The following is a 111,911-nucleotide window of genomic DNA, read 5'->3' as shown; positions in this document are numbered from 1 at the left end:
GTGCAAGCTGAGCCGCTATATCCCGGTCAACATCTTCACTGACCAATCAGAGCAGCTCCATTGTGACCTTTTGGACCAATCAAACCGTGATAATTTGTAGTCCTCATTTGCATGCAGACAGACCAATCAGGACCAGGAGCAGGGACTTCTGCCCTTATAAGCCAGCTCCCCTGCGGCTCTCAGAGAGCCTTTCCCCCTTCCACAGGGACCGTGTCTCCCTGCCTGAGCTGAAACCCCGAAGTGGGGCAGAGAGGGGCATGTCCAGCTGGAGAGGGACCCAGGGCTGCCTCCCAGCCCTGCTGTGTCACCAGCCGGCTGTCCCATAGCAGCACTGCCCTCACAGCTGTGCTGGGTCACAGTTGAGCTGTTTTGCACGGAATGAAGTTTCTTCCTTCACTGTTCCCCCAACTGGGGATTCCTGTTGGTGTTGAATTGGTGCCAATGGTTGACGCTGCCAATTTGTGCTTCTTAATCTCTTCTGAAAGGTCAAAGTCGGTGGTGCAGGGGCAGGCTAAATAGCCATCTCAGATGGTGATTTTAAAAAATTTGCATTTGTTTTAGGAAAAGGGGATGGGAGATGGGGATGTCCCAAGGGAAGGGCTACAGGAGAAAAGGGGGCTGTTGTGGAGCAGATGCGAGTGAATGACCACTGGAGCCCAGACCAAATTAAAATTTAGGGAGCCTTTATTAGCCAGGCGGCCGGACGACCCGGCGACTGCTCTGCCATTCTCCACGCAGGGAGTCTGGAGAGCAGCAGCGACCCTTTGTGTAGGACCGCTTTTAAGCACATTAACCACATCCGGTTTTTGCAGAACAAGTAACCCAAGACAAAACAGTTTTTCCCAAGCAACGTCAGGATCATGCCAATGACGACCATGTTATTCACAGGGTCATCCTGTTCTCCAGAAAGCTGACAGTGATCTATGAAAGAAGGCTACGTGCTGGGAAGGGGCCATGAGACCGTATCTCAAGGCCTGGCCTGGTGTCAGCACTGACAACTCTATCTGGGGCATAGTCCACGGCCTCTCTGGAATGCTCAAAAATTCCCACTCTCCAACAGGGCCCTTGGAGACAGGTTCCACCGGTTAGCCTGGGGCGAGCCGCCAAGGCCGGTTGCTCCCCTGGTTGCAAGTCTTATGGGGTCCCTTAGAGCAGTGGTCGGCAAACTGTGGCTCGCAAGCCACACGCGGCTCTTTGGCCCCTTGAGTTCTTAGCAAAGGCCAGCTTAGGAGTACCCTAATTAAGTTAATAACAATGTACCGCCCTAACCGGTTTGGCTCGGTGGATAGAGTGTCAGCCTGCAGACTGAAAGGTCCCAGGTTCGATTCCGATCAGGGGCATGTACCTTGGTTGCGGGCACATCCCCAGTAGGAGGTGTGCAGGAGGCAGCTGGTCGATGATTCTCTCTCATTGATGTTTCTAACTCTCTATCCCTCTCTCTTCCTCTCTGTAAAAAGTCAATAAAATATATATTTTTTAAAAACAAACAAAAAACAATATACCTACCTATATAGTTTAAGTTTAAAAAATTTGGTTCTCAAAAGAAATTTCAATCGTTGTACTGTTGATATTTGGCTCTGTTGACTAATGAGTTTGCCAACCGCTGCCTTAGAGGTTGGGGGATGCGTGCCAGTTGGGGAGCGGCATGGGCGTGCTCCTTGGAGGGAGAGCGCACACTGGGTCCTGGGTCCTGAGCCGAGTTATCTTTCTCTTGTGGGTGGAGCTCTTAGGGGAGGTCTGAGGGGAGGTCTAAGAGAGCATCCATCCGCTTTCCAGGTGTGTGCTTTCCGGGGCAAGGCGGCATTAGTTAATGCAGCCGGTCCTGAGGCAGCCAAGGCCTCACCTGCCTGGTTTTGCTGCTTCTCTGGGCCTGGAGCTGAAATACAGCTGAGGCCTAGATGTGATCTTTAGGGAGGAAAGGTCAGGGGTCCGATCCCCATGACCAGCGATGTGCTAGGGGGGACAGGTTACCCTGGGGGTGAGGTTCTTGTTTTCCCAGTTTTGCCCCTTGCTAGGCAACCAGGGCTTTCTGCCCTGGGGAGTCTCTGTACCTGGTCCATCTCCTTGCTCTGGGGGGGTCTAACACCTCCACCCAGTCCCCCAACCCCCCGCCCCTCTGGCAACCATCTATCTGTTCTCTAAATCTATGAGTCTGTGGGAACAGAGAGTTTAATCATAAGTCCGGAGGTGGAACTTGACCTAAACAGGCACACAGTCTTACATTTTGTGGGTTTTTTTTTTTTTTTTTTTTTTTTTTTTTAAATATATTTTATTGATTTTTTTACAGAGAGAGAGAGAGGGAGAGGGATAGAGAGTTAGAAACATCGATGAGAGAGAAACATCGATCAGCCGCCTCCTGCACACCCCCTACTGGGGATGTGCCCGCAACCAAGGTACATGCCCTTGACCGGAATCGAACCCGGGACCTTTCAGTCCGCAGGCCGACGCTCTATCCACTGAGCCAAACCGGTTTCGGCTTGTGGGTTTTTTTTAGTCTTAAATGTTTTATCCCCCTGCCCATAGATTGCACCACAGGAATATTAAAGTGTCGGATGCCATGCAGGCTGTCCCAGGCCACACTCGGGCTCCTCAGAATATACAATATATGTTCCTATGGCCTTATTGAAAGTCTAAAAAGCCCCCAATCCAGAACACATCTGGCCCCCAGAACACATAAGGGACCCGTCAGGAATAAAAGTCCCGTGCTTGCTTCGGCAGCACACATACTAAAATGGGAAAGATACAGAGAAGATTGGCCCCTGTGCAAGGATGACACGCAAATTCGTGAACCGTTCCATACTAAAAAGAAGCAAGCAAGAAAGCAAGAAAGCAAGAAAGCAAGAAAGCAAGAAAGAAAGAAAGAAAGAAAGAAAGAAAGAAAGAAAGAAAAGTTCCCATACATGGACATTTCCCCTACAGCGAATTTGCTTAGTTTGTTCTAGTTTATTATTCCAAAAATATGGTCGCAGCCCACAAGCTTGAAGTCACACCTCAGCAATGCTTACTGCTCATAGTTTGAAAAACTCTAGCAGACATTCTGGGAGCCCCTGTGACACCCCCACCCCAAGGGAGGGCAGGGAACTGGTTTGACTGTTCCCTGCTGCACCCCAGCTTCTGGCATAGGGCCTGGCTAAGCACATAGTAGGCGTTTAATAAATGTTTGCTGAGTGAATAATGAACACATAGCGAGCCAGGGACAGAGTTAGGACTGCAACCCCGCCTGTGCCGCTCCCTGGGACTCACGAATCCTGCCCACACCATTTCACAGGCCTCGGCGGGGGCTCCGGCTCCTCTTACCCTCACCCAGCCACTTCGGCCTCCCCGGGAAGTGCTTACCCCGAGTCTCCCTTTTGGATGAACCAAAACTACATTTCCCAACCCCGTTTGGCTCAGTGGATAGAGCGTGGACCGGCGGACTAAAGGGTCTCAAGTTCAATTCCGGTCAAGGGCACAGGCCCGGGTTGTGGGCTTGATCCCCACTGGGGGGCGTGCAGGAGGCAGCCAGTCAATGATTCTCTCTCATCATTGATGTTTCTATCTCTCTCTCTCTCCCTCTTCCTTCCTCTCTGAAATTTATATATATATATATATATATATATATATATATATATATATATTTAATTGGGCAGAAGTCTGACTATCATTTCATTTATTAAATTAAATTTTTAAAAATAAATATATTGCCGAAACCGGTTTGGCTCAGTGGATAGAGCGTCGGCCTGTGGACTGAAAGGTCCCAGGTTCGATTCCGGTCAAGGGCATGTACCTTGGTTGCGGGCACATCCCCATTAGGGGTTGTGCAGGAGGCAGCTAATCGATGTTTCTCTGTCATCGATGTTTCTAACTCTCTATCCCTCTCTCTTCCTCTCTGTAAAAAATCAATAAAATATATTTAAAAAAATATATATTTTGTTGATTTTTTTACAGCGAGGAAGGGAGAGGGATAGTTAGAAACATCAATCTGCTGCCTCCTGCACACCCCCCACTGGGAATGTGCCCACAACCAAGTTACCTGCCCTTGACCGGAATCGAACCTGGGACCCTTCAGTCCGCAGGCTGAGTCTCTATCCACTGAGCCAAACCAGCTAGGGCAAAAATGTATTTTTTAAAAAAAAAAAACTACATTTCCCACAAGAGTCAGGGCTGGGACTACATTTCCCATAAGCCCCTGCTTCCGCCAGGTTCTTTGCCCTTCAGCCAAGGGGTCAGATCATTGCACATTTGCTACCCCAGCCCCCTAATTCCGTTCTCTCTGCGTGCGTAATGGTCAACCTCCCCCTCTCCCCGCCCTCCTCGAGCACTGAACCTGCCTCAGTTTCTCTAATGAGACCCCCGCAGCTCCCGCCCCTCCCATGGGGTCCCTAATGCGGAGGGCTGCGCACTGCGGGGTTTGTGAGCCGCCAGCCCTGAGTGCGTGGAGAGGCCTGGGCTGCGCGTCCCGCACCCGAGCGGGGAGGCAGCGGGCCGCGCTGGGGGCTGGTGTGTGAGTCGCCTCCGCGGGGTGCAGTGAGGCTGCGTCTGGGAAGCGCGGCGCCGGGCGGGAGGGACGCTTCGCAGGTGCCCACCGGCCACGGAGACGTCCGCGCGCAGCGGGGGAGTCCGTGCTTGCGGTGTGTCTGCGGCTCGGGGTGCTGTGGGGCGCGGTGTGGCCCCGAGACGGCGGCGGCCTGGCACGTGATGTGTGCGTCCTTGTCTGTGTTGTGTGTGTCCCTCACGCGCCGAGTTCCAGTCCCCATTCTGCCACTTCCTGACTGTGTGCCTCGGGGCAAGGCGACTGTGCCTCGCCGTGCCTCAGTTTCCTCATCTGTGCGATGGGGGCGATAATGGGGGCGATAAAAGTACCTGCCTCAGCGGGCTGCTGTGAGGAATAAAAGGTAATACGTGTACGGCGCAGAGAACAATGCCCGGCGCAGAGGAAATGCTCAAAAGAATAAATATATGAAATAAACTGTGATTATGTATCTTTTGTGTGAGGGAAGCGTCTGTGGCTGTGTAATCTCCTCTGTGTGTGTCTTTGTATGTGTTTTGCACCGTGGTATGTGTTAGACGTGCCCATGTGTGATGTGTGACTGGTGGGGTAATGTGGCTTTTGTAACCTTGTATGAAATGTGTGTGTGTGTGAAGTGTCTACCTACGTGCGTCTCTGTATTCAATGTTTGTGCCTGTGCTGTGTTTCTGTGTGTATCTGTGTATGTTATATGTGGTGATAGCAGTGTGTGATATATTTGTGTATTTTTTGTACGTGATTTGTATAGCTTTGTATGTCTGTGATTCTTTGAATGTGTTGTGTGTGTGTGTTTTTAACCGTGTATGAGTTGTGTCTGTCCTCGTGTGTGTGTCTGTGATGTTTGTGTATTTGGGTGAGTGAAGTGTAGGTCTGTGTGAGAGATGTGTATCTTTTATGTACTTGTGTCTCTGTGTGTACATGTGTTGTGTGTGTATTCGTGAATGTGATTTGCTTATCTCTCCATGTATCTGCTGTGTATCCGTGTATATTTGGGCATGTGGTGTGTGTCTGTGTTAGTGCATGTCATGTGTTTACATGTCTCTGAAAGTGATGCTTGTGTGTCTGTGTGTGTGCTGCTGTGTCTGTGGGTGTTCTTTGTTGCCCATTTGCCTGTGGGATGTGCGTGTCTGTGAACGTGTGCCTCGCTATGTCCCCGTGGTGTCCGCGTGGATCTTTGTCTGTGGCATACGCATCTGTGTATTCTGAGCTCTACTTCGTCTGTGGCACGCGTGGGTCTTTGTGGTGCTTTGCCATTCCTGCGTGGCTGGGTGCATCCGTGCTGAGGGCCAGCCTGCTGTGTCCCCAATGCAGCCCCTTATCCCTGCGTCTTTGTGTGTGACGTGTTCGTGTCCCCGGCTGCCGACGGCTGTCCACCTTTGTATGTGATGTGCTTGTCTATGAGGGTCTCTGCAACGTGTGTCAGCCATGCGTGGGCTGCGTATGCCTGCCTGACATCTGCATCTTGGCGTGGAGCACACGTGTCCATGCTGGTGACATGTCACAGTGCTGTCCAGGACAGGCACAGCGGGCCCTGCGACCCCCACCCCAAGGGTCTGCTGGTCCCTGTCCGTCCCTCTCCCTCCCCTCCCTCCTGGCAGCCAATGCTACTGGGGAGCCAGTTGCCATGACGACGCTCCATCCTCCCTCCATCCTCCCTCCTCCCACCCTTCCTCTGACAGGCTCTCCGCTCCCCCAATCCTGGCTGCCCTCGGGGGCGGGGCCCTTATTCTCCCCCCTCCCATCCTACCCTCTCCCCCCCACCCCAGCAACCCCGGCTCCCCAGCTCCTCTCCTCTGTCCTCCTCTCCATCCCTTCATCTGTCTGTCCCTTCACAGAGGGGGAGGGGGGTACCTGAGCCAGAAAGCAGCCCCTCCCTCCCCCTGTCCTGCGTCTCTTGCCCCTCTCCTAGGCGGGGGGAGGCCAGGGTCGCGCGGGTCCCCATGGCTGGGGGCTGAGGGCCCGCCCCCCCCTCCTCCCCAGCCGCCACCACCTCCACTTCCCTTCCATCACCGACAAGATGCCTGCCCCTGGAGCCTTCATCTTCCTCGCGGCCGTCTCCGCCTCCGGCTGCCTGGCGTCCCCGGCCCACCCCGGTGAGTCTGTCGGGCCATCCGGCGGCCCCGCGGCCCCCACCCCCACCCCGGCTGCCCAAGGGTCTGTCTGTGGGGCTCTGGCCCCATCACCTGTGTGCATGTCTTCCGGCCGCCGAGCCGGGGCCTGGGGAGCAGGAGACGGAGCCTCTGTCCGCAGGGCCTGTGGGAGGAAGGCTGGGGGCTGGGTGGGAGGGGGTCCGTTTGGGCAACATGTGTTTGTACACGCATGTGTGCGTGCAGGTGTGTGCAGTGAGCCAGGGAAGGGCAGGGCCTCTGGGAGAGCGGGGGCCGAGGGGAGGAAGACTGTTTCTGAGGCAGACCCAGCACAGGAAGCTGTCTCTGGCTTTGGGGAGACCCAGGGCTTGCCGGGTTCCCTTCTCCAGGGCTTGGGCTGAGGACAGAGGACATGTGTGCGCCCCAAGTGTCCCTAAAGGAGACATGCCTCACCCCTACTAACTAGGGGGACCAGCACGGGGCAAGCATCTCCTCCCAGACTGCAGTTGGGGGCTCATCCTCTCCCCCAAACAGGGGGTAATGAGGCTGTCCGTGGGAGCAGATTGTAAATTCTGGGAGCTCCAGGCTCCATTATTCCTTCTCCTTTCCTCAGTCCTCACTGGAATTCTTCCAAGTCTGGGGTGATGTGATGGAGGGGGGGTGGTGGTGTCCCAGCTTGGAGGGAGAGGAGGGACCCCACCCCCAATCACCTGAGAAGGCTCCAAACTACAATTCCCACAATGCTCTGCACCATCCGGCTCCTTTGCCAAGAGGCCGCTGGTTGCAGTGCGTCATGGGAGTTGTAGTCAAGACTGGCCCGGATGGGAGGGGCATGGAGTCGGGGGAACCAGGGGCTTGAAGTAGGGACGCCAACCCAGCCCTGTGCCCTCAGATGGATTCGCCCTGGGCCGGGCCCCTCTGGCTCCTCCCTACGCCGTGGTCCTCATTTCCTGCTCCGGTCTACTGGCCTTCATCTTCCTCCTCCTCACCTGTCTGTGCTGCAAACGGGGCGATGTGGGCTTTAAGGTGAGGTGCATGAGAGGGTTCAAGGTGGGGAGGAAGACTCCAGCAAGGCCTTTCCCCCCAACCCAGGTGGTGGGTGCGGGAGAGTAGCAGTCAGTCCGGGAGCACCTTTGGTCCTGAGGTAATGGCCAGATGCTGAGGCTTGGGATGGACATTGGACTGGGACTGAAGAGAGTTAGGAGAAAGATGGGGAGACAGGCCTGTCTCAGCCCTGTATTCTCCCCTCCTCCCCGCCTCCCGGCTCCAGGAGTTTGAGAACCCCGAAGGGGAGGATTGCTCCGGGGAGTACACTCCCCCAGCAGAGGAGACCTCCTCCTCACAGTCGCTGCCTGATGTCTACATTCTCCCGCTGGCCGAGGTCTCCCTGCCCATGCCCGCGCCGCAGCCTTCACATTCAGGTACTGCCCCTGCCCCGTCCAGGATCCCATGGTCTTGAGAGTCTTCTCTTGGAGGCGCCAGGCGGCCAACGGGGAAGGTGGAGGTGGGGGCCCCAGGATCTTGACCCTGGATGGGGTCAGAGATCATCGGGTGGAAGCAATTGCTTAATCCAAAACCAGACTTGGCAAAACCAGATTTGGGTTTTGGATTAAGCAATCAATGGTGGGGCAATCCACGGCGAGGGCAGCCCAGATCTCAATCTCGGAGGCCGCCGATGGCAGGCTGAAGTCACGGCATAGGCTCTTGGGATGCCAGAGGGAAGGACGGGTTGGATGCTGGAACCTGTGGGCAGCCAGTGAGGAGGCTGAGGTCCCATCTTTGTTGTTTTTTTTAAAAAATATTTTTATTGATTTCAGAGAGGAAGGGAGAGGGAAAGGGAGAGATAGAAACATCAATCAATGATGAGAGAGAATCACTGATCGGCTGCCTCCTGCACACCCCCCACTGGGGATTGGGCCTGCAACCCAGGCATTTGCCCTTGGCCAGAATCGAACTCGGGACCCTTCAGTCCGCAGGCCGACGCTCTATCCACTGAGCCAAACCAGCCAGGGCTGAGGTCCCATCATTGGAATGTTGGGGGCAGCCGATGAAGAGAGGGATTGGTGCCTGCTTTGACCCCCAGTCTCCAGGGAGCTGGGAGGGGTCATGGGCACTTGGGAGGGGAGAGAGTCTCAGGAACCTCCCCCTTCTGCCCCCCTAGACATGACCACTCCCCTGGGCCTTAGCCGCCAGCACCTCAGCTACCTACAAGAGATTGGGAGTGGCTGGTTTGGGAAGGTGAGTGGGCTGGGGGTGGGCGGCAGGGGGTCCATACAGTCCAGGGTTGCACTCCTGTTTTGTGTCCATCCCCCCTGCTCCTACCACTTCCCATCTGCTCCCCGCCTCCTCCCCCTGCCCGCTCCGTCCACCCGTCACCCTCACCTCTGTCCATCTCTCACCCACTCCCACCCACCCCATCCCCCCACATCTGTCCGTCAGCGCCTCCCTCCTCACTCCATTGATCACTCCGCCTCGCCACCTGGCTCTCCACGCGTCCGTCTGTCCATCCTTCCATCCGTCCGTCCCTGCATCCACCGGACTCGGGGCCTGTGAGTCTCTCACCCCGCGCCTGGTGGGGGACAAGGGTGGTGGGATATGAGGGGAGGGGGACGTTGGGAGCCTGTGGTGGGTGGAGGGGGCGGGGGGCGGGGGAAACCACACACTCTGACCCCCCGGGTCCCCCGGGCCAGGTGATCCTGGGGGAGATTTTCTCAGACTACACCCCAGCCCAGGTGGTGGTGAAGGAGCTCCGGGCCAGCGCCGGGCCGCTGGAGCAGCGCAAGTTCATCTCGGAAGCTCAGCCCTACAGGTATGCTGGGCGCGGGCCCGGGAGCCCGCGTGTCGGGGCGGGCGCCTCCTGGAGGTAACCTTAGGGAGTGGGGGGAGTACAGTGTGGGGTCAAACCGGGGTTCGAGTCCTGGATCTTCCTCTTCCATGCTGCGCCGCGCAGTCAAGAGAGCTTCCCCCTCTGAGCCCCGGGCTCTTTCTCGGGACAGAGCCAGGGGTGTGAGAGGCAGGGTGAAGAGGGCAAAGGGAGGGCTCAGGAGCAGAGCTAGAGGCCCGCCCTCTCCACTCTGAACCTCAGTATCTTCATCTGGAAAGTGAGTCCAGGAAGCCCGAGGGTTCTCATGTAGAGGGCAGGGCGGGGGGAGAGGTTACCCCGCGGTGAGCACTGGGTACATCTCAGGCCCCTGCTTTGTGGGTGAGGAAGCGTGGAGTCAGAGTCACAGCCCAGCGCCCTGAGCAGGCATCCGAAGTGGCCACTGAGCAGCTCCGGCCCCTCTCCCGCCCCCATGGACATGGACGAGGAGGTCTGAGAAGGCGGGATCCTGTCCCCTCCCTGCTGGCTCCCCGCCACGCTAAGGGCTTCTAGATAAACGCTCACTGGAAAGTGCCTTGTGCCGTAATAAGTTCCCTGTCGTGAGAGGGCTGTGTATAGAGAGACCCCGTGTCAGACAGTTCAGACGTGGGGTTTGCCCCGAAAGGCCCTGACGTTGGACTTGGTCACTCCCTTGCTCTAAAGCCTCCATGGCTCCCTATTGCCCCCAGGACCACGTCCCTCCCCTGCACAGCCTGACCCGGTGCCCTTCCTGCCACGGGACCCCTCGCCCCAGCCACCCACCTCACTGACCCTCCCACCTGTCGCCTGTTCCTGCCTCAGGACCCTTGCCGTTCCCGCTGGGATATCACTCCTGGCTCACACCCCCAGCTCGGACCCCGCCCTCCTAGGCCTCAGCTCAGAGAGGCCTGTGTGCACACGTGCGCACGCACACACACACACACACACACACACACACACCCAAGGCAGGCCCTGGGACCCCCCACACATCAGCTCACGTGTTTTCTTCATAACACATATCCAGTTTGTCAATTTTCATCGGCTTCGTGGCTTATTTGCCTGTTTCTGCTGGCAACCGCTAGCCACCTAGGGCGACTCTCATTTACGTTCAATCAGATCGAGTTAAAAATTCCCTTCCTCAGCGCCGCTCGCCACGTGCAAGCGCTCAGTGGCCACGCAGGGCAGTGGCTGCCGCGGGAGACAGCCCGGACCTAGAGCGTTTTCACCTTCACAGAACGCTGTGCTGGAGCGGGCAGGGTGAGGCTACACCGGCGGCTCGGGGTCCTTATTGTCACCTGAGCACAAGTGCCATCGGCCCTCGGGAGACTGAGCGAGCCAGACCTGAGGGCCAATCCCAGCTCGGCCACCGCTCCCCGCTGTGTGGCCCTGGGCCAGTCGCTTTGCCTCTCTGAGCCTCCATTTCCTCTGGCCCACGTGGGGTGTCGGGAGGATCTGCTAGCAGAAGCGGCCGGCCTGGGCTCGCATTAGTAGGTGTGCAGCGAGCCAGCTTCCTTTACATCCAATCGCCGGCACGGGCGCTGCGGCCGCTTTTCAAGCCCCAGCACATGCCGGGGCCGAGGTAGAAGCGGGAACGGGAGGGCTATTGTCCCAAGCAGAGCAGGTTGGCACACGGGCCACCGTGGATGGCCGGGCCCCGGATGGCCGGGCCCTGGGCACTGGGCCCCGCAGTGCGTGACGGCCCCTGCCTCCCGCCCCGGGCGCCAGAGGGAAAGCAGTTCACGAGCACCTGCCTGGCGCCAGGCTCTGGGCTCCAAGCCTGGGGCGCTTCGTCTCCCCCAGGCCCCAGGCCACGTGGCGAGGTAAACCTTTCGTCCACACATTCTGAGGGAACACCGACCTACTGGTCTGGACAAACAGCCCCAAATCCTCGTCTCCGTGGAACTGGCTGCCTAGAGAAAAAAGGGGCACCCCCGGTGTTGGGGGTCAGTGCTGTTTCTTGGGCAGATGGTGCTGCAGCTGCGGCCTGAGGGATGAGGAGGACTCCGGTGGGGGGGGGGGGGGAACCGTCCATGCAAAGGCCCGGGCCTAAGCAGGCCCCTGTGTTTGCAGGGAGGAGCCCGGGGTGAGAGTGAAGCTGGGGGAGGCGGGGAGGCGGGGAGGCGGGGCGGCCAGCCCGAGGGCCGGGAAGGGCTGAGGAACAGCCAGGTGGGATGCCAGGGAGCACGGAGAGCTGTGGGGTCAGGGACACAGGGACAAGGAGAGAGGGGAGGCCGGGAGGAGGCTGAGCAGAGGCCCAGGTGTAAGGAGGAGGCTTGAGCTGGGGCTGTGGGGAGAGGAGGGGATGGAGACGCGTCAGGGGGCAGGAGGCTGAGGGCTGGGTGAGGAGGAAGGTGGGAGCAGGGGACCCTGGGGGTCTGGCCCAGGAACCGGGGGACAGTGGGCGGTCCTGACAGGGAATGGGGAGGGTGTCTATGTGTGTGTGTGTGTGTGTGTGTGTGTGTGTGTGTGTGTGTGTGTGTCTGGGGGAGACCTGAGGTGAGGAAACTGAGATGGAAAAGGCTGAAGCAACAGTTTGGTTTTGCTGGGGGGCTGGGCTGGAGGGAAGGGCTGCTTCCTGACCCAGCCGCCCCCCCCCCCGCCTCCCAGGAGCCTGCAGCACCCCAACGTCCTGCAGTGCCTGGGCGTCTGCGTGGAGACCTTGCCTTTCCTGCTGATCATGGAGTTCTGTCAGCTGGTGAGGCTCTGCGGGGGGGGGGGGGGGGGAATGTAGGGGAGGGGGAGGGGGCTGGGGGCGCCTAGGGTCCCAGGACTCCGGCCATAACAACGTCACCATCACAGCGACACTGTGTGACGAGCGCTAACAGTGGTCCGGTGGGCACCCCACCCGCAGGTGGTGCCCCAGCGGCAGTGAGGCCTGTCCTGTGACCCCCCCCTGCCGCTCGGAGGGGCTGCCCAGTGAGGGGATCGGCTGGATGTGTGGCTGCTGGGGGGGGGGGGGTGCTGAGCCTCCCTGCCCTTCCTCCCAGGGGGACCTGAAGCGCTACCTCCGCGCCCAGCGGCCCCCAGAGGGCATGTCCCCGGAGCTGCCCCCGCGCGACCTGCGGACGCTGCAGCGGATGGGCCTGGAGATCGCCCGGGGGCTGGCGCACCTCCACTCCCACAACTACGTGCACAGGTGCCGGCGGGGCCTCGGGAGCGGGGGGGGGGGGGGGGGGGGGTCTCCTTAGGCGAAGGCGGTGAGGCCGCGGGAGGGGAGCGGAGAGGAGGAGTTAGGAGGGGAGCCGGGGTCACCGGTGGGGCGGGGCCAGGAGAGGGGCGGGGCCAGAGGAGATGGAGGGAGCTTGGGGCCCAGGAGGAATCGGGGCTGGAGGCAGCGGGGACCGAGGGAGGGGCGGAGCCGGGAAGCGGGCAGAATCTGGGCTGGGGGCGAGCTGCCCAGGCTGCCCCTTCCTCACCCGGCCCCCTCCTCGGGCACCCAGCGACCTGGCGCTGCGCAACTGCCTGCTGACCTCTGACCTCACCGTGCGCATCGGCGATTACGGGCTGGCCCACAGCAACTACAAGGTGGGGCTGCCTGCCTTCGTGGGGGCTGAGGGCGAGGGGGTGGGGCTGCCCCGACCCGCCTGACCCTGCCGGCCCCCCAGGAGGACTACTACCTGACCCCCGAGCGCCTGTGGATCCCCCTGCGCTGGGCGGCGCCCGAGCTGCTGGGCGAGCTGCACGGGACCTTCATGGTGGTGGACCAGAGCCGGGAGAGCAACATCTGGTAGGCCCGGGCCACCGCCGGCACCGGTGCCGCGGATGGGGAAACCGAGGCCCAGGGGGCAGGCCCCAGGCCGGTCAGAGTGGGGCTCTGACCTCTCGCTGCCCTCTGCTCCCTGCAGGTCCCTGGGGGTGACGCTGTGGGAGCTGTTTGAGTTTGGGGCGCAACCCTACCGCCACCTGTCCGACGAGGAGGTCCTTGCCTTCGTGGTCCGCCAGCAGCATGTCAAGCTGGCCCGGCCCAGGCTCAAGCTGCCCTACGGGGACTACTGGTGAGGGCCCCGCCCCGGTCGGTCCCAGGACCCCCCCTCCTCACCCACCACCCACAGTCTCAGCGCTGGCCGCCCCCCCGGCGGCTGGCCTTTCTCTGACCCCGGAGCTCACAGCCAGACACGAAGGCCGCCTGAACCCTGTGTCCTCACAGGGCCTCGCTGTCCCCTTCCTCTGGGTGTCTGTTCTCTCCCCCTGGGAGTCTGTCCTCTCCCCCTGGGAGTCTGTCCTCTCCCCCTGGGAGTCTGTCCTCTCCCCCTGGGTGTCTGTCTGTCTCCCCCTGGGTGTCTGTCTCTCTCCCCCTGGGTGTCTGTCCTCTCCCCCTGGGTGTCTGTCCTCTCCCCCTGGGTGTCTGTCCTCTCCCCCTGGGTGTCTGTCCTCTCCCCCTGGGTCCCTGTCCTCTCCCCCTGGGTGTCTGTCTCTCCCCCTGGGTGTCTGTCCTCTCCCCCTGGGTGTCTGTCCTCTCCCCCTGGGAGTCTGTCCTCTCCCCCTGGGTGTCTGTCCTCTCCCCCTGGGTGTCTGTCCTCTCCCCCTGGGTGTCTGTCCTCTCCCCCTGGGTATCTGTCCTCTCCCCCTGGGTATCTGTCCTCTCCCCCTGGGTGTCTGTCTGTCTCCCCCTGGGTGTCTGTCCTCTCCCCCTGGGTGTCTGTCTGTCTCCCCCTGGGAGTCTGTCCTCTCCCCCTGGGTGTCTGTCCTCTCCCCCTGGGTGTCTGTCTGTCTCCCCCTGGGTGTGTGTCCTCTCCCCCTGGGTGTGTGTCCTCTCCCCCTGGGTGTCTGTCCTCTCCCCTTGGGTGTCTGTCTCCCCCTGGGTGTCTGTCCTCTCCCCCTGGGAGTCTGTCCTCTCCCCCTGGGAGTCTGTCCTCTCCCCCTGGGTGTCTGTCTGTCTCCCCCTGGGTGTCTGTCCTCTCCCCCTGGGTGTCTGTCCTCTCCCCCTGGGTGTCTGTCCTCTCCCCCTGGGTATCTGTCCTCTCCCCCTGGGTATCTGTCCTCTCCCCCTGGGTGTCTGTCTGTCTCCCCCTGGGTGTCTGTCCTCTCCCCCTGGGAGTCTGTCCTCTCCCCCTGGGAGTCTGTCCTCTCCCCCTGGGTGTCTGTCTGTCTCCCCCTGGGTGTCTGTCCTCTCCCCCTGGGAGTCTGTCCTCTCCCCCTGGGAGTCTGTCCTCTCCCCCTGGGTGTCTGTCCTCTCCCCCTGGGAGTCTGTCCTCTCCCCCTGGGTGTCTGTCTCTCCCCCTGGGTGTCTGTCCTCTCCCCCTGGGAGTCTGTCCTCTCCCCCTGGGTGTCTGTCCTCTCCCCCTGGGTGTCTGTCCTCTCCCCCTGGGTGTCTGTCCTCTCCCCCTGGGTATCTGTCCTCTCCCCCTGGGTGTCTGTCCTCTCCCCCTGGGTGTCTGTCCTCTCCCCCTGGGTGTCTGTCCTCTCCCCCTGGGTATCTGTCCTCTCCCCCTGGGTGTCTGTCTGTCTCCCCCTGGGTGTCTGGCCCCCTCTCTGGGTCTCTGCCCGCCTGGTGCGCCCCCCCCCCCCCCCGGCTCTGCCCACGCCGCCTCTCCGCTCCCCCAGGTACGACATCCTGCAGTCCTGCTGGCGGCCGCCTGCCCAGCGCCCCTCGGCCTCGGACCTGCAGCTGCAGCTCACCTACCTGCTCTCCGAGCGGCCCCCGCGGCCCCCGCCACCCCCGCCCCCGCCCCGGGATGGCCCCTTCCCCTGGCCCTGGCCCGCCACCCACAGCGCGCCCCGCCCGGGGACCCTCTCCTCGCCGTTCCCCCTGTTGGACGGCTTCCCCGGGGCCGACCCTGACGACGTGCTCACGGTCACCGAGAGCAGCCGCGGCCTCAACCTCGAGTGCCTGTGGGAGAAGGCGCGGCGGGGGGCCGGCCGGGGTGGGGGGGCACCGCCCTGGCAGCCAGCGTCCGCGCCCCCGGCCCCCCACGCCAACCCCTCCAACCCCTTCTACGAGGCGCTGTCCACGCCCAGCGTGCTGCCCGTCATCAGCGCCCGCAGCCCCTCTGTGAGCAGCGAGTATTACATCCGCCTGGAGGAGCACGGCTCCCCACCCGAGCCCCTCTTCCCCAATGACTGGGACCCCCTGGACACGGGCGTGCCGGCCCCCCAGGCCCCCCAGCCCCCCTCCGAGGTGCCCCAGCTGGTGTCCGAGACCTGGGCCTCCCCCCTCTTCCCGGCGCCCCGGCCCTTCCCGGCCCAGTCCTCAGCGTCGGGCAGCTTCCTCCTGAGTGGCTGGGACCCCGAGGGCCGGGGCGCGGGGGAGACCCTGGCGGGGGACCCTGCCGAGGTGCTGGGGGAGCGGGGGGCCGCGTGGGCCGAGGAGGAGGAGGAGGAAGAGGAGGAGGAGGGCAGCTCCCCGGGAGAGGACAGCAGCAGCCTGGGGGGTGGCCCCAGCCGCCGCAGCCACCTGCCGTGTCCCCTGTGCAGCCGGGAGGGGGCCTGCTCCTGCTTGCCGCTGGAGCGGGGCGAGGCCGTCGCTGGCTGGGGGGGCCACCCGGCTCTTGGCTGTCCCCACCCCCCGGAGGACGACTCGTCCTTGAGGGCAGAGCGGGGCTCCCTGGCCGACCTGCCCATGGCCCCCCCCTCCTCGGCCCCCCCCGAGTTTCTGGACCCCCTCATGGGGGCCGCGGCGCCCCAGTACCCCGGGCGGGGGCCACCACCCGCTCCCCCCCCCCCGCCGCCACCTCCCCGGGCCCCCACGGACCCCGCCGTGTCCCCAGACCCCCCTTCAGCCGTGGCCAGTCCCGGCTCAGGCCTGTCGTCTCCGGGCCCCAAGCCGGGGGACAGCGGCTACGAGACCGAGACCCCTTTTTCCCCCGAGGGAGCCTTCCCAGGTGGGGGGGCAGCCGAGGAGGAAGGGGTCCCTCGGCCACGGGCTCCCCCCGAGCCCCCCGACCCGGGAGCGCCCCGGCCGCCCCCAGACCCGGGTCCCCTCCCACTTCCGGGGGCCCGGGAGAAGCCAACCTTCGTAGTTCAAGTGAGCACCGAGCAGCTGCTGATGTCCCTGCGGGAGGACGTGACGCGGAACCTCCTGGGGGGGAAGGCGACGGCCCCCCGCGACACGGGGCCCAGGAAAGCAGGGAGAGGCCCCGGGAACCCGGAGAGAGCCCCGGGCCCGAGCGGGGACCCCACAGCCCCGGGCAGCGGGAAGACGGCCTCAAACCCGAGCGAGGACCTGAGCCTCCCCGTGAACGGGGTGACAGTGTTGGAGAACGGGGGGCAGACAGCCCCAGGCATCGAGGAGAAGGTGGCAGAGAATGGGGGCCCCGAGCTCCTGGAGAGAGAAGAGACAGTGCTGGAGAATGGGGAGCTGACGCCCCCAAGGAGGGAGGAGACGACGCTGGAGAATGGGGAGCCGAGGTCCCCAGAGAGAGAAGAGACAGTGTTGGTGAATGGGGGCCTGACACCCCCAAAGATGGAGGAGACGGTGTCCGAGAATGGGGGCCCGAGACTCCCCAGGAACACAGAGAGGCTGCCAGAGACTGGGCCTTGGAGAGCCCCGGGGCCCTGGGAGAAGATGCCCGAGAGTGGGGCTCCAGCCCCCACGATAGGGGAGCCGGGAGCCCCCACACCCGGCACAGTGGCCTTGCCCCAGAACGGCGGGGAGACAGCCCCTGGCCCCACTGGCCAAGCCCCCAGGAGCGTGGTGTTGGAACTGGGGACCAAGAGGAGAGCCCCCGAGACTGGGGGGTCATCGAGAGCCCCCGGGGCTGGGAGGCTGGACCTCGGGAGTGGGGGCCGAGCCCCAGTGGGCATGGGGATGGCCCCCGGCGGCGGCCTCGCAAGCGGCGTGGACGCAAAGGCAGGATGGGCAGACAGCACGAGGCCACAGCCGCCTCCACCTCTGCCGCCGGAGGCCCCGCCGAGGAGGCCGGAGCCGGCGCCCCCGAAGGCCAGGCCGGAGGCGGCCCCCGAGGGAGAGGCCGGGGTGCCAGACAGCAGGGCCGGAGGAGACCCGGCACCCAGCGGAGACGGGGAGCCCCCCAAGCCCGAGAGGAAGGGTCCCGAGATGCCACGGCTGTTCTTGGACTTGGGACCCCCTCAGGGGAACAGCGAGCAGATCAAAGGTGAGGAGGCCGCTGGGAGCATGGGGGCGGGGTGGGGGGCCAGGGAGCACCCGGAGAGCCTCAGGCTCCTGGGTACACCCAGGCCAGGCCGGTGGTGACGGGTGCAGACACGAGCTGGACCGCCTGGGCTCAGAGCCCGAGCTCTGTGACCTTGGGCCAGGGACCTTACTTCTCTGTGCCTCGGTTTCCCCATCTGCCAAAAAATGGGTGGAAGGATGGCACCTACCTACTAGGGTTGTTGTACGAGTTAAGAATTTCAGTGCCTGACACCCTTAAGCACGTGCTTTTATTATTGCGATTCAGTCCAGGAGGCTCAAATTCAGATGCCAGGGGAGGGGGGGGGGGAGGGCAGCCAGTATTGAGGCCCGAATGAGGTCAGCGGGGAGAGGTGGGGGGCAGGGAGGAGAGTTGGGAGGAAGTGCAGCCACTTTGCTCCGTTCAGCAGTGCCCACTGGGAGGTGCCAAATTTGCTGCTTTCCCCTCTTAAACCAGAGTTCTTGATGTTTCAAAGGTTGAAATCAATTCAAACGAAGCTTATCCAAGGGCTGGGCTGCCCACACGTGATCTCTGCTGTCCACTTTGCAGCAAGCGGAGGCATCTACCCAGTGTGCCAGGCCCTGAGCTGCCCAAGGCCGGGCCGCAGGGGGTCTCAGCCCGGCCCTGTCTCCAGGGTATCGGTGACTTGAAAGCTGTAGAAAGGCCTTTTTCTGGAAAGTGAGTTTGGAAAGGAACACAGGGAGTGTTTTGTCACAGAGGGGACGAGTTAGGAGAAGACAAATGAAGAGTAAAGATCAACTGAGTTAGAAAAGGAAGGTCCAGGCAGAAGGAACAGCCTATGCAAAGGCTCAGAGGCGGGAGAAAGGGGGAGGTGGTCCCTGTGGCGGATGGAGGTCAAGCCCCTATTGAGACATAGGCCCTGGGACTGTGGTTCCACTGGAATCACCCACAGGCCTGATTTCCTTAAATTCTGGTATGCAAGTCCCTGTTTTATTCTGACAAACTCACAGCCACACTTGCGTGAAGAAGGCTTACATCCGGGTCCACCAGAGGAGCCTGTGGCTCAGGAGAGAAAGGTTGGGAAGAGGTCTGGGCAGAGAATGTTCCTTCCTCAACGCACAGTTTATCAGGACGCTGCCTCTTCCTAGAGCAGTGGTTCTCAACCTTCCTGATGCCGCGGCCCTTTAATACAGCTCCTCATGTCGTGGTGACCCCCAACCATAACATTATTTTTGTTGCTACTTCATAATTGTAATTTTGCTACTGTTAATGAATCATAATGTAAATGTCTGTTGATAATGTAAATATCACATTGAGAACCGCTGCTGTAGAGCCCAAGGCCATCAGAAAACACAGATATTTACATTACGATTCATTAACAGTAGCAAAATTACAGTTATGAAGTAGCAACAAAAATAATGTTATGGTTGGGGGTCACCACAACATGAGGAACTGTATTAAAGGGTCGCGGCATTAGGAAGGTGGAGAACCACTGTCCTAGAGGCTGTTGTGGGGAGCTTGCAACCAACTCTGCCAGGAAAGACCCAGGGCCGCACAAACCTGTCAGGAGACGAGCAGCTAAGATGCCTCTGAGATGGGGATGGGGGTGAGGGGTTGAGGGTTGATGTTTCTGGATGAGAAGGGGCTAGAAATAGCCTGCTGCTTTTTTTTTTTTTTAACCAGTGAACTCCTACTCATCCTTCAAGACCCCATTCAAATTTCCCCTGCCCTGGGAAGTCTTCCTGATTTCTAAAGGCTGTTACCCTGTCCTTCCTCTGGGTACCCATAGCTCTCTCTCTACAGCACCTCTTCCCCCATCCTATCACGCTGAGATGGTTGGCAATATCAGGGACTAATAGCAAAAGGCCAGTGACGCTGGAGGAGAGTGAATGAGGGAGGAGAGGGACCTGGTTCACAGCCATCTTCTTTCTGCCTCCCTTCCCACCCCCCCATCTTCCTCAGATCCCACCATCGCCCCCCACAGGGCCTGGCACACGGTTCACTTGTGCACTAATGAGCAGCCCCTGGCATTTACCAGGGAGGAAACAGCGGCTCAGAGAGGTGGATCTGCTTGCCCGGGGGCACACAGCGAATGGGCAGGTTTGGGATTCGAAGCCAGGTTTCCTTCTCCCGGCACCTGGAGCCCTTCCCTCCCAGCAGGATGAGATCAGGGAGTCTACGGGCAGGGAAAGGGCCTAGCGATGGTTAGACACTCACTCCAGTTTTGTCTGGTCATGGAGGGCCAGAGAGGGCAAGTACCTTGGTCAACATCACATCGCAGGGATTAATTTATCCATCAATCCCATAAATATTGGCCGAGTACGTCTGTGTGCTTGGGACTCGGCCTGTTCTGTGGAAAGGCAAACACTGATGGAGTCACCTGCTTCTGAAATATAGTTAATACACTGAGGTAACCTTCTCGGAAGGAGAGGTGCTTGATGCTGTGGGGTGCAGAGCTGGTGGTCTGGCCTGAGGACCGCCTGGGGGGCTCTGACGGCTTTGGACGCCCCGATATAGCTGGAGGATGACTAGGACTTGAGTTAAAAAAGGACGTTCCAGGCAGAAGGAGCAGCGTATGCAAAGGCTCAGAGGTGGGAGGAAGAGGGAGGTGGTCTGGCTGGCTGGGAGTCCAGCCAGAAGGAGGTGGGGACGGGGCTTGGGAGGTGGGCAGGGCCTGGTGGGTGGAGAAGTTGGCACTGGGGTCAGGGGTAGATCTCTCGCCCTGCGTGGAGGAAGACCCCGGTGCAGCCCTCGGGTTCACACGGAGGGAAACTGAGGCCCAGCTTGTAGTCTGAGATGACCTGAGGACACACAGCCGGGGGGAGGCATGTGTCCGTTTCCCCAGGATGAGGGCTCACCGGGTCTCTCTCACCGGGTCTCTCCTCTCGCAGCCAAGCTCTCCCGGCTCTCGCTGGCGCTGCCGCCGCTCACGCTTACGCCGTTCCCGGGGCCGGGCCCGCGGCGGCCCCCGTGGGAGGACGCGGACGGCGGGGCGGCTGGCGGGGAGGCCGGCGGGGCGGGGGCGCCGGGGCCGGCGGAGGAGGACGGGGAGGACGAGGACGAGGAGGAGGAGGACGAGGCGGCGGGCGTGGCGGCGGGGCCGCGGGGCCCCGGGAGGTCCCGGGCAGCCCCGGTGCCGGTCGTGGTGAGCAACTCCGACGGGGACGCGGCCCGCCCGTTGCGGGGGCTGCTCAAGTCACCGCGCGGGGCCGACGAGTCCGAGGACAGCGAGCTGGAGAGGAAGCGCAAGATGGTCTCCTTCCACGGGGACGTGACCGTCTACCTCTTCGACCAGGTGCGCGGCCGGGGCGGGGCACAGGGGCCGGGGGCGGGGCCTGCAGGGTAGGGGCGGGGCACAGGGGCCGGGGGCGGGGCCTGGGGGCTGACTGGCGGGGGGTTGGGGCGAGATTGGAGGATGAGATGAAGCGTTGAATGTGAAGGCGGAGCCTGGTCGTGGGGCGGGGCCAGGAGGATGGGCGGGGCCAGGAGCGTGGGTGGGTCCTGGGGGGGGAGAGAGAGAGAGAGTGGATCTGGAAAGGAGGACACAGGTTTCCCACTACAAATTCACCCTTTTGCAAAGTGACTTTGCTTTGCAAGAGGGTGAATTTGAAGTGGAATACCTGTATATGGTAGTCAGAGACGAGGGAGAAAATGTTGAGAGGGACGCAGGGGCCTGGGTCATGGGGGCGGAGCCTAGTGCGATTGGGGCGGGGTTTACGCACCAGCCCAGGGGTAGAGGCTGAGGGGCTGGCTCAGGATGGATCTCACCCGCCAGGGGCGAGTCCTGGAGCGGCAGCGGGTAGGACTTAAGGGATGCGGCTTGTAGTGTTAAGATGGTTTAGAGTGGGTTCAGGGGTGGGCTGAGCTAATGAGCTGGGGCGGAGCCTAGAGAAATGGGATGAGGGTTGTGTCCCTCGAGGGGGGTAGTGCTGTAGAGACACAGGGGGGGTCTGGTGGTGCTTGTGGCCTGGGCCTGAGGCGGGGCCCGCCGGGCTGAGGTCCTGAGCGGAGGGGCACCGGGGCCTGAGCTGTGGCTGCGCCTGAAACAGAGGGATGGGCTTGGAGGGCTGGGGCGGGGCCACTTCGGAAGGCGGGGCCCAGGGGTGGGTCAGGAGGTGCGCTAGATGGGGTGGGGGTTTGGAGGACCATAGCAACAGGTAGTCCTGGGGCCCAGATTTGGACTTTGCAGTCGAGATCTCAGAGGTTAGGCAGGGGTCATGGAGACGGGGCGGGGTGTACGGAGATAGTTTGGTTCGGGGGTCCCCTGGAGGCAGCGGCGGGCTGTCTGGGTGTGTGGGCGGGGCTCCGCCGTCGGGGGAGCGGCCTCGGGAGGGGGTGCGGTGAAGGCTGTCCTGGGGCTTCGAAGGCAGATTAGAGAAGTTAGGGGGTGCAGCCATCTCCAGAGCGCTTAACAGGAAACTGAGAAATGTTAGCGGGGCTTGTTGCTTGTTGGGACGCAGTGGTGGGACGTGACGGTGAGCCCCCTCTCGCCTCCCCTCGTCTGTCTTCACAGGAGACGCCAACCAACGAGCTGAGCGTCCAGGGCCCCCCCGAGGGGGACTCGGACCCGTCCACGCCGCCAGCGCCCCCGACGCCTCCCCACCCCGCCACCCCCGGAGATGGGTTTCCCAGCAACGACAGCGGCTTTGGTGAGGGGCGGGGCCTGGGAGGGGCGGGGCTGAAGGTGGACGGGCTCCTGGGGGGTCTGACCTCGTCCTCTGCTCTCCCCCTGCACCCCCTTCCTCCAGGAGGCAGTTTCGAGTGGGCGGAGGATTTCCCGCTCCTCCCCCCGCCAGGGCCCCCCCTGTGCTTCTCCCGCTTCTCCGTCTCGCCTGCGCTGGAGACCCCGGGGCCCCCCACCCGGGCCCCCGACGCCAGGCCCGCAGGTAACGTGCTTCAGATCCCACCCTTGCCGGGCCCTCTCTGTCCCCTCCACATTCCTGTCCCCACGTCTGAACCCCCCTGCGCCCCTCTCTTCAGCCTCCTCCTTCCCCTCTGTCAACACTGCTCAGCACTGAGACCCCACCAAACCCTGCAACCAGTTCAGACCAGGCGGTGTCCATTAGGTGGGCCTCCCTGAGCCTCAGTTTCCCCTTCTGTAAGGATCTCCTCCGAGTCTTTCCCACCTTCGCCCCATCTCTGGGCGGGGCTCCCGCCTGGCCCTTCCAGGCTCCGCAGCCCCTCTCCCTTCCGACCAGGAGAGCGGGCCCCAGGGCACAGCTGGGTGGTATGAACCTGAGCAGACAGGACCTGGCTGGGGGTCCCACAGCAACAACAACAGTGGTTGCACTGCTGATAATAATAATAGCAAGCGCTGGCAGAGACCCTACCTTAGCCCATTAATCCTCGCTGTGATCCCACCCGGTGGGTTCTGGCCTCATCCCCATTTTACGAAAGAGAAAACCCAGGCACCCAGGGGAGCGGGGAGCCGGGATTCAGAACCCAGCCGCCTGGCCCTCTCCCCTGGCCAGTGTTTGTCGAGTCCCTTTCGGTGGCGTTTCGCATGGAAGAGGGGCACATCACCCTCAGTGTTTGATATCCCAAAGCTAAGGCCGTCCTCACAGAAAGGAGGGCACAGCCAGGTCTCAGGGCGGGACTGGGACTAGAGCCGGATGAGACCCAGGCTCTCTGCTGCCCCCTGCTGCCGATACCGAGAACTGCCCTGGGCCAGGCAGGTGCAGGCAGACAGAGCTGCAAAGGCCGAAGGGACAACGGGGTGGGTTCCATTCCTGCTTTCCCAAGTCGTGCCCTGCCACGAGCTGGCCCTGCCACTTCCTGGCTAAGTGATGTAAGGCGACCTGCTTTCCCTTCCTGTGCCTCGGTTTCCCCATCTGTGGAATGGGGATGGTTGCACGCTCCATTGTTGAGAGGATTGCCTGGCTTACTCCTCCCCATGCACGGAGCACGGAGCTCGGAGCCCAGAGCAGTGCGTGGCCTCCAGCTGGAAGCTGTTTCTGTGCTTAAATAGTAGACGTTTGTTGAGCATCGGCCGTGCAGGTGCGGTGCTGGGCACGATCGATGAGCTCCCAGCTGAGCAAGATCGATGAGCCCGCCCCGCCCCTAGACGCTGACCCCGCAGTCATCCGAAAAAGCAGACACAGGAAAGGGCTTCGTCTCCCCGGTGAACGGTGGTGAAAGGTGGCCGTGCCACTTGACCAGGGATTTGAGGGCGGATGGTCGTTAACCAGGTGAAGAGGAAGGCTGAACAGCTTGCACAAAGGGCCTGAGGCAGGAGAGAGCTTGGCCAGCTTAAGGAACAGAAGGGACGCGGTGTGTCTGGGGGTGACTAAGAGAGGGGGGCAGATGGAGGGGAGGGGGAGGGAACAGGGGGCGGGGCAGACCTTGTAGGGCTTGGGGATGGGCTGAGGGGTGGGGCCTGAGTCCTGGGGTGTTAGGGAGCCGTGGGAGGGCCGTGATCAGGAGCGGCCAACACAGCCCCAGGTGTAGGAGGACGCCCCCCTGGGGCCACATGGGGCCGAGGAGGCTGGGAAGGAGGCCGGGTCCCAGTCCAGGAGGGAGATGCAGGGACACACGGAGTCAAGGGCAGAGGGATGGGGCTGACGGCTGACTTCACTTGGCTCCGTTGTCAGCGCTCACCCCAAATGTCGTTTCCTCCCAGAGGCCTTCTCTGAGGCCCCGTGAGGACAGGGTGGGGTGGGTTCCAGGGCGTGGGGATGGCGGCCAAGTGTTGAGTCCGGGCTCAGGCTGCCGGGCCAGCGATGAAGATGACTTTCCCTTTAATCAGCGAGAGGGAGGGCGGGTTGTCTGGAACCCCAAGTCCCTTCTCAGGCGGCAGCTGGTCCCCTGCCACTGGGCTGGGAAGCTGGGGAGCCTGGCAGGGACACAGGACCGGGCGTGGGGGCCCAAGCAGGGCCCCCTAACTCCTCCGACCCCTGTGCTCACTCAACAAATGTTCCCTGGATGCTGAGGGACGCCTCGTATCCCAGAGTGCCCCCTCTCCTTTGGAAAGGACACAAGGGTCATGCTCCCCACTTGACGAGAAGGAAGCTGAGGCAGGGATGGGGAGCAAGGGCAGTGACCTGACTGAGACCACTCAGGGCAGGGGTGGAGGAGAGGGGGAGGGCGCCCCTGAGTGGCCCTTGGCAAGGTCCCCCACCCCGAAGCCCTTGTCTCTCTGGCGTGTGGAATGGGGCGGGGACGTCCCTTCCGTTGGGAGCGGAGGGGCCCGGGGAAGGCAGGTGGGAGGGCGCTGTGTGGCAGGCCCCGTGCGGGCCGCTGGGATGCAGCAGGGACCACGGACCCGTCCTCCCTGAGCTTACGTTCTGGAGGGGCAAGCAGACAGGAAGCTCTGGGATTCTGGGATTCTGGCTGGGATTATCCCAGAGGAGACAGAGAACAGTAGCCATAGCACAATGCCACGGGGGGTGGAGGGGGCACCTGCTTGACTGAAAATGGCCAGGCCAGGCCTCTGGGGAGGGGCGCCCAGCAGCGGCCTGAGCTCGTGGAGGGCTGAGGACAGGGGTTCTGTGCAGCGGGAGCAAGTGCAAAGGCCCTGGGGTAGGACTGAGCTGGGAGCCTCGAAGGCATAGCGAGGAGGCCGCTGGCTGCTGCAGAGTGAGCGAGGGGAGGGGCCCCGTGAGGACAGGGAAGGGGACCCAGCAGATGGCGGGGGGGGGGGGGGGGGGCCCTGTGAGCCGCAGTGGGGGCTTCGCTCTCCCTCCGAATGAGCCTGTCCGCCCAGTAACTCTGTTTCTCTCTCCACTCCCTTTGTCGTCAGGCCCTGTGGAGAACTGACCCCCCAAAGACCCGACCCCCCTGCACCCCCAGAAGAGGGGTTGAGAATGGAATCCTCTGTGGACGACGGAGCCACTGCCACCACCACAGACACCGCCTCTGGGGAGGCCCCTGAGGCTGGGCCCTCCCCCTCCCCCACCACGTGCCAAACGGGAGGCCCTGGCCCCCTGCCCCTCAGCCCCCCGGAAGGCTCCCCTGATCCCCCCGACCCCCTCGGTGCCAAATGAGGCAGGCAGCCCCTCCCCCTCCCTGGAGAGCCACCTTCTCGGAACTGAACTGGACTTCTTCGGGCCTGGAGCCCCTCGGCACAGCGGAGCCCTCCTCACCCTCTCCCGCCTCACACGGGGCCGCAGGCTTCAGGGGACCCGGACCCCCCATCTCGCGTTTCCCCTTCCCCGCCCCAGCCTGGCCCCTGGAGGGGCTTCTGGTTCAAACCTTCGCGTGGCATTTTCACATTATTTAAAAAAGACAAAAACAACTTTTTGGAGGAATGCGGGGCCTCTGTGTGTTTCGGGGGGCAAAGAGGGGAGGATGCAGGGAGCAGGTGCCACGCAGGAGACGTCGCCATCCTCGCCACCCATGTCGACAGACGGGACCATCGAGGCTCAGGAAGGCCGAGACGGCACGGCCCCGCTCCCCTGCACCCCAGCTCCGGGCCAGCATCACCGACCAGCTGCAGCCTCGGCGTCCAAGCGGCCGCGAGGCACTGGTGAGGGTGAGGGAAGGTCACAGGGGGTGGTCAGAGCTGTCTCCACACGGCGGCCGGTGGCGGTGGCCAGAAGCTGTCCCAGGGCCAGGCCTGGGGTGAGGGGTGCCCAGGAGTGACCTGCCAGCAACCTGTACTGACCAGCCACATCCCACACCCCTCAGAATGGCCCGGCCTGGCCCTGCCTCTGTTTACCCGTTTCTGCACGTGACCTCCCTGACATTCTCGCCTCTTGCCTTCCCCTAACGGCGCCTCTCCACGGGGACCTCTCCCTTCGGTTCCATACTTCAGCTCCGCGTCTCACCGGCCCCGTTCTGGTCACCACCTGCCGTGGGATCTCCCCGTCTCTCCATCTGTGTCTGTCCCTCGGCCTCTTTTCTCATCTAATTCTATTACTATTTCTTTGAGTTCACGTTCTCTACTTTTTTAATGTATTTTTTATTGATTTCAGAGAGGAAGGGAGGAGGAGAGAGAAACATCAATGGTGGGAATCATTGATCGGTTGCCTCCTGCAAGACCCATAGGTGGGGATCAAACCCGCCACTGGAATGTGCCTTGACTGGAATGGAACCTGGGACCCTTCAGTCCACAGCCCGACGCTCTGTCCGCTGAGCCAAACCGGCTAAGGCCGTGGTCGGCAAACTGCGGCTCCCGAGCCACATGCAGCTCTTTGGCCCCTTGAGTGTGGCTCTTCCACAAAATACCACGGCCTGGGCTAGTCTATTTTGAAGAAGTGGTGTTAGAAGAAGTTTAAGTTTAAAAAATTGGGCTCTCAAGAAATTTCAATCGTTGTCCTGTTGATGTTTGGCTCTGTTGACGAATGAGTTTGCCGACCACTGGGCTAGGGCCACTGTCTCTACTTCTGTCCCCTTGGCTGTGTCTCCCTGTGGCCGTCCTGTGTCCATTATGTCTTTCTGCCTGTGTTTTTGTCCCGATGTTTTGCTTCTTGGTTCCTCCTGACTCCGGACTGATTGTGCTTCCATCTCTCTTTCTGACGGGATCTATTTTTTTATTTTTTATTTTTTAAGCTCTGATCTAGTTTCAACCTGTTCCCCATCACCTTGGTACCGGATTCATTTGCATATTTGTGGGATATAGTTTGGATACGAGAGGAGGGAAGGGGCCAGGAGGAGATACTTAGCTGGGATGCTGTGGACTCTGAGGGCATGAGGGTCACACGTGAGTCTGGGGGATGGAGAACGGGAGGGAGAGGACGACGGTGGTGCCTCTTCCCACTACTGCCACCAGTAGACCTGGTGGTGCTTGAACTGACCTTGGGACATGCCTGCCGGGGCAGGGAGCCGCATGGACCAAGCCAGGCGGGGCGGTGAGGGCCCAGACTCCTGGGCCTGAGGGAGGAGGGGGCATCGGTTCGCTAGGCCTCCTTTAACGAAGTACCACAAATTGGGAGGCTTGAATCACACACATTTATTGTCCGTGCTGGAGGCTACAAGTCCAAGATCAAAGCGCCAGCAGGCCTGGCTCCTGAGGCCGAGGGGAGGGTCACCCCTGCTTCTCTCCCAGCTTCTGGGTTTTGCTGGTAGTCTTCGGGGTTCCTTGGCGTGTAGACGCATCGCCCCGACCCCTGCCTTTATTTTTACCCACCATTCTCCCTGTGTGTGTCTCCGTGTTCAAAATGTCCCTTTGTAGAAGGAAGGACATCAGTCATGTTGGACTAGGGCCCATGTTAGTGACCTCATCTTCACTAATTTTATCTGCAATGATGCTATTTTCAAATACGGTCACATTCTGAGACCTTGGGGGCCAGGCCTTCAATATGGATTTTGGAGGGTCGCCTATAACAAGGGAGTTGGGAGTTGGCGGTCCTGGGAGAGGAGGGCGCTGGAAGCTAGAATTCTTGGTCCTTGGAGAGATTGAGGTGGGGAGGGGGTTGTGGAGGGCAATTTTGAGGTGACTGGAGTCTCACTGAATGATCCACCGACAATCCAGCTTCATTTGGCTACACAGAGCCACTGATTTCCCACAACAAACAATCCCTCTTCCATCATCTCGATCATCTCGCTCAATGGCATTGCCATTCACCAGATACTCAGCCAGAATCCCAGCTAACCCAGCCCTCAGCAAGTCCTACTGGCTCCTCTTCCCAAACCACTCCCATGGGCCACTGTCCCGCCTCTGCAGCCACACCCTTACCCCTGGCTGACTGCTCAGCCTCCCTCCCTCCCTCCCGCCCTCCCTCCCGCCCCCCCGCCCGCCGGCCGGCTCATGTCCAAATTACTCTGCAGCAGCCCGGGCCCTGCCTACAGCCTCCACCTAAATGCATCACATCACTCCTTGGATGGCCTCCACCAACTGAGAATACTTTCAAAGTACTGGCCCCGAATGAGCAGGCCCATGCATCCCCTCCATATTCTCTCTCTCTCTCTCTCTCTCTCTCTCAATCCTTACCTGAAGATATTTTTCCCATTGATTTTCAGAGAGTGGAAGGTAGGGGGTAGGAGACAGAAACATTGATGTGAGAGACACATCAATTGGTCTGCCCCAACCCCGGAGGGTGTGGGGGTAGGGGGGAGAGATTGAGCCTGCCACTGAGGGAAGTGCCTTTGACCTGAATTGAACCTGCAACCCTTCCATCTTCAGGCTGATGCTCTAACCACTGAGAAAACCGGCTAAGGCGTCCCCTTCACTTCCTGTCACCCTCCCCCACCATCACCACCAAACAGGCAGGCTGGTCTGCTGTCAGTTACTCCAGCACACGGAGCGTTTTCCTGCCTCTGCACATGCTGTTCCCTTGGCCTGGAATGCTCTTCCAGGGCCTCTCCACTGAGCAGCAGCTTCCATGGCTTCATTCCATGGAGGAGTGCAGGATCGGGTGAGACGGTGAGAGACCCTTTATTTACCCAGGATCCCATTTACCACAACCTTCTTGGGTTGATGACTCCATTTCCTTGGAACCTTTGGGAGGAGTCGGAAAATCCACTTCCCATCAGCCCCTGGGGGTTGAAGCAGCCGGGGCCTCTTTTCCCAACCTGGTTGGGCACCAGGCTAAGGTCAATCTGACAGCATTGTCTTGAGAAACTACAACTCCCAGGAGACCTCGGGAATGACTCTCCCGGCAGGGGCGCCGGGAGCAGCACAGCTTGCCAGGAGTTGTGGTCCGCCTCTCGCAGGAGAGGGTGCCACCTCCGAGGGTGGCTGACTGCTATTGCACTTAGGGGCTCTGCACGCTGACAGAGGCCTGTGACCAGGGAGAGGGCGGGGTGCTCCCACCCCGCCAGGAGCACTCAGTTAGGGGTTCAACTTCCGGAGGGTACGGTGCAGGGTGCGGGAGGAACTGCATCCAGCGGGCAGCCTTAGTCCAGGGACCTGCCCGAGTTGTGGTTTCTTGGAGCCTCCTCAGCTGCACATCTGGGCATAGGAGAGTGACATGGGGTCTCCCACTTTGCCAAACCACCTCTCTGCTCCATGGGGACACCATGCGTGCCCCGAGCTGGAGGGCAAAGGTGGACAGGCCCGGACCTGGCTCTTAGGGGCGCCCTCAAAGTCCTTACACTCCAGGCTGTGACTCCCGGGAAACGGGATGTGACAGAAATACAGGGTCTCGGCGCCATCACTGCTCGATGTGAAATGTCCTCACAAGGATGTTAATCCAGCGGAGAAACCGGTCCATCTACCACATTCCTGCCTCTTGGCACCATCCACTGGGCCCAGCCCACTTCCAACACCAGCAACCTCTGGCTGAACGCTGGGCAAGGGCTCCCGCACCTGCTGCATCCAACCCTGGGCCTTCCTCCTCCTCCTCCTCTCAGGACTCCTCCTCCCCAGACCCTCCCCGGGGCCCCTTCACGGCCCTTCCGGCTCTCGGGTTGACCCTCAAAGCACCAGCCCAGCTCCCAACCCCACCAGCTGTTATCTGTCACCCCTCAGAGACCACAGCTGCTCTAGGGGCCAGCATCCGCGGGTTCAGGCTGCCAGATGGCATCTGGGTGGGTGCTCAACCTCGCTGGGCATACCTGCGTTCCCGTGACGTTCTAGAGCAACACCAACCCCGGCTACACCAACCGCCTCCCATCACCACCCTTGGGGGCTTGGGGCACAACCAGAACTGAGCCACCCGAGAGGCCCCAGGGGTTACCCTCTTGGGCAGCACTCTTCGCTCCACTGACAGAGCTCCCAACAGAGACCAGCGCTCCTGGCCCTGGATGGGGCTGCCTCGCTATCAACCCCAAGAAATGAGAGGTCAGCAGGCCGCGAGCAGTTCAATAATTAATATTACCAACAGTGCGTTAATTACAAATAATGAGAGAGGAACTAGAGGTGGTACGTTTTCCAAACGGGGAACCAGCATCCACAGCCCCCGTCCCAGGGGTCCGGCCACCCGGGCGGGGTGGCGCAGCAATAAATAACGGAGTGGGGGACAGGGTCAGGGCTGCTCCTGCTTCTTCTTGACAGAAATCCGCTTCTTCCTGGCGGCCAGCATCTCGTAGAAGGGGTCCACGCTCACAGCTGCCCTGCGGAAGGGGAGAGAGAGACCCAGGGTGAGGGCCAGGGGGTCTGGTCCCAGCGCCGCCCCCCCCCCCCCCCCCCGGGCTCCGGGGCCCAGGCTCACTGGATGGACTTGATCCACTCCTCCTTCTCCTCCTGAGTGGGGGCCGAGATCCGGTACACCATGTGGTTCCCCTCAACCACGCGGCCATCTGCCTCCGTTTTGCAGGCTTTGATGAGCTGCCCCTTGTTGTTGGGGATATAAAGCTCAAAGCAGTTCTGGGGAGACACCAAAGAGGAGGGGGGGGGGGTAAGAGCCGGCCTGAGGGCAGAGGAGCCCCCGCTGTGGCAGGAAGGGGCACAGAGAGGGTCTTACTGGTTTCCGGGGGTCGTCCACCTCCCGGATGCTCAGGTTCTCCAGGGGGATGATTCCTCGGGGCTCCTTGTCCTGAAAGAGCAAGTCGGACAGGACTCGGACCTCCCAATCCTCACCCCCGGCCCCTCCTCCCAGGACCCAGGGCAGCTCAGCGCCGTCCTCACCGTGGTGTACTCAAAGTAGTAGAGGCAGTTGTCGGTGAGGATAAACCAGCGCCGCTTCCACGTCTTCACCCGGCCCCCTGAAAGGGAAGGGGCGGGAGGGGGCCTGGGCTCAGCACAGGGTCAGGGCCTCTGGGAGGGGGGAGGGGGGAGAGGCAGAGCAAGCGCAGGGGCGCGGGCTGTCGGGGCCTGGGACAAAGCAATGCGTGGGAAAGACAGACAAGCGGGGACAGGCGTGTTTGGGCCCCAGGAACTGGTCCGCCCCCCGGGTGGGCTTTACACTTTCTAAGCCTGTTGGTCAGCCCCGGCCCAGGTGTCTGAGCCCCCAGCCCCCTCTCCTGTAGTGTTGGGGAGCGAGGACGCCGGGTACCTACCTCCTGGGGCAGACAGCGAGAAAGCAGGCAGGACCAGGCGAGAAGGCAAGGCAGAAGAGGGGGGTGCCCCCAAGAGCCACAGGCAACAGAAATAGGGTGGGCGAGGGCAGGAATGCGCAGGGGGTAGGACAGAGAGAGAGAGAAACAGCAAAGAGAAACACGCAGGGAGGGAGGGAGGGAGAGAGAGGGAAGAAAACCAGTTACATCCACACGAGGGAGGACGGGCCAGGCCCTCTCCCGCCCGGGGAGGCGAGTGCCCTGAGCCCGGAGGCAGCCATGAGCACCCCCTTTTGTCAGTGCCAGGCCCAGACCACCCCGCTCATGTCCTAGGCCAGGAGGCCCTCCGCTGCCGCCATGAACACACTGCCCTGGAGGTCATCCCCACGGGGGAGCAGACAGAACCCCGGCCTTGGCCCCAGGTGGCGTGGGGACTCAGGTCCAGCACAACTGCCCGGGTGACCTCAGCACAACCTCTTGCCCTCTTGGCCACCTTCCTGCTTCAAGATGCCCTGCTGTGGGCTCCTTGTGGGGCCAGAGGGACTGAACAGCAGCAGTGTAATGGCTTTCCTAACCACCGCCAGACCCCCCTGCTGCACGTCAGTGTTTTCAGAGGCGCCTTTTCCTAATGATCACAAGGCAGAGATGTACTCGGGTGAGAGATCTGGGTCCAAGGCCACCTCTGCCCTGAGCTGCGGGATGGTGACCGAGCCTCACTTTCCTCCTCTGGGCAATGGGAAGGATGCCTGCTGAGGGGGGTTGGGAGGGGAAATGGTTGGAGACGCTGCCCTCCCGACACCCGCACTGCGGAGCCAGAATTCCCCCAGGAACCACGCACCCAGCACGTGATTGGCATTTTTCACGTGCAGCAGGGCCGTCTGCACCCAGGCACATACCCCGGGAGCGCAGTGCGCCCTGGCTCGCGCTGGGCTGGAAGCTTCCCCGGGGCCCTCCCGCGCCCCTGCTATCTGCACTGTGCACACTGGACTGGAACGCTGTCAGTCTGCCTCCCGGAGCAGCCATCGTGGCTTCTCCGTTAAAAAGCCGCAGCTAACACTCCCGTGGCACCTACATTACCAGGCCCGGCTGCAAGCCAGCTCCAACCTCGGCTCCGCATTAGGGCCACCTGGGAGCTTTCGCCATGACGGACGGCTGTCCTGCCCCATCCTGCTTCACAGCCCACCCCAGGCGACTCCTGTGCAGCTGGGCCGAGAAGCACCAATCCTCAGGCAGAGGCACCGCGTGACCCCCGCTAACTGACCCCATTTGCTGGCACCACCCCCTCCCGTCCCGGTCAGGGACTCCATCCAGCCTGGCAGCACCCTGTGCCCCTGAGCCCCTATGCCCGGCCCTGCGCCTGGGCCAGCACACAGGCCCGCTCTTGTCTCCAGCCTCATGACGCAGACGTACACACAGGCCGAGAGGTCGCATGGCTTGCCTAGGGTCACCCAGCAGGCACGTGTGGAAGCCGAGTCCAGAGCCCAGGCCCACTGGCCTCCCCCTGCAGAGGCAGCCGGCAGGGTCAGCAGGGGACGTACCCAGCTTAAGGAGCCAGCCCTCCCGGTCCGGGTTGAAGAAGGTGTGGGTCAGATCATTCCCGTCATCCTCCGGGATCTTGAAGGGCTCGTTTCGAATGCTGTCGTAGAGGTTCTGAGGGGCGAGAGCCCAGTCAGCAACGCCAGGCCCCTGGGACCCTCCCGGGGCTACTTGGCATGGGGGGTGGGGGGGGGCGGCAATGAGACCACAGCGGGGACAGTCATGGAGGGAGAGAGGGAGGGAGGAGGGGGAGCCTGGGGAGAAAAGGAAGGCGGGAGGCAGAGGAGTGGAGGGAGCCCTGGGGAGGAGAGAAAGGAGGCAAGACAGAAAAGATGGAGAGCAGACAGACAGCGTTGTTAAATCCGCTGAGTTCTTAAAGACAGGAACAGACACAGAGGTGGAGGATGAGGTAGACCACGACCCTGAAACTCAGAGGGCCGGAGACAGAGGCAGGGAAGAGAAACAGAAAGAGGCAGCGGGAGAGAGGAAAGAAATGGTGGAAAGGCGGAACCCCAGGTGGAATGCTCAGGCACTGGAGACCCCCGGGGAGGGCTGGGGGCTGAGGCTGTGGGGAGGGCGGGGGGCCTGACCCTGAGCAGCTCCTCAGGCAGGTCCCCGCCCTCGTTGATGCCCCGGTTCATGGCCACAAAGCGCTCCAGGCCCGGCTTGTCCCGGACGTTGGGGTTGTGCAGGCTGGTGTTCAGCATGATCACGGCGAAGGACAGCACGTAGCAGGTGTCTGCAGCAGTCAGGGTGAGGACACAGGTAAGTGGGCCCCCACTGCCTCCCGCCCCGGGCCCAGCCCCTCCTCTCCAGGCCCCAGGGGTCCGGGCGCCCACCTGTGGACTGGAAAACCCCGGGGTTACACAGGCAGTATCGCTGGGCAAAGGCTTCCATCATCCGGTCAATCTTCTGGGCCTCTCCAGGGAGGCGGAAGCTCCACAGAAACTGCCTGCGTCAGAGGGGTCAGGTGCGGCTGTCAGGACAGGTGGGACCCTTTTCCCGCGCTCAGTCCCGCCAAACCTGTGGCCTCAGCAGCTGCTCCGGGTATGGACACATGATCCAATCGGACCCATGAGCACTGACTCTGGGCCTTTTGGTGGATTTAAGGACAGTACCCTTTCTCCTAAGTTGGCTAAAGAGGCCTGGAGGATGGCAGAGGCTCCTGTTATCACGTGGGAGCAGGGCCTGCAGTGAGCAATGCCGGCACGGTGGCGAGAGATAAAGCTGACCTTCCGATACCATCTGAACATCTGGACACAGCTACGCCTGAAGGCCCCACCACGGGCTTTTGTGTTACGTGCAGCAACCAAGTCCCGAATTTTTGTTTCTATTTTAGTTCTGAGCAGGCGTCATCACTTGTAAAGAAGGAGGCCTGGCAGGCACGTTCCTGCCCTGGCAGCCCAGTGCCTCTCACCTGAGCGCCTGCACCAGATTGAGGTCAGTGAACTCATGCAGATCCACAAAGGCGTGCAGCACGGCCAGGTTCAGCTCTTCCCTGGGGGGACAGGGGCAGGCTTCAGAAAAGGCGTTTGGGAAGGTGGGAGTGGACCCAGCCCTGGGGAGGCCACCACTTCTGCACCCAGGGCAGGGGCACGCAGAACATGCTCTTGGGAGGATCATCTGTTGTAAGAGCCCTGGTTGGCTGACCCTTTGCACAGAGAAATGCAGCCAACATGTGCTCCGCCTACTGTCGCCTCTCCCAGCTAATCCCCAGGCTCCTCAGATGTCCAGAGATGGCCCCCACCCCCCACATGTCCACTAAATGTTCCCCACAATGCCAGATGCCCCCCGTCGCCACAGCTCAGCTGTCCACAGATGGTCCCCACATGCCCCACACACAGAAGGTTCCTAGACATGTTTCCACATTCCCAGTCCCCATGCACCTCAGATGTCCAGAAAGTTCCACACACTCTAGAGATCCACACCATCCCAAAGCACCCAGACACCCAGAGTCCTGTGCACCTCAGATGTTCAGATGCTCACAGATGGTCCCACACTTCCCCGACTTCCCAGAATGCCCTCCTGCAAATTAGGGTTCAGACAGTCCCCGCCTTCCCGACACCCACAGATGGTGCCTGTGCACTGATGTCCAGGCTCATGTACCCTAGACTTCTAGGCAGTCCCCATACACCCCAGAGTCCTGCTCCCAGATTTCCACGGGGTCTCCAGGCTCCACAAACATCCACTGCTAACCCCATACTGCCAAGCTGCCCCCACGGTTCCCATGCACATCCGTGGTCTACCCAGTCCTCACCTTCCTGTGACACATTCCCACGGGATTTCTCCTGCCCCAGGCATAAATGGTCCCACTTCCCAGATGTCCACAGAAGGTCCCCGTGCCCCCGAGATGCTCACAGACAGTCCCTAAGTTCCCCAGGCTCCCCCAGGCCCCGGTGTCAGCCCAGCTGGAAGGTTCGTCTATCAGGGTCTCTCCTCAGGAGAGGAGCTTGCAGTGAGCTGGATGCAGGGGTTGGGGGGAGAGGCCCAGAGGGGCGGGGCGGGATCTCACCTCTCCCCCAGGTAGTCCCCGATGGCCGTCTTGTTCAGGCCCTCGCCCTTGTACAGGAAGCGGGCGATCTCCTCAGGTGTGTTCTGCAGAAGTTCGTTCTCCACCAAGAACTGGATCCCCTAGTGAGTGGGGACCGGGTCTCAGTGCTAATATGCTGACAGCCACTCCCACCAGCTCCCCAGAAACCCACCGCACGCTAACCAGGCAGGGCCAGGTGTCATCGTCAGGCTTCTCCCAGGACTTTAAATAGCATCCCTCCCACCTCATAGCATACAGCCTTGGCACCTACTGTTCCCTCTGCCTTTGCCTGGTTAATTCCAGCACCGAGAGCAGGGGCTGGCGAGGAACAGGAGCTCAGTGGCTGTTTGCTGAAGGACTGAACAAGCCACACTGCTTGGGGCAGGAGGAACGTGAGAGACTCAGTGAGCAGCAGTCCTTCAAGAACTGAGGGCCAACCCTCAGGCGGGACCCCGGCCTCCTCGCTCTCCCGACGCCATGAGGACCTCCATTATAGCTCCACCTCGCTCTGGACTGGGGCAACCATGTCCAGGGGCTCCCTGAAGGCCAAGCAGAGTCGACCACTCTCTAGGTGCCGAGCACTGGCTCGCTGAGGGGCAGGCCCAGGGGAGGCAGGAGGAAATGGGCATAAACTGAATGACTGAATGAACAAATGCCTTCCCTCCTGGTGAACACTGGCTCTTCCTTCAAACCTGACCTGTATCTCCTCCTCCAGGAAGTCCTCCCTGATGCCCTGGGCTCCCTCCTCTGAGTGTCCACAGCCACCGGGCCTCTGTCATGACACCGCTGAGCATGTCCCTGTCTATGTTTCCTACCAGACATGCGCTCCTCCTGGGACTCTAGGTGACACCAGAAGTGGGTCCAGAAATATGAACAAGAAGGGAAAGAGGATCGCCCGGCAGAGGACACAGCACAAGCCAAGGTCAGCAGGCTGGAGCACTTGGTTCATGTCCAGAGAACAAATGGAAAGTCGATCTCGAAATCCAGGGATTGGGACCAAGTCTGTCCCCCTAAAGTAGGCCTTTAACCATCACACTACTGGGACCTGGACGTGCCAGGAACCCGCCAGGACGTCTGCCAGGCTGACCCCAGCCCTGTGGCCCAAGCACCTTCTTGGGGTCCATGTTGAACTTCTTCCTGCCCATTGCCATCTTCCGGTTCCGCTGCAAGGTCTTACTGCAGAGGCAGAGAGCAGGGAGGTGGAGGGTCAATGTCAGGGCATCCCTGGCACTGGCCTGGCCCCATAACCCCCGAGTTCCCCACTCCAGTCCTCACCTGCCCTCATTGGCCTCCAGACCCTCCACCTCGCTCATGGCTTCGCTGAGCTCCTCGCGCAGGCGCTGGATCTCCACCAGCAGCTCCTGCTTCCGCCGCCGGATGTTTTCCAGCTCCATCCGCTCCTCCGGAGTCAGGTCTGGGGGCTCTGGGGGTCAGGGGTTGGAGGTCAGTTCTGGGGACGGGAAGCCTGTTTTCCTGCAATCTGGATTTTACAGGGCTGGGGGGCATGACCCTTGGGTTCAGAGGGAGGATGAAGATGAGGGTCAGGCCTCTGATGTCTGCCGGGAGAAGGGGCTGGGGGCCTGGATTCCTCACTCCAGGGGAGGAAGGGCTGAAGATCTAGACTCTTTGGAGTCCGGGGAAGAAGGGGACCCGAGTCTGAAGGAGAAGGGGGCTGGAAGTCTGAATTGTTGGCTCATTACTTGGAAAGGGGCTGAGGCCTTGGTTTTCTACTTCCATTCTCAGCGATGTAGCCGGGGGCCTGGGTGTGCGGACTCCGGGGCCCATGAGAAGTAACTATGGCAGGGGAAGCTGATGACAGCTGGTAAGAGTTGGGGAAGGGGGCGGGGCATCGAAGGCCACGGTCTTAGTGGGATCTCTGGAGCCCCAAGATTTCTCCCTCGCCCCTCAGCTCCCAGGAGCCCCCCTCCCTGCTCCCAGCAGGCACTGGGCTCGCCCGGCCCCTCCAGGGGGAATGGTTCCGCCGCGGCCTCCCCTCCACCGCTCATCCCGCCCCCTCCCGCCGCCACCGGAAACAGGATCGGCCCAAACAATGGCCTGGAACGCCCCGCTCTCGGGCCCCGCCGGAAGCCCATCCCGAGCCCCACAAAAACGAGGCGGCGGCGACGGTGCCGAGCAGCTCCGAGAGGCGCGCGCCGGGAGAAACGTTCGCGGCGGAACGTTGGGGACGAGGGGCTTCATCCGCCCCTTGCCGGCCCCACCCCTCGCCGACCTACCATAGACACCGTCCTCCATGGCGGCTAGGAAGCCCCGCGGGGAGTCCGGGGCGGTCCCGCCAGTCGGGCCTGGTTCCGCGTTGGCCCGCGGGCTCGGGTGAGCCCGCTCAAACGCCCCGGGAGCCACCGCCGCCTCCTCAGCGCCAGTCCTCAGCGCTGAAAAGACTCTCCCTTCGCCTCCCAACCGCCCCGCCAGTAGGGACCGCCCCTCGTTTTGACACCGCCCAATCCAGACCGGGCCCTCCCGTCTGCTCCGCCCTCGATGCCGAAGGACCGTTCTCCTGGGCCAATCAGCGCGCAAGGAGCAGGCTAGCAGTGTCGGCCGGAGATAGACAGTCCCTCGGGCCAATCAGAGTGCGCGCCCAGGACGGGGCACCGCCTCTGAAACAAAAGAAGTCGCTTGGCTGGTTTGCCCGCCTATGAGAAGCCTCAGAAAGGAACTGCTTGGAGGTGGGACTACGTGGGAGCCATGAGGGCTCCGCCTGCGCCAGGACTTGGGGCAATAGGATGCCGTTTCCACCGAGCCCCGCCGCTGGTGGTGCGTTGCTGGGGGTCGGTACTTCGGTAGTTTTGTTCCAGGGGGCGGGGCCCCAGCTGTCGGTTGTTCTCTGAGCCACAGCTCCTAGCAACCAAGCTTCCTTTTGACGACAGCTGTTGCCACGCAACCGGGAGCAGCTTTGGCTCACTTTTTCTTTTTTAATTTAAATTCTTCATTGTTGAAAGTATTACATATGTCTCCTTTTCCCCCCATTGACCTCTCCCTGGCCACTCCCACCCCCAGCACATGCCCTCACCCCTCTACTGTCTGTGTTCATTGGTTATGCGTATATGCATGCATACAAGTCCTTGGGTTGATTCTCCCCCGCCCCCCAGGCCTTTCTTTTGGCCTCCTTTCTCCCGCTCTGGCCCCTCCGTTCTCCAGACCCTTTTACCCCCTCCCACCCACCCCAGCCTCTTCAGAGTTAAGAAGTGGTGGAAAAAAGACGTATTCTGTCTTTTAAATGTTACACTATTTGGTCCGGTTAGCATGGCTCAGTGGTTGAGCCTTGACCTATGAACGCTCAGTGTTCAATTCTGGTCAGGGCACATGCCTGGGTTACTGGGGCGTGCAGGAGGCAGCCAATCAATGATTCTCTCTCATCATTGATGTTTTTTTCTCTCTCTCCCTCTCCCCCCCCCCCTTTCTGAAATCAATTAAAAAATATTTTTTTAAATGTTACGCTGTTTGGTACCTGTCAAGAACGGGACAATAGGAAAAGGCCAAATATAGCGAAAGCACAGGCCCCGCCTTCCTGGCGCCATCTAGCTCAAGCTCCGCCCCCTCGCCCTAATACTCCTCCCCTTATTGTAGCATCCTCCCCGGAGGACAACTCCCCTTTCCTCAGCACCTCCCACCTGCTCCGATTCCTGACCCACTTCTCAGGGTCCTTGCCCTTCTCTCCAACTCGCCCCCCTTCAGGTGCACCCCACCTCTCACCCCACTTCCCCTCCCTCCTCTCAGAGTCCTCCTGCATCTGAGGCCCTAACCCCACCCCACTCTCATCCCCATGCCTGGCAGCCAAAGCGGGTGCAGGACCCTGAGCAGAATGGAGAAACTGGGCACCCTGTCGTCGGCAGGTCCCTAATGGGGTCTGAGGCGGTGTCTGGGACTTGTCCCCATTCGCGGCCCACGGGCTAGGCAGGGGGAGACAGATTCAGAGCTGGGACCTGGTTAAACTGACAGATTAGACATGGAGCTTCCTAATCTCACTGGCCTTTAGCAGTGGCCCAGGACCTGCCCTCCCTCGTGGAAACCCAGGCTGTGCCAGCCAGGACCCCATTCCCTCTCCTTCCAAGCAGAACCCTTTCCCTGTCCCTTCACCTCACACTTAGCATTCTTCTCCACCCCTAATTCCATTGTCCCCCGTCCCTACCCCAGACTCCCTGAGCTGGGAGGGCAGCCAGCTAATTAATCCCATCCGGTTATTACGTGGGGATTCTGGAGGATAAAGGGAGGTGGGGAAGCCAGAAGGGAGGACCTGGGCTGGTGCAGCACCTGGGCAGGCTGGTGGGCAATGCCAGTGCCCGCCCTCAGTCCTGGGACAGGGTGGGACACGGGTGGGAACGTATCCTCACAGGCATTGGTTCCTTTAGCAGCTGGCTCCCTGCCTGCTCGGCACTTAGGTAGATAGAAGCATGGGCAGAGGCCAGGCCCCAGAACCACACTCACAGACACAACACCAAGTTCCCAATAGTTTAATCTGAGGGACGAGTCTCCCCCTAACCACATCCTTGCCCCTGGTATTCAGAGCTACCTCCTGTCCGCCAAGCTGGACGAGGGAGGCGTTGATTCTGGCCCTTAGCCACAGCCCACCCTGCACCCAGCCTGCCCTGTCCTTCAGATGTCCAAATTCAGAGCTGGCCTCCCAGAGCGTCTCCCATCCCTGGAAGGCCATGCGTCCCGGCACCAGGGAGAGCTGGGAAGTCTCTGGGACCCTCCGCCCCACGTCCCCCTCACTGAAGTGAGGAATCATGCCTGTGGAAAGGCCCTTGGAGAAGTTCAAGTTCCAATGCCCCATTTTTACAGATGAGGAAACCGAGGCGAGGAAAGGAGTGATGTGCCCAGCCACACAGTCCTTAAGCAGAGCTAAGATACAGAGCAAAGCTTCCTGGGTCCTTATAAAGGATTCCGTTCCAATGAGCTCAAACGCCATTTCTAACCCTCTGTAAGAACCATGGGGGGGGGGGGGGATAGATATCTGTATTTATATTATATATCATACACATATGTATAACATCTTTAAGAAATAGATACACATCACTAGGGGTGGGATTCCAGAGCATTGTAGACTCACCAGCCATGGTCCCCTCCTTTCCCTTGCCCATTAACTAGCCCTGTTACCCACAGGGTCTTGTCTGGGCCCTCACCTTCAGGCCAGCCCAGAAATGCTGTCTATCAAGCCCCGAGTCCAACTGTTATAGGAGCCGACTAGAACTTCCGGGTTTTGCTCGTGGACAGCTCTGGATCCCTGAAGCCTTGGTTCCTTTTGGCATTACAGAACCACAAAGGAGTCATCTGGAACCACCACGCCTTCCTTGACTCTGTGGTCGATCGAGAGCCACGGAATCTTGATTCCTTTGGACATTCTAGAATGGCACTTTAAAAACACACCCGTGGATCACTTAGAAGCATCGATTCTCCCCTGGCTTTGACGTTCTACAGCCACTGGTCTGGAGTTATCTAATATCGAGAACTCCCCATCTGTCACTTCAGTCCTTCTAGACCAACAGACTCTCCATTGTTTGGTGCATTCTCGAAACACAGCGCTTCAGTTTCTGGAGTACTTACGCTATCTAAGGTCAATCTAGATGAACAGTCTCAAAACATGGGCTTTCTGGAATCACAGGGCTTTTCTTGACTTGCAATCGACATTCCAGGTCAATCAAAATAGTCCTGAATTCTTGGAGCAGTCCATACCTTTTCCTCCTCAGGTGGTCTAGAAAAAGATGAAGTGCTACTTGGTTGGCTGAGCCAAGACGCAATGGTCCCTTGAATAGACCAATCCAGACCTATAAGCTCTCGATCTCTCTCTCGCTGCTTGAGAACTGCTGACTTCCTCCCCAGAGGCAGTCTATATTACTGATTCCCGACCCTGCTCAACAACCCAAGCCAGCCATATAGAAGAATCTAGAACCACCAGTCCTTGCCTCCTGGGTGGTCCAGAATCCTGGATCCCTTAGCTCTGGTGAGACTTGGGAATCTGGCCGATAAAGGGGTCTCAGGAGGGAGCACGCAACGCAGAGGAATTAAGATCCAGCGTGTCCATGGTGGGCCCACTAGGCAGGCAGAACTTCACCAGCGAATGATTTATCCAGCAGGCCTGTCGGTCCAGGAGAGGGCCCAGTCTCTCCATTTTGCTACCTCTGGGAAGGGGCTACAAATGGGGGACACCAGCTGGCATCATAGGGGCAGGGTCAGAGACAGGGTTGGTGTGAGTACTCGGGGGCTGGCAGCCCCCTCTTCTGCCTCCGATTCATCTCCCTCCTTGGTTTCCTCTTCCTCCTGGCAGCAACTCAGGGCAAGTTCGTTCTCATAACAAAATGCAGTCAGAGAGTCCGGGAAGCTGGACTTGGGGCTGTGGGAATCCCGCTCTGCCCGCTCATCCAGCTCCTTGGCGCTGCAGACGGGGGTCCCTGGGACCTCATAAGTGCGGTGGAAGTGGCGATAGTCCACCTCATACTGGGAGCCACGCTGGAAGAGGACCGGCTCAAAACGATGGCCCCAGAGCAGCTCACCAGGGAGGTAGGAAGAGCGACACTGCGTGGTCATGGCCGTGGCCTCCACCATGCCCTCAAGGATGACCACTAGCTCAAAGTCGGCCCGGGCCAGCTCTGCGCGCCCCAGCTCATAGAGAGGACTGGAGGAGTCGATCTCGTGCACGATGGTGATGGGGGACACCAGGAAGATGCGATCAGTGCCGCCATCGAAGCCCACGTCCACGTCCTGGTGGTCCAGCGGGATGTACTCACCTTCGGGGGTCACCCGAGGCTGCAGCAAAAGACAAGAGGCCCGAGACAGATGCAGGGAGATGAAAGGAGACAGAGATGATCATAGGAAGCAATGGGCATGCAGGAAAAGAGAAGAGTGGAGACTGGTAGGGGGGAGGGGGGAGTGAGAAGAATCAGAGAGAGGGGGATGAGGCCCAGGGAGAGGAAGTGGAGACTCAGAGAAAGAGGGGACAGAGACCCAGAGGTAAAGAGAGAGGGACAGAGACTCAGGGGGTTTGGGGATAGAAACCGAGGGAGAGACAAGGGAGAGAGGAAGAGAGGGACAGAGTGACATTGGCAGAGCCACAGAAATCAGCAAAGCAGCGACGAAATTAAAGAAACAGAAGAGAAGAATGGACATCCAAGCAACAATTGGAGAAGCGGAAAAGAAAAACGGCTTTCAGTGAACAGAGAAAGATAAACCAGGAGGACAATCTAGGTCCAATATCCTGTGTTCCCCGCTGCTTCATGCCAGCCCCTGGGCGCTCTGCCCCCCCCCCCCCCCAAGCCCTGCAGCCCCTGTGCATATGTGTGGTGGAGAGGAGGGCACGCAGTCCATAGGCCAGGCACTGGCAGTTTCACCCCACCTCCCCACTGGTTCCATACCCACCTCCCAGGCCATGTCAGCCCCCCATAGGCTTCTGGGATAGACAATATCAATATCCCTCCCAGGTCATGAGTCCTGGTGTCTCAGTCAAGCTGGAGAGAGAGGTGGGGGGTGGGGTCCATTCTCTCCCACCAGGCTGTCTCCGGGAGACCCCAGTCGCTGCTGGGAGCTGTAGTTCCCACCACCACCGTGTTCTCCCTCTCACCCAAGCACAAGCTCAGTCCAAGGTCAAGTGTCTACTTGGACAAGGGCAGCTAGCCTCAGAATTTGGGCAGTCTGACCACAATTCTAGAAACACTAAAGCAAAAAGCGCCTTTTTGCAGAGGGTTGGAGGGAGTCACTACCCCAGGAGCCAATGGGAGTTGTTGTTTTGTTTGTTTGTTGCTGAGAAGCTAAAATTCAAGAGTGTCCCAGCCCCGGCTCTGTACCCCTCCAAGCAGGAGCTGGTGGGAGAGGCTGGGCCGCTGAGATGGGGAACAAAGTTTCCCACAAAGGCTGCAGGACCCCATGCCCAGAGGCCATGAACGATTGTGTTCACAGCTGCTTAGGTGTGAGCTGCACCCCATCCTGGGACCTACATCTCCCACAATCCCACAGGGGCCAGGCCTCAAGTCATAAGCCGCTGCGATTTGCACCACCCGCAAAACTACAGTCCTCACACCACCTCTCCCCGGCACTTTCCCAGACCCCAGAGGTGTCTGAGTTCAGAGCCTTTACAGGCCCCTCAAGGTTTAGATTTCCCACAATTCCATAGCGGGGGGGGGGGGTGCTCAAACCCCAGAAAGCTCTTTGTGTCTCAAAATCTGTCTCAAGTCTAAGGTTTACATCTCCTACAACTGCTCCGGGACTCAAACTCCAGCCACAAGTAAAGCAAGAGTGCCCCTGTCCGAGAGACTGCTGGGAATTGTAGTCCATGCTCCCTCCACGTCCAACGCACGCCTCGCCCTCAGGCCTACATCTCCCACAATCCCCAGGGGCACCCCCCACTCCTGAGAAAGCCTCTTCCCTGCCTCTCCAGGGCCTGGGCCTCGCACCTGCAACAGCTGGGCCCGCACGTGGGCCTCGACCAGGTGGCTGCGGCGCAGGTTCCCCACGCGCCACATGAGGCAGAGGCGGCGGTCGCGCAGCGCCACCACGGCGTTCTCGCTGAAGATGAGCGTCTCGTTGCGCTTCTTGGGCTTGGCCATCTTGGCCATGACGGCGCCCACGACGAAGGCGTCGAGCACGCAGCCGGCGATGCACTGCAGCACCACGGCGGCCACGGCGGCCGGGCACTCCTCCGTGACGCTGCGCACGCCGTAGCCGATGGACGTCTGCGTCTCCAGCGCGAAGAGGAAGGCGGCCAGGAAGCTGGCCACGTGGGAGAAGCAGGGCGCGGGCGGCGGCGGCGCGGCCAGGTCGCCGTGCAGCGAGGCGATGAGCCAGAAGGCCAGGCCGAAGAGCAGCCAGGAGGCGAGGAAGGAGCAGGAGAAGAGCAGGCACATCCAGCGCCAGCGCACGTCCACGCACGTGGTGAACAGGTCGCTCAGGTAGCGCGCGCCCTGGCCGCCCAGGTTCACGAAGCGCACGTTGCAGTGGCCGTCCTTCTTGACGAAGCGCCCGCGGCGCCGCCCCGCCGGCGACGGCGCCGGCGCCCACCCGTTGCGGCACAGCCCCGGCCCGGCCTCCTCATCGCCCGCCCTGCTGTCCCCCGGTTCTAGGCTGCCGCTCAGGCGGCGCAGGGCCTTGGCCAGGCCCATTGGCGGGGACAACCCCTCCACTTGGGCTAGTGGGGGGCGGGCGCCCCGAACCTGCAGGGACAAGAAATGGGCAGAAACGTCAGAGGTGCCGGCAATGGGTGGGCATGCTCCCTGGGCCCTGGTGGCCTCTTCTGGCAAATGGGTGGAAGAAGGCTCACCTTGAAAGTCACAACAGTACAGCCTCAACAACCGTGACAGTAAGACTTGTAATGACAGGAGAGACTTGTACCAACCACAGCGACAGAACTATGGCCATAACCACACCACCGTAAGCCACAACAATGTGTAGGCCGACATTTACAGTGCCACACACTGTTGTGAACACTTTACGTGAATTTTCTTATTTGAGCCTCACAACACTATAGGCATTATTTTCCCAATTTACAGATGAGGAAACTGAGGCACGGAATGTTTAACGTGCCCAAGGTCACAGCTGATTAGAGGGGTTTGAGTGCTAGCCGTCTAGCTCCAGAGCCCAAGCTCATAACCACTAAGGGGTCACTGGCTCTCAGCATGGAGTCAGTGTGGGGAGATGAGCTGGAGCCCTGAGGTCCCTATGGTTCAAAAACAAGCCCAGGCCCTGGCCGGGTGGCTCAGTGGATAGAGCGTCGGTTTGTGGACTGAAGGGTCCCAGGTTCGATTCCGGTCAAGGGCATGTACATTGGCGGCGGGCACATCCCAGTGAGGGGTGTGCAGGAGGCAGCTGGTCGATGTTTCTCATCAATGTTTCTAGCTCTCTATCCCTCTCCCTTCCTCTCTGTAAATAATCAATAAAACATATTTAAAAAAAAAAAAAAAACAAGCCCAGGCCCTGGCCGGGTGGCTCAGTTGGTTGGAGCATCCTCCCATACACCCAGAGGTCTCGGGTTTGATTCCCAGTCAGGGTACAAACCCAGGTTGCTGGTTCGATCCCGGGTGGGGGTGCATGTGGGAGGCAACCGATCAATGTTTCTCTCCCTCCCCCTTCCCCTCTTTTCCTCTCTCAAATCAATAAAAATATATCCTCGGGTGAGGATTAAAACAAAACAACAAACAACAACAACAAAAAACAAGCTCAGAAAACACAAGCAACAAAAGGGGAAAAATAAATAAATTGAACTTCATCAAAGTAAATACTTTTGTGCTTCAAAGGACATTAAGGTGAAAGAGAACTCACTAATGGGAGAAAATAGTTGCAAATCATATACCTAAGAAATTTGTATCCAAAAATATATAAGGAGTCCGTACAACTCAATAATAACAAGACAACCCAATTTTAAAATAGGCAAAGGATCTAAATAGACATTTCTCCAAAAAAAGTTATACAAATAGCCAATAAACACATGAAAATATTGGCATCAGCCATCAGGGATGCTAATCATAATCACAATGAGATACCACTTCACACCTACTTAGGATGGCTATCATAATAAACAATACAAAAACAAAACCCAGAAAATGCGTGTTAAAAAGGATGTGGGGAAATTGGCACCCTCGAGAGTCCAGCAGTTCCTTAAATGATTAAACATAGAGTTGCTGTGTGATCCAGCAACTCCACTCCACGGTATTTCCCAAGAGAAATTTTAAGAAGTGTCCACACAACACTTGTACACACATGTTCACAGCAGCACTATTCACTAGAGACAAAAGATGGAAACTACCCAAATGGCCATCAGTTGATAACTAGATAATAAAATGTGGTAGTTCCACACAATGGAGTACTACCCAGTAGTGAAAAGAAATAAGAGTACAGACACACGCTACAACATGGTTGAACCTTGAAAACATTATGTTAAGTGAAAAAAGCCAATCACAGAAGACCATATATTTTTTATGTTTTTTTTTAAATTATTAATTTGAGAGAGGGAAACATCAATGATGGGAATCATTGATTGGCTGCCTCCTGCACACCCCCTTCTAGGCATCGAGCCTGCAACCTAGGTACATGCCCTTGACCAAAACCGAACCAGGGACCCTTCAGTCCAAGGACTGATGCTCTATCCACTGAGCCAAACTGGTTAGGGCAGTGGTCAGCAAACTGCGGCTTGCGAGCCACATGCGGCTCTTTGGCCCCTTGAGTTTTTAGCAAAGGCCAGCTTAGGAGTACCCTAATTAAGTTAATAACAATGTACCTACCTATATAGTTTAAGTTTAAAAAATTTGGCTCTCAAAAGAAATTTCAATCGTTGTACTATTGATATTTGGCTCTGTTGACTAATGAGTTTGCCGACCACTGGGTTAGGGTAAGATCACATATTTTATACTTTCATTTACATGAAATGTCCAGAATGGGCAAATTGAGAAAGTAGTCTAGTCATGCCTAGGACTGTGGAGATGGAAGGATGGGGCAGTAATAGCCAGAGGACACGGCGTTTCTCATTGGGGAGGTAAAAATGTTCTAAATTGGCCCTGGCTGGTTTGGCTCAGTGGATAGAGTGTTGGCCTTCAGACTGAAGGGTCCAGGGTTTGATTCTGGTCGAGGGCACATGCCCAGGCTGCAGGCTTGACCCCCAGTGGGGGGCGTGCAGGAGGCAGCTGATCAATGATTCTCTTTCATCATTGATGTTTCTCTCTCCCTCTCCCTCTATGAAATCAATAAAAAAAATTTTAAATATATTTTATTGATTTTTTACAGAGAGGAAGGGACAGGGATAGAGAGCTAGAAACATCGATGAGAGAGAAACATCGACCAGCTGCCTCCTGCACACACCCAACGGGGATGTGCCTGCAACCAAGGTACATGCCCTTAACTGGACTCGAACCTGGGACCTTTCAGTCCGCAGGCTGACGCTCTATCCACTGAGCCAAACCGGTTTCGGCAATAAAAATTTTTTTTAAAAATGTTCTAAAATTGTGGTAATGATTACACAACTCTGTGAATGTACTAAAAACCCTTGGATTGTACACTTTAATGTGTGAGTTGTATGGTATGTGAATTATATTTCAATGAAGCTGTTACAAAACACACACACAAAACAAACAAACCCAGCTCCCCCTGACTCTCAGACCTTGGGCAAGTCTTTGTGAGCCTCAGTTTCCTCAGCTGTAAAATGGGGAAACTGGACTTCTCTGTCAAGGTCAGGAAGGGCTTCCAGTCATACATAGACCCAAGGCCCAATCCTGGCTCAGTTGCTGACCCACTATGTGCCCTGAGACAACCGACTTCCTTTTCTGGAGCCTCCATTTACTCATCAGTGGGGTGGGGATAAAAACCCACCACCTTGAAAGGAAGAAGGATCCAGAAGAAAGACCTTAGACTTTTGAATGAATCCGGCTCTGCCATTTACTAGCTGGAGGACTGGTGGTGAGTCACATCCCTTCCTGAGCCTGTTTCCTCATCTGTGAAATGGAGAGCATCTCATCAGCTCGACAGTGTGGAGAGGAGGGGGGAAGGGGATGGGCACGGACCTGCAGACCTCATCACCCTCCCGCAGCTGCAGGGTAACATCCGGCACGCTGCGGGCAGGGACCTATATGGACCAGGGGTGAAATATTTGGCCTGTCGGTTCCATCAACATGTACCAAGCACATGCATATGATCCTGGGATCCTGATGGGCTTCCGGGCGGGATGGGGGCACTCAGTTTAAAGAGAGGGTTGTCAGTCAATGTCAAGTTCAATACCAAAGGGTTCTCCTCCTCCCTTCCCCCAGGCCTCCAGCTCTGCACCTGCCGTCCATGGCCACCTGGACAGCCCTGCACCTGGGCTTTTCACCCATTCCACAGGCAGAGCGGAGGCTCCGGTGGGTGCACTGGGCCTGGCTGTGTCCAGCACCCAGGATGTATCCCAACTCTTCTTTCACCCATAATTACTCCGGCTGTGAAGAGATGGTTTGCCAAAAGGGGGAAACTGAGGCTAGGCCCTGAAGGCAGGTTTAAGGTCCGGATCCAGGTCCTGACCTAGACAGTTGTAGTCCTCTCCTGCCTGAAGTCCCCCCTCTGTACTGTGTGCCCCAGATGACAGGGGAGGGGAGGCGAACTGGCCTCCCCCCGACCCAGCACGCATCCCAGCCGGGGCCTCCTCACACCCTCACCTTCTCTAACCACAACCCTGGGGACTTCCCTTTTCACAGGCAACACCACTGGTCCTTCCCCTGGCTCGGTCCCTCAGCTGGAAAATGGCAAACCCTGGACTCCCACGGGGCCCTTGGGTGCCGAAGCCTGAGCCTGGGGCACGGACCCCCTATCATAGGCGGTCCTGAGCACCTGCCATGTCCTGGGCCGCACGATGAGCTCCTTGATGTCCCCGCCCACCCACTGGGCTCCACCAGACCCCACCGCTCACCTTCCGTTCAGGATGCTGGGAGGTCAGGGTCACTGCTCTGGGCCACAGCGTGGGGAACAGGCTGAGACCCGGCCAGACCCCTGCAGTGCGAGGGTGGGGTGCCAGTTTGGGTTCTGCACCTCTCCAACCCGGGACTCTGCCTCCCAAGTAAATCGAGGCCCACACTCAGCCAGACATGGACATGACCGTGTCCATTTCCCAGAGCAGATGGGGCAGGGGCTTCCCCTCCGGGGGGCCTGTCTGCACCCCACATGGCCCAGCTTCCATGGGTGGATGCTACTCGGACTCAGGGGGGACCCCTGCCCCCCAAGAGCAGGCCGGAGGGAAAGGCTCCAGAGCCTGAAGTCCTCCCCACCCCCCTCTGACCTGCCCGAGGAGAGCAGCTTAATGTTTCCATATAAAGGAGGCAGGGGGCTTAAGGTGCCTTAACTTCAGTCTAAGTCACCGCCTAATCTGAGGCCAAGAAGCTCCGCCCCCAGGCCCAACCTCCCTCCCTTCCTCCCCAAAGAAACACTTTCACACTCTTCCGGGGAGCCTGGGTATTTCCCCTACCCTCACCGCAGTGGGGTCTGGGAAGCAGGCTGGAGGGCAGAGCCTGGGCAAAGACAAGGGTACAGAATCGGAGATGAGCAGGAAGAGGGAGCCTGAGAGAGAACAGATGGGGGTGGTGGTGGAGAGACCCAGAGGGACAGGGACCCGGAGGGGGGGGACAGAGATCCAGAGGGAGGCAGGCAGACAATGGGGAGATGGATGGGGGACAGAGGCCCAGGGAGAGAGGAACAGCAACACAGGCAGAGGAGCAATTGGGAAAGCCATGGAGCTGGTGTCTTAGGGAAGGGGAAGATGGGGAGATGGGAGACAGAGACCAATGGAAGACAGAGATGGGGCAAGAAAGAGGCTCCTTGAGATGGAGGATGCGGGGGACGGGGGATGGGGTGGGGAGGGGGGCAGTGAAAAAGAGCACAGAATGTCGATGGGGTCGGTCAGAGGCACCAAACTTGAAGGGAGCGATTGTTCTGGGGCTGGACTGTCACCGAGGGTAAGACCGGACCTCTCTGAGGGGGACAGCGAGGACGGGGTGGGGATGCTGGAGCAGATGCCCAAGCAAGAAGGGGGTGGAGGTGGGAGGGCCCTCAGCCCCGGACCCCTGCCCAGGCTTCTGCATGGAGCACATACCTGGTGGGGCGGCCCACCCTCATGCCCTCCGCGGGGGGCTCCTCTGTGGGTGCTGATGGCTGCGGTCTGTCCTTAGCCCCAGGGGCCTTGTGCCGGGTGCCCAACCTCTGTGTCCACAGGCGGATCAGAGGCCTGGCCGAGGGGGGGTAGGGGGTGGGGCCAGCTCAGAGCCGCAGAGGGGGAGGCAGGGAGGACAGCCAGGCAGGCGGCTGGGCTGCAGCCCAGGCAAGCTGGAGAGGTGGCAGAGACACAGGAGGGGGCAGGGACAGCGCATGGGGGCCAGGAGCCATGGGAAGACGGGGACACAAACGCAGCGGAGAAAGATGGGGACATGGATGGGGGAACAAAAGGGGCGAGATGATGATAAAGGAGACAGTGACTGAAGGAGAAATGGCGGGGCGCCCTGGTTCTCCCTGCGACAAAGCCTTAAAAAGCTGGGGGTCACAGGTGAGATACCCTCCGGAGACGCGGAGTGAGCGCGGATGGAATAAGATGTAGGGAAGGCAGAAGGGGTTGCACCTAATGGGGTTGAAGGCTGGAGCAGGTGCCAGATTCCTGCTCCTCCCGTTTTATCAGGGAAGCGGCCAGGGGGACAAGTCTCACACATCAGGCCTATTCCCGTCCTTTATTGGCTCTTAGGACCCCCCCCCCCCCCGACTTTCCTCCCTCCACACGCCTGCCTTCAGCACGGAGGGGAGAAAGCCCATGCAGCCCCCATTGGGGAGTCCTGGCCAAACCCAGCTGGCAGGAAGAAAGGGGCAAAGCCTAATTCTCCGTGGGGGGGGGGTGCGGGGGGAAGGGAAGAGGCGAACCCCCCCCCCCAAACTTGGTCCAGTCATTGCAAAGCACTTGAGTTCCCTGAGGTCAAAGGGTCAAGCCAAGTGCCTCAGCTGACGAAATATCCCTAGTAATTGGGGCCACACCAGGCCCCCCTTCGAAATGGGCCAACAGAGTCCCCTGAAGGGTGGGGGAGTCACGGGGCTGAACCAAGTCTGTGGGTGGGTGGGGCCGCTGGAGTCACACCCAGTGGTCGCCAACCGGTGGTCCGCGAGGTCTGAAAGGTGGGCGACCGCTGCTGTAGAGCGCCGTGGATCAAACCAAGACCTTTGGCTGGAGGGCTCATCAGGCCAAACCAAGTCCCTCTGAAGAACAGTAAGTCCAGCAGAACCCATCACGGTGGCCAGTGGGCCGAGCAGAGTCCCTCTCTGGAGGACGGGTCCGCAGATCTGGATGAGTCCCTTCCAGGAAACCAACCTCAACGTCCGTTCCCAAGTGCACGGCCAGGCCAGCACGGCCAGGCCAACGCGGCCAGGCGGCGCTCAGACGCTGATGGTGCGGAAGACGGTGAAGCCGGACAGGGCGGTGCTGACCAGGACCCCGGGGCACTGCGGGTGCCAGTGCAGCTCCTTCAGGTCGGTCTCGCCCTGGTGCACAAACAGCAGCTGCTGGGGGAGGTCCGCCAGCCCGGGGTCGGTCTCCGCGTCGCCCGCCTCGGCGTCCCGCTCCACCGCCAGGTCCCACTGTGTGATCTGGTTGTCTGCACCCGAGGCTGCGAAGACCCCGCTGTCCTGGGGGTGCCACTCGACAGAGGTCACAGGGGCCACGTGCTGCTTGAAAGTGGCCACCGGGGAGCCAGACTGTGGGAAAACAGGAGTCAGGGGCTTTGAGCACCTCAGCCTGAGTCCTGGGGTACGCCAGGCAGAGCCCCAACCCTCTCCAGCCTCGGGGTTCAACCAGGGCTCCACCCTTGAGCCCCCACAAGCCCAGATTCCCTGAAAGGGACAGAGGGGGAGGTACAGCTGTAACAATGGCCTCATGTCCCAGGGGCTGCTGGGAACCCTGGTTTCACCTGCACAGAAGCCCGTCCTGGAAGGGGGTGTCCTGCCCACTGGTCCTAAGGCCTTAAAGGGGCGGAAGCAGGGCTCCCAGACTCCAGGAGCAGCAGATGCAAAGCACCAAGAAGCTGCTTTTCCCACACAAAGGGGCTAATTTGGAGAAAGGTCTCCAGAGTTCCAATCAACTCGGCCATGTGACCTGGCCATGCACCTGCCTTGGGGCTGGAAACCTGTTCTAGAAACTTCCCAGGGGTGATTGTAGAGAACCCATGACACCGGCAGGGAGAAAGATTAGGACATGGGGGTCCCGGAGGCGCAGAGCCCTGGGAAATGAGCGCTCTGCTCAGGCGGATCCTGGACACAGCAATCTTCCTGCCCAGAAGCCCTCAGCGCGACAAGCAGCACGTCGCTGGACCACGTCTCCCCTGCTCCTGGCCTCTCTAAGCCTGCACCTCGCCTGCACTGGGGGAGCTGGGCTCCGGAAGTCCCTGCCGCTTCTGTCTCCTGTCAGCTCTCCGGCCGGTAGAACGCGCTCCACGTCAGCCACAAGCCATCCTCCTGCTGAGCCCCTTCCGCGTCTGTAGCCGAAGGGCTGGGCCCAGGGAGAGGGCGCTCCCGGCTCTGGCGTCTAAGACCCCTTCCGAGGGCAAACCCGCAAACCCCAGTGGCCGCTGGGAGCAGGGGCTTCTCGGGTGCCTCGCTGCGAACACACCTTGAACTGCCGCAGGTCCCACACCTTGAGGGCCCCGTCATCCCCGCCGCTGAGCAGGAAGGGCTCCCGGCGGCTCCAGTTGATGACGTTGACGTCCCCATCGTGGGCGGCGGCGGCGGTGAGCATGCAGGCCTTGCTGGGGGCGGCCCGGATGTCCCAGATGCGAATGGAGGCGTCAGCCGAGCAGGAGCCGAATACCTGGAAGAGGAGTCTGAGCGACCGGGCTCCCTGCACCCCGCCCGAGACCAGGTACTAGCAGTGGGCCCCTCACTAGGACCTGCCCCAGCCCCTCCTCCTTTAAGACCCAGGAATCCAGCCCAGCCGGTGTGGCTCAGTTGGTTGACTGCTGACCCAGGAACCAAGAGGTCACTGGTTCGATTTCCAGGCAGGACACATGCCTGGGTTGCCGGCTTGGTCCCAGGAGGGGGTGTGTAGGAGGCAGCCGATCAATGATTCTCCCTCTCTCTCCTTCTCCCTTCCTCTCTGAAATCAATAAAAATACATAGTAAAAAAAAAAGACCCAGGAATCCAGACCCCGGCCCTGCCTCACCGTGTCCTCGGTCGGGGACCACTGCAAGTCCTCCACGGAGCGTGTGTGGCCCACGAAGGGCCGCTGGTCTACATGCCAGGAGCCGCCGTCCGTGGGCGTCCAGAGGTGGATGTTCTTCTGACAGTCACCCGTCAGCAGGCGCCCTGGGGAGTCGGGAAACTACCTGGTCCCAGCTGGCCCAGCGCAGTCCCCTCCCTGGAGTCAGCACCCACCCCTGCTGCAGACCCTGCTCCCTCTTGCAGCCCAGGGCCAAGTGCATACCCCAGGGACTCACCGGGCACACGGGGGGACCAGTCCAGGGCAAAGCCCTCGCCCATATGGCCGGCGAAGGCGAAGATGGGCTTCGTGCGCGCCTGCTCATCGCGGAGGAAGGCGGCCAGGGCCTGGGGGTCATCGACCACCTGCAGAAGCCGCCGCAGCGCAAACACCTCCACCTGGCCCTTCTCTGACCACACCCCAGCCACCGGCTCCTCGCCCAGCCAAGACACCTGTGGGGGGAGAAGGAAGGGGAGGTGAGCTGGGAGGGGCAGGAGGCTCAGGTTGGTGACCACAGCTGCTAGCACCCCTGAGAACTAGGACTGCAGTTCCTCAGACCCCCGACCCCCAGGGTTGGGACAACAACCCCCAGAATCCTTTGCAGGAAAGGACCACAGTCTGCAAGCCCAGCTTAGTACCTGGGACAACTCCCCACCCTGCAGTAGAGCTGGTGGTGGGAGAACAAAACTCCTTCAAGACTCCTGGGAATCAAGGCTGGAATTCCCACCAGCCCTCATCAGACTCCGGGTCTCTGCTACCCTCTCAATGTCGGAGAGTCACAGGCCTCAGGCCTCAGTCCATTTGCTCACAAGGAGATCCCGTTCAGCCTCAGGCTTTCCAGCAGCGCCTAGCCCCGACCTCCTTCTTGAACTCCAGACTCATGTCACACTGACCATTCAAACCTCACGCCATCAAAGCCAAGCTCCTAATCGCCAACTGCAACCTACTCCTCCCCAAATGGCAGGACCTATTTTTTGACTTGTCTCTTCCTCAACCCGACACCTATGCTGATCCCACTAAAAATGCACCACTTTGCCCTAGCCAGTTTGGCTCAGTGGATAGAGCATCAGCCGGCGGACCAAAGGGTCCTGGGTTTGATTCTGGTCAAGGGCACGTACCTTGGCTGCAGGCTCCTCCCCAGCCCGGGCCCTGGTCAGGGCTCATGCAGGAGGCAACCAATGGATGTGTTTCTCTCACTTTCCCTCTCTCTTCCACTCTCCCTAAAAAAATCGATGGAGCCCTGACCGGTTTGGCTCAGTGGATAGAGTGTCGGTCTGCGGACTGAAGGGTCCCGGGTTTGATTCCGGTCAAGGGCATGTACCTTGGTTGCGAGCACATCCCCAGTAGGGGTTGTGCAGGAGGCAGCTGATCGATGTTTCTCTCTCATCGATATTTCTAACTCTCTATCCCTCTCCCTCCCTCTCTGTAAAAAAAAAATCAATAAAATATATATTTTTAAAAATCAATGGAAAACTATCCTCAGGTGAGAATTGGGAAAAAAAAAAAAAGCACCACTTTTATCCCTTCCCACCACCTACCTCTATTGTTGTCTCTAACGTTGCTACTGATGCCATCCCTCTCCTAAACTACAGCCCCTACAGGACTGTCCGCTGCCCTTGCCTTCCTGCAGCCTCTTCTCAACACAGCAGGTAGAGGAATGAAAACACAAGTCAGATCCCACCTTTCCTGTGCTCCAAACTCTCCCACGGCTTCCAATGTCTTCCCGAGTAAAAGCCAAGTCCTTACAATGGGCCACAAGGCCCTAACCTATCTGTCTCGTCTGGGCCCACCCCCGAGATCTTGTCGCTGTACCCCTTGCTCATTCTGCTCTAAACACACTGGTTCCCACCCCCCACCCCCAGCTTCTCTCAAAAACTCCTCAAACATGCCAAGTTCACCGCAGGCCTGTGCACCTGTTTTCCTTGCCTGCAAACCTTTTCCCACACACCCTTGGCTCATGCCCTCACTTCCTATGGGTCTCTGTATAAATGGCTCCTTATCAGTGAGCACTTCCCAGGCCACGCTATTTAAAATAGCAACCCATGCCCTAGCCAGTTTGGCTCAGTGGATAGAGCGTCGGCCTGTGGACTGAAGGGTTCCAGGTTCAATTCCAGCCAAGGGCATGTACCTTGGTTGCGGGCACATCCCCAGTAGTGGGTGTGCAGGAGGCAGCTGAATCGGTCATCGATGTTTCTAACTAGCTATCCCTCTTCCTTCCTCTCTGTAAAACATCAATAAAATGTATTTTAAAAAATAAAAATAAAATAAAATAGCAACCCACACAGGAACACCCTAAACCCTTACCTGACTTGATTTTCCCTCTACTACACTTAGCACCTTGACACAGTACACATCTACTTATTTTGTTCTTGTCCCCTTCTCCAGCAGCATGTAAGCTCCAAGCAGCTCCCTGGTAAATCCCTAGAGTCCAAAACAGTACCTAAAACACGTTAACACTTTAATGGAAATGCACAGCCAGAACCACCGCATTTAACTCACACATCAATCTGATCAGAAGATGCTATAACCCTAAACCACAAGAGTAACCTCACAGCTCAGAGCAGTTCCTGAAAAATAACAGGAAACAGAGACACTCACATTACAACCAGGTGCTGTTTCCAAGCACCTGAGATAACGGCATTTCAGTTACAGAAAGAATTGTATGTTATTCTATTTGATCCTTACCACCAGTCAAGTTTTGCAACTCTCACCATTTCACAGAACATAAAAAAAATAAACGCCTCACAGCACCCAGTACAACTCAGAATAGCTAAGACATATGTAAACTGACATATAAAATCATGTGCCTGATGCTTCCCCCAAAGCTGAAGGGCGTGAGGAGGTGCAGGTATAGACGTGAGAGTAGGGGTGTGCCCCAGAGATGTAGAGCAGACTGCTTAGACTGTACTTACCCGAACTCGGTTGATGCCTCCATAGTGGGGCACCATGGCCAGCTCCAGCTGAGGCTTCCGATCTTCTTCATCCTCTTCATCTTCCTCCTCCTCCTCCTCATCGCTGCCCTCTGATGGTGGGGGCTTGGTCCCGTGCAGATTGTGCATCCGAAGCATCATTAATCTGGGGGAAAGTGGGATGTGACTAAGGTGCTGGGTGTCAGGATCCTTAGGGAGGAGGAAAGACGGAAACCCCAACTTCTGGGTCGGAGGGAGGCAGAAGCTGGAAGCCCTACCTACCTCCTGGGTCCTGGGGAAGGGGAGCTGGAGGCTGACTCCTGGACTTTGAGGCAGGAAGAGGCTGGGGACTTGGACTCCTAGGAAAGCCTCGGGTCTCACTCACCTGTTGCTTTGGGCGCTCTCCGCCTGGGTCCCGGCACACAGGTAGAGTGTCAGAGGAAGCTCGGTGCGATTGTCCCCGAGGTGATCCCGGACTATGTCAAAGCTGAGACAGGGGGCGCCTGGAGAGGGAAGGAGAGGCTGGAAAGTCATGATGGGACAGCGGGATCTCAGCGCCCTCCAGTGTGACGCCACCCCCCTCAGACCCCAGTCTTCCCTTTCAGAGCGCCTCTCAAGTTAAAGGCCCAGGACCTGGGCCCCTCAGGACCCAGGATTCCAGCTCCCTCCTTCCCCAGGGGCCAGGAGTCTGGGTGCCCACCTACCGGTCTGCGCTCGGTGGTACAGCACGTAGGCCTCCTCGTCCATGACCAGCTCCTCTCCTTCGCGCAGCGGCGGTCCCCGGCCGGGCAGATAGACCTGGGCCGGGCCCTCGGACCCAGCGTCGCGGGACTCGGCCTCCATGGGCTCCTCGGTTTCACACGTGCGCCGCCGACCCTTGCGCGCCGCCATCCTCGCAGCCTCTAGCTGTCGGCGCGAGGTGATAGCGTCACTTCCGGGTTGCGCTTTCCCCCGCCCCCACCCCCTTCGGAGATCCACCAGGCGGCGCCGTTACCTTGGAAACTCTCCAGCTCACCATTTAGAGAGGGCGCTGGGGAGAGGGAGAAGGAGAGCAAGGTAATGGCGTCCTGGTTTAGCCATGGAGGCCTGTGGTGGTTACGGGGAGACCACCAGAGCCGCTTAACTTTGAGGCGCTCTTCCGCGGAGCCGTGGCAAGGCCTCCTGGGAGTTGTAGTTCTCTGGGAGGCGTGTGTTCCGCCTCTACTAGACTCTGAGTTCTGAGCCTCCACCTTTGACTCCCAGAGCTTTCTTTCCGCTCAGATGATTATTCATGTATGCAAATAAGAGCTCTTGCTGACAGGGACCGTGGGTTTCTGTTCTCTGAAGACCCATAAAAGCGGTTTCTTCTCCCCTCCTTGTGATGATGGCTTTAATTTATTTCAAAATGCTTAATGTAAGCAGGATGATATTACGCGTGAGTTAGTCAGTGGAATCTACCCTCTCGGGGCAGTCAAGTGCCTAACCAGGACTTCACATTGCAGCTATGGTCGGCGAGCCCTTAATCAGAAAGTCCACCCTCTGGAGGCAGCGATTACAAGTGCTTCTCTTTATCGCCCATCAGCAGCAGAGGTTTGGCTAATTGGCATAATGAAATGTTAGAAATAGATTCTCCTTGGTGAGATTAACGGTCTTCAAGATACGTGGACTGGCTGGAATGTATTAGACACTCTTCCTCGCTTGCATGAACAGGATATTAAGAATCTTGCAAGCCTCGTTGCCCGTAGCCATAGGAATGGGACCCTAGACTTGGTCCTAAAATGGTTTGATGCTGGATCTTTCCTGAGTTCTCTGTCCGCCATATCTCTAGGTCTCTGTCCACCCCTGCCCCTTCTCAGGGTCTTTTTTCACCTCCCCTTTCTGGGTCTTTGTCTTCCACCTCCCTTCAGGGTCTCTGCTCTCGCTCTAATTCTCTTTCTGCCTCTTATTTCTGTGGGACTTCTCTCAGTTTGTTTCCTTCACAGGTTTGAGGGTGCTGGTGCTGGGGGTGGGGGGACTACGAGACAGACACGGAGCTCACACTTGGCCTGAGGAGGCATAAAAACATGGTTTATTCCAAACACTGCAATGTGGAACAGGAGAGGGAAGGAACGTTGGTGGTGAGTGTGGACTCCCAGACCCTCTCCTCCACAACCCAGCTCCAGGCCCGGCTGGAGATCTGGGGAGAGGAGGCTTTGGGGGTCTGCTGGGTCATCACTGAGGGGTCACAAATAAGGGTGAGACTTGGAGAGGGTGTGTTTGGTGGCACCTGGGGTAGGTAGTGAGGTGCGACAGGATGGGAGGTTTTGGCCCCTGCAGGTTGGGATCAACGCTGGGGCGGGGGAGGCGGGGCTTCCGTTGGGGGTGTGTCCTATGTCAAAATAGGGAAATGTGACCCGGGGTGGGAAAGGAGGAGGGGGTGTCCCGGTTTGACGTCAAGGGTCACAGTCAGGTCGGGGCACAGTCTGGGGTTCGGGTCACAGTTTAGGGTCAGAGGTCACAGTCTGGGGTCGGATGACCATTTGTAGGGGTCGGATGTCACAGTCTGGGGTCAGGGGTTTCTGTATGGCGGGGCCAAGGTCTAGGGTCACAGTTTGGCGAACGCGTCTCACAGTTTTGAGTCCCAATGGATGAAAGGTTAAAAACGGGCTCCCCCGGAGGCGTGGCTGGGGCCGGGGAGCTGCACAGTGATGTGGGGGCCACGGCCCCGGGCGTGGGGGTGGGGCGCGGGCGTGGCGCGACCCCCCACCTCCCGCCCCATCTGGTGACGTTAAAAAGCCCTTATCGGGTTTTAAAAAATGTCCAGTGGGCTCCGAGACCTCCGCCCCCTCGCTCTCAAGCGGGTGAGATTCCGGGGACCAAATCCCCTCCGGTTCACGGTGCCCCGAAAATGAAGGGGCACAGGACGCTGCTCCAGGCGGGGTCCGGCCAGTTCCACCTTTTTCTTGCCCATCCCACGCGGGTCCTGTCCACTGCGCGTGCCCCCTCGGGCCGTGGCCTGCGCTGACCGAGGGGGCGGTCGGGCCCCCGGGGCCGCGTCATACCTCTGACTCGAGGCTGGAGAAGTGCGCCGAGCCCCGGCGGGTCCCCAGGTCCCCGCCCCGGTGTCTCCGGTGGGACGCGGCGGGCAGCGGCGGCCCCCAGTGCGCCGCGTGCATGCACCGGCGCGCGTGGCGGGAGGGCCCGGTGAGCCGGCGCGCGGGGGCGACGCGGGGACACGAGCTGAGGTCCTCGAGCGAGCGAGAGGTGGGCGCGGGCGGCGGGAGGTCCCAGCCCCCCGCGGCGCGCCGGTGCCGGTGGTGGTGCGGGGCGGGGGGAGCAGGCACGCGGTGCGAGGCCCGCGGGCGGTGCGTGTGCGCCCGCGGGCACCCGCAGCGGGCCCGGCGCCGCGGCGGGGGTCCCGCGGCCCAAGGTGGGGGCGGCGGCGCCCACCAGCCGCCGTCCAGGCCGTCGTGTGAGCAGCTGTGGTGGCGCGGCGGCAGCAGCTCCAGGCTGGCGCAGTGGCGGCAGTGCCAGGCGGCCGGGCCGCCGCGCGGGGGCAGGTAGTCCCAGCTGCCGGCGCGCCAGCCCCCGAGCTTGTCGACCGACCAGTAGCGGCCGGGCGGCGGCCCGAGGCGCTCGGCGTACGGGTAGGGGAAGTCGGCGTACCACCAGGGCTCCAGGCCGCCCAGCGACGCGCCGCCCAGGCTCTCCGAGTCCTCCGAGTCCGACGGCGACGGCTCGAGGTCGAGGTACGGGCACGGGGGCGGCGCGGCGCGGCGCGGGGGGGGCGCAGCCTGAGCCCCGCCGCCCGCCCCGCCCGCGCCCCCCGCGCCGCCCACGCCGGGCCCCAGCAGCGGCTGGCTCTCGGGGTCGGAGCGCGGCCAGCGCGCGGGCGCCGGCGGGCTCTCGTCCTCGTAGGCCAGGCGGCACAGCGGCGGCCCGACGGCGGCGGCCGCGGCGGCGGGGGGCGCGGGCGGCGACGGGAAGCCGGGGTAGGCGCCGGCGGAGGGCTCGGCTGGCTCCTTGTCCCGCACGATGGCGAAGTAGGAGGGCGGCGGCTTCTGCGGGGGCTGCGCGGCCGGCGGGGACAGCGGGCGGCCTCCCGCACCCCGGGGCGCCGCGCGCGCCTCGCTCACGCCCAGGCCCTGCGGCTCGATGGGGCCGTAATAGCGGTGGAAGCCGTCGGCCAGGCCCGCGCCTCCCGGCGGCCCCGCGGCTTTGGCGCGGCGCCAGCGGTCCACCGCAGCGCGCTCCCGGGGGAGGAAGGGCGCGGGGCCGGGCGCGGGGCGCGGGGCCGGGTACGCCGGGCTGGGCAGCGGCTGCGGCGGAGGCGGAGGCTTGGCCGGCGGCGGGGCGGCTTCGGCGCTGCAGCAGCTGTACATGCCCTAGGGGCCGCGGGGGAGGCGGGGTCAGCGCCGTAGGCCGGGGACCCCTCCCTCCACCCCTCCCTCCTCTCCTGCACCCCCGCCCGGGTCCCTCCCACTCCGGGGCATCCCTGTGGGTTTCCACCTGTCGGTCCTCTTGCCTCCCCCCCCCCCCCCGCCCCTCTGTACCCTGGAGAAGGCCAGCAGGAAGTCCATGCGGTGGGTGGGCCCCAGGCAGTGCCGCAGACGCCAGTACACCAGGTGCTCCCAGGCGAAGACCAGCAGGGACAGGCCCATGGCCACCAGGAGCATGTAGAAGACGCCCGCCATGTTGTCGATGTCCAGCTTGCTGCTCATCACCTCGATCTTGTCATTGTGGCAGATCCCGGAGAGCCACAGCCGCTCAAGCATCTCGATCTCATCTGGGGGGGCGGAGGGCGGGGGACGGGGTGCAGTCAGAGGTCACCTTTGTAGCGATCCCTTGAGGACCCGCCTCTGATATAGGAGTCTAGGCCTCCAGCAGCCTCCGCCCTCCACCCTGGTGCCCTGGGCCTCATCCCCTTCTTCCTCGGGACCCAGGGCTCCCCCCCCCACACACCCGCGTGCTCCCCCAGGCCCCCCTCTGCGGCCGCACCGTCCCCCAGGAACTGCAGGAGCGCCAGGTCGATGGGCCGCTTCCAGCGGGAGCCCTTGTGCAGGGCGATGCCGTAGCCCGTGGTGGCAAAGACCTTGCCGGAGCCGATGGTGACGAGCTTGCAGCCCTCATCCTTGCGGGCCATGTAGTTGAGTACAGCCGCGTCATAGATGAAGGCGTCCAGCTTCCTGGGGGGCAGGGGGGCATAAAGGGCAGGGTCAGTCCACCCCACGCCCTCACGGCCCAGCCCCGAACCCCTGCGACCCCTCACCTCCGACTGCTCCAGGCACTGATAACTCTCCTGGAGCAAGCTGCACCTCTTCGTGCCTCAGTTTCAATATCTGTACAATGGGGATAACAGCCACACTTCCCTAGGGGTGGCTGCAAAGCTTGGATAGTGCTTGGTGCAGAGGGAGTGCTGGAGACATGTTAGCTGTGACTGTTAAGAAGTAATTACTAGTCCTAACCCGTTTGGCTCAGTGGATAGAGCTTCCGCCTGTGGACTAAAGGGTCCCAGGTTTGATTCCAGTCAAGGGCATGTACCTTGGTTGTGGGCACATCCCCAGTAGGGGGTGTGCAGGAGGCAGCTGATGGATGTTTCTCTCTCATCGATGTTTCTAACTCTATCCCTCTCCCTTCCTCTCTGTAAAAAATCAATAAAATATATTTTTTTAAAAAGAAGTAATTACTGGTTTGATCCTCACCAGAGTCCTCCACAGGAGTCCTATATACTCCTCCGTGTTAAAGGGGGCTGAGGCTCAAACAGGGAATCGTATATAGGAGGTCCTCGGGTTACGTCGGAGATCCGTTCCTGCAGGTACGTCGGAACCCACCTACATAAGCACCTACGTCACTCACATGGAGCACATTCAGCAGTAATGAAGTGAAACAGTAAAAAAAAATGTAAAAGAAAGGTAACAATCCCTGACCTTTACTTGTGGTAAACAAATAATAAAAAACATAAAGCACATATGTACGTGCGTCGAAATGACGGAACTTTTTTTTTTTATATAAATAAATGGGAGATGGCGAGGTAACCACGAAACAACGGTCCTCCAGTTCCGACGGAACCCGAGGACTGTCCGTAAATAATAATATGATGCTACTGATCCCTAATATTGTGCCAGGCACTGTCCATCTACTTAAATAATTCATGTAGCCCTGACCGGTTTGGCTCAGTGGATAGAGCTCCGCCTGCAGACTGAAGGGTCCCAGGTTCGATTCCGGTCAAGGGCATGTGCCTTGGTTGCGGGCACATCCCAAGTGGGGGGTGTGCAGGAGGCAGCTGATCGATGTTTCTCTCTCATCGATGTTTCTAACTATGCCTCTCCCTTCCTCTCTGTAAAAAATCAATAAAATATATTAAAAAAAAATAACTCATGTAATCCTCATAACGTTACCAGAAGGTAGAAACTAGTATCTCCATTGTCCAGACCAGGAAATGCAGGCCCAGACAAACCCTCTTAATTTGCTTGCATTCTTCCCGAGGCCCGATGTCTAACACTTGCTGGGAAGAGGGTCAGGGACGTGGAATCAGCTCTCACAGAGCGATGCATGCTGGGACTTGCCACGTGCCCTTCCTTGCCCCTGCGACCGCTGCGCACTGATTTCTGTGATGTTTGCATTCACCTCAGCTTCTCCCGGGGACTTGAGCGCCCCGTTCCAGGCCGTGACCGAGCACCGTTTCTGTACACACCAAGTGGTTGTGAATTTTTGCAGAATAAAGGAATGAGTGAGCAAATCCACACCACGGAGCACTGTGTAACTATTCTATGAAACAAGGTAAATGCCTGTGATCTGACATCTGAAGATGTCCAGGGAGTATTACTGTGAAACAAAAAAAATTACCAACACAAACCACTCCCAGAATCCCATATAGTGTATAACTCTGTGTGTACTTTTATTTTTTTTTTATTTTTTTTTATATATATTTTATTGATTTTTTACAGAGAGGAAGAGAGAGGGATAGAGAGTTAGAAACATCGATGAGAGAGAAACACCGATCAGCTGCCTCTTGCACACCTCCTACTGGGGATGTGCCCGCAACCAAGGTACATGCCCTTGACCGGAATCGAACCCGGGACCTTTGAGTCCGCAGGCCAACGCTCTATCCACTGAGCCAAACCGGTTTCGGCTCTGTGTGTACTTTTAAAAAATATATCTATTATATTGATTTTTACGGAGAGGAAGGGAGAGGAATAGAGAGTTAGAAACATCCATCAGCTGCCTTCTGCACACTCCCCACTGGGGATTGAGCCTGCAACCAAGGTACATGCCCTTGACCAGAATCGAACCCGGGACCCTTCAGTCCTCGGGCCAACGCTCTTTCTCCCCTGAGCCAAACCGGCTCGAGCTGAATGTACTTTTTAAAATGACATACGTAGGGGATGAAATGTTGGTCATCTTAACTGCAGACCCCTGACTAGCTCCCAGAAGGGGCACTTGTCCTGTCTAGTCCAGCTTTGTCCGAAAGAACATTCTGTGATGATGGAAATATCCCGTCGGCCCGTCTGGCGTGGCAGCCACCAGCCATCCGTGGCTCCTGACCTCTTGAAAGGTGCCAGTGCCACAAAAGAATGGAACTTTCCACTTAATTTGAATTAATTTAAATGGAAATAGTATTGGACAGTGCAGGTGCGGGGGAGGGGGGAGAGCAAGAGAGAGATGAGAGCCTGTGGCCGGACGCTGGGCGGCAGCTGTTTGCCTGTGGATGTAGATGCCTCTCTGCCCCACACTCACGCACGTGCGCCAGAATGCCTGTGCACGGGTTTGGCTGCAGAGAAATTAAAGAAAAGGAGAGGATGAGTCCACGCACCCCAAACAGGGAGGCACAGGGACAGCATTCCCCACAGCGAATGGATCAGCCTTGGGGGGCGGGGCAAGGAAGGCTCTGGAGAACGAGTGGAAGCCGTGGAGAACGGCGTTTGAATGAACTTTATATAGATCCGCACGGGCAGGGAGATCCCGGCTGACATCTGGAAACATGCATATATATATAGGCAAGAAAAATGCCAGCACCGCGCGGGCCCTGCTGCCTCCTGGGCAGACTGTCATTTCTCTAACTTCCTCTTGGTTCGGCTAAATGCCCTTGAGGGCGAAAGGTGAATCGCATCCCCGTTTAAGTGGGAAAACCTGGGAGTTTCCAGAATCCGGATGAAGAGGCGGGATGGAGGCTCTGGGGATGAGGACACGATGGAAGGAGAATCTTGGGGTCCTTGGGGGGACAAGGGAGGGGTATGGTGGGGAGAGGCCCCAAACCAAGGCCTCCAGAGGTGGGAAGGTTGGAGCGGCTTTCAGGAGGAGGGGACCTAAGAGCCTTCACTTTTATCTTTTTAAATATATTTTTATAGCCCTAACCGGTTTGGCTCAGTGGATAGAGCGTCGGCCTGTGGACTGAAGGGTCCCAGGTTCGATTCCGGTCAAGGTCATGTACCTTGGTTGCGGGCACATCCCCAGTGGGAGGTGTGCAGGAGGCAGCTGATCGATGTTTCTCTCTCATTGATGTTTCTAACTCTCTATCCCTCTCTTTAAAAAATCAATAAAATATATATTTTTTTAAAATATATTTTTTTAATTGATTTCAGAGAGGAAGGGAGAGGGAGAGAGAGATAGAAACATCTATGATGAGAGAGAATCATTGATTGTATGCCTCCTGCACGCCCCCTACTGGGGATCAAGCCCGCAACCTAGGCATGTGCCCTTAGCCGGAAATCGAACCCAAGACCCTTCAATCTGCAGGCCAAACTGGCGAGGGCAAGCCTTCACTTTCAATCATTTGCTCTGTTGTTCTGGAATATAATGCTGCCCACCCTTCCCCCCCTCCCTCCCCCCCCCCCCCCCCCATTGCCCTTAAACCTCTAGTAAAACTCAGCCGTGTCCTACAGCCTTTGTTTAAACACAGGTTTGGGGAAAAATAAAATACCCCGTGTCTGTCCTTACATCCCTGTTTATTCTGCCCTGTCCTAAGGGATCTTAGCATCTGAGTCAGCTCCCGCCCCTCCTCAGCTCACATCACAGCCCTCCCCTCACTGCCCGCTTCTCTCAGAGTCATTAGAGTTACCGTGAACTACAAGGCCCGGAGCCACCGAACTCCCCCGCATCCCTCCATATTCCTCGGGCCTCATCTCCCACACACACCGCCGCACTACGTCTGCGGCAGCCACGCCGGCCTCTGCACAGTTCCCGGCAGCTGCAGCGAGCTCCTGCTCAAGGCCCTTTGCACCTGCTGTGGCCGCTGCTGGAGCATTCTTCTCCCAGACCCACCTGGCTCGCTCCCTCCCTCCCTTCAAGTGATTGCTCAAAAGACACCTTCCCAAGCACCCTACTTAATACTGCAACCCATAGCTTCCTCCCAGGGTCTCCCCCACTCCTTCATTCCCCCCTCCCCATTTTTATCCACAGCACTTATCCCCTTATAATTATAAAATGGTCTTGGTGATTGTTTTGTTGTTAATCCTCACCCAAGGATATTTTTTCCATTGATTCCCCCCCCCTCCCCCGCCGCCATTGATTTTTAGACAGAGTGGAGGGAGGGGGAGAGAGAAAAACATCAATGTGAGAGAGACACATCAATTGGTTGCCTCCTGCACAGGCCTCAACCGGGGCCGGGGAATTGAACCTGCAATGAGGTACATGCCCTTGACCTGGAATTGAACCCCAGGCCTTTCAGTCCAAGGGCCGATGCTCTATCCACTGAGCCAAACCAGCTCAGTGGTTAAGTTTACCCACCCTATGGCAGTGGTCGGCAAACTCATTCGTCAACAGAGCCAAATATCAACAGGACAACGATTGAAATTTCTTTTGAGAGCCAAATTTTTTAAACTTAAATTTCTTCTAACACCACTTCTTCAAAATAGACTCGCCCAGGCCGTGGTATTTTGTGGAAGAGCCACACTCAAGGGGCCAAAGAGCCACATGTGGCTCTCGAGCTGCAGTTTGCCGACCACGGCCGAGGGGAATGTACATTCCCTGAGGGCCGGACCTGGTCTGGCTGATGCCTGCCGTATGCACCGGGTCTGGAAGGACGCCTGGCACACAGCAGGTGCTTCACAGAGAGAGGCGGAGCGAATGCATGCAGGCCGGTTGGGGGAGGTGTTCTGTGGGGCAGGCACTGCAGCCGAGAGGTAAGACTTCATTAACGTGGGAAAGATGCCAAGAGTCGTTCCTCCGTGGAAAAAGCAAGCTGAGAGCAGCGTGTGCTGTTAGTGAGGAATGCGTGAAGACGTGCGTTTGCATACATGGCGTAACCGATCCCAAAGAAATAAACAAGGCTGCTTCCTGAGGGAGGGGGGGGGGCCCTGCTTCCTTCTTGGGCCCCCCCCCCAACCAGGTGAGTGAGTGGGCTTCCAGAAACGGCTGGAAATATTACGTCCCTGTTTATTCTGCCCTGTCCAAAGGGATCTTAGCATCTGAGTCAGCTCACAACCCTCCCCTGACTGCCCACTTCTCTCAGAGTCATTAGAGTTAATATTTTAATATTTTTTAAAAACATTAAAAAAAAAAACAATTCAGTTCCTTCGTCGCACCAACCACATTTCGAATGACGGAGAAGTGGTCCCTGTTTCTTTATTTCTTTTGAAGAAATGCATTTCAGCCACCTGACCGGTCGCTTGCCCTCAGCGGTAGGGCCAACCCACGGCCGGTGTGTGAGCCAGCCAAGGCCATGTGACACTGCCAGTTCCGGTACTTCTCTGTAAGGGTGGGATTTTCTAGTGCTGTTCCCGGTGGTGACCACCAGCCACGTGTGGCTATTTGAATTCAGATTTTAACTAAAATTAAAATTCGCCCTGGCCGGTTTGGCCAGTGGATAGAGCGTCAGCCTGTGAACCGAAGGATCCTGGGTTCGATTCCGGTCACGGGCACGTACCTCGGTTGCAGGCTCCTCCCTGGCCTGGGCCTGGTCAGGACTCCTGCAGGAGGCAACCAATCGATGTGTTTCTGTCACATCGATATTTCTTTTTTTTTTTTTTTTAATATTTTATTGATTTTTTACAGAGAGGAAGGGACAGGGATAGAGAATTAGAAACATCAATGAGAGAGAAACATCGATCAGCTGCCTCCTGAACACCCCCTACTGGGGATGTGCCCACAACCAAGGTACATGCCCTTGACCGGAATCAAACCTGGGACCCTTCAGTCCGCAGGCCGACGCTCTATTCACTGAGCCAAACCGGTTAGGCACATCGATGTTTCTCTCTCTTTCCCTCTCTCTTCCACTCTTTCTCAAAATCAATAGAAAAATATCCTGGGGTGAGGATTAAAAAAACCCAAAGAAACTAAAAACTAAAAATAAAAATAATGATATTAAAAATTCAGCCGTGGCTGGTTTGGCTCAATGGATGGAGCATCAGCCCTGCGGACTGAAGGGTCCCAGGTTCGATTCTGGTCAGAGGCACATGCCCAGGTTGCAGGCTTGATCCCCAGTTGGGGGTGTGCAGGAGGCAGCTGATCGGTGATTTGCTCTCATCATTATGTTTCTATCTCTCTCTCCCTTCCTCTCTGAAATCAATAGAAATATTAAAAAGAAATTCCGTTCCTTCTTGGCACCAACCACATTTCGAGTGACGGAGAAGTGGTCCCTGTGCTGGACTGTGCGTGTCAGGGACATTTCCACTGTCACAGGGCAGGCTGCTGGAGAGCGCTGCTCTCACACACGTCTGTCTGCCACGCGGAATGGGAGCTCCCGAGGAGCAGGGACTTGGGTCTGTTCACTGCTGTTCCCTCAGGGCCTCGGCCGGGGCCCGGTGCGAGAACTTAGTGAAGATTTAGTGGATGAATGGATGAATGGATGCTTTTTAACTTTTATAACATTAGGGGCTATCTTGTCAGGCTCATTATTAACTTTTTATTTTTTATGTATTTTTGTGTGTGTGTGTGACCAGTTTTCCCTCACTGATGTATTAAGATCATTTTCTGTATCCGTACATGTAGTTCTTTTTTTTTTTTTTTAACCAGAGGATATTTTTCATGGATTTTCAGAGAGAGTGGAAGAGAGAGGGAAAGACAGAGAGAAATATCGATGTGAGAGAAACATATCGATTGTTTGCCTCCTGCACTCACCCCGACCAGGGCCCATGGCCAGGGAGGAGCCTGCAACCGAGGTACGTGCCCTTGACTGGAATCAAACCCGGGACCCTTCAGTCCACAGGCCTGACGCTCTATCCACTGAGCCAAACCGGCTAGGGCTCATTATTAACTTTTTAAAAATTGATTTGAGAGAGAGGAAGGGAGAGAGAAACATCGATTTGTTGTTCTACTTAATCATTGGTTGATTTTGTATGTGACTGGACCAGGGATCAAACCTGCAACCCTGGGGTATCAGGATGATGCTGTAACCAACTGAGCTACCTGGCCAGGGCATGGTTCATTGTTTGTTTTCTTCTTTGTTCCGCTCTATATTAAAACATCATATCTATAATAATAAAAGCATAATATGCTAACTAGACCGGATGTCCTTCCGGACGACCTTCCGGATGAAGCCAGGGCTGCGAGGGAAGCCCGAGTCCCAGGTGCCAGAGGGAAGCCGGTGCCAGCAGCCGGGGGAAGGAAGGCCCACTCTTGCACGAATTTCGTGCATCAGCCTCTAGTATATACACTGAGTGGCCAGATTTTTATGATCTCTGAACGAATAACAATCTGGCCACTCAGTGTATGTCCTATATAATAAAAGGCTAATATGCAAATTGTCCCCTCTACCAGTTCAACTAGCAGGCAGGCTGGCCAACCGCCCATGTCCCCTCCCCCAGGCTGGCCAGACCCCACCCATGCACGAATTCATGCACCGGGCCTCTAAATAATACACACACACACACACACACACACACACACACACACACACACATTGAGTGGCCAGATTATTATGCGTTCAGAGATCATAATAATCTGGCCACTCAGTGTATATGAAAGACTGAAAGATACTAACATTGGGGATTTCCCCCAAAAAATCATCCAGTCAGACCACCCCACAGTGAAGTTCATAGTCAACAACCCCATTTATGTAATCACAGACCCATCATTTCGTGAGGTTTGGACCCACCACTCCCAAATATGAACAGACTCCCAAGGGTTACCAGCCATCAAATAAAGCCTCTAATAAGAAAGATAGAAACAAACAGCAGGGGACTTGAAGGAAACACTATGCAGACAGGAGATAAATGTAACCCCTCTCCCCCAACAATTATCATTCATATCATCAGGGAAACAAGACAAGATATTGCAACTTCAAACCATTAACAGGATACGATAAAATAGGCCACTCTAAAATAATACCGTAAAATTTGCAAGCTACTATACCAAATTCAGAGATCAAAAAAGTGCTTAGAAATGAAAAACACACTCGCAGAAATGAAAAGCTGAGTAAAAGAGTGGAAGATAACATTAAGAAAGTCTCCCGGGAAGTGGAGCAGGGAGCTAGAGAGATGGATACATAAGAGAAGGAATAAAAGAAATGGACAGCCCAGGAAGCCCAATGTGAAATTAAGTAAGAGTTCCAGAAAGAAAGAACAGGAAACTGGGGGGAAGAGGGGAAATCGTAATAGGAAAAAAAAAAGAGAGAAAATTTTCTAGAAGAAATGACAGGATTGGAAGGTTCAGTCATGAGAACAACTGAAGACACACTGCCTAGGACAGGAAAAAGAAAAAGAGGTCACAGACGAGCCTTGGGAATCAGAATGACTTTGGATTTTTCAACAGAAGAATGAGGAGGGATGCTTTTAAACCCCTGGAGGACAGTGATCTCCAGCCCAGAATTTTACATCCAGCCAGCCAGATGGCCCACGGGAGTACCGATGTTTTGCCCTGGCCGGGGAGCTCAGTTAGAGCGTCATCCTGATACACCAAGGTTTCGGGTTTGATCCCGGGTCAGGGCACATACAAGAATCAAGAATGAGCCCTGACCGGTTTGGCTCAGTGGATAGAGCATTGGCCTGCGGACTGAAGGGTCCCGGGTTCGATTCCAGTCAAGGGCATGTGCCTTGCTTGCGGGCACATCCCCAGTGGGGTGTGTGCAGGAGGCAGCTGACCGATGTTTCTAACTCTCTATCCCTCTCCCTTCCTCTCTGTAAAAAAAAATCAATAAAATATATTAAAGAAAAGAAAAGAATCAAGAACGAGAGAGCCAAACTCAGGAAGGGTAAGACTTGGGAGCTGATAGGATCTGAACCCCCGGAGAGGTGAGGGGATCAAGTCAGGATGCCGACCTTGCACAGACCGGAGCGGGCCAGAAGGTCAGGAGAGACACTTCTTCAAGGAGATGAACTGAATGGAGTACCTGCGGCTCTGAGTATGCGGAGAGATTCATGTAATTAACAGAGAATGTGGGTTTGCATTAGTTAAGCACAAAGAAAAGTCAGACACCAAGCAACTAGAGGGGGGAAGGAGGGGGAGACAGTTATTAACTCCAGGAAAAACAAAGACTTGTGTGGGAGCGGAGAGTCATCTTGGTTTACTACTGGTGGCAGCTGTGGGAGCGGAGACGCAGTCATAACATGTAAACACTGCGTGTTCCTCCAGCCAGGATCCCGGCGTGGGAGGCGGCAGCAATTTAAACCAGAGCAGGAATACGTGTCTTCCGTTGTGAGAAGTGAACGGAAAATGCCCAAAGTTGAAAAAAACCAGGAGGTGGCCATTCAAACGTGGTATTTAGAGACAAGGACATCAATAACAAAATGACACAATAAATGAGGGGACGGCAGATTCCTCTGGCGTGGGAGGAATGGAGGTAGGCAGGTGGGGGCGGTGGGTTGTCATTTTTTAAAAACGTGTATTTGACGCTCCAAATTATGTGAACATATAACTCTGATAAAAAATAGAACTAGCCCTAGCTGGTTTGGCTCAGAGGATAGAGCATCAGCCTGCGGATTGAAGGGTCCCAGGTTCGATTCCGGTCAAGGGCACCTGCCTGGATTGTGGGCTTGATCCCAGTGGAGGGTGTGCAGGAGGCAGCCAATCAATGATTCTCTCTCATCATTGATGTCTCTATCTCTCGTTCCCTCTCCCTTCCTCTCTGAAATCAATAAAGATATATTAAAAAAAAATAGAACTAAGCCCTAGCCGGTGTTGCTCAGTGGATAGAGCATCGGCCTTCGGACTGAAGGGTCCCAGGTTCGATTCCAGCCAAGGGCACATGCCTGGGTTGTGGGCTCGATCCCCAGTGGAGGGTGTGCAGGAGGCAGCCGATCAATGATTCTCTCTCATCATTGATGTTTCTATCTCTCTCTCCCTCTTCCTTCCTCTCTGAAATCAATAAAAATATATTAAAACAAATAGAACGAAAAGCCCTGGCTGGTGTGCTCCAGTGGTTAGAGCATCAGCCCCTGCAGAAGGGTTGCAGGTTCGATCCCTGGCGGGGTGGGGGTGAGTGCGGGAGGCAACCAATTGATGTGTCTCTCTCATCCCCCTCTCTCTCCCCTTCTCTCCACCCCTTTCATACTAAAAAATCAATGGGGGAAAAAATATCCTCGGGTGAGGATTAACAACAACAACAAAAATAGAACTAAAAATTAGGGAAAAAAATGTAAAAAGGAACACTGGAGAGAAATAGGATGCAGCAGAAGCAAGAAATCTGCAGAGGCGACAGCGCAACACGCAGGGGTACCCCTTGTGAATCCACGAGGCTTCTGGGTCTCACTGCCCGGGAGGCAACGTATTGGAGAGGCTGAGACGCTGGGCTGAGAGTCGGATGGCCGATGACCAAGTCCCAGTTCTGCCACTCAGCAGCTATGGGGCTTGTGCTGCGCCTCGGTTTCCCCATCTATAAAATGGGAATAATAATAATATTCACCTATGAATACAGGTTGAATTGTGTCCTTCAACATTCATATATATATATATAAATATATGTTTATTGATTTCAGAGAGAAAGGGAGAGGGAGAGAGCGATAGAAATTATGAGAGAGAATCATGGATCGGCTGCCTCCTGCACACCAACCTGGGCATGTGCCCTGACCGGGAATCGAACCCAAAACGTGACTTCCTGGTTCATAGGTTGATGCTCGACCACTGAGCCACGCCGGCCGGGCTGCATTCAGATACTGAAGTCCTACCCCAGTGCCTCCAAATGTGGCTCGAGTGGAATGAGGTCATTGGGGTGGGCCCTCATCCAACAGGCCTGGCAGAAGTCGGGACATAGAGACACACACGGATGGGAGACGTTGTGAGGACACAGGGGGAGGACCGGCGCCTGCAGGCCGCGGAGAGAAGCCAGAAACACGTCGCCCCCTCCCAGCCTCCGAAGGAGCCAGGGGCAGGTGCAGCCTCCACACGGTGAGACAAGGCATTGCGGCCACAGTAGCCCGAGCGAACAGATACTGAGCGTACGTGACAGGCAGTAAATGCTGCTGTAAATTTAAAAGGTTTGGGCGTGAGACAAGCCTTGGCAAGGGTCCGGGACAAGCGGCACTTTCCCGCACGGCTGATGAGTGGACATGGGTACGACCGCTTCGGAAAACGCTCGGCAGGATCTTTTGAAGCTAAGCGTCCCTCGCCCTGTGACCCAGCAGTTCCACCTGTGGGGATTTACCCAAGAGAAAGGAACACGTACGTCCTCCAAAGACTTGTACGAAAACGTTGGTAGTAGAACATTCATCGTGGCCAAGCACCGGAGACAACCCCAAAGCCCTCCAACAGCAGGATGGGAGAATTCTGTGCGCAGTGGGATACAGCCACGGACAAACAACCCGGCGGTAACGTGGGCAAAACAAGCCAGACATAGCCCTGACCGGTGTGGCTCAGTGGATAGAGCGTCGGCCTGTGGACTGAAGGGTCCCAGGTTCGATTCCGGTCAAGGGGCATGTACCTTGGTTGCGGGCACATCCCCAGTAGGGGGTGTGCAGGAGGCAGCTGATCCATGTTTCTCTCTCATCGATGTTTCTAACTCTCTATCCCTCTCCCTTCCTCTCTGTAAAAAAAAATCAATCAATAAAATATATTTAAAAAAAACAAGCTAGACACAAAGGCTGCTGTACACACTGTTGGACTCTGTTTGTGGGAGCAATATTCAAATCCAGGCAAAACCAGTTTACAGTGAGACTCTATGGTGGCTGGAGGCCCAGAGGGGAGCTTTCTGGGGACTTTGACATCTTCCATGCCTTAATCTAGGTGGCCCCACGGAGGTATGATGCGTGTATAGACAATCAATGAGTTTCACACTTCAGATTTGTGTGTTATGTCTCAATAAGAAAAGACAAAATATGCCCTGGCCAGTGTGGCTCAGTTGATTGAACATCAGCTCATGCACCGAGAGGTCGCCAATTCAATTCCCAGCTGGGGCACATGGTCAGGGCACATGCCAGGATTATGGGCTCGATTTCTCTCCCTCCCCCTTCCTCTCTCTCTCTCTCTCAAATAAATAAAAACATACTTTAAAAGAAAGATCTATATATATAAAAGCCTAAGTGACCAGCCGACCATTCGACCGGCCAACCGGTAGCTATGATGCGCACTGACCACCAGGGGGCAGATGCTCAATGCAGGAGCTGCGGAGCTGCAGTGACTTGGCAGCTGCGGTTCTAGGGTGATGCACCCAGAACCAGAGAGGAGGGAGCCTGATTCCAGGGTGCGTCACCCGAGAACCGCCCTCCCGCAATCCAGGACCCCTTGGGGGATGTCGGAGAGCTGGTTTCAGCCCGATCCCCACAGGCCAGGCCAAGGGACCCCACAGGTGCACAAATCCGTGCACCGGGCCTCTAGTAAAATATAAAAAGATTCATGATGAAGTCTCAAGCTATTTTTACTCACTAAGGGCTGGGGTTGGGGCTGACATTTGGATGGAAAAAAATATAGTACAGGGATTCCCCTGTTCTCTGAACTCAAGGACGGGATAGATTTGAATTCCTTTTTTTTTTTTTTTTTAAGGCAGGGTTGGTCTCCTTTGCTGGTCACACAGTTAACTGCTCTCCCAAAGTCAGGAACCAAGTAGATTTGGGATATGGGATTCCCCCTCCCCCACACCAGTCTGGATTCTCACTCTCTGGAAGTAAGGACACAATGGACTGGGGAAGTGAGGGCTGCCTGCAGAAGTAAAAGAGGAAGTTCCCCTTGCCTCCCTGGACCGGAAGGCACTTTGTGCCATGAAGTAGGCGTGGGTGGGCGGAGCCTAGGAGAGCCGCCCCGCTTTGCCGCAGAGAGGGAGAGGATCTGGAAATCCCAGGGGCCTTCCTGGAGGGAGGGCTGACGAGGACCAAACGGAAGAAGGGGGAGAGGGGAGAGATGAGTCAGCTGGATGGCTGGGGAGGAATCTGGGGGTGAGTAAGGAAATGGAAAAGTCCAGGGAGAGGGGCGGGGTGTGTGGCCAGAGCTCTTTTATGTTTTACGTTCATTATGAAACTTTTTGCATTTGCTTTATTTTTAAATATATTTTTACTGATTTCAGAGAGGAAGGGAGAGGGAGAGAGAGAGAGAAACATCAATGATGAGAGATGAGAGAGAATCATTGATCAGCTGCCTCCTGCACGCCCCACTACTGGGGATGGAGCCCGAAACCCAGGCATGTGCGCTGATGGGGAATCAAACCATGACCTCCTGGTTCATAGGTTGACGCTCAACCACTGAGCCATGCCGGCTGGGCGAAACTTTTTGCATTTGGATGCTGGACACCTGGGCTGCCCCTTAGGGTAGCGACACGCCACGGTGGCTGTTCTGAGCACCCGAAACGTGGCAAGTCTGAACTGAGACGTGTGTGGGTATAAAATGCAGGTCAGACTGCAAACATTTCATGTGGGGAAAATACGTCAAAGGTCTCAACTATTTCTTTCCTGATTACATGTCACAATAATATTTCGAATAACCGGGTTAAGTAAAAATATATTATTCAAACTGATTTCATCTGTTTCTCTTTATGCCTTTTCTGTGGCTACTAACTAATGTAGACCCACAAGCAGCTGGCGTTGCACGTCTGCTGGTCAGTGCTGGCGCCGAAGCCCTTCCCATCCCATTCTCCATGCCTGGTGTCAGCGGGCTGTTGTGGGGATGCAGGGAGGGGTGGGCTCCATCCTGGTTAAGAGGCTCTGGAGCTGGGCAGACACACTTGGGCCAGTGAGATGGTTCAGAAAGTGAATTAAATCCGGCAAAAAGGAGCTTGAAGCCAGGGTGACCCTAGAAAGGCCAGGCATCTGCAGAATTCTTTGAGGGGGAGGAGGGAGAGCCAATGTTTTTTTAGATCCTAAGGTCAGGGAAACTTAGATGACACCTGGGGGTCAGGCAAGCAAAGGAAGGGATGGAGATGGGGAAGAAGTACAAGTAAGAGAAAGAGGAGGAGGGGGAAAGGATATGGGGGGAAAGCCTGGCTGGTGTGGCTCAGTGGTTGAGCATCAACCCATGAACCAAGATTCCCCTGGTTCTATTCCCTGTCAGGGCACATGCCCGGGTTTCGGGATCACCAGTAGGCAGCCAATTGATGTTTCTCTTCCCATCGATGTTTCTCTCTTCCACTCTCCCTTCTTCTCTCTCTAAAAATCAATGAACACATTAAAAAAAGAAAGAAAGAAAAAGGAAGAAGACAGAGGAAGGGAAGGAAAATAGCAAAAGAAGTAAAAAGACACTGTTGGGAGTGACAGCCACAAGCCAGATGTCGCTATGGAGCCCTAGGATTGTGGTCAGTCCCAATGAGATATGTCTGAGTAGAACATAAACTCAAAACACAAAAAGAGAGAGAAAAGAGGGAAACATTTCCATTAATATTTACATTATATATAGAAATGGTACCATACTGGAGGTCCTGGGGTAAGTAAAACGCATACTTAGAATTAATATTGCCTGTTTCTTTTACTGTGGATCCTAGGAAAATTTTAATTAAATCTGTAGTTCCCCAGTTCTGCTCTAGAAAAAAAACTGCCGGGGGAAATGCATCGAACCATCAGCAATGAATCAATAAGGGGTGGGGGAGGGGAGAGGTCTTTCACATTATTTTTACCCACAAGCAAGTGTTGGGTGTCGTCCAGACAGGGGGGCGGGGGGGGGGTGGGGACTGAGGAGCCACCGGTGAAGCGAAGGCAAGAGGCCGCTGCAGGCTCCCAGGGCACCTTTGAGAACCCGCAGGGAGCAGGCAAGTGGCAGCCCGAGAACCACGTGACCGGGTCTCACCCTGACCGCCGCTGATTGGCCCTGGCATGGTCACCTGACTCCCAGCTGGACCAATCGGATTCTCTGTAGCGGGATGTGAAATTGAGCACAGGCGTGCATCCGCTCAGACTGGACCTTGGAGCTAAAAGGCTGCAGGGGAACTGGGGTCCGTACGGAATTCGTGGGCTCAGCGGAAGCCAAGAGCCGATATGTGCAGAGAGATGGAGAGGAAGAGACGGAGAGGAGAGGCAGGGACCGTGCCTTCTGAGGCTCCTCGCTCCAGGGCAAGGTGGTGACCCAGTGGGATTGCAGACCCCATTTTACGGAGGTGAACATGAAGGCTCAGGGACTGAATTAACTTGCCCCACAGCAAGTAAGGGGTTACCTCCCATTCCAACCAGGACCATCTGTTTTTGGTGTGTTTTTTAAAAATATATTTTCTTTTTTTACAGAGGAATGGAGAGGGAGAGAGAGTTAGAAACATCGATGAGAGAGAAACATCGACCAGCTGCCTCCTGCACACCTCCTACTGGGGATGTGCCCACAACCAAGGTACATGCCCTTGACTGGAATCGAACCTGGGACCCTTCAGTCCACAGGCCGACGCTCTATCCACTGATCCAAACCAGTCAGGGCACCATCTGTTTTTAAAACCAGTGCTGTTAAGGACCCCAGGAAACTGTTAGGAACTCACTCGCTATGGTGGGGGTGGGACGGGGCACCAGAATCCCGGCATTATACGGAAAGATATGGAAACTGGTCCCTAGAGAGAAGGAGGAATCAATGCACAATTTAAAAACAACTATTTTGCCCCAGCCAGTGTGGCTCAGTGGATAGAGCATCAGCCTGTGGACTGAAGGGTCCCGGGTTCAATTCCCATCAAGGAACCTCGGTTGTAGGCTCCTCCCCGGCCAAGGCCCTGGTCGGGGCGTGTGCAGGAGGCAACCCATCGATGTGTCTCTCTCACATGGATGTTTCTCTCTTTCCCTCTCCCTTCCACTCGCTCCCTAAAATCCATGGAAAAAAATATCCTCAGGTGAGGATTCACCAAAAAACAAACACACAAATAAATAAATAAAAACAACAACTATTTTTCCTGTTCTGTGCTGTGTCCTAACACCCCTGCTCATGATTCTCCAAACTCGATATGCAGCCAGCAAGGCAGTGCTGCTCTGGGCCCATGTGTTTGAGAACTCTTCTCTTCACCGCCCCCTGCCGGAGCCCCAGGGGCCAAGGGGTTGTGCCCACCCGGAATCTCTAGGAATCTCTGTGGTAGGTAGGATAATAGCCCCCCAAAGATATCCACACCCTAACGCCCGGACCCTGTGAATGTGTTATGTTACATTTCGAAGGAGGATGCAGATGTGATTAAATTAAGGGTCTTGGGATGCAGAGGCGAGCCTGGATTATGCAGGTGGGCCCGCTAGAATCTCGGGGTCCTTATAAGAGGGAGGCGAAAGGTCAGTCAGGGAAGGTGAGTCAATGCCACAGGCCGAGGGAGTGACCCAGGGCCCCGAGGCTGCCCCAGGCTGCCTGGAGGAGCTGGAAAAGGCAAGCGGACAGATTTGGGCAGGAAGACAAGGAGTCAGGTTCTGCCATGGAACGCTGAGAATCCCAAACTTGAGCTTACTAGCCTTTCTGTTTGTCAGGGCAGGAGGATCCAACAAGTTGGATGGTTTGCTAGCTTGATTTATAAAGTTTAAATAGTTCGACTCACAGAGTGTGAGCCTGCGTGTGTACTCTCGGGCCGGCCCTGCCAATGTCAGCCGTGGGCCTGCCCAACGTCGTGATTAAAGAAGAAGAAGAAGCCTGTTACAAAACCAGCCCGTGCTAACGGTGCTTCAAGGGAGAGGGCCAAGGAGAACGTGGCAACCCGCTGAAGGGGTTGAAGTTGGGCAGAGAAAACAGGAGTCACAGGAGATGAGAGAAAAATGAGGTGGCCGATAAGAAAGTGCTGATGTTCACAGTATCAGAAAGGGGGAGCCTTGCAGGGAAAGCACAGAGATGGGAGACAAGGGGCCATGTGACCCCCCCTCCCCCCGAAATTGCAAGAGAGGACAAGATGCCAGAGAGAAGCTGCTGGGTGGCAAAATACAAATTGCATGAGGGCATGACCCTGGCTGATGGCTTGGCTACCATAATCTCTATTTACAACCTCTTTCTTTGCCATTTTCCGCAACAGAGGCTGGAAGGCTAACATAATTTGCCAGCCTCCCTTGCAGCTAGGAGTAGGCATCTGATGAATTCTGAGAAATAGCCACAAGTCCCTGCGAAAAGCATACTCTTCCCAATAAAAAGGCAAAATCTTGCCAGGAGAAAATCCTCCACTCTTTTTCTCTTCCTCCTCCTTCTTGCCGGGAACCAAGATATGCTTCAGAGAGGCAGCAGCCATATTGTGATCACGAGGCAACCAAAATGAGCATGAAGGTCTGTCTCCCAGGTTGACGTATCAAAGTTCGGATTGTTGATGGTATCTCTGAGCTACCACACAAGCCCTGGGCTTCTTGTGAGAGATAAAAACAAAACAAAAAACACACAAAAATACCCACACACACACAAAAAAAACACCTCTGTCTATTTAAGCATTCCTAACAGATCCAAGAAATTCAACTATTTTGTTGACTACCATTATCCAATGCAGAACTCTGCCTGGTAATCTTAAATATTTTTAAAATGAATGAATGACTTTCACATTCATTCAAAGCCTAGCTTTCCTTTCCTTTTTTTTTTTTTTTTTTAATATTTTATTGATTTCAGAGGAAGGGAGAGGGAAAGAGAGATAGACACATCAATGATGAGAGAGAATCACTGACCTGTCGCCTCCTGCACGCCCTTCCCTGGGGATGGGGCACGTGCCTGACCGGGAATCGAACTGTGACCTCCTGGTTCATAGGTGGACACTCAACCACGGAGCCACGCCGGCCAGGCTTCACTTTCTGCAACTAGTGCTAAGAGACGCTTCTGCATCCTTATGCAAACCCATTCATTTTACAGAGACCAAATTGATCGGGTTCCTTATCTTGCAGCCCAACAATTCTAATCAAAACAGGAGTCTACAGGATCTGGTTAGGAGTGGGTCCTGGAGGGTGAGCAGAGGATGGGCCTTAGGGAAGGGTGCTCTAAAGCAGCGGCCAACTGGTGGTCCGTGAGGTCCGAAAGGTTGGCGGCCGCTGCTCTACAGGACACGATAGCTGGGCCCACTGATGCCCCCCTCCACCCATTCTCCACATGGCAGCCAGAGGGGGCATTTACAGACAGATCAAATCACACCTCTCTTCTACTCAAAGTCCCCCTCCCCATGGCTTCTCACTGCCCTTTGAATAAAACACAACCATGACCTCTGACTCAGGGGTCACACCCCACGTCTTCCTCTCATCTACCCTCTGGCCTCAGCTCTCCATAATTCAGCCACGTTAGCCTTTTACTGATCCTCCCATAAGCCAAGGCCACTCCCGGCTCAGCCCCTTGAAACACCCTGTTCCCTCAGCCTGCGAGGCTCGCCTTCGTAAGTCCACGGGGCTAGCTCCCTCACTTCCTCAGGACTCTCTCTTATCCAGTCACCTCCTCCGAGAGGCCCACCCTGAACACTCTGGTGACTATATCCCAGCTCAGTCATGCTCTAGCTTACCATGACTTTCTAAAATAAACTTGCTGATTTTTCTGCTTGCATATTTATAGTTCATTTTCTACTTCTAGACCCTAAGCTCCTAGTGGGCAGGAACTGTGGTCTAATTGTCCACTGCCTGGTATAGAATAGGGGCTAAGAAAGCAAATGCATGCTGAGTGACTAAATAAAGGAGGGACAGGGAGAGAGTTACTGTGCTCAGCTTGGACTGTGCTCTGGGGCCAGAACTTAACGTTATCCCTATTTTGGGGGAAAACTGATGTTAAATAAATTTAAAAAATAATAATACAAATATTCATTCCATTGAGTTTAGTTCTAATGATGATGATGATGATGATAGCAGCAAACACCTACAGCATGCCAGGCACTGCTCTGTTTTGCATGGATTAACTAACAATAATAACAAAATAATATGTTAACTAATAATAATAACTATAGTAGTTCTTATAACAACCTTATGAGGTAGGTCCTCCTGTTATCCCCATTTTACAGGGGAGGAAACTGAGGCTCAGAGAGGTTGAGTGACTTGCCCAAGGACACACAGCCAAGAAGAGACATATCCAGGATTTGAACTGGATCCCTAAAACCATCACAAGGACCCTATTTCTGGGAGTTCACGCCCACTCTCAGTGACCTCTGCCCTCCAGGCTGACCCACCCCGCATTGACCTCTAATGCCAATAAACCACCCCTCACCCCTCCCTCACCATCTCTGGAGCATCCGCAGGGCGCCCGGCCCCACCCCGCCCCCTCCCGCTCCAGTCTGCGCTGACCCTGCCTTGAGATGTGTGAGCGCCTCCTCCACGCGGGGCTGGTTGTAGCGCACCATGTAGCTGTGCATGTCGGGGTAGTTGCTGCGGATGTTCTTCTCCGTGGACCCGTTGGGCACCGTCCCAAACTTCAGGGGCGGGTACTGCTCCTGGGGCCGCTGGAACTAGGGCAGAATGGAGAGTTACTAGGGCGCCCCCTTGGGGCCATCAGGGTGAGGATGTACTCCATCCAGATGTCCATTCCAGCTAGGGGACACCCCAGTGCAAAAGTGTTCCTCAAACTTGCTCACAGTGGCCTATGGTAGAAAACACTACTGCCCACCCACAGATATCTATATATTTGCAGGTATATACCTATACCTATACCTATACCTATACCTATACCTATACCTATGCCTATACCTATACCTATACCTATACCTATACCTATACCTATACCTATACCTATACCTATACCTATACCTATACCTATCTATATATATAAAAGCCTAAGCGACTGGAATGCCAGAACAACCAGAATGACTGGTTGCTATGACACACACTGACCACCAGGGGGCAGATGCTCAATGCAGAAGCTGCCCCCTGGTGGTCAGTGCGTTCCCACAGCCAACCTCCCGCAGCTGGCCAACCCCCCCTGGCCCCTCCCCCTGGCTGGCAGGCCCCGGCCGGCAGCTGGAAGGCCCCGAACGGCCCTGATCCCTGGCCAGGCCTAGGGACCCCACTCATGCACGAAATACAGATACACGAATTACATATACACATAATCAGTAATATTAAAATACTTAACACCCAGCATGGCCTGGTCATGGTCCAGTCCAAAAAGACACTGGCTACAGAGTTTCAAGAAGGGTCCCAGAGGCCCCTGATATGCCAGGCATGAACCCTTAACTTGCGGGGTCCGTGGGAGGTCCCAGGGGCAGGGGCTGGCACGGGGAGGAGGGGAGCCGGGGCAGTTGTTATTTACCAACCTCTTCAGAAATAGTTCACGATTTGAACAACAGACGAAGCCAGACAGGTGTGTGCTGGCTCACAGTCAAGGGCGTATGTGACTAGACAAACGTTTCATAAAGCCATACTCATCCTTATTTCGTAAGATGCAGTCAAACGTATTTTCTATTCTATTCAATTGCATTAAACAAATTGCTTGTGGCCATCCATTGAATGGATTTCTCAACCTTCTAAGAGGTCCTGATGGGGCAAGTACAGAAGGGCCATGGAAAGGGGGGACAGGCTTGTATTATTATTTTTTAAGCGACCCCCCTGATGAGACAAGCACAGAAATCGGGAGTCAGCATTTAAAGCGATTTAATTTTGCATGTCTCCATTTTAAATTTTACTTCTCTAGTAATTCATTTCGACTGTATTTCATAAAAGCATGGGTCTCCACCGGATTGGAAATTTCAAGAATTAGTTCTTCATCCCAGTTGGAGAGGAACCTTCGTCTGTTTGGCACTGCTGCCCCTTGAACATTTGGCAACACTCTCCCCTGGGAATACTTAAATAGTTCATTGTGGGCCCCAGATCGCTGCCATTTTGGAACTCTATCTGGGAGGAGACCCCCAGGAGTCCTCCTCTGCCCACCCACGTGACCAGGCCTGTGACCTCCAACCCCAGCCAACTCCCTCTCCCCAAACACACACACCTTTCGGTCACTGAGCCCAGACACGGTGTCCACGTACTCCTCCTGGATCATGAAGGCGGCCAGGTTCGCTGTGTAGCTGGCGAGGAAGATGACGGCGAAGAAGGCCCACACCAGCACCATGATTTTGCTGGTGGTGCCCCGGGGGTTCTCCACAGGCACCGAGTTATTGAACACCAGGGCCCAGAGCAGCCAGATGGATTTCCCAATGGTGAAGGTTGAGCCACCAGGGCCTGCAGGGGGCCAGGAGGGGGGACATGGACCCCAAATTCCTTCTGCTCAATGAGGGAGCAGAAAGAACTACAGTTCCCAGTGGCCCCTGAGGCCTCTGCCACCTCAAGGGGCCATAGCTCTACCCCAATGCCTCCTGGGAAATGTAGTTCTCTCTCTGTGGTCCAGGTGCTCTGAGGTAGGGTGATGGAGGAAGGGGACTCACGCTTGCCGGTAGCCAGGCTGCGGTTGTAACCGACAGGACTGAGGTACTCGAAGATGAAAACAGTGACAGCGACCACGGTCAGGCACATGACGAACATCATCACCCACACGGCCGGGCTGTAGGGCTCTGGGGACAAGGGGGTGAGTGGTCATGGCTCAGCCAAGCAAAAGATTGGGGGACCACAGACATGTGACCAAGGTGCAGCCCAGATTTGACCCTGTCCTACCCTGTCCCCTTCCCAAGTTTCCCATCTCAGGAACAGCCTCGCTGTCCACACAGGCCCCTGAGAGCCAGTCTCTCTCACAGACAGCCATCTCAACCAGTCCTGTGGTCCCAAGCACCAAATAGAAAGCGTCTTCTAAATATGATTCCTGAGCCCCAACCCGAGTCTCCATCTCCCCTGGCCATCCCCCCAGGCCGTTCATGCCCCACACCCCGGCACCAACTCCCAGGTTCCCCACCCTGGGAGTCCCACCATCCATTCGGTCACAAACCAACCCCCTATTTACATCCTCTCTCTCTCCCGTTCTCTCCCTCCCCAGCCACAGCCTATCAGTCCCCACCCCCATCCTCCTGTCCCCACTCCTGGATCAGGCCTTGCCCCCTCTCCTGGACCATCTCCCCAGTCTCTCCCTTCAAGCCTGTCCCCCCCTTTCCATGGCCCTTGAGGCTCTTTCTACACTGAGAGGTGACCTGACCTCTCCCCAGCTCACAGTCCTCTGTGGCTCCCTAGCACCCCAGGACAAAGCCCCACTCTCAGCCTTGCTCCCGCCCTCGTCTCCAGCAGGATCACTCAAGAACCCATTGCTTTACCCACCCAGACCTCACAGTTAGCCACACCCTCTCTGCCCCGGTCTCCACAGCTCCCCTCCCATCCTGACGTGTCCATCAGACAGACTTCCTGTGCCCCCTCCTCACGCGGCCTCTGGGGGTTCGCTGACAATGAGCCCTTCCCCTGAGATGAGTACTGGCTGCTTTGATCTCCCTGCGCCAAGTGCAAGCGGCCAGGACTGCCCCTGTCACCGCGGAGTCACCACCCTGGACTGTCCCTGCAGCATCTGGGGACGTGCCTGTCATCTCCACTGGGCCGCCTGGTGGGTCATGCCTCTGACCCTGTCACTCCCCTGCTGAAAGCGGGGCCCACGCGGTGCATCTCAAGATGCCCTGCAGAGACCTCGGTGCCAAGACGAAGCCACCAGAGACATCGCTGGGGAAAGAACCAAAAGCAAAACACAAAGGAAGCTGTCCCTTCTCCCAGCGCCTCCCCCGCCAGGAGCTTAGCTCAGACGCAGACAGCGAGCGGGAAATGACAAGACTTTTCCGTCTATTTCCCCAGGCTGAGTAAATGAGCTCTCTATCCTGTTCCCATCCAGCTCAAAGCCCAGCTCACCGGGGTGTCAGCTTCCTATCACCTCTCACACGGCCTCCTTGTCTCACCCTCGCGGCCATCTTTCTCCCACCGCCTGCGGTTAAAACCCTTGCCATTTCAGTAAGGGGGACACCCAGTCTTCCTACCAAGGCCCACCGGCCACCCCTCTCACTCGCTCCGTGCCTCCAGTCACACAGGCCCCCCGCTATTTCACAATTACTCCCTGCACATCGCCGCCTTCGTCCTTGCTGTTCCCTCTGCCTACAACGCTTTTCCAGGCAGATCTACACAGGACCGAGTCCCCTTCGTAAAGGGGCCTGCCTGCCCAGCCACAGCACCAATACCACTCCTTTCCTTCTCTCCCCGACCCCCAACGTAATTTCCTGTAGTATTGGTCACCATCTTCAGTGATTTTGCCCCTGGGTCCCTTTAAGAATGTATTTTGTCTCCCCCAGGAGGCCAAGAGCTCTTCGAGGCAGGGATCTGTGTGCAGCTCAGAGCCTGGCACACACTAGGTGCTCAAAAAACGCTGTCTGGCCCTGACCGGTGTGGCTCAGTGGGTAGAGCGTCGGCCTTCGGACTGAAGGGTCCCAGGTTCGATTCCGGTCAAGGGCATGTACCTTGGTTGCGGGCACATCCCCAGGTGGGGGGTGTGCAAGAGGCGGCTGATGGATGTTTCTCTCTCATCGATGTTTCTAACTCTCTATCCCTCTCCCTTCTTCTCTGTGAAAAAGCAATAAAATATATTGAAAAACAAAACAAACAAACAAAAAAAGCAGTCTGGTGGGCGAATTGAGCACCGACCCTGTGCTGGTACCATGCCAATCACTTCCTCATCTCATATGTATATACTGGGGAGACTTGGGTTTTTTGGGCCTGAAACTCACACAATTTGGAGGGTTCTCTGTAAGAAAAAAGAATACCGCCTGGCCGGCGTGGTTCACTGGTTGAACAATGACCTATGAACCAGGAGGTCATGGTTTGATTCCCCGGTCAGGGCACATGCCCGAGTTGTGGGCTCCATGCCCAGTAGGGGGCGTGCAGGAGGCAGCCAATCAATGATTTCCTCTCATCACTGATGTCTCTCTCTCTCTCTCCCTCTTCCTTCCTCTCTGAAATCAATAAAAATATATTTTTGAAAAATACAGAATCATGACTACAAAACCGGGCCCAGGGCCTTGCAGAGGCTGTGCGAGAGAAGGCTCCCGAAGCTGCTTAGCTTCGTGGTCAAAATGCTTCTGGTCGTGGAAATGACTTCTCCCATATTCCAGATTAGGAAACTGAGGCTCAGAAGTGAAGCCACTTGACGGAGTCCCGGCAATACCAGATGGGACCGGGCACACAGCTGCCCCAGCCCGGCGCCCAGGGCCCCGGCTCACCGAGGAAGGCCGAGGGGGACACGGTGCCGTTGCTGCGCGCCACCATCACGCTGATGCCCGTCTCCACGAAGGGGACGGAGAAGTCCACGATCTCGGAGCGCTCCTCGTTTATGGTGAGGGAGCCGATGGCCATGTCCGCGCGCTGGTAGAACACCTGGGGTGAGGGCGAGGAGCGGGTGAGGGCGCCCGGCTGGCTCGGGCAGATAGACGCGGGAGGCAGGCAGTACCGGCCCCGGGAGGAGACGTGACAGCGCAAGAGAGAGGCTGGGAGGGTGGGGGTGGGGGTGGGGGTGGGAGTGGGGGTGGGGATGGGGGACGCAGAGTGGGGCAGGGATGGTGGAGGTGAGAGCCTGGGAACTGACCTCATCCTGCTCTTGCAGCTGGGTTTTGGGCTCCATCCTCCAGGCCCCGCCCCTTCTAGGAGGCCCACCTTCCAAGCCCCGCCCCCGCCCCATGGTACCTTCTCTTGGCCCCGCCCCTCCAAGGCGGGTCCTTTTGGTGGCCCCGCCCCTCAGAGCCAGGGGTTCTCTTGGTTTAGTCCAGTCCCTCAGCCCCAGAGTCCTCCCCCCGTGGCCCCGCCCCCTCGGACCCCCCTCGCTCCGGTCCTGGCACCCCCGCCCGGGGCAGGCGCCTCACCTCCCCGATCATGCCGTTCCAGACGCCGTCGATCTTCTTGCCGTGCTTGCCGTTGGTGACCAGGTAGAGGTCGTAGCTGAAGCCGATGGTCTGCGCCAGCCGCTTCAGAATGTCGATGCAGAAGCCCTTGCAACACCGCTTTTCCGGGCGGGGGGCGTCCGGCGGAGGGCTGCGGGGGGGACAGCAGGGTTGGGGACCCTGGGGACCGCTCGTCGTAACGCAGGGAGGGGCAGGCAGCAGCTAAAACTAAGGTTAGCGCTTTCTGGGTAAACTGAGGCGCAAAGGAGTGATGGGACTTGTCCAAGGTCACCAAGCTGGAGGGCGGTGAGGGTCCTGGGTCCCAAGGAAGGAGGGGCTGGGTCAGGACCCCTGGGCTTCCAGGGAGGAGGACTTTTTGTTGTTGTTAATCCTCGGATCTGAGGGTACTTTCCCATGTATATTTCCATTTATTTTCTGTTAATCCTCACCCGAGGATATTTTTTCCATTGATTTTTAGAGAGAGTAGAAGAGAGAAGGAAAGACAAGAGAGAAACGTCGATGTAAGAGAAACACATCGATTGGTTGCCTCCTGCACGTGCCCCGACCAGAGCTGGGGATGGAGCCTGCAACCCAGATACGTGCCCTTGACCGGAATCGAACCCGAGACCTTCCAGTCCACTGGGTGACACTCTAACCACTGAGCCCACACGGGCAGGGCAGGAGGAAGCTAGTGAAGCGGGAACTCCTGGCCCCGGCTGTCACCTGTGGGTGCGGTTGAGCTGGCTCCGGCAGGGTACGGAGTCTCGGATGCAAGTGCCGCTGATGGGGTCGGCGGGCTCCACGATGACAAAGGGCCTCTCCTCCAGCGTGGCCACCGTGAGGTGCTGCGTGTCATCCACCGGCTGCAGGAAGCGGCCGTAGCGGGACCACAGCGGGTACTTGAGGCGCAGGGCCTGCTGCTCCCAGGTGCCCACCTTGGCCGAGAGATGGGGATTCAGGCTTCCTCCGGGGGGGGGGCGGGGGCAGGGGGGCTTCCCAGAATGTCCTGGCCCTCGTGGCCCAGGCTCCCAGCTCCTTCTCACTCAGATCCAGGAGTCTGGGCCCCATCTCCCTCCTCCCCGTAGGTCTGGGCTCCCCGTTCTTGCCCCGGACCCAGCAGTCCAGGCCTCTCCCAGCCGGAGGGCAGGGCGGGAACTCACCACCTCCCAGGTCCTGTCCCTGGTGAGGGAGATGACCACCAGGGAGGGGTTCACCAGGAATCCGTCCTCGTTGAAGGAGTAATCCCGGTTGTCCCAGGTAATATTCATGAAGTACCTGCCGGGAGAGAGGGAGGGGACCTATGGCACCTGGCCGGACCGCGGAGGCTGAAAACAGAAGGCCCCTTTCCGCTGACCAGCCGCAGCTCCCCCGTGGAATCTCCTCCAAGACGCTGAAAACTCCCATAAGCCTCTTTTCTGCCGGGTACTCTTTCCCCTCACTGCCCAGGGCCCACACACAAGGTCCTAGAGCCTCAGCCTGGGTTTGGGGCGGTGGACACGCTGAGTGGTCCGGCCCCTGCCATCTCTGACTGCTTCCCATCCTCAAACTCTTTCGCCCAGCCGGTGTGGCTCAGTGGTTGAGCGTTGACCTATGAACCACGAGGTCACGGTTCAATTCCCGGTCAGGGCACATGCCCGGGTTTCGGGCTCCATCCCCAGTTTGGGGTGTGCAGGAGGCAGCTGATCAATGATTCTCTCTCATCATTGATGTTTCCATCTCTCTCTCTCCCTTCCTCTCTGAAATCAATACAACAACAACAAAAATATATTGTAAAAAAACAGCTATTTCTACCCCAAACCCACTTTGCATTCCACTAACACTGAGTGTCCCCAAACATGTCAAGCAGTTTCCTGTCTCTAGGCCTTCGCAAGTGCTGTGCTCTCTGTGTGGAAAACATTTATTCTGTCCCTTCTCATCCTGACCAATCCTTTCGTCTTCAAGACCCAGCTCAAATGTCCTTCCTCTGGGAAGAAGCCCCCGAGGGTCTCTGGACCCCACATATCTTTTTAATTTTTATATATATATATATATTTTTTAAAATATATTTTATTGATTTTTTACAGAGAGGAAGAGAGAGGCATAGAGAGTTAGAAACATCGATGAGAAACATCGATCAGCTGCCTCCTGCACACCCCCTACTGGGAATGTGCCCGCAACTAAGGTACATGCCCTTGACCGGAATCGAACCTGGGACCCTTGAGTCCGCAGGCCGACGCTCTATCCACTGAGCCAAACCGGTTTCGGCTAATTTTTATATTTTTATTGATTTCAGAGAGGGAGAGAGGGAGAGAGATAGAAACATCAATGCTGAGAGGGAATCATTGATTGGCTGCCTCCTGCACACCCACACAGGGGATCGAACCCACAGCCCAGGCATGTGCCCCTGACCAGAATCGAACCCAGGACCCTTCAGTTTGCAGGCTGGCGCTCTATCTGCTGAGCCAAACCAGCTAGGGCTCTTTAGGTTTTTTTTAATCTCCATATTTCTCCTACTCAGAAAGACCTTTCCTGAGGACCTCACCTAACCTCGCACCCTAGCCATTTCTTTTTTTAAAAATATATTTTATTAATTTTTTTACAGAGAGAAAGGGAGAGGGATAGAGAGTTAGAAACATTGATGAGAGAGAAACATCGATCAGCTGCCTCCTGCACACCTCCTCCTGGGGATGTGCCCGCATCCAAGGTACTTAGTGCCCTTGACTGGAATCGAACCTGAGACCTTTCAGTCCGCAGGCCGATGCTCTAGCCACTGAGCCATACCGGTTAGGGCCACCCTAGCCATTTCTTATCACATCCCACTGGTTTGATTTTCATCTGAGGAGTGATCACCTGCTGGTGTTTTCTTCTTCCTTTTCTTTGTTGTCCCCTGTGAGGCTGTCAGCTCTGTGACAGCAGGGGCCTTGTTCAGCTCCACATACCCTGTGCCTAAAGCAGTGCTTGGCACATAGTAGACTATGTAAAGGGCTTTTCAGTGAATGAATGAATGAATGAGTGAATGAGTGAGTGAGTGAGTGAGTGAGCGATTCATCCTTCAGGTCTCAGCTCACATATCTCCTCCTCCCGGAAACCTCCCTGTTGCCACAGGCTGAGCCACGACTTGCGACTTGCGTAGCCCAGTTTGGAAGGCTGATTTGGGCCAATGGAATTCCTCTCTTGGGAGGACGTGAGCTGTAACATTCGGAGGGATGGGTGGTGGACAGGAGGAGAGAAATTATGGGAGGAAGCAGAGTCCTGGGTAAGTGGTCGTAAGAATGGAACTGGACAGCCTTCCGGAGTGGCAAGTGAGGGAATCGGGGTGGTGGTGGGGGGGGATTGTCTTGGCCTCAATTCCTGACACCTGGGTTTCTGTGCGAGTTTATCTTTCCGATAAACCCCCCTTTCCCCGAGGAAATCTGAATGAGACTCTGCTTCTTGCAACCAAAAATGTCCTGGCTGAGACAGTCCTCGCCTCGGCGCTCCCAGGATGCCCATTTAACCTCCATTACTGCCAGCGCCCCGCTGTGTCGTCATTATCCCATCCGTGTCTGCCGCCCCTACAGGACCCCGCGTTCTTTGAAGAGAAGTCCGTGGTTTTTTTCATCTGTGTTCCCAGCGCCCAGCGTGAGCCCTCGTTCCCGGCAGGCTGAACTCAGTAAGTATTTATGAACGAGGGATGTTTTTCTCACCCTCTTGTCCCCTGGATCCTGATTCCCAACTCACCGGTTCTCAATTCGCCTCCCCTAGGCTTTCTTGCTCACCCATCGCCTCTTCCTAAGCTCATCGCAGGATCTAGGCCGCTCCTTCTTCCGCTGTTCTGTCCCCCAGCCTATCCATTTCCCCTCTCAAAAAGCTCCCTGTGGCGGAGGTGCTGTTTTCTTTCCACCACCCTGTCCTCCTGTTTTAAAATAATCATGTGTATGCTGGGCGCACCGCTACCCAGCTGGAATCGGCATTTCCCAATCTTCTCTGCAGCTAGCCCATGCAGGAGCCACATTCAAAACATCTAACAACCAGTAAGGCACAGGCATTCGCCAATCGGAATCCACATCTAACCAATGCGCATGCATCTGTCTGTAAACAGCCAGTAAGCCAGCGCTGGCCACGTGACTTGACTACGTTCTCACCCGTGGGGAGTTAGACCTGTCCCTTCCACCTTACTTGTCCAAAAGCAAATGGCTTGCTCTCCACTTCCCCTCTGCCCCCCTTCTCATGACCTGCAATTCAGATCTGACCAGGACCCAGCTTTGACTGTGAGGAAAGGAGATGGCAGAGCAACAAGGTGGGAGGGGCCTGGGTCCCTGAAGGGTCACATGGAGCAATGGGGTCTCCGGATAACCTGGACCCCAAATTTCCGGATTGTTAAGTGATAGAGGGACAAATTTCTATCTTGTTTGGGGCACTGATCGTTGAGTCTTTTTGTTACTTAAGTTCAGCTTGTACTCTAACCAGGGCATTGATGGGCAACCTTTTGAGCTTGGTGTGTCAAACTTGGCCAAAAAAATGAGCATAACTTAGGTAGTGTGTCACTTTGAGGAAAAAACTAACTCCAAGACTCTAGTCGCAAATGTTTCATCCTCAGAAGCAGCAAATGTTTTATCCTCGGCATGCGGCCGCGTGTCATCAGAAATGGCTACGCGTGTCAGTGCTGACACGCGTGTCATAGGTTCGCCATCACTGAACTAGGGTATTTCCTAAGATGCTATCAACTAGAAGATGTACCATTATTTCTCTGTAGCATAAAGAAAGAAGCTCTTCCAGTTAAGCCATGATAAGACATCAATTTTAAGACACGTCTTGATTTCAAAGACATTAAACTGAGAACAAATGTGCATCTTATAATGACGAAATACAGTAATACACTCACTGTGTCTCAGGTGCTTTTCCCAAATTATCTGATTGAACCCCAGGAAGGAGACCCAATTACTCAATGACACCCATTCCTTCACAGACAAGGAAACTGACGCGCAGAGAGGACGTGACCCATCTGACGGCATTCAGGCAGGGAGTATCCTGCGTAGGTCAGGCCCGGAGTGTTCCCACCCCCTCCCAGCCCAGCCCCACTCACCTATGCAGACTCTCCCCTCGATGGGTTCGGTTCTGGGCACGACAGTCGTGGCCGAGCTCGGGCAGGAAGCCATAGTCACGCAGCAGGGCCTGGGCCCCTCTGGCCACCACGGCCACGCCAGCTGCCACACGCCGGGCCAGGTCATCCCTCCAGCCGGCAGAGCGCACTGCAAACAGCCCGGCAGGCAGTGGGGTGCCTCCTGGCAGAAGAAGGGGCTCTCCAGGGCCGCCGGAGCCCCCACCTCCAGCCAGCTGGGGCCCCACTATGAACCAGACGTAGCCGGGCCCCGTGAGGCCGGCTTCCTCGGCTGCCCGGAACACAGGCTCGGCCTCCTCGCGGGCACAGAAGAGCAGGCGGATCTGGGCGCTGAGGCTGCGGAGCTGGGCGCTCAGCACGGCCTCACCGGCCCCGGGGTCCAGGGTCAGCGCCCCACGGTGCTCCCAGCCCACCAGGCTGCCGTCAGTCAGCACCTCGATGTAGGACAGGAAGGCGCGGTGGCCAGGGGCACGTGTGGTCACGGCTACAAAGGACGTCCAGTCGTATTCCTCCAGCACCTCGAAGATGACCTGGAGCTGCTGCTCCGTGGAGGAGCCCAGCTGCAGGAAGGTGGAGCCCTTCTCCTGCGGGAGGAGGGGGGAGTCAGGCCTCCGGATGGGGAGACCACAGCTCCCAGGGGTCCGTCCGTAGGAGCCTCCAGCCACCAACCAGGGGATCACAGCTCCCAGTGGTCGAGAGGGGACCTCATTGCCCAGAAGCTGGTAAAGGGACACAGCTCCCGGCCACCGCCAGGGGGTCACGGCTCTCAATATGACTGACTGACTGACTAGCTGTTTCAACCCGTCTCCTTTTCCTGCCCCATCACAGAGCTGGACCTGGGTGAGGGTGAGCCACATGACGGAGTTAGTTCTGGGCTCATCCATTAAAACTCTTCCCCATGCACCTTACTTTCTTCCCTATCTGAGGGCGGCTGCAGAGGACTCAGAAGAGAACTCTGAAGTCCTAGGGCAGTGGTCGGCAAACTCATTCGTCAACAGAGCCAAACATCAACAGGACAATGATTGAAATTTCTTCTGAGAGCCCAATTTTTTAAACTTAAACTTCGTCTAACGCCACTTCTTCAAAATAGACTCGCCCAGGCCGTGGTATTTTGTGTAAGAGCCACACTCAAGGGGCCAAAGAGCCGCATGTGGCTCGCGAGCCGCAGTTTGCCGACCACGGTCCTAGGGGATTACAGTGGCGCAGGGAAGAGCCTGAGTCCCTGAGTCACCACTTGGAGGGGGGCCACCTCCATTCAGGAACACCTGTTAGGATTTTACATGAGTAAGAAATACCTTTTATTGGGGTGAGCCACTGAGATGTAGGGATTTAGCTGTTAGAGGAGTAGCATTACCATAATACTCCCATCAGTGGGGGAACTACAGTTCCCAGAAGCCACCGAGAAGGACCACATCTCCCAGCATGCAACGAGGGTGCTGGAAGTACTGTTTCAAGAAGCTTTGCTGAGTGGACTTGCCCCTCTCGGGTTTTCCTTCTATTTCCCTGTCCCCTTCTCTGCTTCCTTTGCTGGACTCTCTTCCTCGGTGAGAATTCTAAACGCAGGAGTGCCCTAGTCTCCTCTTTCCTTCCAGGTCCTCTCTCCCTGGTGATCTCATCCCTATCCATGGGTTTAAAACACAGTCTCTTGCACTATCCAAGATGGTAGCCACTAGCCAACTATGACTATTCAAATTTTAATTCACTAAAATTTAGTTCCCTGCTGCACTAACCACGTGTCACGTGTCCAACACCCACCCATGGCTAGTGGCTACCATTTGGGACAGAGCAGCTGCAGGCCATCTTCATTCCAGAAAGTTCTATTGGACAGCACTGGAGGTGTTGGTGACTCCTGACTTCAGCCACCCCCTCTCCTGTGAGCGCTGGACAAAACTTTCTATTCAACATCTCCCCTTGGATTTCCAAGAAGCTCCTCAAAATTAACATGTCAAACACAGAATCCTCCATCTTTCCCTCACCTCAGACCTGTGCCCTGTCTTTTCCTCATCCACCCAGCTGCTCAGGCTTGGAAGCTAAAGCATCTTTTCTCTCTCTTTCCCTCATGCCCACACGCGGGCCATCTCCAAGGCTTCCTGGCTCTCGGTTCACGCCTCATCACTGCCCCTGTCACACTCCCCCACTGTCACCACTTTCTTGCTTAGACAATGACAACAGCTTCCCAACCCATCTCTGCTTCCATTCTTGGATCTTCCAGTCCATCTCCCAGACAGCAGCCAGAGTGATCTTTGCAAAATATTAATTGGATTGCTTCCCTTCTTGGTTGAAAAGCTTCCAGTGATTCTATCTGGCAGTCAAAGCCAAGGCCGTCTCTGTGGCCCACAAGGCCCTGCGTGAGCTGGGCCCCATTGCCTCTCTGACCTCATTTCCCAGCACCCCCACCTCTCTGCTCTCTCTCAAACACATCAAGTTCCTTTCTGCTTCAAGGGGCTTCCCAACAGGGTAGCCGCTAGCCACCTATGCCTATTCAAATGAGCTGTTACCTCTCATGGGGACGCTTTCCCCAGCTCCTCCATGCTGGACCTACCCCTCCTCGTTCCTCAGGTGAGCTCAGCTGTCACCATCGCAGGGAGGCCTTCTCCGACTGCCATCTATTGAAACCCCATCTCAGTCATTACAATATCCTGTTGCTTTCTTCCAGGACCAATTTTATTGCATTATTTGTTTTTTTGTTTTTTTTTTGTCTTTGTCACCCCATTAGAATGCAAGCGCCATCAGCAGGGAATATATATATCCTTTTACAATTGTATTCTCCAGAACCTGAAACAGCCCTGGCACAGAATCAGCCTTTAATAAATCTTCCAGTAATGCGATGAGAAGAGCAAGTGGACTTACTCCGAGGTGTGTGCCTGTGGTTATATGTGCAGGGGAGAGGGCAGTTGCCCTGAGGGGATGAGGTCTTCCAGCATTCAATGAAACCCTGAAAGGACCTCACCCTTTGCAGGTGGAGGGGTGCTGAGGGGACCACGTTCCCAGCATTCAATGGGGGCACAGATGGAGCTGTGAGGACCACTCTTTGTCTCATCGGAAGACACTGAGGGACTACATTTCCCAGAAGGGAATGGGTGTACACTGAGCGGGCCACAGCGCCCAAGAGACAATAAACAGAGCAGATCACACTTCTCAGCAACGGAGGCACGAGGGACCACACCTCCTGGTCTATCATGAGGAGGCAGCCAGGAAACTGTAAGTTCACCTTGAAGGTGATCTGCCCACAAATCTGTGGACAACGCCATGCCAAAGACAAGCAGCAAGTTGGACGGAGGCCTTTGCCAGAATGCTCTAGACAGGAGAGAACTACGAGTCCCAGCATGCAATAGTAATCTAGTGACAAAGCCAGCCACCCTCACAGCTGGGAGCGGGTGGAGATCTAGGCTCCACCCACTCAGGTGGCCCTATCCTTCTGTCACATTGGCTCCGCTCCTGATTAGGCCCCGCCCCTTCTCTGCACCTCCTAGCAGATGACCCCTTTCCTTCTCCGTCTGCACACTAGGCTAGTTTCGATTCTGACCTTCGCTACCAGGAATTCACTGCAGCTGGCCCCTCCTGTGCCCTGGGGAAGCAGGCCCCGCTCCAGGCCACAGCCCGCTCTAGCCTCTGCCCCAGCCTCTCCCGCAGACTCCTGGTTAGGATCTCTCAGTGGCTGGGCCTTCATCCTCCCAGGCCCAGCTTCCGGATTCTCGCTTTCCACACCTTATAGCTGGGTAGGCCCTGCCCCAAGCCCATTCCCAGGACTGGCTTCCTCTCTAGGCACGACTCCCTACTCACCTCTCACCGGGGAGCCCTGCCCCCTCACTGACTGCCCACACCCTAAAACCCACCCACGGGCTCCAAGACTCTACCTCCGCAGCCCACTTCTCACTGCGGACTCCTCCCTTCCTCATACTCCTTCCACCGATGGCTCCGTCCTTCTCCATAAATCTCTAGACCCCATGCTCAGCCAGGCCTCCCTGTCCCTCAGTACCTCATACACCTGTCTTTCCTGGTCCCTGTCCCTGCCTTCCTGGCTCCCGCCTCCTCACTAGACCTCAGCCCTTTCTGAACCCCATTCCTTTCCAAGTGACTCCTCCCTCACTGATTCCAGATCCCACCCCTCCTCCAGGTCTTGCCACGTCAGGCTGGTCTCTTTTCGTTCCGTCCCGCCCCTTCCTGGCCGGTCCCGCCCCTTCCCCAGATCCAACCCCCTCCCTTGTCTCACCTTTTCTGTAGAATCCTCAACCACCCCCCACCCCCAATACTGACCTCTCTCACACCCTACTTCTAGATGAGTCCCCAGGCAGGCCCCCCACCGCCCCACGCTCACCCTATAGACCACGCCCCTCCAGGGTAGCCCCACCCCTCACCGACTACCATCTGGCCCTCACTGGTCCCAGAAGCTGACCCTTCAGACGGGCCCTGCCCCAAGCCCCGCCCCTCCGCGGCCCCGCCCACGACTGGCCCCGCCCCGCCCCGCAGCTGGCCCCGCCCCCAGGTCGCGCGCACCTTGGGCGTGAGCACGAGCGCGGCGCCGCCGTGCACGGCCACGATGGGCAGCGAGGTCTGTGCCGAGAGGAAGTCGAGGATGGGCGCGACGGCGGGCGCGCGGGAGTCGTCCTCGAAGACGACGCCGTGCACGCGCAGCCCCGACAGCAGGTCGCAGAGCTGCAGCACGAGGCTGCGCGGGTCCGAGCCGTTGAGCACCAGCGCCACCGGCCGCACGTCCAGGCCCGGGCTGCGCACGGCCGCCGCCACGGACGGGCCCAAGCGGGCCGCCTCCGTAGCGTACGCGGGCCCCGAGAACACGAGCGCCACGTTGAGCGGCCGCGCCCCGCCGGCGCCCCCGCCGGGCCCGCCGGCCCCGCCCGGCCCCGGCGCCTCCTCCGGGAACGGGCTGGCGCAGGCCAGCGCCAGCAGCAGCAGCATCTTAGCGGGGCCCCGAGGGCCGCCGGGGCCACCGGCTCCGCGCATCGCCTGCGGGCCCCGCCGGGCGGCCTCTGAGCTCCCGGGCCGAGGAGGGAACCGGGAGCAAGGAGGGGGGCACAGAGAGACGGGGAGACACCAAGAGCAGAAAAAAAGACACAAATCAGAGAGACAGGGCGGTGGGAAGACAGAGACAGGGAGACGAGATACAGAAAGAGAGACACGAAGGTGAGACAGAGGGAGGGAGAGATGCAGAGATAGGAGGAAGATGGGGGAGACAGAGACAGGGAAAGACCCGGGGACAGCCGGGGGATGGGGACAGGGAAGAGAGACGAGGTGCGGATGGGGAGGGATCACGAGACAGGACAGACGGGAAACAGACCCACAGAGATGGGATCAAAATGGGAGCAGAAAGAGAGCCAGGGAGATGGGAAGAGAGATGCCAACCATAGAGAGACAATCCCGGAGAGAGCGCGACAGAAACAAGGAGAGAGATGGAAGGTCAGGGACAGAGGGGCTCAGTGCGAGACGGGGAGATGAGGTGGAGAGATAAGACGGAGTGACAAATATTGAAGGAATATTAGGGAGCCCAGGACAGATGCAGATGGACGGAGGAAGGCAGGGGAGATGAGAGAGATGAGAAAGTTGGGCAGAGAGAGGAAGATGGGAAGACAGGGAGGGAGACAGAGACCCCACAGCCACCCAGGGACGGGCACACACAAGTGATGGAGAAGCAGGCAGAAGCAGAGGTTGAGGGAGGAGGCGGGCGGAGCAGACAGAAAACAGGAAGACAGAAATAGCGAGGCAAGGCAGAGATCAAGACCCCCGCCAGGGAGGTGCCCAGCACAGACATGAAAGGAAGGCCAGGAAGGCGAGTGGCAGGAGGGATCAAAAATAAAGGAAGACAAAGATGAGAAAGGGAAAAGGGGTCAGGTGTGTGGGGGGAAGAGAAAGAGAAAAAAAAATTAGTGGGGCATCCTAAGGAGAGAATGCCCCCTGACCTCACCCCTCACCCAGCCCCTAGCCCACTTTTGGTCCCCTTAATGCTGCCCCTGTCCTCCTTCCCCCATTCTCAGGGAGAGCTAGAAAGAATCATGGCCCAGGGTGGCTGTGGGGCTGGGGGGCGGGGGGGGGGCGGGCACAGCTGTGGAGAGCTGGGGGACAGGGGGTCCCTGGCTCCCAGCCCAGAGCAATTTTGTAAATGAGAGGAAATACAGCGTCTCTGCCTGTGTCCCCTGTTGAATGCTAGCCGCCTGGGGCGGGCGGGCTAGGAGCCCAGACTCCTGGCTTCTGGGTCCGAGGGAGGCGGGCACTGGGGGGCCTGGACGCCTGGTTCCCAGAGAGGAATTACAGCCCGCACTAGGGGCTGCCTGCAGGGGTGAGGGTCCAGACAGGGGAGGGTTCTATCTTGGTTGTCAATCAGGCTCCTGTCCGGTTGCCATGGTAGCACAGGCCTGTCTACCCCACTGATAGCTAGAGTGGGGGAGAGGCCCACAACCCCCTCCCCTGCCCAGAGGCCCCCACCCCCACCTCACCCACCTGCCCAGAGGTCCTGGGCCACTGTCTTCCCAGGAAGGGGGGTGGGGGCTCCTAGCATGCCTGTCCCTCCCAAATCCTAGCTCCCCATGTCCCTCCTCTCCTCTGCCCTTCCCCAAGCAGCTGGCTCAATCAGTGCTCAGAATAGCCCCCACCCCTACCCCAAAATAACCCACAGCTGTGGCCTGGCCCCCGTGGGGTTAACACTTCGCTCTCCTCCGTTCCTGGTGGCTGCTCGCCCCTCAGCCCCTCCCCTGCCTCTCAGACCTACCCCCCAGCCCTGCCTGGCCCCAGGGTCCTGCTCCCCGCTGAGGCCCAGGAGGGCAGCTCCAGCCCCGCCCTTCTGAGGAGCCTGGATGCTCAGTCCGCTCCCCTGTGGGTTCAGAGGGCAGTCTCCCACCCCTGGGGGGCCAAGAAGCGGTATCCCCAGGCTCAGGGGACTCTGGAGGCCCAACCCCCAGAAGCTGCCCCCACAGGGGTCATGCTGTCCAGGCCCCCAATCTCCACCTCCCCAGGCCCCACTCCCACCCCCATGAGGCCACAGAGTCCTGCCCACAGCCCCGTCAGGGACTGGGGAGTCCCCTCCTCCCGCGGACAAGAAGCCCTCCCCTCCAACTTCTCCAACAGGCTCGGGAGTCCTGGCCTGGGCTCCCTCCTGCCAGGACCCAGGAGTGGGGCGCTCAGCCCCGTCCTTTCCCGGGACCCAGGAGGCCCGGCTCCCTCCGGCCTGGGCTCAGGGGTCCAGGCGCCCACCCAGCCTCCTCCGCGCCCGGGAACCAGGCGTCCAGGCCCATAGCCCTCTCCTCCCTTAAGGACCCCCTTTCATCTCAAATCCTATCAGTCCCCCCACATCCTGGGCACCCCAGCTCCAGGCTCCCCAGTTGCCCAGCTCGTCCTGTATAGAGCATAGCCTGACCCCAGCTGAGGAGGAGGAGGAAGGTGCCCGAGATTCCTGGGGCGCCCCTATCTCCATCACCTCCCCCCCCAAATCCATCACAGAAGAGAGGAGAGGCCACTTGGATCAACAGCCCGCCCTCCCTCGCGTCGTGCTGCAGACGGCTTCCCTCCCGTTCCCGCACCTACAGCCCCATCCTCTCCCCTCCCCGACCCCGTGCCCAGAGGCTGGGAGGGCACTCGGGAACCTTGAGGAGGGGGCGGCAGCCTGGGGTGAGGGGTGCCGGGCCCGGACGCCCTCAAGGTCCTTGGCAGGGGTATTAATAGCAGACTCATAGCTCTGAGAAGGGAGGGGAGAGCGGGAGGAGAGAGGGAGAGGGACAGGCCGGCGAGGGGGGAGAGGGATGCGGACAGGGTGTGCGGAGGGAAGGGGAGATGGAGGACAGCAAAAGGGGTGTCAGGTAGGTGGGGCTGGGGAGAGGGAGCAAAGTGTCAGAAATTGGGGGGGGGTTAGGAAGTCTGAGGTGTAGAGATCAGGAAAAAGGGACTTGGAGAGAGAGGACAGAGAAGAGTCCCCAAGGGACAAGGGAGCTGGGGTGTGGGGGTGTGGGGGCAAAGACCACTATCCAACCCCCTCCTTCCCTGAGGCCCGAGGGCCAACTTTCCCTGCCCTAGATCTGGGGGTCCACGTCCCCACCCCCACCCCTGCATCTCCGACCCCGGACTTACCTTTTCATGACCCTGATCTGTTGTGGGGAATGCGGGGGGCTAAGACCGGAACCCGGAGTCCAGCGACCCGAAGATTCCGCGGAGGGCTCGGGAGCCGCGGGGGGCAGGCCCCGGGGCGGCGGCGGCGGCGGCGGGGACCTCGGATTGTCCCCGGCTCGGCTCTCCCTCTGCCCAGGTCCGTCCTGCCCTGTCTGTCCCCCAAGGTTGCGGCCACCCCGGCTAGGCGAGGACGCCGCTACACATGTTGCGCTGGAAGTTGGGCCCCGGACATTGCGGAGGCTGTCGGGGTGTCCTCTCGCCGCCCGGACCCCGTGGGGATCCCCCTCCGCCCACCCGGGGTGCCCCCCTCCGCTGCCTCAGCCCCGGCTCCTCCCCCCTGTCCATGTGTCCAGTCCCGCCTCTCCTTGGCTCATTCGCACCCCCTCCTTTGTGCCCTCAGCCCCCCCCCCCCCCACAACGTGTCTGTGTCTGTCTGCCTGCCTGTCTGTCTGTCTGGGTCACCTCTGAAGCCGGCGGCCGGCGTGTGTGGGGGTGCGAGGGGCGGGAGGCTGCGTGTCTGGGGAACCGCTCGCCCTTCTCCGCTCGGCCGCCTCCAGACCCCCGCCCCCTGGCGCCCCCACTCTGAAGCCCAGGCAGAGGCACACACAGCCTCCCCTCCCCGGGATTCCCTGCCTCACCCGGAGCTCGAGGGGCGCACACACACACACACACACACACACACACACACACACACACGCACGGGGGTCCGGCCGCCGCGCCGTCAGGGGCTGTGCGACAGACAGCGGGACACAGGCAGCCAGGGACGCCAGACGCCCGGCCGGACGCAGGCAGGAGGCACAGAGCCCAGGTACACACCATCCACTCGGGTTTGGGGGCTGGTGGGAGGCAACGGGGGGGCCCACGACACCCCCCGCAGGCGGCTCAGGGTCGGTACAGACAGACAGACCCTCCTTCCCTCCCTCCCTCCCTCCCTCCCGCCGCCGCAGCCCTTACAGACACACCCCCCCTCCGCCAGCCCAGCCGACACCCGGACCCACAGATCCTCACCCGGCGGAGAGCCGATGCACGAGAGACCCCTGGGGGCCGGGCGGACCCGCCCAGGCCAGCACCCCGCAGCTGGGGACCGGGGCCGGCGGCCGAGGGAGGCTGCGGGCGGGCGGAGGGTGGCGGCGGCCGCGGCCGCGGCTTGGAGGAGCCGGAGCGGGAGGGACCCGCACACTCGCTCTGTTCTCACACACACACTCACTCGGGATGCGATTAATATTCAGTCCCCGTCTGCCCCTGCCGGGAGATGCACAGTCCCCCCTCTTGGCCTCCCTGGGGACCCCTCCTCCTGCCAGGGCGGGGGCAGGGGGCAGGGGGCTGCCCCCCACCCCAGCTTCTAGCCTCTGCCTTCCTCCCGGGACAAGAGAGTGAGGGGCCGCAGAGAAAAAGGGAGGAGGGGCGGGGGGGGGAGGGGGGGAGGCAGGGACTCAGAATCTGGCGCTGAGATATCAGCTTGGGACCCCGACTTCAGGGCCCGGCTCCCTCCCACTTTGAGGCTGGAGAAGCAGGAGGCCATTCCCTGACTTTGGCACCGACATGCCAGGACCCAGCTCTCGGCTGGTATGGATGCAGAAGGCCAGGCCTGCAAAGTCGGTCTCCATGGAGCCAGGAGTCCAGGCTCCCCGTCCCCTCCTCTCTCAGCCCCTGAAATTCAAGTCCCCAGGCCTCTCCTCCCTCAGGACCCAAAAGTCCAGGCCTCCAGTCCCCTTGCCCAGACCTAGGACTCCAGGTACCTGGCGTCTTCTTCCCTCAGACCCAGGGGTCCAGGCCCCCAGCCCCTCCTCCCTCAGACTCAGGGGTCCAGGCCCCCAGGCCCCTCTTCCCTCAGACCCAGGAGTCCAGGCCCCCAGCCCCTCCTCCCTCAGAGCCAGGGGTCCAGGCCCCCAGCCCCTCCTCCCTCAGACCCAGGGGTCCAGGCCCCCAGCCCCTCCTCCCTCAGACCCAGGAGTCCAGGCCCCCAGCCCTTCCTCCCTCAGACCCAGGAGTCCAGGTCCCCAACCCCTCCTCCCTTAGATCCAAGAGTCCAGACCCCCTGTCCCCTCCTCCCTCAGACCCAGGAATCCAGGTCTCCAGCCCCTCCTCCCTCGGACCCAGGAGTCCAGGTCCCCAGCCCCTCCTCCCTTTGATCCAGGAGTCCAGGTCCCCAGTCCCCTCCTCCCTCAGACCCAGGAGTCCAGGCCCCCAGTCCCCTCCTCCCTCAGACCCCAGAGTCTAGGCCCCCAGCCCCTCCTCCCTCAGATCCAGGGGTCCAGGTCCCCAGCCCCTCCTCCCTCAGACCCAGGAGTCCAGGCCCCTGGTTCCCTTCTCCAATGGTACCCAGTAATTTAGGCCCCCTCCTCCTGGCCTGAGTCCCTTTTAAGCACTCAGACAACTTGACCCTCTCAGGGGTCCACTGGTCCAAGGCTCATGGATGTCTACCCATCCCTCTGAGGAAACCATACCTCTGTACCCCTTCTTTTATTGAGGGGCCTAGGCCTGCATCACCTGTGGGTACTCAAACATCAGAGGAAAGCAGGATCTACCCCCTAGTAGACACAGCCTGGCAGGTCCCCTCTGAGGCCAGCTGCCCAGCTCTCACCCCGCCCTCCTGCTAGAGAGTCTGGGCCCAGCACCTCCATAAGGTGTGGGGGTGAAGTACCAACTGGGATCCTGAGGGCAGAGGCCAGGAGAGAGAGAGAGAGAGAGAGAGAGAGAGAGAGAGAGAGAAAGTGTGTGTGTGTGGCAGAGGCCAGGAGAGAGAGAGAGAGAGAGAGAGAGAGAGAGAGAGAGAGAGAGCGAAAGTGTGTGTGTGTGTGTGTGTGTGTGTGTGTGTGAGGGGCAATTCTGGAGTTGGGGCTGGAGCCAGGGCTGTGGGCTGCTGCTGACTCCAGGGTCTGGGAGAGCAGGGGTGAACGCTTATGTTCTTGAAAAGAAGAGACTGGGGCCTGCATTTGTGGGTCTCAGAGGGGGGCAGGAATTGTGCCCCTAGATTCCTGGGTCTAGGGTGCTCGTAACACAAGATGGTTGAGGTGGGACCCTAAGGAAGCGGGGCTGGGGGCCTGGACTCCTGAGTCCTGGGAGCGGGGCTGGGGTTCCCTACTCCTGGGTTTGAGGGAGGTGCTGGGGGCCGCTTTCTTGTCCTTTGGGTGGATTTGAACTTGAGGCCCATGAAAAGCCAGCCTCTGGGTCTCCGTCTAGGATTGTTAAAGCTCAGAGGTCAGCCTCCCTAATCGCTGTCAAGGGCAGGGGCTGAGTACAGACTGCCTAGGGGAGCAGGTGCCAGATTTGGGAGTTTCAGATCCGGGAGAGAGACCCCGCACCTATCCACGAGGCGGCCTTGGGGGTGCAATCCCTGCCAGCCGGCTGGTGCGGGTAGGGGGCGCCAGAGAGCCGGGACTCCGCCCTCCGGGGTGGGGCCTCCTCGCCCGGACCCTCCCCCTCCCGCCCTCGTCCCTCTTCCCAGCTCCGGCTCCGCCGCCCGCTCCCGCCTCGGCTCCCCCTCCCAGAGCCCCCCTCCAGGAGCGGAGCCCACCCAGGGCCCCTCTCCCGTCCGCCAGCCCAGCCGCCCGGCCGGAACAGCAGCCCCGGGGGGCAGCCCCCCTCCAGCCCTGCCAGAGCCCCCCCAGCCATGAATCTCTTCCGATTCCTGGGAGACCTCTCCCACCTTCTAGCCATCATTTTGCTCTTGCTCAAAATCTGGAAGTCCCGCTCGTGTGCCGGTGAGACGCCCACGGGAGCGGGAGGGGGGCCGCGCGGGGGACATTCCAGGACGCGGGGACGGGTTTGGAGGCAATAGGGGGCCGGGTCCCTCCCCCTCCCGCCTGCTGGGGATCCCCCCTTCCAGGTCCCGGGTCACCGGGGGGTCAGCTCCCTCCCCCAGACTGGGGGGTGCGTGCAGTTTGGTGGGGGTGGCTCCAGGCACCCAATGCAGCCTCCCCCTGCCCCACTGTGGGCGGCCCCGGGTTCGGGGAGCCGTGGCCCGCAGGGAGGTGGCTGGGAGTTGGTGACGTGGACCCTGGCGGCCAGGAAGCGAGCGGGAGGGAGGCGGCCGGTTCTGGGGGCGCTGAGGTCAAGTGGGGTTCTCCCGAGGCCCCGCCTGGAGCCTGGACTCGGGAGGACCCTGAGGGGGCCGGGGGTGGCCGTGAGGCCTAGCTCGGGACGGAGCCTCGGGCTGGAGTAGCTCTGGGGCCCGGCTGCCCCCTGGCTGTGGGCCGGGAAAGGGCTCTGCTCCGGCGGGGCGGACAGGGCAGGCCTCCAGGGACGGCTGCACTCCAGAGCTGCTCCAGGCTCGGCCCAGGCGCCGGCCTGGGGGTGTTCCTGAGCAGCCCACCCCGACGCCCCCCACTCTCTCTGCACCGCAGGGATTTCAGGGAAGAGCCAGGTCCTGTTTGCGGTGGTCTTCACTGCCCGCTACCTGGACCTGTTCACCAACTACATCTCCCTCTACAACACATGCATGAAGGTAAGGCTCTGCCCCACCCGCTGGGCCCTCCTGAGCGGGAGCCTGGGCCCCGACTTCTGGATTCGAGGGGGGAGGTGACAGGGGCTGAGATTCTTGGGTCTGAGGGGGAAGGGGCTGGGGTTCCAGGCTCCTGGGCCCGAGCCTATTGGGGGTGCAGGAGCTGCGAGCTGAAGCACCCTCCTCATCCCCCGCCACAGGTGGTCTATATCGCCTGCTCCTTCACCACGGTCTGGATGATTTACAGCAAGTTCAAAGCCACTTACGACGGGAACCACGACACGTTCCGGGTGGAGTTTCTCGTGGTGCCCACAGCTATCCTGGCATTCCTGGTCAACCACGACTTTACCCCGCTAGAGGTAGGCTGCCTGGGAGGGCCCTGTAGGGGGAGTTGGGGGGGGGGTGCTGTGGCAGAACAGCTGTGGACAGTGGTCCCTCAAAGGTTTCCTTCTGCGAGATTTGCTCAAACTTCCTTATTTTAGGACTAAGTTCAGCGCGTGGGCTCTGGAATCGGATGATGTTAACCCAACAGCAGCAGCACTCACTGTGTGCCGGATGCTGCTCTAAGTACTCCGTGTACATTCACCCATTACTTTTCCAGGGGCCTCGTTGTACAGATGAGGAAACCGAGGCTTAAGGAGTCTAGCTGACTCGTCCAAGGTCAGCAGCCTAGTGAACAGCTCAGACATTGGGAACGGGGGCTCAGGAGCTGGGCTACTTGGGTTGGGATTCCAGATCGGCAGCTTTCTATTAGCGTGACCTTGGGCATGTGCCTTGACCTCTCCGTGCCTCAGTTTTCGGATTTATCAAGTTATCAGGTCATGTGAGGATTTGCTGAGAGTATACTGCATCGCCTAGCGGTGAAACACATGGACTCCAGAACCAGAGAACGGGGATTCGAAGCCCACTTAGCAGCCGCGGGACTTTGGGCAAGTCAGTTTCTCTGGGCCTCAGTTTCCTTGTCTGTAAAATGGGGATGATCAGTTCCTACTTCAGAGGTTCTAATGGTGTCGGTAGAGCACAGTGTCTGGCACTAGGTAGGAAGTTCTGTGTTAATGTTTCTTCAGTGACTGAAATATTTGGTACCAGGTTGATATTGTACTCCTAAACGTTCGCCATCACGCTTTGATTCCGTGGCATTTTGGTGGCACCTGTGCAAATTCCTGGGAGAGTTTTGGGAGGGCGTGTGTTAGTCTGTGCTCTCCTGGCCTCGGAGGCCTGGCAGGCATCAAATTCAGAGCAGCCCGGCCTCTCCCAGCCTCACTCCTGCCTTGGAGGAAGCTGGCCCGAGTGGCCGGAGGGGCTGATGCTTTCAACAGAGGCCACAATTCAGGAGTTTTCCTGTGAGATCTCGCTTTAAAAATTTGGCTACAGATTCAAAATAGATTTCTAAAGTACCCTGCAAGCCAGACAAATGGGACAGAGGGTGACTTTGGCCCACAGGCCCCAGAAATGTCAGAGGGAGGCGGCACAGTGCTGTGGTAGGAACGCTGGGCTTGGCTGTAGGCCCTGGACTTTGCAAACACATCATTACCACCTTGCTGAGAGCACTCACGCAACCTGCGCCCATTTCGCAGAGGAGAAGACTGAGTCTGGTAGGCTCAGTGGGGCTTGCTCTAGGTAGAAGAGGCCAGATCAGAATCCAGGCCAGTTTTTTTTTAAATTTTATTTTATTGTTTGTGCTGTTTTGTTTTTTTTAAATAAGGTATCTTTTTATTTTATTTTATTGATTTTTTACATAGAGGAAGAGAGAGGGATAGAGAGTTAGAAACATCGATGAGAGAGATACATCGATCAGCTGCCTCTTGCACACCCCCTACTGGGGATGTGCCCACAACCAAGGTTCATGCCCTTGACCGGAATCGAACCCGGGACCTTTGAGTCTGCAGGTTTCGGCAATTTTATTTTATTGTTTAAAGTATTACATATAGTAGTACATATATCTCCTTTTTTTCCCCATTGACCTTCCCCCAGCCTCCCCTACCTCCTGTCGCATGCCCTCATCCCACCCCCCAAGTGTTAGGCCAGTTTTTTTGTTCGTTTGTTTCATTCAGAGGGGGGAGTTCACTTGTGCAAAGTATTGGCACTCACTGTGTGTCCAGCTCCATGCTGGCCATTCTAAATATGCCATCATCCAGTCTGACCTCTCAGCCACCTGGGAAAGCGGGCATCCTCATCCCCATTTTTTTGGAGAGCTAAGGTGAGGCTCAGGAGAGAGCTTACAGGATTTAAAGCCAAGTCCTCCTGCATGCTCAAAAATGATTTTTAAATTATATTCTTTAAAAATTCAGACGTCGCCGAAACCGGCTTGGCTCAGCGGATAGAGCGTCAGTCTGCGGACTGAAGGGTCCCAGGTTCGATTCCGGTCAAGGGCATGTGCATTGGTTGCGGGCACATCCCCGGTGTGTGGGGGGGGGGGTGGGGGGTGCAGGAGGCAGCTGGTTGATGGTTCTCTCTCGTCGATGTTTCTAGCTCTCTATCCCTCTACCTTCCTCTCTGTAAAAAATCAATAAAATATATTAAAAAATAAATAAATAAAAATTCAGACGTCGTGAATAGATAAAAATAAACATGGTAAGAACGTGACCTCCCATTTCCCCCTATGTTATGATTCTAGTCCCAAGGGCTAACAATGGGGTGTGCACCCATTTAATTGTAACCTTTCTAAGCCTCTCACTAAGCTGACTGTGCGGGCCTTGCTGGAGGATTCTGAGTGATTATAGGAGCAAACCTAGGAGTCCAGCTGCCTGGAGAGGAATCTCCCCACATTTTATTTATTTAATTAAAAAAATATATTTTTTTTGGCCAAAGTTACCATTTTTATTGATTTCAGAGAGGAAGGGAGAGGGAGAGAGAGTTAGAAACACCAATGATGGGAGAGAATCCCTGATCTGATCGGCTGCCTCCTGCACGCCCCACATTGGGGATCGAGCCCGCAACCCAGCATGTGCCCTGACCAGAATCGAACCGTGACCTCCTGGTTCATGAGTCGACGCGCAACCACTGAGCAACACTGTCTGAGCTCTGCTCACATTTTATTTATTTTTTATTATTATTTTTTAAAAATATTTTATTGATTTTTTACAGAGAGGAAGAGAGAGGGATAGAGAGTTAGAAACATCGATGAGAGAGAAACATCATTCAGCTGCCTCTTGCACACCCTCTACTGGGGATGTACCCGCAACCAAGGTACATGCCCTTGACCGGAATCGAACCTGGGACCCTTGAGTCCGCAGGCCGACGCTCTATCCACTGAGCCAAACCGGTTTCGGCTCTGCTCACATTTTCGCTGAGCAGCCTTGGGCCTCAGTCTCATCTGTATAATGGGCATAAGAATCGGACTTACCTCATAGGGTGAAGGCAGTATCCGTTAATACCTGCCAGGTTCGGGGAGCAGTGCCTCATGCTGAATGCGCTGTGAGCACATGTTGTTAGGAATACGTCCTGACGTCCCCCGCTTCCCTCCCACAAACCGAAACAGCCGAGGAGGAGCCATCCCTGCCCCCTGGCCTCCTTCTCTGCGGGGAGGTCTCAGTGTGTCTGCGGATCACACGTGACCCCAGGTGGACCGTCAGGTTGCGAGGACGGAAAGGGGGCTGACAGATGTCTGCAGGTTCTTCGTCCCCCTCCCAGGGTGCCCTGTCCTGCTCACGAGTGGTGACTGTCACTGCTCCCTAAATGGTGGCCCACGACAAGCACGTGGAGCTGATTCCCATTCGCTCACCCGTTCATCCAGGCATCGGATATGTGCCAGGCATTGTGCCAGGGGTGGGTCATGGGGTGAACAAGATGAAGGATCTGAGCCTCATGACTCACATTCTGGTCAGCGCTGCCAGGAAAGATAAGATGGGTGATGTGACAGTCCTGGGGGGGACGATGGTCAGGGAAGGCCTCTCCCAGGAGGTGACTGATGAGCTGAGCCTGGAAGGAGGCGGAAGAGGCAGAGCTGAGGGAATAGCAAGTGCAAAGGTCCTGGGGCGGGAAGGAGCCTGCTTGTTGGAGGGCCTGGCTGCAGCCCAGAGATCTCGGGAAGCGGCAGGAGCTGAGGCTGGATCGGGGAGGGCCTTGAAGACCTGGTTAGATTTGGATTTTATTCTGGTTGTGATAAGAAGTAACTACTGGATGGGTTGTTGTTTTCTTAAATATATTTTTATTGATTTCAGAGAGGAAGGGAGAGGGAGAGATAGAAACATCAATGATGAGAGAATCATCCATTGGCTGCCTCTGGCACGCCTCCTACTGGGAGGGGATTGAGCCCGCAACCCGGGCATGTGCCCTGACTGGGAATCAAACCGTGACCTCCTGGTGCATAGGTTGACGCTCTGTTCTGAGCCATGCTGGCCCGGCAAGCTACTGGATGGTTTTAAGCCAGGGAGTGACACGGTCTGAGTACTGTCCCTAAAGATTGTACATAGAATGTCGCCCCTACAGGGGCAGGAAAAATCATCTTCATTTTAGAGATAGGCGGAGGCTCGGAGAATCTGGGTCTCTCGCCCAAAGTCTCATAGAAGGGAAGTCTCAGAGCCGAGGTGCACCCTGGTCTGCCTTTGGAGAGGCATAACTGTCAAATGCTCATGCGCACCGACGCGGAACTGCTCCGGGTCCCGCTCTGCCACTGACGGGCTGCTCCCAACAGCAGCTCCATCACGGGGTAGTTGAGGATGAAATGAGAATACACGTGGCGTGGGCAGGGCGCGGGCAGGGCGCTGTCTGGCACAGAGGACGTGCCGGTAGGCATTGCTGTCCGTTCTCTCTCCCCCATCCCTGTCTGCACCTGTGTTCCCTCCCGCTCTGCCCCCGCCCTGCCGCCCCTGCAGATCCTCTGGACCTTCTCCATCTACCTGGAGTCAGTGGCCATCCTGCCGCAGCTCTTCATGGTGAGCAAGACGGGCGAGGCGGAGACCATCACCAGCCACTACCTGTTCGCGCTGGGCGTCTACCGCACGCTCTATCTCTTCAACTGGATCTGGCGCTATTACTTCGAGGGCTTCTTTGATCTCATCGCCATCGTGGCCGGCCTGGTCCAGACAGTCCTCTACTGCGATTTCTTCTACCTCTACATCACCAAAGGTAGCCGGGTGGGGGCCCGCCGGGGGGGCCCTGCTCCCTCCCCAGCTCTCACCCTCCATCGCCCCAGCCCTGTATCACTCGCTCAGGGGAGGGACGGCTTCCGCTCCCAGGCCCTAGGGTCCCAGGCGCGCCGCCCTTCTAGGCATTCAGCCTTCCAGCCCTGGCCTCCCTAAGGACCAAGGAGTTGCTCTTGGGCCCCCACATCTCTGAGGGGAGATAGCGAGGCAGTAGGGGCCGCCTTCCCACACAGAGGTGCTTCCTGCTGGGACCACACGGAGACCAGGTGGCCCCCCTCCCAGCCCGGGAGCATTTGGGGAAGAGGAGACAGGACAGAGAGAGGGTGTGGCCTCTGACTTTTCCTCTCTTGCAATTTGTCTTAAGCCCTCTGCCTGCCTGAGATCCCAGATCCATAGGATTTCGGTCTCACAAATTCCCATGTCCCCAGGCCCAGCAGTGCTTAGAGAAAGGAGGGCCTCCTCTTTGTTCATTGATCTCCATCTCACCCTCAGGGAACTCAGGCCCATGAACATTGATTGATTGATTGATTGATCAATTCATTCATTCATTCATTTCATTCAACCAAGAAATTTATTGAGCACTTTCTGTGTAACAGTAGGAAAAGGATGGACAAGGCCCTCCCCATCCCTCCCCTTGCCCCGCCTTATAATTCTAGTTGGGGGAGATGGTGAATGAACAGGTAAAGAGCGATGATTGCAAGGAGCGTGGAGAGCTACAGCAGAAGGAAACCAGGGTGTGAGCAGCTGTGGAGGGCGAGGGGCCACTTTACATGGGGGGTGCCTCAGGGGCGGCCTCTTGCTGGAGATGGTGATGAAAGCAGAGACCTGAGGAATCAGGCCTCAGTCGGTGTGAAGGAGGGGGGTGGGGCAGGAGCACAGAGGCCTGGAGGCAGCCCTGGGACCCTCGGGGTCCCGGCTGGTCTCCCCGGCCAGCCCCGCCACGCCCTCTGACCCCAGCTCCCTTTCCAGATGAGCCAAGGCCTCCAGCCAGAGTCCTCCAAGGCTGGGAGAGGAGGACCCACCACTAGCAGAAATGGGGCCTCCTCTCGCCTCACTGCTCAGCCTCTAGGATGAGACTAGGGTCCCTGCACCCCACCCCGAAGTGATTCAGGCCCGTTTCCCCAGTTTATAATCCGGGGTCCGGGGCCAGCCCTCCTGGCCTCTCTGTCCAGCCCAGTGTCTGGCTCTGGGTGTGGGAGGGCGTCCCTCCGAGCGGCCCCGCGGTGATGCCCGCCCCTCTCTCTCCTCGCAGTTCTGAAGGGGAAGAAGCTGAGTTTGCCGGCGTAGCCCTGGTCCGCGCCGTCCCTCTCCCTGACAGCGGAGGGAGGCCGAGGAAGGTGATGGGAGACGAAGAGCCTTCCTGTCCAGGGGTGACTTTTTTTAAGAACCAACTTTTCCCCACTCCCCATCTTCCTCCTGCCGGGTTTCAGGGGGTGGTGGAGGACCCAAGACTTGGGGAGCTCAGGACCTGGGCTGTTTGTAGTTTTTTGCCTTTTAGAGAAGAAAAAAAAAAATCTTTCCACGATTTAGTTTTTGATTCTGATGACTCCTTTCTCTTCTACTTTCTGGCCCCGATTTTTATAAACCGCTCCAAGTATCCTGTATTGGGGGGCGGGGTGCAGGGTGGGAGAGCTTTTCTCTCTCCCAAGCCCCTTAGCTCCCTTCCGGATCCTACCCCCAGCCCCACTGTTTGCCAAACACTAAATCTGCCTGCACGGCCTTCCCGACCTCCCACCTCCCACCCAGGACACAGCCCCTGCCCCCCAACTTCTGGGCTGGGGAAAGGAGGAGGGGAGGAATGGTCTGCCCTGATTTTTCATAATTTTCCCCAGAGTTTGGGGTTTTTAGTCTCGTCCTCGTTTTTCGGGCATTTAGGGGGCTGGCTCCAGGGTCGCCGTGACTGCCACCATGTTTTTGTACAGAACGATGGTTGATTTCTTTGTTCTCTTGAAATAAACCGAGGAAAATTATGCCTCTCTTTTGCTACTCCTTGCCCTCTCTCTGGCGTTTGTGGGGTCCCGCCCCAGCCCCCGTCTGCTTCTGTTTTGTCCCGTTGACCGTCCGCAGGCGGCCGAGGCCTGGGAGGAGCAGGAAGACGAGAAACTGGGTTTCCTGAGACTCTGAGCTGTACCCCGAGTCCTCACGGTGCCACGGGGGAAGATGCTTTGGAGAAAAATCCCCCGAAGATTCCTCCTGTCGCAGCACAGAACCTCCCTGGCTGTTCTCCCGAAGCTCAGGGTCACCACCAGGCAGCCCCGTCCCACCCTCATCTGGTGTTTTATTGCGCCATTCTGTTTCTTCCCCCCCCCCCCCCCCCAAAAAAAAGGAATCAGTTGCCAGTCTTTAAAAACCAGAGTTTCGCATGAAAATCTGAATTTCTGGCTTCTCTTGAAAAAAACACCCATCAGCGTGACAGTGGCTGGTCCCCCTCTCGGGCGGCAGCAGGTGGCTGGGCTGAATGTGGGTGGGTGCTCTCTGCCCGTCCCAGGGCTTGGCGGAGGGTCCTTGTGTCACTGCGGGCCTGCCGTGTTGTTTTCTGGTTGTGTTTGTGGAGTGAGAAGGAAAGGGAGGTAGTTTCCCCGCCTCCCTCCTGTGGGGCTTGACACCTGGCCTGTTTCCTTCCTTGGCCTCCCCTGCCTGGCCCTGGGAAGCTTTGGGGGCTGGGCCCCCGGTTTCAGACTCCCTGGACGTCTGCTGAGACCCCTCACCGCCCCCAGGTCTCCGGAGGATGGCTCTGGAAGCTTCCGGAGGCGGTAGCCGGCCCTTCCTGAGCGTTTTGCTAGCGCCAGGCCACGTGGGTTCCGTGGAGGAGCCCCCGGGCCCTCCGCACCCCTGAAGGGGGCCCTGGAGGAGGAAACCGAGGCTTGGAGGGCGAGTGGCAGAGGCGGGTTTGTGCCCAGCGTCCTCATGCTGGAGCCTGGGTTTAGTCACTGCTGTGGGGTGTTCCAGCTATTTATGTTTTTCTTTCTTTTAAGCCCAGGGGCCTCCTGTTTAGAGGGATGTTGCCCAGAAGCCTGGTAGATAAGGTGATGTGGGAAGCGGGAACAGGGCTGCGAGGGTGGGCTTGGGGCTGGGAGCGGCGCCTCTTGGAATGCGTGCGGTTGGAAAGCCATCGCTCTCGTGGGTCCCAGTCCCTAGCTTTCCGGCCAACACGGATCGGGCCGGATAAGCTAGGTGAGACGTCCCGGCTTGGCCAGCTAGCCACAGAATGAGGACTAGAGCTCGCACCCTCCCCACCCCCGTCACAGCGCCGCCCTCCACGCCACCTCTGCCATTTCTCCCCATGCCCACGGGGACTGTCCTATTCTGTACCCCCAGAACGGAGCACGGGGCCTGCCACGTAGGAAACCCC

At 57.8% G+C, this 111,911-nt stretch overlaps 6 protein-coding genes and 1 non-coding gene across 9 annotated transcripts; 3 read left to right on the top strand and 4 right to left on the bottom strand.

Annotated features, from left to right (window-relative positions):
* Positions 1-2,702: 2,702 nt before the first annotated feature.
* Positions 2,703-2,804, top strand: LOC114227377 (U6 spliceosomal RNA). The gene has a single exon (XR_003613421.2). It is a non-coding gene; the product is annotated as a U6 spliceosomal RNA (small nuclear RNA).
* A 3,705-nt stretch (positions 2,805-6,509) lies between these two features.
* Positions 6,510-25,422, top strand: LMTK3 (lemur tyrosine kinase 3). Its single transcript, XM_054710516.1, has 15 exons — positions 6,510-6,600; positions 7,487-7,620; positions 7,865-8,015; positions 8,756-8,832; positions 9,285-9,403; positions 12,041-12,128; positions 12,421-12,569; positions 12,874-12,958; positions 13,039-13,160; positions 13,279-13,428; positions 14,978-17,487; positions 20,376-20,779; positions 21,998-22,133; positions 22,233-22,370; positions 25,223-25,422. The coding sequence occupies exons 1-15, from the start codon at positions 6,525-6,527 to the stop codon at positions 25,237-25,239; spliced, it is 4,356 nt and encodes a 1,451-aa protein (XP_054566491.1). The 5' UTR covers positions 6,510-6,524; the 3' UTR covers positions 25,240-25,422.
* Positions 25,423-30,159: 4,737 nt separating this feature from the next.
* CYTH2 (cytohesin 2) lies at positions 30,160-40,686 on the bottom strand. Of its 3 annotated transcripts, none has more exons than XM_054710517.1 (12): positions 40,507-40,686; positions 36,641-36,788; positions 36,475-36,541; positions 35,348-35,466; positions 34,253-34,333; positions 33,675-33,787; positions 33,426-33,574; positions 32,837-32,949; positions 30,932-31,010; positions 30,768-30,839; positions 30,516-30,670; positions 30,160-30,417 (listed from the first exon to the last, which is right to left on the bottom strand). In XM_054710517.1, the coding sequence occupies exons 2-12, from the start codon at positions 36,757-36,759 to the stop codon at positions 30,330-30,332; spliced, it is 1,155 nt and encodes a 384-aa protein (XP_054566492.1). In that variant the 5' UTR covers positions 36,760-36,788; positions 40,507-40,686; the 3' UTR covers positions 30,160-30,329. The 3 variants fall into 3 exon arrangements, with proteins under 3 accessions (XP_054566492.1, XP_008152629.1, XP_008152627.2); XM_008154407.3 differs by lacking the exon at positions 40,507-40,686 and adding an exon at positions 37,600-37,977 and having other exon boundaries at positions 30,932-31,008; positions 32,838-32,949; XM_008154405.3 differs by lacking the exon at positions 40,507-40,686 and adding an exon at positions 37,066-37,165 and having other exon boundaries at positions 30,932-31,008; positions 32,838-32,949.
* Positions 40,687-41,522: 836 nt separating this feature from the next.
* Positions 41,523-44,472, bottom strand: KCNJ14 (potassium inwardly rectifying channel subfamily J member 14). The gene is made up of 2 exons (XM_008154529.3): positions 43,768-44,472; positions 41,523-42,127 (listed from the first exon to the last, which is right to left on the bottom strand). The coding sequence occupies exons 1-2, from the start codon at positions 44,470-44,472 to the stop codon at positions 41,540-41,542; spliced, it is 1,293 nt and encodes a 430-aa protein (XP_008152751.2). The 3' UTR covers positions 41,523-41,539.
* Positions 44,473-51,204: 6,732 nt separating this feature from the next.
* On the bottom strand, positions 51,205-56,855 carry GRWD1 (glutamate rich WD repeat containing 1). Its single transcript, XM_008154408.3, has 7 exons — positions 56,657-56,855; positions 56,338-56,455; positions 55,956-56,118; positions 53,282-53,495; positions 53,008-53,150; positions 52,458-52,655; positions 51,205-51,547 (listed from the first exon to the last, which is right to left on the bottom strand). Exons 1-7 carry the CDS (start codon positions 56,841-56,843, stop codon positions 51,230-51,232), a joined length of 1,341 nt encoding a protein of 446 aa, XP_008152630.2. The 5' UTR covers positions 56,844-56,855; the 3' UTR covers positions 51,205-51,229.
* Positions 56,856-58,885: 2,030 nt separating this feature from the next.
* Positions 58,886-95,878, bottom strand: GRIN2D (glutamate ionotropic receptor NMDA type subunit 2D). Its single transcript, XM_054710683.1, has 12 exons — positions 95,414-95,878; positions 90,881-91,500; positions 86,997-87,111; positions 86,560-86,771; positions 85,819-85,987; positions 85,183-85,336; positions 82,435-82,560; positions 82,002-82,231; positions 80,363-80,523; positions 60,909-61,096; positions 60,464-60,696; positions 58,886-60,295 (listed from the first exon to the last, which is right to left on the bottom strand). Exons 1-12 carry the CDS (start codon positions 95,876-95,878, stop codon positions 58,967-58,969), a joined length of 4,002 nt encoding a protein of 1,333 aa, XP_054566658.1. The 3' UTR covers positions 58,886-58,966.
* A 6,588-nt stretch (positions 95,879-102,466) lies between these two features.
* Positions 102,467-110,545, top strand: KDELR1 (KDEL endoplasmic reticulum protein retention receptor 1). The gene is made up of 5 exons (XM_008154409.3): positions 102,467-102,732; positions 103,375-103,475; positions 103,673-103,831; positions 108,290-108,542; positions 109,812-110,545. Exons 1-5 carry the CDS (start codon positions 102,642-102,644, stop codon positions 109,844-109,846), a joined length of 639 nt encoding a protein of 212 aa, XP_008152631.1. The 5' UTR covers positions 102,467-102,641; the 3' UTR covers positions 109,847-110,545.
* The last annotated feature ends 1,366 nt before the right edge of the window (positions 110,546-111,911 follow it).

This window comes from Eptesicus fuscus, chromosome 21, assembly GCF_027574615.1.
Source record: "Eptesicus fuscus isolate TK198812 chromosome 21, DD_ASM_mEF_20220401, whole genome shotgun sequence".
NCBI classification, from domain to species: domain Eukaryota; kingdom Metazoa; phylum Chordata; class Mammalia; order Chiroptera; family Vespertilionidae; genus Eptesicus; species Eptesicus fuscus.
Note: the sequence above shows the minus strand (reverse complement) of the source record. Positions and strands in the feature narration are given on the sequence as shown.

Excerpts from the sequence above, each read along its gene's own strand:
- KDELR1 (XM_008154409.3), top strand. The coding sequence starts at position 102,642 with ATGAATCTCTTCCGATTCCTGGGAGACCTCTCCCACCTTCTAGCCATC. Across the intron at positions 103,832-108,289 it reads ACGACTTTACCCCGCTAGAG|ATCCTCTGGACCTTCTCCAT; the intron begins GTAGGCTGCCTG and ends CCGCCCCTGCAG. Across the intron at positions 108,543-109,811 it reads CTACCTCTACATCACCAAAG|TTCTGAAGGGGAAGAAGCTG; the intron begins GTAGCCGGGTGG and ends CTCTCCTCGCAG.
- LMTK3 (XM_054710516.1), top strand. The coding sequence starts at position 6,525 with ATGCCTGCCCCTGGAGCCTTCATCTTCCTCGCGGCCGTCTCCGCCTCC. Across the intron at positions 12,570-12,873 it reads TCCCACAACTACGTGCACAG|CGACCTGGCGCTGCGCAACT; the intron begins GTGCCGGCGGGG and ends TCGGGCACCCAG. Across the intron at positions 17,488-20,375 it reads GAACAGCGAGCAGATCAAAG|CCAAGCTCTCCCGGCTCTCG; the intron begins GTGAGGAGGCCG and ends CTCCTCTCGCAG.
- GRIN2D (XM_054710683.1), bottom strand. The coding sequence starts at position 95,878 with ATGCGCGGAGCCGGTGGCCCCGGCGGCCCTCGGGGCCCCGCTAAGATG. Across the intron at positions 82,232-82,434 it reads CAGCCTGGCTACCGGCAAGC|GCCCTGGTGGCTCAACCTTC; the intron begins GTGAGTCCCCTT and ends GGCCCCCTGCAG. Across the intron at positions 61,097-80,362 it reads CTCACACATCTCAAGGCAGG|GAAGCTGGACGCCTTCATCT; the intron begins GTCAGCGCAGAC and ends CCTGCCCCCCAG.
- KCNJ14 (XM_008154529.3), bottom strand. The coding sequence starts at position 44,472 with ATGGGCCTGGCCAAGGCCCTGCGCCGCCTGAGCGGCAGCCTAGAACCG. Across the intron at positions 42,128-43,767 it reads TGCGGGCCCAGCTGTTGCAG|CCTCGGGTGACCCCCGAAGG; the intron begins GTGCGAGGCCCA and ends CTTTTGCTGCAG.
- GRWD1 (XM_008154408.3), bottom strand. The coding sequence starts at position 56,843 with ATGGCGGCGCGCAAGGGTCGGCGGCGCACGTGTGAAACCGAGGAGCCC. Across the intron at positions 56,119-56,337 it reads GAGAGCGCCCAAAGCAACAG|ATTAATGATGCTTCGGATGC; the intron begins GTGAGTGAGACC and ends ACTTTCCCCCAG. Across the intron at positions 52,656-53,007 it reads GGTCCCCGACCGAGGACACG|GTATTCGGCTCCTGCTCGGC; the intron begins GTGAGGCAGGGC and ends CTCCTCTTCCAG.
- CYTH2 (XM_008154405.3), bottom strand. The coding sequence starts at position 37,150 with ATGGGCCCCGGAGTCCGCACACCCAGGCCCCCGGCTACATCGCTGAGA. Across the intron at positions 36,542-36,640 it reads CTGGAGGCCAATGAGGGCAG|TAAGACCTTGCAGCGGAACC; the intron begins GTGAGGACTGGA and ends CTGCCTCTGCAG. Across the intron at positions 30,840-30,931 it reads ACTACTTTGAGTACACCACG|GACAAGGAGCCCCGAGGAAT; the intron begins GTGAGGACGGCG and ends TTGCTCTTTCAG.